The sequence below is a fragment of the Phoxinus phoxinus genome (assembly GCF_949152265.1).
Source record: "Phoxinus phoxinus genome assembly, chromosome: 1".
NCBI lineage: Eukaryota > Metazoa > Chordata > Actinopteri > Cypriniformes > Leuciscidae > Phoxinus > Phoxinus phoxinus.
In genome coordinates this window covers 20613146-20757324 of record NC_136876.1, presented here as the reverse complement: position 1 = coordinate 20757324, position 144179 = coordinate 20613146, and the positions used below count along the sequence as shown (strand labels likewise).

The 144179-nt window shown below is 38.8% G+C and overlaps 3 protein-coding genes and 1 long non-coding RNA gene across 4 annotated transcripts; 2 read left to right on the top strand and 2 right to left on the bottom strand.

The window, feature by feature from the left end:
• Window positions 1-30859: 30859 nt before the first annotated feature.
• On the bottom strand, window positions 30860-37085 carry LOC307003202. Its single transcript, XR_013798646.1, has 3 exons — window positions 36590-37085; window positions 34821-35078; window positions 30860-32207 (listed from the first exon to the last, which is right to left on the bottom strand). It is a non-coding gene; the product is annotated as an uncharacterized lncRNA (long non-coding RNA).
• col1a1a (collagen, type I, alpha 1a) lies at window positions 31734-49290 on the top strand. The gene is made up of 51 exons (XM_079621373.1): window positions 31734-31873; window positions 33303-33494; window positions 33849-33871; window positions 34090-34125; window positions 34889-34981; window positions 35381-35452; window positions 35790-35834; window positions 36208-36261; window positions 36648-36701; window positions 36984-37037; window positions 37180-37233; window positions 37332-37385; window positions 37473-37517; window positions 37645-37698; window positions 38036-38080; window positions 38189-38242; window positions 38696-38794; window positions 38922-38966; window positions 39097-39195; window positions 39289-39342; window positions 39568-39675; window positions 39774-39827; window positions 39992-40090; window positions 40196-40249; window positions 41298-41396; window positions 41603-41656; window positions 41765-41818; window positions 42077-42130; window positions 42240-42293; window positions 42520-42564; window positions 42678-42776; window positions 42947-43054; window positions 43197-43304; window positions 43414-43467; window positions 43584-43637; window positions 43753-43860; window positions 44009-44062; window positions 44224-44277; window positions 44391-44552; window positions 45045-45152; window positions 45333-45440; window positions 45546-45599; window positions 45728-45835; window positions 45952-46005; window positions 46116-46223; window positions 46329-46382; window positions 46528-46635; window positions 46729-47008; window positions 47113-47303; window positions 47405-47647; window positions 47952-49290. Exons 1-51 carry the CDS (start codon window positions 31792-31794, stop codon window positions 48096-48098), a joined length of 4347 nt encoding a protein of 1448 aa, XP_079477499.1. The 5' UTR covers window positions 31734-31791; the 3' UTR covers window positions 48099-49290.
• A 13324-nt stretch (window positions 49291-62614) lies between these two features.
• Window positions 62615-102948, top strand: ppp1r9ba (protein phosphatase 1, regulatory subunit 9Ba). The gene is made up of 11 exons (XM_079613021.1): window positions 62615-62874; window positions 64272-65675; window positions 88595-88727; window positions 89711-89831; window positions 90899-91003; window positions 91946-92081; window positions 96777-96920; window positions 97883-97936; window positions 98087-98316; window positions 98501-98597; window positions 99244-102948. Exons 2-11 carry the CDS (start codon window positions 64329-64331, stop codon window positions 99295-99297), a joined length of 2421 nt encoding a protein of 806 aa, XP_079469147.1. The 5' UTR covers window positions 62615-62874; window positions 64272-64328; the 3' UTR covers window positions 99298-102948.
• A 2379-nt stretch (window positions 102949-105327) lies between these two features.
• rapgefl1 (Rap guanine nucleotide exchange factor (GEF)-like 1) lies at window positions 105328-143176 on the bottom strand. Its single transcript, XM_079613036.1, has 15 exons — window positions 142105-143176; window positions 127599-127677; window positions 124214-124364; window positions 123872-123969; window positions 123087-123199; window positions 121915-122082; window positions 121669-121766; window positions 120434-120556; window positions 119296-119474; window positions 118446-118536; window positions 118032-118082; window positions 116219-116306; window positions 111914-111978; window positions 110474-110528; window positions 105328-105592 (listed from the first exon to the last, which is right to left on the bottom strand). Exons 1-15 carry the CDS (start codon window positions 142484-142486, stop codon window positions 105468-105470), a joined length of 1866 nt encoding a protein of 621 aa, XP_079469162.1. The 5' UTR covers window positions 142487-143176; the 3' UTR covers window positions 105328-105467.
• Between the last annotated feature and the right edge of the window lie 1003 nt (window positions 143177-144179).

Here is a 144179-nt window from a genome sequence, read left to right as displayed (position 1 = left end):
CCTGGCAAACCACACAGAAGAGATCTGGCTTTTCACTTTGCTGGATTACCAACCATTGTCATCCGAGTGGAGTGTTACTCAGGATGTTGGGAGTTTCAGCATAGTTCAGATTTAAGATATAAGGAGGCCTAACTAAAGCAGAAGGGAAGTTTAGAGAGAGAGAGTATTGGCAAACTTTCATGGATAATGGCGTCAGTTGGATATTATGCTGTGCAGAAATTCAATAAAAAATAGTCTGACATTTTTATTTAAAGCTTAAATTATAAATTGGAATTAAAATTTTGGAAATTCAATCAAATATTCAAGTGTCAACTATTATTACAATCTAAACTGTTTTCTATTTTAATATTTTTATCAAAATATTTCAATTTTGTGGAAACCGTAATAAAAAAAAAATTATACATTCTTTTAAGAACAGTATTTATTTAAATATATAAATATTCTGTAAAATTATACATTTCTTTTCTAGATCATTTTAATACATCCTTGTTAGTAAGTATTTAAAAAAAATCTTACTGACCCCAAACTTGTGTGTGTTTGTGTATTTATATATAGTGGCCTCATACTTTTGGGCTTGAAACAGGTTCTTGGGCTATCGTGTTGTCATTTTCTTTTAATTAAAAAAAAATTGTGGACTCATGAACAAATCATCGGGGGGCCTGTGCAAGCTGAGCAACCGCCATTGAGATTAATGTCAATGAGGGTATGCATTGACATCACTTTCCCTCTGGAACATGCCCCATCAGCCGGACTGAGTGGCAAAACAGCTGCTAAATGACTGAATTTAATAGGAGAAACGGCGAACATGCAAGTAAAACAAACGATATCCTTACAACTTACCAAAGATCCAGTGATCCATGGATATTGATCCTGGATTTTCCTGACATTTATATGTGCCTGATTTCGATGCTGGGGAAAATACATAAAACAAATAAATACATAAAGTCAATCTCAAAACTCTTTCCCGTTTTAGATTTTTTTTTCCGTGGCATTCACAGATTTTACACTGAAAACCAATGCTGCCACTCAGTGGGCGTAACTGCAGTCACTCATGCTGACCGTGACATCACATGCATACCCTCTATACTCTATAGTCATAGCTTTCTCCAGGTAGGCTATAATAGAGCTTCTTGAGAAAAGCAGCTAAAGTGAGGGAGAGAGCGTGAGGGAGAGAGCATTGAGGGCTCTGGTGGTCAGGATGTCTGTAGGCTCTAATCTGTTTCAGGCTATGAGGTCCAGCCACGTCTGTGAAGCCTTTCATTTACGGTTTATTTCCATCCCTTTATTGGACAGAGTTTCCCTCTGCCAAGGCAAAGACAAGCCCTCAACAATTACTATGTGCTCTTTTCTATCCCAGGACCATTGGCTACTTAAGTCGAGTTGACTTCAATGGCTACATCAGTATGATTTTAATGAGTTAAATTCTTGATTTGAAAGATAAATTGCAGCAGCATTGCAACTCAACAGCATTGTGGTGTAAAGAACTAATGTGTACGATTTGCAATCGTGTGTGTGTGTGTGTGTGTGTGTGTGTGTGTGTGTGTGTGTGTGTGTGTGTGTGTGTGTGTGTGTGTGTGTGTGTGTGTGTGTGTGTGTGTGTGTGTGTGTGTGTGTGTGTGTGTGTGTGTGTGTGTGTGTGTGTGTGTGTGTGTGTGTGTGTGTGTGTGTGTGTGTAGATAGATAGATAGATAGATAGATAGATAGATAGATAGATAGATAGAGATATATATATATATATATAGAAACTACTATACTACTATATTCCAATCAGGACAATATATATATATATATATATATATATATATATATATATATATATATATATATATATATATTTTTTTTTTTATTATTTTTTTTATTTTTTTTGTCCTGATTGGAATATAGTAGTTTCTGGCCTGACTTTAAAAGAACAGAATGACAGTAAAAGATATGGAGCCAATGAAATATGACCACTATACTGTACACCTGATACCCATGCAGGTATAAATTTGTGGAGGGCTGTAATCACCTTTTTGGTCCAGGTGTGCAGTTGTAAAGAATTGGAGGGATAGAATACATAAAATACCAGTCACTGCACATACACAAGGTGTTCAAAACCTCTCTTGTTTTGTATTGAGAGATCACATATGCAGATCGCACATGGTTTGACTGTACAGATTTAAATTAGCTCAAAAATCAAGTTCCTTTATCAGCATTGCTTTGGGCTTTAGCACAGAAATAAGCTCTCCCTAGTTCGCATTCTCACTTTTTGAGATATTTGTTATTAAAAAAGAAAGAGTCTCTGCTTTAAAGGACATATCCAGAGAGCAGTTGTGATCAGAGTTCAATCGATGAGTTTCCAAGTGCTACTGAGAAGATCTGCCAGCTTTCCACTTCTTCTTTTTGTCAGAAAGAAAGGGTACTGGAATTTCCACCGAATTCCAATCCTCCAATCTTTTGAGGTAGAGCATTTTTGGGATGGCTTTTCTTTGTAGTTTTAATCAGATCAGTCCCTTTTCTTATAGGTCCCAGTTGTTTTTTGTTGTTGTTGCTATTTCTCCCAGTTCAGTTATTATATAGTAGTCCATATTAATTTATTTTTTGGGATATTGAAATGAAAACCTTCCTATTGGATATATACGTTTGTACTGCTTTTTGTAGTTTCTCAATGCCTCTTGCAGGACAAGAATTAAACTGACATGAATAAACTCTGCCATAAATAATCCTGTAATTAAACACTAGTAGAATCAAAGCATTTGTGCGGTTCAGGAATGCATTGATAGGTTTGCATTTTTACACTATTATGTCATTCAATCTTAATTTCTTATCATTGTATCATCAGTAAAGATTTTGACCTTTGACAGTTGTTATGTCAAGCCAAGATGTGGTAATCTGGAAGTGATAAATCAGTTCATGCAGGAATGAAAAAAGTGCCATATCAGACACTTTCAGTCCATTTAGTGTTGATATATTTGGTTTTGGCGGAATAGATCTGTTACACGGCTGCTGTTGGTTATTGACTTGCTGCTGTCAATAAAAAGCATGACACACTGCTGTGAGCAAGTAAGACTCTGCTGTACAATATACCAATTGCCAGTAGCAGATACAGGTGGAGCTGGGGAAGGTGGAGGGTTTCTGAAAGTGCACTGCACTGCTAATGCAAATGCTAACCAAGTATTTAAAGGTTGAGCAGCGAGCTAATTGGCTACTGATATAGCATGAACCGATCATCTGTGCCCTATAGAGAATGATGTGATCTTTCATGACAGAATTTTGTGTATTTATAGTATGTATTACACACACACACACACACACATAAATATTACATAAATGAAATCAGATCAGTAACAAAAACAACAAAATGACAGGATTTGAAAAAGATTTATAATTAAAGACTTTGATAAATCAGAGATCAAAGGTTTTCACAGCTTTGTTTACTCAGCCAGGTGCAGCTGGTTTAATTTAGTTTACGTTTGGCAAAACTTGGCGACACCAAACTAGGAGTTTCTGATGCAGTACAAATAAAATCTTGTTAGCAAGTTGTCTGTCAGTTGAACCCAATGAAAACATTAGTTTCAAAGGGTCCTTTGATTTGCTATTATTTTATTACCATTTTGGTTTGGAGTGACCTTGACATATATGCCACCTTATAAGGTGTTATTATTTATGCTGTTTAGAAGCAATGGGTCAAGGCTGGTTCATAAAAACATCTTTCTCTGTTGGATAGCTTTCTCCAGGTATTACAGTCTTTCTTGTTTGGAATTTAGTGTTAAAGGTTGTGTAGGTAAGATTTGTCTAAAGAACTTTTTTTCAAATTGGCTTAAACTGTCTTTATATATCAATACATAATTAAAATCTAAGTACTTTGAAAAAGAGAGTATAAAAATTGAGTGACTATAGCGTATTTAATCTTCAAAAAACACAGCTCATTAATTCCTACCGAGACGAAACAAGTGATTGGCTTGCGCGACTGTCACTCTCCGTCGCCATGACTACCGCCGCTATTACTGGCTCTGCCCACGTGCACGCAGTCGCGCACCCGTTTTTAGGTGGGAGTGAATGGAATTAATGAGCTGTGTTTATTGAAGATTAAATACACTAGAGTCACTCACTTTTGTATACTCTCTATTTCAGAGTACTTGCATTTTAATTATGTATTGGTATATAAAGACAGTTTAAACAAATTTGAATAAAAGTTTTTTTAGACAATTCTGACCTACCCTACCTTTAAGTGATGCTGAACTAGTAAGTAATGTCATCTAGGAAACACTCTCTTCATTATCACTCTTTTTTTGGCCTGATTGAGTGAAACTTTTATTGCATGTAGTACAAGACACATTTCTGTGACAAGTAAGAGTGATATATAGTCACATAACATCTGAATTTGCACTGAACTGTCTGTACTAGCATCCCTTTCCTCTCTCCTAAAGCTTTAATTATCTGAGACAGTCTGCTCTTCTGCGAAATGACAGGGTTTCGCTATAGGTGCTTGCTAGTAAAAATGCACATTTTTGAACGCCCTAAATGTCACTTTTTGTCAATAAACAGAAGTCATTTTTTTACAAGTCATTTAACAAAAATGAAAAAGGCTTTACAGTTCTTGACAGATGAAAAGCTGCCTCCCAAGATGTGTACGACACTCTAAAATATCTGGAAAATAGGACTTAAGAAAGGCTTGTTCACTCCTAGATCAAAAACTATTACAATAACTATATTAGCTATATATTGGACGATAATGCCCTTTTTAAGCACATGCAGCTGTTCTGCTAACGTAAATGCAGTGAGCACTGCAGTCAGACGTTCATAAGATGGAAAAAATATTTCAATGAAATCTTTCACTTATCATTATAGTTGTGGTCATTATTATATGTATCTGTAAGGGATAATTGAGTTTGTTTATGGTTTGGGTGGGTGTGTCACGTGTTTTTTGTTCGTTCCTGCGTTGTTTTTTTCTTGTGCGGATAGTGTGAAAGAGTTTGAGTGTCTTTATGGCCAGAGACCATGTAAAGTCGTGAGACTGCTTCTTCCTGCTCTGGAAGGCCAGACGGCAGCACTCCGTCACTTCCTCATGTAAACAAAATCCACACTCAATGCACTTTTCCCTGCACGCTCTGACAAAGAAACAAAGATACGGCATGTGTATGTTGTGCGGGAGAAAGTGAAGTGCAAAAAAGTGATAGTCATTTTGGGAAATATAAATGCAAATTTAAAGGGAGATAGAATGGCTGATGAATTCGATAGCGCAGTGCAACAGGACAGACGAAAACGGAAGGAACTGTAGACAGAAAAGAGATTAAATGTCCACGCAGGCTCCCTTTTTCCCCATTCCTGGTTGGTAGTTCTCAAGTTATCGTCGCACTCAGTGAGTTAAAGTTTGGCGGATGATTCATGGAACAGAAACCCTGTACTACTATAAATCAAATACCAAAGAGCGAACTTCTTCAATATTCAAAAAAAAGAAAGAAAGAAAGAAAAAGAAGCCCACATTAACAGTCATTCAGTTTGTCTGTGGAATTTTCCAGAGTTATAATTCAGTTCAATAACCAAAACAGTGTTGAGACTGCTCCGCACACCAGTCAGACAGACACATACAGGAGACTAGCATTTTACTGAAAAATAATAGTTTTTTTAGGAGCTGCCTCTAACATTGTACTGTTTGGATTCACACAGGCCATTTGGAGCTGAAAGTATGCTACCCGTTTAGTCATGGTAAACAGTAATGCAGACTGCGTAGATCAGTGCTTCTCTACTGAGTGTGAGGCCGTACAGGGGAGAAAACTGTCCCAAAACAATGCTAACTCTTTTTGATTACTCATTTTACACTTAACGCCTCCAAAAGTGACCATTAGGATAGCTAGCAAACATTTTTGAATAGATTTGTTGTGAGTGTTTAAAGGAAAGGGAAAGAGGGGAGAGCATGTGGGTGGGACATGAGAGATGTGTGTGTGAATAGTCCCAGACGTCTGCATGTGTTTACGTAAGGATTGGGGTTCTGGCCTGAGACACAGAAGAGCAGAGTGCTGGGATTTCAGCTCGTGTTCCTGATCCCCCTAATAGCAAGTCTAAACACCTCAACCTGTCGTTTTATTATCATTGTTGTTTTTATTAATATTTTTAGTTTTTCTTTTTTTAAATGTCTTTATAGCTCAATGCACTGCCCCATTGCCTTCACATTTAGCCTGTTATTCAGAATCATAGACTCGCTCCTTGATGCACTCAGTAAATTGTAGGCATATAAAATAGATTTAAGGTTCCTCCACAATATGGTTGATTTTGGTCTTCATTAAGTAGATTCATAGGTACACAGGGGGAAGTTTTTACCACAATATTTCACTTTCTTAGCATACTATAGAATTTACACAAATTAGACAATTATAGATGTAGGCCTTTATATAGCTATAAAACTAAAGTAGATTGCACACCACAAGTAATTTAGTTTTGTTAGAATTTGTTTAAATTTATTGAAATTTCACTGCAGACTTTCTATATGCAATCTTAGCATTTTTTTTTTTTGTTCCTTCCTAAAAAAAAAACGCCACCTTGGAATTATAAGGTTCTATCTGCATTCTGACTGGTTTTGAGATATTGAGCTTTAAAGTTTTTGCATTCCATTCGACTGTGTAGAAAGAACCTTTTTATTTTCTAAATAAAAAGTTCCAAAATGTACACAACTTAAAAAACAACATCACATAATGTAAATAAATTGTCACAGAATAAGAATATGTGAATAACTCAATTTTGACAAAAATGTCAGATAGAACCTTATAATTCCAAGGGGACAAAAATGAAAATCTATAGGAAAGACATTCTCTTCCACAATGGTTGATTGAGCTGAGGGAAGAATTGCGCTGATATTGGGTGAAAAATTGTAGTTATTTATATGTTTGCTGTGTATGTAGAGTATCAGCTAGCTGCTATGCTAACATCAGAATTGTGTTTCTTGCCTCACTTGAATTGCTTCCCATAAAGTGATCTTCATGAGTCATTTATTCCATGTCGGATGGGATGCTGTCTGTGAGTAAAGTCAGTTTGCAAGGTTTTAAGTGAGCCAAATGTTTTGTGTCTTTGTTCTCATGTTTTTGTCTTCCATGTCTTCACTGGTGATGTCCACAGCATTTAAGGAGGAGTTAAAGGGGTTGGCAAGCCCACGAAATCCAAATAAACCAGTGGCCTTGGATCAACAGTACAACTAGTAAACATATACGATGAAAGACCAATTATACGTATGTCATATCACCCATTAAATGTTTTGCCCCCAGAGAACATATAAAACTGTTCAGAAATTCGGCCTAATGGACTTCAGCTGTTCAACATGGGGCATCACAATTCTGTGCTTTATACTTAGAATTCTGGCTGACGTTCTGGCAAGGTTCCCTCAACAAACAAACATTCTTCCAGTAATGTTAAGTCTGTTGTGATTGCTCTACTTACAGCGCGTGTCAGAAACGAAATGCCTATTACCATATCTGAATTTCATCTCCAGAGGCTTCCTCAGCACTTGATGCACAGTGATACGAACGATGGTGTTGATTTTTCTGTATCACTGAAAGCACTGAAACCACGTCTTCTCGACATGTCGACAGGGACGGACTGACAATCTGTGCGTTCTGGAAAAGTCCAGAACGGCTGTCCAACTGAGGGTCGTTGACACAAAAAAAAGTCTAAAGCCCGGGACACACCAAGCCGACGATCGGCCGTTGGGCAACGTCAGACCGTTTTTGAGCATCGGCCGACGTCGTTTTCCGGGTGTGTTCCACACCATTGGCTCTAATCTGATGCCGTCAGGTTTTTTTGGGAAGAGGGAAAGAGGGAACTCTGATTGGCTGTTCAGCTTAGTAAATAGTCAGTGCACGAGAATAATAGCAAAACAGCGAGCAAAGAAGTCAAAACAATAGAAGGCTGTTCTAATGTTTCGTCATCTTACCCGAGTATTCCTTAGCGAATATTTCAATATTAACATGATCAGAGTGGAATAAAGAAAGTGTTTAGCAAAATTGATATTTAAAACGGTAAGCACACACTGCTTTGTTTATGGTTTGTGTATCTGCAGCCTGCAGCGTCGGTTTCCCTATTTGAATGACGAAGATGAATATAGCCTATCTGCCGAAATAGACAGTTGTCTCATTTGCTTAGATTTTAATAGTTATAAGTTATAGTATATAGTAATATGTTTTATAATTACAAGTTTGTGTAATTTGGGGTTTCTGTAGCCAGTGACATTTCATTATTTGTATTTTATTTTCAATGCAGATGTTATGGCATTGTAGTCTACATTTTTTGTTTTTATTTGAAGGCTGAGGCTTCATTAATAAACACAACCCCCATTATCATCATTGGTTTTGAGATGTTACTTGCTTGCTGCATGTGAATACCTTGTCTGATAGGCTACAGTATTGTGGCATTATCTGACATAGTATAAGGACATCCTGGCTAGTGTCTGTCGCGCACGGCTAGGGGCGAATCATGGCCGGATGATGGGCCTATTTGGGAGAAAGTCCAGGGCTGTTTTTTTAGCCCCAGTCCGTCCCTGCATGTTGACAACACAAACCAAACTCTTCCATTGTTGCAGGGGAACAAATGAAGACCATAGGGTGGCATTATGCCAATTTGTTAAATTGGTACGTATGTAACAGGAAGTGGGACTGGAATTGCTGAGGACTCCTTTGCAGATCAGATTTGATTCCTTCTTTTAGGAGACAATAACTTTATTTGTTTTGCACTTGGATCTTTGAAACTGTGCAGACCTTTTACATTCACAAACAGTTATATTACACTGCATGAAAGGTAATGAAAAAGTATAATAGGGGCACTTTAAACCGTTAGCACAAAAAAATTGTTTATACATTGTTCACTACGTTTTTTTCTGAAACGTTTTAGTTGGATGTTCGCCTAATAAAAAATACAAAAATTGTTTCAGAATTTTTAGAGAACATTTAAAAGTAACATTCCCATAATGTTTGCAAAATATAAGATGTAAGATTCCCTGAATGTTCATATAACCAACAACGTTTTAAAATATGGACATTTTGACCATACAGAGAACATTCAGAAATGTTCAAATCATGATTAGAACATATTTTTGTCAGCTGGGATCTCTTTCCCCAAGAATTAGTCAGAGTGCAATGACTCATGATGACCACAGAAAAAGAATAAGTTATTTAAGGACAGTCTGAAATGCTGAAGAAACTATTATAACCTGTTTAGAAGCTTTAGCGAGTTACAATGCCTGAAAGGATTTTAAATTAAATCAGGTACCGGTACTCAAAAAAAGGGAGATGTGATTTTGAGCTCTGAGATTCCTTGCATCAGTGGAACAATTTCTAACAGTCTTTTTGCTCTGACTTCTTCTGCAGCACCGTTGCTGGTGGATGGGAGCTGCCTGACTGAAGAGGTTTCTGTCTCAGACTGGTCAGAGAGGCAGTAAAGAGCTGATCTCAATGGAAAAGAATTCAAAGCCTCTTCCCCCTCCCTTTCTCTGCAGTTTAATTCAAGCAATATGTGCCTAAAGTGACACTGAACTTTTCCTTCCTCTCTTGCTTTCTCTCTCCTGCTTTCTCTCTCCTTCTGGAGAATATATAGAGTTTAAGAGTAATTTCACTGTGTTTTGCATTGTATCACAGTTATGGTTTTGTCTTCCTCTCTCTCTCTCTCTCTCTCTCTCTCTCTCTCTCTCTCTCTCTCTCTCTCTCTCTCTCTCTCTCTCTCTCTCTCTCTCTCTCTCTCTCTCTCTATCTGTGTCTAGTCTATGTTAGCTTCAGCAGTGTGGATTTTCCTCAAGACTCAGTACGTGTCACTGCCACGTTATCGGAAAGCCATATTTTCTCACTTTGTCTTTTGGTTTCTGGATTGCTTCTACTGCAAAGTAGATTGGTGATTTTTAAAGTCACCTTTCACTTAAAATCCATACTTTTTATCCTTTGACCATAGATCTGACATGTACATAGCCTAAGTCCTCTCTATTCTCATTTGATTTCAATACAGGTGGCATGAGATGAATAACACAATATAATGATCTTAAATCTATGTATATTGCCCAAAAATTTGGGGTGAGTTTTTAATCATTTTAAGATTTTGATACATTTCAGTATTAATGAATTGGATGTTTTTATTCAGAATCTATCTTGTAATTCAGAAATATTTAACGAAAAATATAGAATATATGAATGTAGAATATGTGTATATATAATTTGAAATAGTTATAATACAAGTAAGTACTTTTTGAAAATCCATTTTGGATAGATTTTTTTTCACTGTGCATTCTGGGATTGCCTCTTTGAAAGGTATTTCCAGCCTTAATAAATTGAGATATCTTAGGTAACTAACTTTTGGAATAGTCTTCACTCCAGGCGTGTGTGATGCCTTAAAATGGTGCCTACTGAGGCAGTGCACTAGGATTTAGAACCAAGTGCATATATATGGTTGTGTGCTTTTTGTATACTCTGTTGCATCTTGAGAAGAGAAATGAGAGAAAAGGAGAGGAAAGTTGCAGAGAGAATGTCTATTCTAAAGGAACAAGGCGTGCCTTACATTTTTGTGGTGTGGTCAGGAGAAGGTCTCCCCATTTTAGACGTAATGTTAAAAAAGTGGAACTTTTTTTTGTTGTTGAGCAAATCCCTCTCTCTCACGGTCTCCTGCTCGCAGTCTGTAATGGCCCGAGACTGTTTATTCATGATTGCAGGTCAGGACAACAAAAAGCAGAAACTAAACTTGAACTATAGAGTCCCGTAATGCTGCTAACACGTGACACATGGCATGTAGTAATTTCTTCCTCTACCCGTGCCACTACATTTCGGCCACGCAACACTGGGCCATTGACAAAGGACCGGAATTATTTATACTTCATTAGTATAAATTCATTATTAATTAGACTCCATTAAGCTAAATAGTTCTCCATCTCATACATTTAAAAAAAAAGAGTTGTATTTGTTAACATTCGTTAGTGCACTGAAGAAACAATTAACAACTATATTATTATTAGCTAGCATTAAAACAAAAATTAATGAATGCTTTATAAATATATTGTTCGTTGTGTTACTGTAGCTAATGCATTGACTAATGTTTCCAAATGAGACCTTATTTTAAAGTTTTATATTATATTTATAAAAAATAACTACAACAATAATTATTAGTTATTAAATATTAGTGTAATATTCCACAAAGACATAGTAGCTACATGTATGTATGAATATATTTGTATGAAATATTACAGCAATTTAACAAGTGTCTTAGTTATCATCAAAGTGACAATTTGTTGGATTATTCCATTTGAGCCCGTTTTTGTTGCATCTTAATTACATATTCTTTATTGAAATGCTAGCACATTTAGCAAACATTGAATGTATTTTGCTCGACTTTCACTGTATAATTTGCATGCCGGTTTCTGCTAAAACTAATTTTAAGGGCGTAGGCCAAGAAGCCTTTAGCTGTCTTTGATCGTGGCCTATAAAGAATTAAAACAAGTGGCATGCTGTTGCAGCCAAGAGTGACCACTTTATGCCATGTTGCCAATGCTAGCACTCAACCCTTGATTGTATGTTTTCTGCCGTGTGCAGGGTCATCACCCATGGAAAGGAGGAGCTACGGTCTAATGGAGGAAACATCTGCATCTCAGTCGGAAATTTACAGCTCTCTGGGGAGATCCACAAAGACTGTGATCAGGTTTCTCGCATCTTTAACCTTCAACAAAATAGAGGAAAAACTGATCCTGGACCTGGTTTGAGAGAGGTGATTGCATTTGTTTATGAAGAAGAAGCTGAATACATTTCAAAATTGTTGTAGAACATGGGTGTCCAAACTCGGTCCTGGAGGGCCGCTGTCCTGCAGAGTTTAGCTCCAACTTGCCTCAACACATCAGTCTGGAAGTTTCTATAGATTAGCTGCATCAGGCGTGTTTAATTGGGGTTGGACAGTGGCCCTCCAGGGGCAGGATTGGACACCCCTTGTGTAGAAACATTTTTCACTTTCTTGTGAAACATCCTCTAATAATCTTTGCGCAATCATTTTTTACAGTTATGGTCAAATGAACTGGTATATTATGGGATGGTGTCACTGCACATTTTTAAGGGTATAAAGCCACCCAGGCCACTGTAGCAGCTGCCAACGTTGACCTTCAAGGGGATGAACTTTGACCCCGGCTTCTAGCAAATCCCACCCATTTCTTCCTCTTAATTCTCCCCCCTACCAGACATCTGATGGCCCTCTTCCCATCATGCCTTTTGCCTCACATGTGGCTGTAGAGAGGGATGAGATTTATTCTATTCTTTAGCACTGGATGATCACCTTGGAAACGTCGCTCTAAGCACAAACAGATGTGCGTTGAAAAATAGAGTGAAAAAACTGTATTCAGTTTGTATTCAGTTCTGAACTGTATTCAGAAAAAACTGTATTCAGTTTTTAGGCTACAGGACTCGATAGGTCCCTTTTCAAAACACATGCTGAGATTTAGACTATCTCTGAGTTCCAGATCCAGTTAGGGAGAAGGAAAAGGGACTGGAAATGGTAACTTTTTGTGGTTGAAACCTGCTATTGTCCGCCGCCTGTGAGCCTGGGCTTCAGCCAGTCGAGACGTGGCTACAGAAGGATCTTAGCCCAGAATGCTGCTTCCTGTAAGGCTTCTGCCGCAGAGGGCTGGGCGGAGCAGTGGGTGGGACCTATGGCTTTTATGGGTGGGACATATTCCTAAATGCCCTGAGAGAAGCTAAATCTTGGAGCAAGTAATGTGACACATTTAAACCAGCTTTCACTCTCTCCATTTTTCTCGTTCTTTCCCTGTTCTTTTTCCTTAATTTCTGGCAGGTGTTTTGCATAGGCCTTTTTATCAAAGTTTTTTTTATATATTTGCAGATCAAAAGGAACTGAGGTAAAGATTGAAAGATGCAAACCTTTGGGTTAAAGGGTAGTACAGTGATTAGAAACGGTCCCAGAAAGAAAATGAGTAAAAAATTTAAGGAAAAGTAAGTAAAAAAAATTTTTTATAGCACAGATAACAGCAAAGCTGACCAAAGATGCATTTTAAGTAGATATAAAAAGGGAGTGAGTATGCATGCCAGAATAGAATAGAAACTGAAGGAAACTACTGGAGCATTCAACTAATGTGAAAATAAACATTAAATAAAAAAAAAAAAACATTTAAATGCTTGATAAAAAGTTACATTTAAAAAAATTGTAAAATCATATTAATATGTGTACAAAAAAGAGATAACAGCCACAAAAGTTAAGCATAGTTTGGTAGTTATACAGATTTTATATATATATATATATATATATATATATATATATATATATATATATATATATATATATATATATATATATATATATATATATATATATATATATATATATATCCAGTCAGTACATGCATTTTAAAAGTTTTTTTTATAAACTATATAAAATAAAACAATAATTCTAATTCCATTCGACTGGAAGTAGACTGCCAAGTTGACTTCACCGGAAATTCCTTCATCTTCCTCTCTTACCATAAAAAAAAAGCTGAAAATAAACATTAATAAATACAGAAATCATCTCTAAAATTCCAAAAAAATTATTTCAGTTCCTACACTTTAAAAAAAAAATTGGGGGTTTGTTTCTCTCTATTCCTTCTTTACCCTCTCTTAATACACCTATTCACCCACTTTACCTTTTGTCCAGCTAGCACCAATGAACATTTCTCTCTGTATTGGAAACAGGGATTGAGAGGAATGAACAAACCTTCTCTCTCTCTAACACAGAGAGACTTGGGCCTGACTTAAAGCTGACTCAACAGCCTCCTGACAGCTGATGTAATGGCCACTGCAGAATGGAGAATGTTGTTTGCGCTGAAGGGGTGATGGACCGAATGAGACACAGAGGAAAGAGTGGGCTTGACAGATGAAGTAAGCCTAACTTTCTCCATACGTGATATGTTGTGGTTGCCTATTGCACTAAAGATTGCATAGGTTATACCTTTTAAAAGGAAATAATCCAGATAGTCCTGTCCTAAATTGGATGGCTTATGATGATTTCACAGTTATATAGATCGTGAGCTCCCCTCCCTCCCATTTAATCTGAGCATTCAGATTTACACATGTTGTGATCTCTCTCTCTCTCTCTCTCTCTCTCTCTCTCTCTCTCTCTCTCTCTCTCTCTCTCTCTCTCTCTCTCTCTCTCTCTCTCTCTCTCTCTCTCTCTCTCTCTCTCTCTCTCTGAATATTGTTGCCAGTGTCCCAGTTGGCCTAAGGTCAAAGGTCAACCAGGATCAAAGAGCTGTTTAGGAAACTACAGGTTTAAAAAATAGACCCTAACAATGTGCCAAACAGATCAAAACGGCAAGAGACAACAGCCACACTTATCAGTGAACCTATTAATTATTGATTTAACATTGGTTTAATAATCTGAATGCCTTTTCAACAATGTATGTGTTTTATTTCCAATATATTCCTGCAAACAGTTACTAGAGGTTATTCAGTCCTTTTTCTTTCCTGTTAACTTCACTCTCTACTTCTTAATTTTAAGATGCTTCTCAAAGTTTTGCTTTACAGAGTCTGAGGCACCACACAGATCTAAACAGATCCTCCAATGAAACTCGAAACAGTCGGACAAGCTGTTAAATACACAGGAAATAGCAGCTCTTCAGCTTTTACGTGGCATCGTTATTGAAGACCAGCCTTAGAACATTTCGCACATTGCATATACCAATTAAAACTCACAAAAATTGCTTAAAATGCTACGGATTTGTTAATTTACAATACTTTTACTTTTATTTTATTCACAATGTACACTTAATTCTAATTTAACCTTGTGTTGATGGCTTTGTTCACTGTTTTATGACGATTGGAAAATTGAAAATGTGTAAAATTGAAAAGGTCATTGTCATCCATTTAAACACCTTAATACAAATGTAGACGATTGTTACACTCTGAAGGTAACCAACACTGTTGCAGAGTCTCATAGCCGCGTTTACTAAATATCGATACAAAACTATTGCGAAATTACGGCGTTTCCATTAAATGATGTTTTATTAATAAAGTTCGGGAGGAGCACGTTCAGATAATTAACACAAGTGGAGAGCACTCAGGAATCAATGATAAGAGATGTATATATAGACTCAGCAGTCTCACCTCAATCCATTGACAGTTTAGCAGTATCTCTCCACCACCCCTTCTCCACACTTGTCCTAACCACTTACATACGGGGGGAGTACTCTGGGTTCGGGCCGAACTCCGAGCTCGGAGCCCTCCCCCCGGACAGCACGCCAAATACACATTAAACTTTACCCCCTCTATGTAAGTGTGAACCGATGTTATGCGATTAAAATGTAATTTTTTCCTCTGGCGATAATTCATTAAAAAAATCATGGCAATGGACGTTGGTAGGTTTATATATCACAGACACCGCATCATTAACAGAAGGAGACGTAGTCGTGTTGTCCAAGCATTAATAGTAAGGAAAGACCCTTATACTGTGAGCGGCACATATGAGGTGTTTCTCACTCATTTCTGCTTCATTGTGGCATTTCTTTGAGGTTTAGAATCCAGTATTCCTGTAATTCTTTTGTCTTTTATGAATTTAATAAAAAACTCTGTCTCAATTCTGTCCAAACACACAGCACCTTCTAAGTCAGGTGACTGTAAATGCGCAAAAACTGTTTCCATTGCAGTTTTGCAAAATATTTATTTTTCGAATTGCCTGAAAAACCACCTCATGCGAGCGTAAAAACTTTTTTGCGATAAATGGGAGTTTTTGCGAAATTGACGTGTTTCCATTGAGCGTATTTTCAATTCGCAATTTCAGTTTGCGCAATTTGAACGGTAATGGAAACGCGGTTAAATGTAAAACAATTTACTGTTCACTTTCACCTATAGGACCAGCTGGTAAAATCCATATTTTTAAGTACAACAAAGAAAAAGAAATAGTATAAAACCTTTAATGAGCCAGTTCTATTAACAGATTGAATTGTTCTTGGCTCCTCCTAAAGTTTGCGTTCACTTTTTTTTAACCCAGCACTTTACAATGGATCAGCAGGCGAGAGAAAATGTGTGTACATATTCTTGAAATGAATCACCCAGTCTCCCCCTCCAGGGTATGAGGAGGACTCCAGTGCCAGACAGCCTCTCAAGTCAGATAAACTAGCCTATGGGAAGGAATTCCTTTAGCTGGAGAGTGAAACACTATCTTGCAACGTTTATGCTTTTCCCTAAAGGGATAGTGACGGCCTGGTTCTTCGTGGTCTGCATTTACCCTTGAACGTTCAGCTCCGCATCACCTTTATCTTCTGGGACAGATTTGAAAAACCAGTTGCATATGGTTGTTTACCAGTAATATGTAACTAAATGCACCTGGAAGTTGTTGGAAATTTCCTATCCATGACCATTATTCTCACAACATAGTTTAGTCTTTTCTCTTCTGCGCATTTCAGAAGTCAAGAGCCTGAGAAAGAGAGAAAGAAAGGGGGAGGTAATGTTCTCTGCAGACGTAGAGTTCAGCTCACTCCCTGACAAATTTTCCCGACTGGAACACTGCAGAAAGGGGGAAGGGAGCGACTAATAGCTTTTCAGCAAGACATTTTTCCAGCAGAACGCAGGTCTGGGCAAAGTGCTCCCAGTAGAAAGAGTTCGAAAAATTGAGAGTGGTGATTCTCAGAATGACTGATAAATCGCATGTTGAAGAACAAGCCTCATTCCTTGGCCTTTTAAATCTAAATTAGAGAGGCTTCTGAGGATATGAGGTTATCATGATGCTTAAAATGAAGATTGAATAATGTATTCAATGTGTAGAGAACAAATACCATATTTTAAAGACAGTTTTGTCAGTAAACAAACCTTTGCGAGTTCTTGCGAAAAGATTTATATCAAAAAAGTTATATTGTGAATGAATTTTTTTGAATGAGACTTACCTGCTAAAAAACTCTGCCTAAATCTGTTTAAAACAATTTGCTGGTCTTGGGTCAAGCACCTGGTATAGCCTGGCCTGCAGAAAAGTTTCCAAAACCAGCCAACAGACCAGGCTGGGTAAAGTGCTCCCAGTAGAAAGAGTTTGAAGAATTGAGAGTGGTGATTTTGAATGACTGATAAATGGCATGTTGAAGAACAAGCCTCATTCCTTGGCCAACAGACCGGGCTGGGAGACCAAATGAGACCAGAAAACCATCGTATGGCATATTGTGCACAACATTTATTAAGCTTTTTTGGTGCTTTTTTTTTCAGCCTCCGACCCCATTGACTTTTAATCATTTGGAAGTGTTTGACCTGGTTATTTATCAAAACAGAAGAAAGAAAGTCAAACAGGTTTGGAACGACATAAGGGTGAGCAGATAATGACAGATTTTCATTGGTGGGCAAACGTTTGTGCGCACACTCAGGGTGTTTATTCACCATGGATTTTCTCTGCACACGTTAAATGGGCTCTTGAAGCCGACTTCCAGGTGAATGCATCCTCTGTGCATCATTAATTAACAGTTTCGCGTGTTTATAATGGAGCATCAAGTTGTGGCAGAGTGAATAAAAGTCCCAAATCCTGAGGCAACAAAGTCATGACAGTTTGATAGATTCTCTCCAAACAGACTCATTTAAACGCAACAGCTTGTGTGATCACCAAATGTTGTTAATATTTACTTCATCATTGCACAAATAATTGAATTCACATTGTTTCAATTTTCCAGATACATAGTATTCAAAGTCCTTTCTGCTGCATGCGTTATCTGGTGTTTTTTGCTCATTGAATTTTGCAGTTATGGGTTAGTTAAGCTGGAAACAGTATGAGACTACTTGACTTACTCAGTTAGAAGAAACAACTCTATGTATTCCTCCCCTTTATCTGCTCTCCATCCACTTTGCTGGAATATTCCATGACCTTCTGTCTTCCTCTGTCCTCCCCTAGAGTGGAGAGTAAATGGTTGTGTCCAGTGCCCAGTGCCCTATACAGGGTGCTCAGGTTTGCTGTATAAAAATATAAAATAAAAAATGTCCACTCAAGAGTGTTCACAGTTCTCTTAAAAATTCTAACAATTGCACTAAACTGTTCAAAGTTTAGGGTCAGTAAGATTTTTTTTCTATTCAGCAAAGGTACATTACATTAATAAAAAGTGACAATAAAGACTTTTACATTAGACCTTAAAATAAATGTTGTTCTTTTGGAACTGTTTGTCCATCAAAGACTCCAGAAGAAAAGTATCGCAGTTTCCAAAAAAAATAAATAAAGCAATACAACTGTTTTCAAAATTGATAATAAATGTTTTTTTTGAGCACCAAATCAGTATTTTCAGCTCCACTTTTAATAATTAAGTTATTTCTGGGTGATAAATATTGTAGGTCCACATAGGGGAGTTTTACCCCACATTTCTCCACTCATTGCAAGGAAAAAAAAGGGTTTAAAATGGGTTAAATTTAGCTGAGAGTTTTACACTCTTATTGGTAACTAAAAGCATTTAAAAACAATAACTAAAATATGTAGCTAATAATATGCGAGGTTCAGGGAAGTTGTTCATTGACAAATACAGTAGCAGGTTAAATGCATTCATGTGGTCGGAGGGCGAAAAGACTTTATTTTCATTCTGTTTCTCTTTAACTCACACTCTCTTCTCTCTCTCTCTCTCTCTCTCTCTCTCTCTCTCTCTCTCTCTCTCTCTCTCTCTCTCTCTCTCGCCTACATTCTTGAAATCCTCATCTCTTCTCCTCATTCCCTACTATTTACTTTCAGGTGATACTGGGTTTATTGCCTCATGTCCTCCTTCTGTGCTTTCATTTCTGGAAGCATAAATGCATAGTGCTGCCATACTTTCCATAAACTCACTCACTCTCTGTCTCTTTCCTTTTCTATCTCTTTTTCTCAGTCTTTAGCCTTGTGCTCCTTAAAAATGTAGCAAAAGTGTCATAAAATAAATGCATTGTGTCTGCAAGACAGCACTATACATTTTATACGTTCCACCTCACAATATTCTATTATTAATTCGGTTCAAACCGCTTCAGACCGCATTCAAATGTTGATTTACCTGTAAGTATAATTTATAACAAAGATTTTTTGGGCATTTTGAGTTACTAACTATTCTTGTCAGTCTCACATCTCAGTGAATTATTGGACTGCAGTTGTGGAGATCCCATATATAGTGCGCTGGAAAGCACTTATATGGTCTTTAATAGAACAGACCTTGTTGAAGCCATTGCATTAACCCCAAGTAAGATTTTGTGCAAAGAGACACACTAGCCAAATATGTGTACTGCATTGTAAGCGAATATTACGTAAAGCATATTAAAATGACAAAAAGCAAGTTAAGCTAACAGTGAGACTTGTTTCTAAAGTATACAGATGATAATTTGTTGTTCACTTGTAATAGTCTGGCCACTGAACCTAAACTAATTTATCAATCTTATAATATTTAACAGGATAGAGAGAGACAGACAGAAAGAAAGAGAGAGAGAGAAAAAAACCAAGAGCCAAAGACAAGAAGCCTCGCCTAAACCTAAAACACATAATCAGTCCAAGGCAAAGGAGATTAAATTATACCAAAGTAAAACAGAATCCTGCTTCTCTTTCAAGCTCTTTTGGTAAATTACATGTCTCTTTCTCTCATCTCTCTCTGCAGGTCGTCCCTTAACCTCGTTCGCTTCTGGTGTGAGCTGTGATCAACCATGGTTGAGCAATAATGTACGTCAATCAAAAGCTCATGCCACATTAATTTTGATATTCGGAACCTTTTTTTACAAGGACTGCACAGATTGTACTGACTAAAAGAGTTTGAATCTTTCTGGAATTGTAAAAATTGCAGCTGCCCTCCCAGTGAACGGCGAACTACACAGAAGAAGCCCCCACCTTGTGTCTTTCAGCTTTGCCGGCTTGGGCGGCTCTTACATCCACACACACACACACGGCTCCATAATGCTTTGCAGCCTCCAGCGTGCCCAATCATTAGAGCTGTCTGTGTTTGTGTTGAGAGCTGGCATAACAAGCATCCGGAGCCTTTGTCAGGGAGGGCAGGTAGGACTAAACTAAGTGATATCAGGTGGACTGCATCAAGAACGGCTGGTCTCTACTTAATGGAAACAGCAGGAATCGAACCTGGAGGCGAAGCTCACCTAAGCAACTTCATGAAACCCTCCATTCGTTCGGTTTCAATCCCTATAAGTCCTCTGTCAGCAGAGTCCCATGGAGACGTGGCTGTCCACGGCCTTGTCTCCTCCTCCAACCACAGCGCTGCTCTTTTCTAACCAACACAAATAATCACGGAGGAGAAGTCAAATTTAACCCAAACATTGGACACCTGCTGTGTTTTACTGCAAAGGGTGGACAGAGTCCCGGTTTCCTCAACTACTCTGAGTCCTTCCCTGAGCTATAAAACAGTGCAAATAACATAAAAAGGTCAATAAAAATTCAAAAGTACCTGCACTATTATTGATCTGAGTCCATGTGGAAATAAAAATGTTTGGTCCAACCAAGTATTAGTATTTGGGTCATTCCCAATATAGTATGCTTTCCTTCCCCCATCATATAGGCTATATGTCTTAATATATTGGATACAAATATTAAACTTTCCATTTCTTAAGATGGAAATCATTAGCTATATTTTTAACAATACCACAATAACGCAAATTTTCTGATCGGATGTTGCTATTTTTGCCCCCAGTTATGAAGTAAGATCTAAAATTTATTCTGCAATTTCTTTATACTATTCCAGGTATTTTTTTTTTTTTTTTTTTACTGGACATGTTCAAAACAAACATGTTTTCTTATTGATATTACAATATATAAAAAATAGTTTTTTTTAAATTGGTAATTAACTTTTTTTCCACTGTGTTTTAAATAATAGTTTCAATCACATTCAGTTGTGTTTTTGGAATGTCAAGACAGTTCCCTAATGACATCATCCACCAGGAAGTGACATCATTGTTTTGAGGGGAAAACAGCAGCACACACATGAGTGAGTATCAGCAGCTTATTTCTGAAAAATGTCTAACTTTAGCTCTTTATTTTCATCTTCTCAGGTTTCATTCTGATAATTTTCTCAAATTTGTGAAAATAATGAATTCATAATTAAGTTTAAATGCCTGGGCTCTGACAGGAATCTCTATTAAATTTACTCAGCTAAAAAAAAAAGAAACTTCCTCCCAATTTTCAATTATTTTTTTCCCTGCAAATTTCTTATTGTGTAGATTTTTTATGAACGAGAGTCAACAACTGAAACATAAACTGAAAATTTGACGAACAGAAATGGAATAATGAGTCTGTGAACAAAGGGAGGGTCAATATCTAAAGTAGCTGTCAGAATCTGGTGTCCTGAAGTGCATCTCATCTTCATGGACTTGCTGTGAGCGTAAAGTCTTGTCCCAGACTAAAATGCTTTGAGTTTATGTTTGAGCTGTTTTAACTGAAAGCAACTTGCACTGACATATCTTAAAATATATCAGTGCCATTGTTTTGTCTAAAGATTCCCCCTATGATGTTTTTTCTAAGGCACGTTTATCAAACTTAAAAGTCCTAAATGAACTAAGGCCTAATCCTGGCTTAAACTAAGCCCTGTCTGTGAAACCAGGCCTTCATATTCTAAGCACTATTCCATAGGCGCATGTGCAAAAATGGTTTATGGTTCATTAAACGGGCATGTCAAACATTGTTTAAACACTTTCCAATAAAGATCTGTAAAGCTTATTTTGGAGTTTAAAAAAATATCTTTAAAATGCAGTATCCTGAAAAAGGGACGTTTCTTTGGAGCTGAGTATACATGACCGTTGTTCAATTAAATTCAAATTCTAAAACACTAAAAAATGTGATTGTCTGAAGTTTCGCAAATGTGTTAAGCTTCATGTCAACCACCTGTTCCCCAGAGCCCAGTATTTCTCTCCAGTTTCTGTGTACAGAGGGCACCTGTAATTGTGTGGGATGATTTTTACCTCTGCTCTAATGACAGACGTTTACAGTCGTCTCTGGGGCGGCACTCAGGAGCGAGATCCCCCCTTTCACCACCACCCACCTTCACCCTGTCATTAGTCTGGAACGTCAAGAGATTATCAAAGCAGAAGTGATGCCATGGTAGTGCCTGGTGGCCAGACAGCGAGTGAAGTAAAACACGTTGTCTGTGTGGAGGAAGAGGGCTCTGAATCCCCATCATTTCCTTTCTGCAGGTGTGTATCCACATCACCCTCCTTACAAAAAAAAAAAAAGTGCTGTGGCAGTGCCATGGTAAACAGATGCCAATACTATATGGGGCTTTGATACATGCTGTGATATTTACACACACACAATATTCAAATGTGTGGTTACAGAAAGACTAGGGAGGGAGACTAAGGACTCTGGAGTATTGATGATTGTTAATAATGTTTTTTTCTTCAAGCATCTAATAAAATAAAATAAAATAAAAACCAGTGTGTGGTTGATCAATGTTTTTTCACTCTACCATTCAAATGTTTGTTGTCAGTAAGATTCTTTCATGCTTTTAAAATAAGTCTGTTATGCTCACGAAGGCTGCATTTATTCAATAAAAAATACAGAAAAAAAGTAATATTGTAAAATATTATTACAATAAAAAAAAAACTGTTTTCTATATGTGAATATTTAAATGTAATTTATTCCTGTGATGGTAAAGCTGAACTTTACTCCAGTCTTCAGTGTCACATGATCCTTCAGAAAACATTATAATATGATTATATGCTGCTCGAGAAACATTTTTTATTATTATCAATGTTTTGTGAATTTTTTTGTAACATAAATGTCTTTACTGTCAATTTTGATCTATTTAATTGCTCAATAATTGTAATTCTAAAGCTAAATAGATAAATAATAGTTTAATTGCTATTTATTTATTGCAAATTAGATGGATGGATGGATGGATGGATGGATGGATGGATGGATGGATGGATGGATGACAACAGATGGATGGATGAATGGATGGATGACAATAGATTGATAGATAGATAGATAGATAGATAGATGGATGGATGGATGGATGGATGGATGGATGGATGGATGGATGACAACAGATGGATGGATGAATGGATGGATGACAATAGATTGATAGATAGATAGATGGATGGATGGATGGAAGGATGGATGGATGGATGGATGGATGGATGACAACAGATGGATGGATGAATGGATGGATGACAAAAGATTGATAGATAGATAGATAGATGGATGGATGGATGGATGGAAGGATGGATGGATGGATGGATGGATGGATGGATGGATGGATGACAACAGATGGATGGATGACAACAGATGGATGGATGAATGGATGGATGACAATAGATTGATAGATAGATAGATAGATGGATGGATGGATGGAAGGATGGATGGATGGATGGATGGATGGATGGATGACAACAGATGGATGGATGAATGGATGGATGACAATAGATTGATAGATAGATAGATAGATAGATGGATGGATGGATGGATGGAAGGATGGATGGATGGATGGATGGATGGATGGATGGATGGATGGATGGATGGATGGATGGATGGATGACAGATGGATGGATGGATGGATGACAACAGATGGATGGATGACAACAGATGGATGGATGGATGGCGATAGATAGATAGATAGATAGATAGATAGATAGATAGATAGATAGATAGATAGATAGATAGATAGATAGATAGATAGGTAGATAGATAGATAGATAGATAGATAGCTGTTGCATACTGCAAGCTGTTTCAGAATTCAATACGTGCTTTGTGGCCTCTTTGATCAAGCGTTGTGAATTTTTTTGTTAGCTGTTAAATTGCATTGAAGTTCTGGAGTGAGACCCGGTGCTGTAAAAGCATGTGCAAGTGTGACTGCTCACCTGCTGCGCAACAGAAGTGTCTCAGTAAGCACAGGCGCCAACTAACACATTCTCGTTGCTCTTTAACTTCTAACAGGAGCTTGTGAAGTGTGCCTCACACCCAGAAGCTACTGGTTGGCACACATATGCAAAATGCACACGCAAACAAGCCGACGTGCACTTCACACGGCTAATAAACACACACTAACTGAAACACACAGCGTGAACACGGTGCATATGCAGACGTGTGCAGTTTTAATTGCCTTTTAAATTGCAGTTCAGTTCCAGAATTTTAACTGATTTTAAATGGCGGTAGCAAAATCAGTGTGTATTTGCTATTCAAATTTGAATGTACGGAAGTAGAATTAGGCAGACAGATAGACTGACAGGACAAGAATACAAGACGTCAGTTTGCATTTACTCCCTTATTATGGGGCAGAGAAATTGCAATGTATTCGGTTTAATATGGGTCCATTTTTACACACGGTTGTAGGACATAACTGTATTGAACTTTTCCTGATGCTTAAATGACCCCCTCACACTGCAAGGCCCCTGCGTAACAAGGCAGCTATACGGTATAGGCAGCTTTTTTTTCTTGTGCAGTGCCGTGGGCAAGCACAGCCAAATGAAACATCTGTCTACAAGCTGCTACAAGTAGAGAAAGAGGGATAGTAGTGCATCTAACCTCTGAAATGTGTCCATCTTTCCAATGAAGAATTACGCAGTGAACCCATCTGGGCATCTAATCATTCAGATTTACATGTCAGTGATGTCAGTTGTGTGACAGATCTTATTGTCTTACCTATTGTGTCTGCTACATCTCTGCAGTCTGCAACATCTATCTATCTATCTATCTATCTATCTATCTATCTATCTATCTATCTATCTATCTATCTATCTATCTATCTATCTATCTATCTATCTATCTATCTATCTATCTAATCTATCTATCATCTGTCTGTCCATCCATCTGATTTAGAATTATTATTACCGAGCAATTCAATTGATCAAAAGTGACAGTAAATATGTTTTTAATGCTACAAAAAAATCCACAAAACATTGAACAACATTGATAATAATAATAAATATTTATTGAGCAGCAAATCATCATATTAGAATGATTTCTGAAGGGTCATCCAAAAAAAATACTGTTTTTCTGGCTTTTTCAGCAGGGAAAGCCATTAAATATCACTTTCTCCTGCTGTACTACCACACATTTTCTAGATGATAGAACCTCAAGCTTGGTTTCAGATACAAGTGGAGAAAGGTTAAAAAAGAGCAGCTTTGCCTCTGGTGTGGAGTGTTTCATTAAAGCTGTGCTCTAATGCGCCATTACCTGGTGTGCTGGTTCCTGCCCTGCAGATGTGTGTAAACTATGTGTTGTGAATGTGTATGCATCCATGCTCCCAGCAAATGTGTCCTTTAACAGCTCTTCAAACGGGTTGCTTCCGTTCATAAAAGCGAGGCCTTCAAAGAAAGGCACCTTTTGGTTCAGGCAGTCAGCGTGGACAGCTACATTGTACTCATTAGGACCCTGTTATGAAGGGTGATGAAAAAGCAGATGTTCACAGGGGATTCATAAGCCTTCCGCAACACTCTGTAGTACTCGTAGTGTTAATACACACTTTAATAGAACGTTTAGCTAAACAGTTCTGTAATCATGTTCACTACAAACACATGAAGGTTTGACATATATGATAGGTGGCAAAAATAAGAAAGAAAGAAAGAAAGAAAGAAAGAAAGAAAGAAAGAAAGAAAGAAAGAAAGAAAGAAAGAAAGAAAGAAAGAAGTTACTCCGATCTGACCTCTTTTCTCAATCCTGTGGGACTCCACCCATAATGACTGACCTCGACGAGACTCTGACCACAGAACTATAGATTACAAAGACCAGGGTCAGACGAGGAGGTTCTGAAAATGCCAGTTTCTATTTCAATGCTATGCCTTTCTGCCACTGTAGCTCTGTAAACTCTGGGAACGCTGAAGGCATCCACCACAAACACTAAAGAAATCAGCATGAGAAGGACAAGGGAGGCGGGACACGGAAATGACATGACCGCTTCATGTCACCTTATTTCTTTGTTATTAGAGATGCTCCCTAAATCAATTTTTCAGTGTAGTATGTACTGTATATAGACAGCAGTAAAACACAGAGACCCATGAGCAAACAATCATTTCTTATGTTTAAAAATAACATCCATACAAGTATATAAAGGAATTATTAACTTTTAGCTGTACTAGATATGGAAAGGTTTTCTACAGTAATACACTACCATTCAAACATTTGGGATTGATGAGATTTTTTAAATATTTTGCCAGAAGTCTCTTCTCAAGTCCAAGGTTGCATGTATTATAGCGAAAATACAGTAGAAGTATTTCTTATTATTATCAATGTTGAAAACAGTTGTGCGGCTTAATGTTTTTGTGGACACTATGTTGCACTTTTTCAGGATTCTTTGATTAATAGAAAGTTCAGACGAAAAGCATTTATTTGAACATCTATAAATGTATTTACTGTACATTTTGATCAATTTAATGCATCTTTACTAAATAAATAAAATATCTTACTGACCCTATAAGTGTAGTGTACAATAAGTAACAAATCATTATGCAGCATTAGGTATAATTTTTAACCTATTTTAATATTTATAGTTGTATAAATACAAATTGGTTAATAATTAACAAAAGTGTATTAATAAATTACCATTAACCAAATGCTGTAAAATTGTATATTGTTATTTAATTACTCCTAATATATCAGGTAATATTAATGAATCAAACCTTATTGCAATGTGTCACCAATTTCAGAATCAAATAAAAATACTTCTCTTGTCTCATCTCCATTTCCAATTTCTTACTCCAGTCAAATGAGCCAGCGTTCCTGGGCCAGGAGTTTTCCCCCCATTGTGTCTGGATTGAGCCTACATTTCAATCAATTCCTTTCGAAAATCCAGTAAATGCAGGCCACTGTTCCTGCAAAGATACAGTTGTTAATGTGTTGAAATGTGCAAGCTCTTCGAGTATCACCAGAATTTAAGAACTTTACACATCCCCTTCATAATTACAGACTTACTTATAACCTAAAGTTATTGCATAAAGACCAGATATTTGTGTACTTTATATTTCAGTACTTGGGGGTATGTGCTATAATGGATACAATTACAGCTCTTTATTTGTTATAAAATGTAGTCAATAAAATGCAGAGATCCAAGTATGCCTGTTTGACCCTGATGGTGTGTAACATAAAAGGGAACTATATTGAGAAGGGTATCATAACATATACATCGACTTGTTGGCAAAAACATTGTGGTTAAATGTACTTTTGCCAAGACACCACTCTTAAAACGATTGCATTGTTGTCCTCATGGTAGCCAATGCACATGTTGTTTGAGAAAGCAAGCATGCATCCTTTAATTGGGCTTTTTGGAGCTACTTCCATAACATTCCGCAAAAACGGATAGATTTAGACTCAAGCGTGTCGTTTTGTTTTTTGTTTTTTTTTGCTAGAAACGGTTCAATCTATGTAGTAGTATGTGGTTTCCTCGTGGCATTAAATCAAACTTTGTTCAAACTAGACGAACTTGGAGTAACCAAACAAAATTTCCAACAAAAAAAGCAGAGCTTTGAAGAATTGGGCTGAGATGAAAATCATCCAAACTACACAGAGTAACTTTGGAGAACCTTGACTAGCTTTTAATGTTAAATAAAACAAACCCAATCTCCTGATGAGCTGGCCTGCAGTCAACGTGATTTATCAGTGTTTTACAGTCACCCTCCCATTCCTTTACCACATGCTTTCCGTATTTCCAGGTTCACAGATCCTTTATCATATTGAGTGTGTGTGTGTGTGTGCGTGTGCATGTGTGTGCAAGACTGCGAACCATAAAGAGGATAAGCACTTTCCTAAAGAGGAACAGCTGTGGAAGCAGGAGAAGAGTGAGGCTGGTATTTTTGGAGAGCAGGCCTTCTGCACCATGAAAGCGTGGGGTGGGTCATAACACCTGTTTGCTCAGGACAGACACCCGCCTATCAAAGCACAGAGTCTCCGAGCGTGCAAGACCGAGCCGGTTGCCGTGTAATGACAAGAAAGCTCCTCAATGCTGCAGCGCCAGCGTGTCCCTATTCCTCGAGTATGAATGTAGCCTATGAAATGCTAGTGTTTAGCTTGATTCTGGTTGATAATGAAAGAGTAATATGTGTTTGTTGACGTTCAAAAGGTTTAAAATAATGCCTAGATATCATGATGCAACAGATTTGGTCTTTGTTAAAGGGATAGTTCACCTAAAAATGAGCATTCTATAATTCACTCACCCATTCACTGGTTTCCAAACCTGTATGTGTAAGAGGCCATTCGCGCATAACACTTTTTTGGAGGTTAAAAACACAAGATGCAGGGCTGCTTTTTGTTGTTGTTGAATTTAATTTAACTTTAGCGCCACGTTTTTATAACACTGTTTGCACAAGACACTGCAAAAGATGTAAGACAAGAGCACAATGGTTAAAGATGTCCGTCTAGCATGTGTGTACATAAAAAAAACAATGGAGGAACGGTGTGATCCAAACAACATTGGACACCTTTAAATTTAATTGATTGAAAAAAAAAACTGTTTTTGGGTGAACTACCCATTTAAATGTCCAGACACAGAGGCCTATCCAACCAATTCGTACAATTTGTCTAAACCCACGTGATGGGTAGGTTTAGGGGCGGGGTCAGGTGTAGGTCATTCATACGAATTGGACAACTTGTAAAATATGTACGATTTAGCAAAAATCGTACGAATTCGTACAAGTGAGGTCGCATGAATTCGTACGAATTAGCCACCTCGTAAAATTCTTACAAATTGCTGTGAGATCGGGTTGGCCTATCAGCTTACATGAAGAAAAATAACTTTTTAATTGTCTTACCTCCAGTACAGACGAAGCTTAAGTCTAGTCCCATACTGAAATGCATATTTGAGCCACTTTTGACATACCTTAAAATATGTTACTGCCATTGTTTTGTCTCAAGATGCACATCAGTAATGTTTTTTTCAAAGGCACGTTTACAAAAGCTACTTTAATATCATAATTAAACTATATGGCCTAATCCTGGCTTAATCCAAGCTCTATCTGTCAAAACGGGCCTAAGTTTACGAACCACTTGCTGTGTTACAAAACCAACCAGATCAATTTTTCAGCCCAATGAAAAGTTCTTCTTCTTCTTCTTCTTCTTCCCTCTATCCTGCCGCCTTTTCCAGGTCACATCTTTAGAAGCCGTCTGTGCTGTGTTGTGCTTGGCCCTTTCTCTGTTGCAGCTCATGCTGGCTTTGGACAATGTGAGAGCTCCCAGAAGGCTTTGCTCTCCCAGGCTAAACACTAATACTTGGCTTCTTGTGGTTGCATCCATTTTCATAAATTTTCAAGTCTACTTTGGCCACTGTTGCATATTTCTTTATTTATAGTATTTAGACAAATGACAGGGCCATGCAAAGAGACTTTTCTGCACATTTCTTGACAGCAAATGGCAAAATTTGCTATATATGCTGGGAATGAAGGCATGAATATGAGCGTTTTATATCTTTAGAAAAACATTGTGTACTTTTTGTCACTCATAAGTTAGCCACTAACTGACTGTCTTTTGGCAGTGCAAAGTTCACATGCTTGACTTTGAGCATCAAAGAATGTTTAACATACATTTTCAATCTTCAGAAATCATCTATAACTTAAGATCGGCTAAATGACTACTAATTATACATCTGTTTCCGTGACTTTAGTTATTTATAGGTAGATGAATGTGTTTTTGCTGTTTTGTTCAGTATAGAAAGGGCAAGCCTTTGGCAGCATTCTTGTTTCATTTCTATGCCTTTCATTTGAAATATGTTTGGTTACTATTTTTGTGAAAATTGTTGGATGGGGGAACAAATTATAAGCAAAAACAATTCATTTTTGTGGATTTGTAGAGAGGTCACAGTGAGCGTTGCCAGTGACTTGGTGCATTTTACCAAATAAAATAAAAATAAATATCTTTCTCTTTTGTCTTTTTTTCACAGTTATAATTATTTAGCTTTTGTACTCAAATGTAGTATTGTGGAACTAAAACTAATGCTAAGAAATGTATCTTTTTGGCTTTTCATTATTTAGCTTGCTTCGGATAAAAGTCATAATGTAAATAAATAAATAAATAAATTCAGTCATTTATGCACATAAACTTTTAAACACTTAAGTATATTGGGAACACATGCATTCACACACTCAACTGCATACAAGTAAAAAAAGACCCCTTGACAAAGTCTGTATAAAAAGTAGGTTAAATAAACTATAAATTAAAGTTAAATAAACTTTTATAAACTATAAATAAAAGTAGGTTATTAGTTTAAATGTACATGCAATCCTTCCAATTCTGCCTAGGTAATTCGTATTGCTTTGACTTGCCATGTGTGTGAATGTAGCACAAGTTCCTCGGGACTGACCCTACGTGCACCTGAAAGCGGTGAGGTGGCGTTCTCTCTCTCTCTCTCTCTCTCTCTCTCTCTCTCTCTCTCTCTCTCTCTCTCTCTCTCTCTCTCTCTCTCTCTCTCTCTCTCCCTCTCTCTCTCTCTCTCCCTCCCTTTCTCTCGTGGCTCGTGACTCCTTTCATCTGCATTATTCTGAACGGAATAGGGAGGCAGACGCAACTCTTGGATGAGACACTGCTATGAAAATGAAGAGAGAGGGGCTCTCGTCAGCTCTGATTGGTCAGTTCCAGAGGTGCGACGTGTCTGCGGAAGAGAGATGCAGCCGCTCGCAAGCCAAATCAATTTTTATGGCTCGTGCGTGGCCGCGTATTAAGGATGTACACCTTTAAGAGCGCATTCGGTTATCATAGTCTGGGCCATATTTCTTTCTTTCTTATTACAAATGTGGTTTCCTTCACTGTAACAAAGATATATATAAAAAAAAAAGCCCACTAAAACAAAAACAAAAAGAAGTTCAGGATTTGCCTCAAGTTGTAAGTGAAACCAAAATGATGCAAAGTTGACAACTTTTCGACCACGTAGAATTGAATTGTCGATGACGAAAAGTGAGTTGAAACACCTGGAATTTTTCAATCATAAAATCGAGCAGGCTAAGCCTAAATGACAGATATCATGGTGACTAGTTAAAATAAAAAAAACAATATTGTTGTTGTTCTGCTTTTATTAACAAGAAAATGTGTCCATCCTGAGTCAGCATAAGAATATAATTCCTATACATTTCAAAGATGGACCAAACACAACTACTTTCATAGAACAAATAAAACGAAATACTGTATTTGGCAATAATTTCAGTGGCACATAATAATTATAAACAATATACATAACTTTTGAATCGCAATTTTAATAATAATAGGCTGAGATAGATAGATAGATAGATAGATAGATAGATAGATAGATAGATAGATAGATAGATAGATAGATAGATAGATAGATAGATAGATAGATAGATAGATAGATAGATAGATAGATAGATAGATAGATAGATAGAACAGAAATCTATTAATGGAAAAAAATTAACTGAACTAATGTCTATAAAACAGAATTGTTCCGTCGGTATACAAATGAGTAAAGAAACGATAACAAATTGAGTTAAAAAAGCATTGCGTGGTACTCGTCTCCAAGTCCTCATCTCCAAGTCCTCATCTGAAGAAAGTCTTTGCCCAATAGGTCTTTGCAAAATTAAACATTGAAACAAAAGATTTACCCACAATACAGGTGGTAACCTTGGCACACAACTTAACTTCACCAAAAAGAAGCTTTGAAAGCAAACCCTCACCTTTTTATTAAGAGATCAGGTTTCTTCAGATGTTAGTTCTGAAAACGTTGTGAAGACAGCCCCCCTGCCCGGTGAAGGAGGGACGCTATTCTATTAAACGTGAACATGCTTGAGTTATCTGCGCCCGGCACCTCCCAGAAAGTTTGGGGTATAAAAGCCAGGACCTAGAGTTGGTTTAGGCAGTAGGGAGTTTCTGCCTGGGTCTGGATTGGAGTCACATAAGACCGGACCCTACCTTGTATGATTGGAGTCTAAAGGAAAAAAAAGAACTTCCCTCGCCTCAAAGAGTCTACATGTCTAATATTTAGACATGTTCAGCTTTGTGGATATTCGGTTGGCGCTGTTGCTAAGCGCAACGGTGCTTTTGGCAAGAGGACAAGGCGAGGAAGATAGTAAGTATAACTTTTCTACAATTTTTTAAGCTTTGCTGGAGGTTAGTGGGTGCAGAAGTGAATCAGTGAGGCTATTATGTGATGCTGTAGAAGGAAACGGCAAGATAAATTAGTCTCTCAGGACAACAACAAAAAAATGCATGCAGGCGTTTTCCTATAACCTTTACCATAGATTATGTTTTCTTCTGGAATTGAAGAAGAACATTAGCTTAGTCCGGATATGCATTAGACCCACTGGGCCTTTTCACGCTCTGCTTGCGCGAGCCTTTGGAGACAAGTTGGCACAGGTTTTGGAGATTCTCCTCCACGCGCAATGTGTTGTCCTCAACAGCTGCTATATGAGAAAAGCAGACAGGGAAGAGAATATCAAATATTCCATAATGTGCTCAATACTTGAAAATTAACTGAAAAAAATGTGGAACCTAAAACTTTGTGAGAAATAAAAGTTCAGATTAAAGTCATTGCCTAGTGATAAAATCGGCCAGTTGGGGGGAAAACCAAGCAACTTGGTAACAATATAAATGTTAAATTCCAGCAAAATAATCTGGATATGGACGACATCCATTTAAAAGTTTTTCCCCCAAACAAAAAGAGATGATCTCACTCTTGGATAAGCATCTCTCCAAAATGGATAGTGAATTCTGCTACGTACAAAACGACTTGATTTTCTGTACAATAATAAAGAAAAAAAGAATAGTTTAAATGTTTTTGTTTTTTCAATTTTCATTAATATTCCAGAACCACGATTTTACATCTGAAGGGTTTACGTTTTTCAGGCAGTATCCCAGCGCCACTTGGTGGTTAAATGTGCAATGACATCATATTTTGACAATACCCCACCCCATCCCTTTCACTTTCCCCCCTCTGTTATGCTGATTGAAAACACATGCGGACCTAGCAGACTTTCCACTGAAGGAAAACGTTAGCCGTTGCCAATCCGACAGTTTTCAATTACTTCATGATGGACGGTGAGCTTCAGCAGACGTGGAAATTTTCCGTCAAGTTTTTCCCACTGAATTATGGACCCTGGGCCTAACGGCACTACGCCGCCTAGGGGTCATTTTCAAACCAAACTTTTTCGAGCAAAAGTAAAGGTGTGCGTTAACATCCGATATTCTGTTCCCATGCACGTCTACTGTAAATGTTTTAAAAAGCTAAATGTTTAAGATATTGACTAAGTTCAGTTGATATAATACAAAATCCTTAGCATTTACCCTAAGATCTAAGTTTAGAGATCTGGAGGTTATTTAGAGATGACTTAAAGTACATTATCAGCATTTCCCACCTTCCGTCACTTTAGACTCACGTGGACGACAGTAAACAAGAAACACACCGACCTGAATATTTTATATACATTCTATTACATAGTCAAATAGCAAACATTTACATTTCTACTTTTACACTCATGCAACTCTTTTATTCGTTATAGGCACAAGTGGCAGCTGCACATTGGACGGCCAGGTCTACAATGACAGGGACGTCTGGAAACCAGAGCCATGCCAAATCTGCGTGTGCGACAGCGGCACCGTTATGTGCGACGAGGTGATCTGCGAGGACACGACCGAATGCCTCAACCCAGTGATTCCCCACGACGAGTGCTGCCCCGTCTGCCCCGACGACGGTACGACGCCTTGATTCTCACGCATCGGGGGTTCTTCCCCCTTACCTTGGGCAAACAAAACAACCCCACCACATCCCCCATTAAAAATGTCTGGGGACATTCTTATGGATCCACAACATTCACTCCCTTGGATTTTTAAATATGACCTTCAAGCTTCAAGCCTTATGGTTATTCGCTGGATTAATTTGTCGCTTGGTTCTTGGTCTAGTAGGCCTAAATCAAGGCTCAAAGCCTCAGATCTAATTGGGGGAAACCAGAGACTCATTTGTTAGGCTAATTGTTGATTAGAATTGATACATTTCTGTTTTTATATGATTTTAATTTTTCTTTAATTTCCCCCCCTCAATTGTATAGATTTCCAGGAACCCAGTGTTGAGGTAAATGTTGCTTTACTTTTATCTTATATTGCCTCAAATAAGTTTTCCGTTCATTGCTTCATAGAAGAATCTTGTGAAATGTCCAGTATATTGCAATAAGTACAGCATGCTCAATGCATCTTTTGAACCCATTTGAAACGAGTTAATTAAAAGTTGATACGTTTATTTATCTGGGAAACAAATCCTTACAAACTCCTGTGTTCATCACTCTCTCTTAGGGACCTAGAGGTTCTCCCGGTGAGAAGGGTGAGAGGGTAGGTTTATATTTCTCTCTTTTTATGCATCTGTTTATTACCTTATCAAGGGTTTTGTTTCTTGATGAACATCCTTTAAGTTCTTGAAGACCAAAAAAATATGTCCTTCTAAATCAGCTGTCGTTAGCACTGCACAACAATATTTTATCCCTAACATCTATATACTGTGTGTATATGTATGTTATAAACATTTCTCATAGTTAGTTATAAATTCTATTTTATAGCTTATCTGACTGACATTGGATTTGATCTAAAACTAGTTTTAATCTGATTTATTTGAGATTTTGAGTTGTTCAAGTGTTTGTTAGCAAGGTTATGCATGGTTTATAATGCATACGCATGATATATATATATGATATGTATAACATAAGTACTCATACACATAAAGTATCAGCAGCACTAATGATATGCTTTACGTCTGACATGTCTTCATAACAACAGAATTATGCTACAAGCACATGCAGATGGTTAAGTTGTCTTATTATATAGTATTTGTGCTGTTTTAGCTACTCTTGTGATGAGGCACAGAAAGATGATTTGGTCTATATTTAATGTAAAAAGACAACCAAATTATATATCAGCCAACCACTTTACACTAATTATACCTCTACCAAGTAAAAAGGACTGATCTATAGATGTGGTGCATCATTTTGAACTGTAAGGGCTTTAATGTGAGCAGGACTCAGTGTACAAACCTTTCTGTAGTGTAGCATCTGCCTCATCCCCTTAAATCCTAATTTTCCCTTCCCTTGATCTTAAACAGGGTCCTGCCGGCCCTGCTGGCAATGATGGAATCCCTGGACAGCCTGGCCTTCCTGGGCCCCCAGGCCCCCCTGGACCTCCTGGCCTTGGTGGAGTAAGTATCTTATCCTAAAGTTTCTTCAACCGGTAAAAGGTGTAACTTAAATGTACCTTCAGGCCAGGTGCAACATTTCCAGAGTTTAGGCCAGAATCTGAAATCAGATCACATTTAAAATAGCTTTAGGTCACAGGGCTGACAAGTTTCAGCACCATTAAAGTGGACAGCACCCTCGGGCAGTAGCTACACACAGGCATGCAAAGCTTTGGATTAAGTTTAAGATAAGCCCCTGAACATGAGCTTGCTAGATACATTTAGTTACATTTCATCCTGTCCTGTGCTTAGATGAACTCAAATCCCTTTAAAGGGTCTCTAATCTCATCCTTTGTAAGAACTAAATTGACCCAGTCCAAATTACTGACGAGGTCTTTGCTTTTTCTTCTTGTCTCTCCACAGAACTTTTCTCCTCAGATGTCTGGTGGCTTTGACGAGAAATCCGGAGGAGGAATGGCCGTCCAAGGCCCCATGGTATAAATGCACACATGCTAACCGACAAATATTCCTATACAGGCATGCATCCTACAAACCCCTGAGTGATGCAAATACCACTTCAATAAATGTACAATATGCATGTCCACTCTCTATATAATCACCATTCATCTTTTTATTAACAGACAGCATCAAATCAGCCGCTGCACTACAAACACATGCTTAGTATATTCTTGATCTAAACAGAACTCAATGTAGGCCAATACAAGGCATGTGTAGCATGTAGCTTCAAACTAAATATCCCTTGAACAATATGTTCACCAATTATTACTTTGTCAGGTTAACTGACTGTATCTCCTTTTTCTCTTTTTTGCAGGGACCTATGGGCCCCCGTGGACCCCCTGGGCCTCCTGGAGCTTCTGTGAGTACAATTCTTAAAAGTATTGTCATCCTGACATATTATATGTTTTAAACAGTTCCATATTGGAAGTCATATTTAAATGAATAGATACATATAAATATGCACCATGCATTTTTTATGTTTTTCATAAAAATTCATTTTTTATTTGATCTTTTTTCATTTAATCTTTTGTGAAATTAGTTTGATTGCTGCAACTTCGTACCTGGGAAATTCAGAATATATTTAATTTTTATAAGAACCACCCAGGAAGTTTAAATGAGCTACACCCTTTTTCCTCAATGCTTATTTTAGCATGTAATCTCGCTTCTATTATGTTACAGTGTTCATGTCACTTGTGCTTTTTGTCATTTGTGGCCTTTGTCCTCCTCTACAGGGACCCCAAGGATTTACTGGTCCCCCTGGTGAGCCTGGCGAGGCTGGTTCTCCTGTGAGTATCTAAACAAACAATTTGTACATCTATCCAATCAAACACAGTAAATATCTGAGGTTAATCACTCTACCCATTTACATTCATCCACATTAATATTACTCACACCTAATTAGATATGTGACTCCAGTTGGTCAAAATGGTACAGGGTTCATGAATCTTGACCTCAGGCAACTAGATTGCTTTTCTACTGAGATGCATGACATCCATCCTTTTTTATAGTCATTTTAGTCAATATTACACTTCTTTAAGCAACATCTGGATAATTCACTCTGCCAAGTGTGATTCACTCATGCCGCCACAATGTGAAACATAAAAATACACTCACATGAACACAAATGTTTTTCCTAACTTAGATTTTTTTTCCTGCTGCTTTCCTGCTTTAGGGTTCAATGGGTCCCCGTGGTGCTGCTGGTCCCCCTGGAAAGAACGGAGAGGATGTAAGTAATCCACATCATTTTCAGATTTTGCTTTAAGATGATACGTAAGAAGAACCTTTTTTTAACTTCATTAGTTAATGCAGTGTAGTTCTGTTATAGCACAGCATAAGACTTCGGGGAGCCGAGCATTAAATGTATCAACATCATAGAGAAACGGATAAAGAAACATCAGGAAACAGTGACAGCGAAATAGCAAACATTTCTCATAATTCATTCTAGGGTTTAACCAGTATTCAGCTTCTTTCTCCTTTTCTCATCTGTTTTTCTCTTTCTGTACTGTAGGGTGAGTCTGGCAAACCCGGTCGCACTGGTGAGCGCGGACCCCCTGGCGCACAGGTGAGTGTTGCTCTTCACAGGATTTCCGAATGAAAACACTGTTGTTATAATTGCATTCTATTCGTTATTAGCATTATGGTGTTTGACCCACAAAAGGAGAAAAGGGTGTAAATTCCTTCTGCCTTTCTCTCTTTCTCCCTAGGGTGCTCGTGGATTCCCCGGAACCCCTGGACTTCCAGGCATCAAGGGACACAGAGTGAGTGCTCTAGCTCTAGAAAGTGGTTCCTCTCGTTTGATGACTATCAACCCATGTCTACATTCATTAAATATTTACGTGCATCCTCTTTACCTCAGGGATTCAGCGGTCTAGATGGAGCTAAGGGAGACTCTGGCCCTGCTGGACCTAAGGTGAAATCAGAATTTAAAATCAGTATTACACTTTAAACCTAAATTTCACAGTAATCAGACCACTTAACACCCTGCTTTGCCCATTAGGGTGAAGCTGGCTCCTCTGGTGAGAACGGAACTCCTGGTGCTATGGTAAGGGTCATCTATTCGCACTCGATTTTCATATTTAAGCATGACTTTCATGCTATTTTGCACATTTGTTTCTCTCAAATTCAAAATCCACATTTGCAGTTTTTTCTAATGTAACTCTGTTTTCCAGGGTCCTCGTGGTCTGCCTGGCGAGAGAGGCCGTGCTGGTCCTCCTGGCTCTGCTGTAAGTAACCCTTATAACCCTGAAGTGATCTGTACTTTATTATTGTCCTGATATAGGACTTATGTTGCAGTGTTATACATTATTTATAGATGTAACATGCTGTGCCTTGTTAACCAAGGACACACCTGGATATTGAGCATCTCACAGTAGCTTAACCACATTTTTCAAAGGTTTACTGCACCTTTTGGATCATTTGATATGTGTTAAGATAATCCTTCAAACATAAAACAGACAAATCCTTTATCTAAATCCTGTCCTCTCCATAGCACAGATTACACTTTCAATATATAAATAATGAATGACTTCCAAATAATCACCAATTTTCTCAAATGTTCAGGGTGCTCGTGGTAATGATGGTGCCGCTGGAGCTGCTGGTCCTCCTGTAAGTAGCAGGATATTTTTTATTTTATAAAATAGACCCGATTATTTTTGTAAAGACACCAGATCTGAAAAATTCTCAATATAATCTATTTTCTTTTTCTATTTTTAGGGCCCAACTGGCCCTGCTGGTCCCCCAGGATTCCCTGGTGGCCCTGGAGCTAAGGTAAAAAAAACCTCTCCTTTGTTCACATGATTACACAAATTCAAACTCCATATCAAACCAAACACATAGCTAGAGTGCCACAAGGTGGGCCAATAGAGCCAGATGTCGGTGTTCTCGATAACTCTGTCGATCATCTCGATTATGTAGGCCAACAATGAATGAACCGCTGATCTTTGGAAATGTGTTAGTAGATCAAAGCTTATTTATTTGAACTTATTATTTGTTTGGAGCTTGAATGATCCACAATAGATAAATGAATTGAAAGTCATCTATCTGAAACTTGAGATGTCATACAAACTTATCTTCTAGCGTCATAGAGATATTGATCATCTTAAGGTTTTTTTATGGACTATAAACACAATTCTTCAATTACACTGAGAATTGAGATGTCCCTTGTAGATCTACATCAGTGTTATGTTGACCCATCTCACTCTTGCTCTTTGCTTTCTCCAGGGAGAGGTTGGTGCTCAGGGATCTCGTGGTGCAGAGGGACCCCAGGGAGCCCGTGGTGAGGCTGGTAACCCTGGACCTGCTGGTGCTGCTGGACCCGCTGTGAGTACATCTTTTCAAACACCAAATATAAAATCTTGTTTTTTTCTTTTTTAGTTTTAAATTTAAATTATTTGTGCAGTTCAGTCCTGCTGACCACCTTCTCCATTTTGCTTTCCTTCTACTGTAGGGTAACAATGGAGCTGATGGTGCTGCTGGTCCCAAGGGTGCTACTGTAAGTATCGGTTTTATCAAATGTTGATAAAAGTTCTTCTTTAGGCCAACATATTACCTCTTCCTGGATTAGAACTTTGGTGTTAGTAATTTAACGGCATATCTTTGTTACTCTCTGCTGCCACCTGCAGGGCACTCCTGGTATTGCTGGTGCTCCTGGTTTCCCTGGACCTCGCGGTCCTCCCGGACCTGCTGGAGCTTCTGGTGCCCCTGGCCCTAAGGGTAACACCGTAAGTGTCCATTTCTTCTCAGATCATCAGCCACTTCTTTTTTTTAATAAAAAATGTGAATTATTTCACACAATTACTTTTTACATTTTACAGGGTGAGGCCGGTGCCCCTGGTTCCAAAGGAGAGGGTGGTGCTAAGGGAGAGTCTGTAAGTATAAAATTATTTGATCTAGAAAACATTGTCACACACTTCATTGTTTCTAAAACTCCATTTGATATCAATCTTATCATGCAAATTTAGTTGAAACATTCCACAGCTTTGTAAAAACAGTGCCTTGGGACTGAAAAAGCAACTATTTTCCAATAATTGATTTCTAATCTGACTGTCTGTTTCATTTCTAACCATCTTCCTTTTTCTTGTGTGCTTACCCAGGGTGCCCAAGGAGTTCAGGGTCCCCCTGGCCCACCTGGTGAGGAAGGCAAGAGAGGAGCCCGTGGTGAGCCCGGTGCTATTGGTGGCCGTGGACCCACTGGTGAACGTGTATGTACCCACACTTAAACCTCTCCAGATAATCGAAAATATCAGTAAGAACCTTAAAAGCGGCCTAGACCTTAACAATAACACACCTCTTTGTGCAGGGTGCTCCTGGTGCTCGTGGTTTCCCTGGTGCTGATGGATCTGCAGGTCCTAAGGTGGGTCTACAAAAGATACAAAATGTTTCATCCCATTTAACATCCTTTTCAGTTAGCAACTAAACAGAAAATAGACAGAAAATCGGTTTAGGATATTGTATCATATTTCTATATCAAATTTCATCAATGGTAAATGGTGCTACTCTTTCTGATCTCTGTAACAGGGTGCCACTGGTGAGCGTGGAGGCCCTGGAGTTGTTGGACCTAAGGGTGCCACTGGTGAGCCTGGCCGCAATGGTGAACCTGGTATGCCAGGATCCAAGGTGAGAAAATTGGCATCCACAGGAATGATATATATATTAGTGGTGGGATTGATTGTGTATTAGTATGTCAGTGTTTGACCCCCTCTCTCTTCGTGCCAATTACAGGGTCTGACTGGTAGCCCTGGCAGCCCTGGACCTGATGGAAAGACCGGACCATCTGTGAGTGCCCACACAATTCTCCATAATGTCACAATAAACCCTCTACACTATAACAAATATCCCAAATGCATGCTAAAGTGGTCTAGTATACTACTGGTTGGATCCGGTGTTTGAAATCCAACAATATCAAGCCTAAAACTGAAAACTTTTGACACCTTAGATTGTTTATTCCAGAACATTTCAAGAAAAATTGGTTTGAAAAAAGAGACTTAAATCAGTCAAGCCATTGGCCTGGTTTCACAGACAGGGCTTAGATTAAGCCAGGATTAGACTGTAGTTCAATTAGGATATGAAAGTAGCTTTTCAGGCACCACCAGTCCGCCCCAGCTCGAGCCAGTCCGGGCTTCTCGTCCGCGACAGGCAGGTCTTCTGCCTCGGCTGCACTCTGCAGAAGCCGCCGGCGCCTCCTGTTCCTCCATCAGCCTCAGCTGCTCTTCGCCATATTGCGGCTCGTACAGATAGCCACGAACATCTGTTTCGAGCAACAGACTTTCAAAATCCTCTTCTTCCATATCATTTGTAGTTCCTTAAACCATTCTCGTAAATAAGACTCCATAAGCGCTTGATATAGCTTCCAAACAAGATGGCGGATATTTATTTTAGTTTCTGTAAGTTTAGTCCCGCCACTGATCTGTAATAGGCCTGTAGGGTGAGTGTATTCCCACCCCTGGAATAATGAGGAGCTAGTGTTTGTAGTCTCGTACACTATTCAATGAAATGTGACTTCCTGCTTATAATGACACAAAATGACCATTTTTACGTCATTATAAGAAGAAAGTGAAACACTTAAATCCTTATTTCTCCCATCTCAGGGAAAAATAAAGGAAAAAAAACCACGACCATTATAATATATGACTGGTTTTCTAACAATACAAAGCTTAATGCAAATGGGTGAAGTGTCCCTTTAAGCTTTGTAAGTAATTAACTGATGTTAACTAATGAAACCTTATTGAAAAGTGTTAATATTCATTCATACATACCATGTCATACCCAGATATCTGTAGAAAAGGATCAATGCTCACATGTCTTTTTGTTTTATATTTAATAGGGTAATGCTGGACAAGATGGCCGCCCTGGACCACCTGGCCCCGTTGGAGCCAGAGGACAGCCTGGTGTCATGGGATTCCCTGGACCTAAGGGTGCTGCTGTGAGTGCACTAAACTCTCTTGAATCTTTCAGTTTGAAACAAACTACACTATAAAATGTGAGTATTCTCACTGCATAGCCAAAATACAAACAATCACACCGTGATAGCTTATATTTTATGTCCAAGAAACTTTTGAGTTCTGGTTCAGCGTGCGTTTTTTACAAAAAGCTTTTTTAAGAGTGATGCTTATTTTTGCCCCTGTGCAGGGTGAGGGTGGCAAACCTGGTGAGAGAGGTGTGATGGGTGCTCTCGGTGCCACTGTAAGTATATGTGCTTTTGTTTTACACACCACAGTTATCTTTTACCCTTTGTGGTTCATAGCGTCTTAGTCTGGGCCTTATTCTATTGTGTTTTATGCTGAACTATAGGGCGCTCCCGGTAAGGACGGTGATGTTGGTGCCCCTGGTGCTTCTGGAGCTTCTGTGAGTAGTACTTCAATATCCCATAATGCATCCTGTCATTTAACATTATTTTAGCCTCATTTAAAACAGTGGTACTGCTAATACATTATACAAACTGTCTCAAATATTCATATAATGGCTATAAATATAACATTAAAATATATAGCTTCAACTTATATTGTTCTCACATCTACTACTTTACAATACTACGTACAATAACAATGAGGTATAACTACTTTAATGAACCACTGTGTCTCATGATATTGTTTTCATGAATAGGGGCCTGCTGGTGAGAGAGGTGAACAGGGACCTGCTGGTCCTCCCGGATTCCAGGTGAGTGTGCCAACTCATCTTACCCATCCCATCCACTCAATACACTTAATATTTTGTTATAGACATTGGCATCAATATGCTAATCTATTTTTTTGCATCTAAATGACAGGGTCAGCCAGGACCTATGGGTGCTACTGGTGAGCCTGGCAAGTCTGGTGAGCAGGTAAGTTATGGAACTGCTGTTTATTATATACAGTAAACCAGAAGATGTGAACCAAATATCTAAAATGATTAGGGGGATTAATGAAAATCCAGAATTGCTTGCCAGGGTACTATGCATAAACATGTAGTTTCTTTGAGCAATAGCAATTATGTCTCTTGGAAACCCTCATTAGAAATGAAAGGCCAATGCGACACAATATTGATTTGCCTTCTTTGGCCTATTACAGGGTGTTCCTGGAGAGGCTGGAGCTCCTGGACCTTCTGGATCCAGAGTGAGTATCTACAGCATGATCAACAAATGGCACATAGCCCATAATTATAATTCTAGTTCTAGATTTGTGAGATGGACAAGAACTGATGGTATCTCTGTTTACTTTTTTCCCAGGGTGACAGAGGATTCCCTGGTGAGCGTGGTGCCCCTGGCCCTTCTGGTCCTGTTGGTGCTCGTGGTTCTCCTGGTTCAGCTGGTAACGATGGTGCCAAGGTTAGTCTCACCTGTCCTGACACACTTTGTTGAAGTGATACCACACATTTACTGTGAATGGCTAGGCAAATACAGAGGATGTCCCAAAATATAAATCAAAGCCCTAAAAGTATGATATCAATTTGCCATATCTATCAACATTAAGATACATTTTTTTCTTGGTTTCTTAGGGTGATGCTGGTGCCTCAGGAGCTCCTGGCGCCCAGGGTCCTCCCGGACTTCAAGGAATGCCTGGCGAGCGTGGTTCTGCTGGTCTGCCAGGTCTTAAGGGTGACAGAGTGAGTACTAATGATGCACAACTTTCAACTTCTGTCAGAGCTGTTCCTGACAAGAAACTCAATTCTAATTCACAGCAATTCAAGTGAGCAAATGAATCGAATGGCACAGATTCTCAAAACTGATAACAAACTCTTATCCCAGGGTGACCAAGGTGGCAAGGGTACTGATGGTGCCCCTGGTAAAGATGGCATTCGTGGTATGACCGGACCAATCGGACCTCCTGGACCTGCTGGAGCTCCTGGTGACAAAGTAAGTATCTTTTGTGCTAGATTCCATATATCCATAATCACTGATGATAACTCTTACAAAGTTGAAGGGCATATTCAACCATGGTTCTATCATTTGTATTTTAACATAGGGAGAGACTGGTGCAGCTGGACTTCTTGGACCCAGTGGTGCCCGTGGACCACCTGTAAGCACAATCCTTGATGCATAGATATACTACACAAAATTGATCATTTGCAGAAACATTAAAGTTCTTTTACTAAAATGATCTGATGACATCACCTGTTTAACAATTACAAATAGGGTGAGCGTGGAGAGACTGGTGCTTCAGGACCCGCTGGATTTGCTGGACCTCCTGTGAGTAACAAACTCTAGTATATATATAAACTTGTTTATACAATTACAATTATATAAAGTGTTTTAACAATTACAGGCCAGGTCTTAGTTCAAACATCTAATTTCTCTCCAACAGGGTGCCGACGGTCTGCCTGGTGCTAAGGGAGAGGCTGGAGACAATGGCGCTAAGGGTGATTCTGGTCCTCCAGGACCTGCAGGAGCAACTGGCACCCCCGGACCTCAGGTGTGACCTTCTCAGATCATCTCCTCCACCAAAACAAAAATATGGTCCTTTGGGTCTATAAAGTTTGATCCATGTAATAGTCATGGTTGTCTTTACTATTGTTGTGTCATCCAAATCAAATTTTTAATCATTGAATTTTGCCATACAGGGTCCTGTTGGTTCTACTGGACCCAAGGGTGCCCGTGGTGCTGCTGGTCCCCCTGTGAGTATGACTTCCATAATTTCATATTCCTGGGTGATGTGTACCTGGGTAATGTGTACAGTACTTGGCACATCTCAAAATTACAGTATGTTATGCTTTTAAAGACACTTGGAAATGACATATCACAATTAGACTAATTCATTTTTACTTTTTTTGTTAAGGGTGCTACTGGCTTCCCTGGTGCTGCTGGTAGAGTTGGACCACCCGGCCCTGCTGTAAGAACCTCTACGACAAGATTTTGATAGTAGTATTTTGTACATCAAAGTGGTAATTGTGATCCTCTTCCAATATTTACAACGGTTCTCTAATTGCTTCTTGTTTTTCTTAGGGAAACTCTGGACCCCCAGGAGCTCCTGGACCCGCTGGTAAGGAGGGCCAGAAAGGTAACCGTGGTGAGACTGGACCTGCTGGGCGCACTGGTGAAGTTGGTTCAGCTGGACCACCTGGTGCCCCTGGTGAGAAAGGAAATCCCGGACCTGAGGGTCCCAATGTAAGTCTTTCATGCCAATCGATATCATAATTGCCTTACTTGTTAAATACATGACTGTAAGCAAACTATGAATATAATATCAATTACAGTGCCTTGAAAATTATTCAGACGACTTAACCAGTTCTCTTCTCTCAAATCCTCACATAGTTTGGCCGTGTTGTATGTGCACAACATATATTTATTTGAGCATTTAAAATGCTATCCTGGTCTAATCTGACCACAAAATGTTTTCCCAAATAAAATATTTTTGAGTAAAGGCCTGTAAACTCTGTATCAAGGAGATTACTTATTACTGGCCTCTCCATTTCTTCTCTCACAAGTCATCCTCAGAATGAAAATCAGGATGGTTTTAATTGGTATAGTATAGGTATAGTTCAATTGTAAGACAATTATGTGCTTGTTATCACAATTGTTTGTATTTCTAGCTATAAGAACTGCCTATGATTAACTTCCTATTTTATCTCATTAATATCCCTTCTTCTTTTCTTGCAGGGCCCTTCTGGTACGCCTGGACCTGCTGGTATTGCTGGTCAGCGTGGTATTGTTGGTCTCCCTGGACAAAGAGGCGAGCGTGGTTTCCCTGGTCTCTCCGGCCCATCTGTGAGTATTCTGGTTTCCTTGTTTTACACTCTTTGATGGCTCATCTACGGCCATACAATCATTAACTTGTTTTATTCAGCCAGTATCTACTTTCAAGAGTCCGTCTGGTTGGAAAGTTGGTTTCTTAAGCATCAATCATGGTAAAGCATTCATCATACTTCTCTTCATCATTCCATCTAGGGAGAGCCTGGCAAACAGGGACCTTCTGGTCCCTCTGGTGAACGTGGACCTCCAGGACCCATGGGACCCCCTGGATTGGCTGGACCTTCTGGCGAGCCTGGTCGTGAGGTAAGGATGTACACCTATACACCAATACCTGTTGAATTTCATTGACATAACCTGAAACTATAGAGTCCTGCCTTGTTGACACCTATGTGCTTTGCTTTACATTAGGGTACTCCAGGTAATGAGGGTTCTGCTGGACGTGATGGTGCTGCTGGCCCCAAGGTGAGCTGCAGACTTAATGGTTTCCCATATTGCAACACATTCGGTAGTCAAACCTCATTACCCCACATTAGTTTGTGTGACTGTGGAGGTGTCCCTTAAAAAATTATGTTCTTCTGCTCGTGACATAGGGTGACCGTGGTGAGACTGGCCCTGCTGGCACTCCCGGTGCTCCTGGACCTCCTGGTGCTCCTGGACCCCTTGGCCCTGCTGGAAAGACTGGTGATCGTGGAGAGTCTGTAAGTGTCCCATCTCCAAATATTTATTGAACTGGTGATGGCTTAAAAAGTATGGGAGTAGATTAGTTTTATAGTTGTTAGTTGTAAATCTGACAAATTAGTTTTTTCCTTCTTAGGGCCCTGCTGGTCCTGCCGGTGCTGCTGGGCCTTCTGGTCCCCGTGGACCCTCTGTAAGTCCTGAGTCAAAGACTCAAGCCACAAAATCATTTCCAAACTCTGCGTGTAGCTCTGTCTGTGGTATACACAATACTGTTGTCTAAGGTGTAATGTCTTTATCCAGGGACCCGCTGGAGCTCGTGGAGACAAGGGTGAGGCTGGTGAGGCTGGTGAGAGAGGCATGAAGGGACACAGAGGATTTACTGGAATGCAGGGACCCCCAGGACCACCTGTAAGTGACTCTGTTTAGCTTATGGAACATACAGTTTTCATCTCAAATGTAATATCCACAGCTTGAAAACATAATAATTTTCATTTATTTTTTTCTTGTCAATAGGGACCTTCTGGAGAGCCTGGAACTGCTGGAGCTTCTGGACCCGCTGGACCTAGAGTAAGTATTATTATGAAATATATAATCTTACTGCATATTTGTATTCCATTCTTTCTCTGATTTGATCAAGTAGTTAAATTATATACACAGTGTTTTGGAGTTCATTCTGAGTGGATTTGGATGTTGGATGTTTTTGTATTAATAGGGCCCTGCTGGATCTTCTGGATCTTCTGGTAAGGATGGTATGAGCGGACTTCCTGGACCCATTGGACCTCCTGGACCCCGTGGTCGCAATGGAGAAATCGGACCATCTGTGGGTGATTCTTTCTTTTTCTTCATGACTATGCACCCAGTAAACCAAACATATACTTTAACCCCGCCATATTTGGTTTAATCTCTGATATAGGGAGCTCCTGGAAATCCCGGACCCCCTGGACCTCCTGGACCCTCTGGTGGTGGATTTGACATCGGCTTCATTGCCCAGCCACAGGAGAAGGCCCCTGATCCCTTCCGCCACTTCCGTGCCGACGATGCCAATGTGATGCGCGACCGTGACCTGGAGGTTGACACCACCCTCAAGTCCCTGAGCCAGCAAATTGAAAGCATCATGAGCCCAGATGGCACCAAGAAGAACCCTGCACGAACTTGCCGTGACCTGAAGATGTGCCACCCAGACTGGAAGAGCGGTACGTTTCTCAATTGCCCAATTCTAAATTCCTAAATTCTAAAGTCATCATACTACATTGTCATGCTTACTTTAATCCTCTCATTCCTCAAAAACAAAACACAGGTGAGTACTGGATTGACCCTGACCAGGGCTGCAACCAGGATGCCATCAAGGTTTACTGCAACATGGAAACTGGCGAGACCTGTGTCTACCCAACTGAGTCCTCCATTCCCCAGAAGAACTGGTACACAAGCAAGAACATCAAGGAGAAGAAGCACGTCTGGTTCGGAGAGGCCATGACCGATGGATTCCAGGTGAGGATGTCAACTAGGCCAAAAATTATAACAATTTTTTTTTTATGTGTCTGTTTATTATATTTGCTCATTTTCTTGTACTTTCTTGTGCAAACCTACAGTTTGAGTACGGCAGTCAGGGCTCCAAGGCTGAGGATGTCAACATTCAGCTCACCTTCCTGCGCCTCATGTCAACTGAGGCCTCCCAGAATATTACATACCACTGCAAGAACAGCATTGCATACATGGACCAGGCTTCTGGCAACCTGAAGAAGGCTCTTCTTCTGCAGGGCTCCAACGAGATTGAGATCAGAGCAGAGGGCAACAGCCGCTTCACATACAGTGTCACTGAGGATGGTTGCACGGTGAGTTCTAACTTCTAGATCCTTTCTTGATGTGACTATCGCAGTCATTCAGAATCTCAATATCACAACAGTACTGTTTACTTAAATATGAGAGCTAATACAAGATACATTATTTATATGACAATTAATATAAAAGCATTGTTTCAACGTGATTACATTAACATATATTCATTTAGCAGTAGCTTTTATCTAAATGAACTTTACATTAATTTAGCAACATAAATGTTTATTATTATAGCAACATCTAGAATGGTTTGGCAGAGGTTCTAATTCTATCCCTGTTTTGCTTTTTCCATCTCTCCAGTCGCACACCGGAGCATGGGGCAAGACAGTCATTGACTACAAAACAACGAAAACATCCCGTCTGCCTATTATTGACATCGCCCCTATGGACGTTGGTGCACCTAATCAGGAATTTGGCATTGAAGTTGGCCCAGTCTGCTTCTTGTAAAAAGAAATCTGGACTTGAGATTGTTTGAATGCGTGTGTGTGTGTTTTTTTTCTAGCAGTCATCTCTCTAAAATCTTTTCTATTCATTAAAACCAAACCCTAGAATTCAATTTGGCTGTCCAAATGGTCCACTTGCTTAGACCTGTGCTTCAGAAGACAGTGGTTGTGTGTTACCAGGCTTTTTTTGGACCACTATTTTGTCACCAGCCACACTGAGGATACTTTAGAAGACTCATTTGTTTCACTGGCAACAAGAAAATAATATATACTTATAAAGTGTAAAATCCCCCTGGAGTTTTAAAGACACATCGCAGTGACTTTTTTTCAACCACTGAGGAAGGACAATGAAAGAGCGAAACCAAATGCTTTGTACCATGTTCAGGTGTTAAATAAATCTGTAAAATGACATTTAAGTGTCTTTGTGTTGTACCCATTAGGACCACCGGGTGCCCAATGCCAACGTTCCTCTCAAGAGTCACACAAAGTACTTAGTAGAGACAGGGGTTCAACTTTGTTTTGATGTCTTATGGCTACCTCAAAAAAGAAACCTGCAATTCCCAGTGTTGACCAACACCAGGTCAGGATTTTACTTGGCAGAAGTATGGTTAAAAGATCAATTGACAGCTGTAAAGGTGCTATTTCCTCATGAGGTCCTGAAAGCTTTAGAAGTAATGTATTGTTCGTCGCTTTTGCTCACAGGGCCTTTGGTGCTAAAGAAACCCTAGTGTCTTGCTGCCCAGTTGTAACAGACGCCTCTCTTTCTTAAGTGTAAGCTAAGAGCCAGACAGCAGAGCTTTTGTTCAGAAGCAGTACTGTAGATGTGATGCACGCAGTCTTTTAAGTGCAGAATAAGCAGGTGGAGTCTGTTTTTATGTTCAAAACACCTTTTGACACTTTTTGGTTGTTGTCTTTTGGTTTCTTTACAAAATATCCCCCCAAATGTTGTCCAGTTGCTTCCAGCTACATCCCCACTTCCTTCCCACCTTTCTGTAATCAGGATTTGTTTTGTTTTCACCCAAGGTTTTTTAAAGCATAAAACAGGCAATCAAATAGAAAAGTCCTAAAATTATGAGAGAAGCACACCATAGGGGGGGGTTAAAACAAGAAGATCTGTACCTATTTTGTATATGTATAATAATTTGAGATGTTTTTAATTATTTTGAATGCTGAAATAAAGCATGTTAAGTGGTCGACCTTATGTTTGTCAGAAGTTATCTTGACTCGTCCCTGACTGCCCAATGGACTTGAATGAAGCACAGCTTGCACCTGTTGTTTTTACTAAAAGGAAAGATTAAAGAAAATATCAGAAATGTCTGCTACTTTTGGTGCTTTTTTCATATTGCTATTTTTGCTAAAGTAGTTTATTATACTACTGAGCAATCCATAACCAACAGGACCTAAACTTAAGCAAAATAACTTAAAGTCAGCATGCTAGAAAGAAATACTGCATGTTCTGATGCTTGCGTGTACTAACCTTGTGCAGCCTTGAGTCGCTTATGTTGACAAAAATGCATCTTGAAATCATTGCACTCCAAGATGATCTGGATAATATTCCACCGATAATCCAAATGATCCATTGGTGAAAATTCAGATCAAGACTGGTTGTTGGTTGATGCTCCAAACTCCACATCTGTTGAAATCATCGGTCATCCGAGCTGTTGAGGATAATATAATCGGCAAGCAGAGAATTCCTTTGACTTGAAAGCTGAGAGAGATGTTGCTCTAATTGTTTTTAAATATTTAAATACCAAGTATTTAAAAGTGGAGCTTTTTGTGGAGCTCAAACTGAGGAGAACCAGTCCTTTGCTGCAGTGTGCAGTGAAATGCTAAAGGTGGTAGGTGGTGAAGGTGGTAGCCCTGTAGGACACAACAGGGCCATTGTATCGCAAGGTATGCGGAGGCTTCCGTAGTGGGGGGCTTGAATATCTAAACTGCTAACTGGATCCATGCACTCACTTTCACATTTAAACATTCTCTGGGGAAAGGGGAAAACTTTGCAAACCTAACTAAAGTAAAATAGTGGGCTTTATTTAAAGACCATCTAGCTAAAGATTATGATACAAATGTGTTGAATTCAGTAGCATATTATTTGTACGATTGGGAGTGACTGTTGCATGGCTATCTAAATTATTAGTTCATACATCAAACAAAGTTTTAGTTATAAATTCATTTTCTTATCCCTGAATCATGTATGATAAATAATAAATTCCAAAAACATTAGCATGTGGTGCACATACATCTTAAATAATAAAACTCTTTTAAAAAAAGAGCACAGTTGAGATGAGTAAGAAATGCATTAAGTTTATTGAATTGGGAAAACTGGGCTTCATTCTTCACAAGCTATCTGTGTTCTTTGTGCTTACAGTGCAAATAGAGTATGTAAGCTAGTACTGTTACATTTTTAATATAATGAGGACTAATTCATGGCATTCGTTTATAGATCTGGGGGCCAGCTGCATAAACATAGCCAATGTTAAGAAGAGAAGACTGTGTGTTTTATGAACTAGTCTGACCAACTAGCAGTTAACCAAGGGATAATCAGTCTTCAGATCCAAATAAGACCAATCTACCTTTTTATGCAACTGACCAGTCTTGAAAAGAAAAAATTTGGATGGCTAACTTTTTATGCAACTGAACACAGGAAGACTGTTAGGCTCCTCGTAGCCTACTGGCTCCCTGCGCTCTCTACTGGATCAAGTAGGTATAGATAGGCTACAATAGTCGATAATACAACAACGTATTTTAATTACAATGAAAAGGGTATTTAAACAGAAAAAATATGTAGGCATATGTACGTTAATATGTAGTAGCCTATATGACATGTGTAAGCAGCACTCTTCCTAATTTAATCCAGCTAGAACTATTTTATAGGCCTATTAAAGAAAATTCCGTTTAAATCTATAAAAACAGATCCTCCGTAAAACTTGAGAGCTTTGGTGATAACTAAGTGTAACAGAGTTAGAAATGTATGTGATTTTCACTGTAATTAAGCAGCTGTATTGAGTTTGGTGTTTTGGAGCCCCCCTTTGGAGAAATGGTGTACTGCAGCTCTGCTGCGTTTTGTCCTTGTGTTGTTGCCGTACCTGATCAGAAGCGGTATGCTTTACATTGGGTAGGTTGACTGTATAAAACACTTCCCGCTTTGTTTTAATGTTGTAACTGTAAAATGTTGTTTAAGTTGAAAACTTCGACATATCACCTGTGTTATATTACTTTACATGTATTGTTAAGATTTGGGTGCAATTCTAGCAACTTAGAGAACGTTTATTAATGCTTTCATTATGACCACGAGTTCATATACACGGAGTCTTACGTGACTAGCTGTAAACTCCGCTAGCAACTTTCCATGTATTCAGTGTATTTCTTTTATTTTGTACGCGCAGATGCTGTTTTATGTACGCCAGTGCCTGAAGGCCTGTTTTGTGTTCTGATTTTCCAAAGGTATGTTGCTCCATATGTTAAATGTGAATTAGTTACAGAATGAGGAAATATTTTCCTGTGTATTTTTCTTAAGTTTATTTTATCCCCGTCTAGTATGCTAAAGGTGTATCCTTCTGTATTAATGTTTCTTTTTGTAATAATTTACAACAGAAGATCAGAAGCGGTATGCTTTACATTGGATGCTGTTTTATGTACGCCAGTGCCTGAAGGCCTGTTTTGTGTTCTGATTTTCCAAAGGAATAAATGTGAGGAAAGCCAGTTTTGGTCTCAGTCCCTTCACCGTCTAATCACCGTTACACTGGTGCCGTGACCTGTCGATCTCCCAGATCAGCCCAACGCCGATCGCCGTGGATGCTGCGTTGAAGTCCAACTCGAGTGTGCTAGATCAAGTGTGGTCAGAGTTGTCTTTGTATATGGTTAGGCAGTATAGGGCTGTGGTTATATTAGTCCAGTGTGGGGAATTGTTCATTATCCTTGATATACAGTAAGCTACTTTTTTTTTTTTTTTTTTTTTTTTTTTTTTTTTTTTTTTTTTGCATTTGATAATACACAACGCAGATACTTACCATTATGGCTGAGAAATATAGTTACAGTAATGTTGGAGATAATTTTGCTAGTCCAGTTCTTCCTAAAGGGAGGGGTATGTTGGGTGCATGGAGGGGTTCTGATAGTGGTGCTGTTGGACATAGGTTGGACAGTGGGGAGGTGGGTTATTCCCAGTCATTAACTGACAGCGGTAGGGGTACAGGGTTAAGTCAGAACCCAGGTTGTACGCCTGTTGGCCAGTTTTTGGGGGAGGGTCCTCGCACATCAACACCAAGCAGTATTGATTCTGCTGCTATTAACCACCTCACGAGCATGGTGGGACAGTTAGGTGCCCAGATTGGTGAGTCTATTGTAGCCAAGTTAATGTCTGCTGGCGTAGTGAATACTAGCAGTGAACAGCATGGTGGCTCATCCCCTGAACATCACATCACACACATGCAGAACACATTACCTACACATACAGGAACTGACTCTAGCACTGTCAGACAGACAGACTCACACGTTACTGTACATGTAAAATCAGACAAAGAGCCTAAGTTGTTCAGAGGTGACTGTTCTGACAAATATCCAGTCCAAGACTGGATTGACATAACTAATGCTTATCTGAGAAAGCAGCGGTGTCCTGTGGATGAGCAGGCAGAGGAGATCATGGGGAGGTTGATGGGCAAGGCGAGGGATGTTGTGAAGGTTGCCCTGCGCAGTGATCAGACTCTCGACGTGAAACAGAACCCTGGCCTCATTTATGATATTCTCCTCCAGTATTTCAGTGATGTGTCCTCATGTCTCCCACTAGCAGATTTTTACTCCACCCTGCCCAGACCTGGCGAGAGCCCAGTTGATTACTGGTTGAGAGTAAACAGAGCAGCTGATCTGGCTGATGAAGGCCTCCGCAGGCAAGGCAGGCGGATGGAGAATTCCGGTGAAGAGGTGACACGTATGTTTGTCAAGCATTGTCCTGACCCAGAACTATCCTCTATCTTTAAGTGTAAGCCCATTCATGAGTGGAGTGCACGTGACATACAGTTGAGAATTGATGACTATCAGAGAGAGCTAAGGGCCTCTGGAAGAGCCTGTGCAGATGTGCGGGTAAAGAGCCACACCACCACACTTGCCAGTATGCAGCCTAACCCAGTGGCATACAGTCAGCCTGTGCCTGAGAAGTGTCACACTAAGTGCCCTACCCTCACTACTGCTCCAATCCCTAGTTCAGTGTGTCACCAGCAGTGTCCCTCCTCTGTCACAGTTTCAAGTCAGAGCTACACCTCACATCAGACTCCATGCCCCCCCTCATGTGTCTCTACGCCAGCTGTATTACAGAATAGTCAAGACGCTGAGGATAGAATTATGTCTCGTATGATGGCCATGTTAGAGCAGATGATGGGGAAAGTGCAGCAGCGCAGCAGTGCTCGTGGCGGAAGATTCCAGGGTGGTAATCGAGAGAAAGCTTGTCGTGTCTGTGGTGACAGCAAACACACCACCATCACCCATTGTATGTCAGAGAAGCTGTGTTTCACTTGCCTTGCCCCAGGCCACACACGGGTGGGATGTCCCACCAGGTCTTCCCCGGAGCCTCAGTCTAAGGGAAACTAGTAGACTCATATTCAGAGGGAGACAGTATGGGTCATAATTTTAACTCCCAAAGTGTAGATATTTCTAATGCAGAAACCGTTTACATGATGAACAAGATGGCTTGTAATGACACTCAAACTGTTGTCTTTCAGAACATACACAAAGTTGTCGGCAGTGACAGTCTTTTCTATACTCCTGTGATAATTGACAATACAGTGACCCTGAACGCTATGCTAGACAGTGGCTCTATGGCTTGTACTATCAGTGAAACTGCTGAGATGAAGCTTAGAGAAGCTGGAGCTTTCACAGCACATGATCAGTTCAGTACAGATGTTGTCCTCATTGGCTGTGGTGGCCGTCGCGTCATGCCCAAGTCAGCTGTCTATCTGCAGATGGAGGTGTATGGCTGCAAGATCATAGTTCCTACTCTGGTTGTCCAGGGCCAGCATGATGAAATGATATTAGGTACCAATGTAATCAAGCATGTTCTTCATCAGTATAAGCAGTGTGATGCCTATTGGAAAGCTGTGTCTGCCCCTTGTCCCGCTGGCGATCCAGAATCTGAACAGTTCCTCTCCATGCTTGCTGGTGTGGACCGTTGGAGAGGTAAGGAAGTTCCCTGCAAGATAGGCACTGTGAGAAGCAACTCGGCAGTGTGCCTTGAACCTGGTCGTGAGTACTTGATGTGGGGAAAGCTACCCAAGTCTGCTGCTGTATCTCCTGGTAGCACTGTGATGGCTGAACTCACATCATGCCGCTCAGCTCCAAGGGGAATTCTGGTGGCGAGAATGGTGACGTCTTTGTGGGGAGACAGATGGTTTCCGTTAAAGCTGCTTAACACCTCTGATAAACCCGTCTTGGTGAGACGCAATGCTAAGTTAGCTGACGTTTTTCCCTGCATTGCGCTTGAAGATATGGATGACACACACACTGGGGTCTCAGTGGCCAGGTGTTCTTTAGTAGCTAGTAGATCTGAGAAGGATGCATGTTCTGTGGATGACAAACTCAAAGCAGTTGGATTGAGTGAGATTGACTTAAACTCCTGTGATGTGTCCGAGCAGTGTAAAGGCAAGCTGACTGAACTGGTTGTGCGCTACAATGATATCTTCTCACGTCATCATCTGGATTGCGGAGAGGCAAAGGATTTTGTCCATCGCATTCACCTCTCAGATCGCAGGCCATTCCGACTCCCTTTCAGGCGTGTGCCCCCAAGTCAATATCAGAAGCTGCGCCAAGTGCTGAGTGAGATGGAAGAGAGAGAAATCATCAGGAAGTCCACCAGTGAATATGCGTCTCCATTAGTTCTCGTATGGAAAAAGAATGGGGATCTTCGAATCTGTACGGATTTTCGCTGGTTGAACAAGCGAACTTTTAAGGATGCTCACCCTCTCCCTCATCAGGCCGACTGCCTAGCAGCACTTGGAGGAAATGCTCTTTTCAGTACTATGGATTTGACTTCCGGGTTCTATAACATGCCGTTACACGAAGATGACAAAAAGTATTCTGCTTTCACCACTCCAATGGGTTTATATGAGTACAATCGTTTGCCACAAGGTCTCTGCAATAGCCCTGGAAGTTTTATGCGCATGATGACTAGCATCTTTGGAGATCAGAACTATCTGAGTTTGCTTTGCTACTTGGATGATTTGCTTGTCTTTGCTCCTGATGAAGAGACTGCTCTGCAACGTTTGGAGGTGGTGTTTAGCAGATTACGTAGCCACAACCTGAAGTTAGCCCCAAAGAAGTGCTTTTTCCTTCGAAAGGCTGTGAAGTTCCTTGGGCACATAGTCGATGAAACTGGTGTGTCGACTGATCCCAGCAAGGTGGAGGGCATCATGAAAATGACAAGTGCTGACCTAATGGAATCAGATGGTGTGACTCCGTCAGCGAAACGGGTTAGGTCTTTCTTGGGAATGATCAATTACTACCAACACTTTGTATCCAATTATTCAGCCATTGCTAAGCCCCTCTTCTCTCTGTTGTCAGGCCAGAAACGAAAAAGTAAGCAGAAGCCAATGAGTAAACACAGGTCTCAGAGCAGGAAGTTGAGTGCCGCTGACTGGACCCCTGACATGGAGCAAGCTTTCCAGAAACTGAGATTGTCACTGGCCGACACAGTTGTCCTTGCTCACCCTGATTTCACCCGCCCTTTCATGCTGTCTGTAGATGCTTCCCTTGACGGTATTGGTGCCGTTTTATCGCAGATCAAAGAGGGAGAAACCAGGGCAAGGCCCATCGCATTTGCCAGCAAGTCACTTTCTCAGTCTCAGAAGAATTACCCGGCACACCGTTTAGAATTCTTGGCGTTGAAGTGGGCCATCTGCGACAAGTTCAGCCACTGGTTGAAGGGTCATGTGTTCACAGTGTGGACAGACAACAATCCGTTGACCCACATCATGACAAAGCCCAAGTTGGATTGCTGTGAGCAACGTTGGGTGGCCAAACTAGCCGGCTACAGCTTTGATATCAAATATATTCCAGGTCCACAGAATGTTGTTGCCGATGCCCTAAGCCGGGTGCCTTTTGTGAAGGAGAGAGTCGGTCTCAGATTACTTCAGGAGCCTTATACCACACTTCTTTCTGAGATCCAAGGGTTGACGAGTGACTCTGTTCAAGACACCTTTCGCTACTCCAGTGCCCATGATGGGAATCTACGGAAAGGTGATGATCGTGTTGGGAGTATGTCTGCTCTTTTGGGTGTTCACACTCAGTCCATTGGGATGGATGATATATCTGCTGTCCTGCAGTCACACAGTGAGTGGGAGACTGGAGCAAGAACCCGAGCTGTTGCTGCTCTGCACCATGTGCCACAGTTTGTCCCTGGTGGTCAGGTTTCCCTTCCTGCTTACACAGAAAAGGAACTTCGTGATGAACAGCTCGGTGACAGAGCCCTCTTTCGAGTCTTGTATTATGTGGAAAGACGTCGCAGACCCTCCAGGAGGGAGCGAGCAAAAGAATCAGTCACGGTTTTGAGATATTTAAAGCACTGGGAGAAGCTTATTGTGAGCAATGGGATACTCTACAGAGTTTCAAGAGACCAGACCACAAAGTCAAAGCGTCACCAGTATGTAGTCCCTGAGTCACTTAAAGCTGTTGTCCTGAGAGGTGTTCACGACGATGCTGGTCACCAGGGTCAGTTCAGAAGTCTTGGGCTGGCCAGGCAGAGGTTCTTTTGGCTTAGTCTTGACAGGGATGTGAGAGACTATGTCCGCAGCTGCAAGCGTTGCATCGTCAGCAAGACAGCTGAACCTGCTGGCAGGGCACCCTTGGAAAGCATCACATCCACCAGGCCACTACAGCTTGTTTGTATTGACTTTTGGTCAGCGGAGGATGCAAGGAATAATTCGGTCGACGTGCTAGTGGTGACCGATCACTTTACAAGAATGGCCCAGGCATTCCCCTGCAGGGATCAGTCAGCAAAGCAGGTGGCGAGAGTCCTCTGGGACAAGTTCTTCTGTGTATTTGGGTTTCCAGAACGTATCCACAGTGACCAAGGAGCCAGTTTCGAGAGTCAACTGATCAGCGAGCTACTTAGAGTCTCTGGTATTAGGAAATCACACACCACACCTTATCACCCTATGGGCAACGGGAGCGTGGAACGTTTTAATAGGACCCTTGGCAATATGATCCGTGCACTTGCTCCAGACACAAAAGCGAATTGGCCAAGACGTCTTCAGACTCTCACATTCATGTACAACAGCTCAGTTCATGAGACAACGGGATATGCACCTTTTTATTTGATGTTTGGACGGACTCCTCGTCTGCCAGTTGATGTCCTCTTCCGTACTGTTCTGAATGATCCAGCTGTGGTCAGCTATGACAAGTATGTGGCATCTCTGACGAAAGATCTACAAGATGCTATGTTGATAGCTCAGGAACATGTCATGAAAGAACAGCACCGTCACACTGAGATCTACAACAAGAGAGTCAAGGGCCCTACCATTGACGTTGGTGACCGTGTATTGGTGGCTAACAAAAAGGAAAGAGGAAAGAGGAAGACTGCAGATCGTTGGGAATCCACTGTGTACACTGTAGTAGACAGGAACACTGAAACACACACTTACAGGATATGTGACACAGTCTCTGGACAGGAGAAAGTCGTCCACCGTAATCTGTTGATGTTGGTGAATTTCCTGCCTGTGGAAAACACAAGTGTGATCTCCGACCCAGTCTCATCTTTTTCTTCTGTTCGGCAGTCAAACCCAGGTGACGACTCAGTGTCAATAGTGAGACAAATTACTTTGCGTGATGACATGAGTGAGGATTGTGATGATCTTATTTCTAGCCCGGGATTTCAGGGAGCACAGATGGGACGTACACAGAGAGAGAGAGTTGGATCTGATTCCATAACTGTTCCAGGGCAAGTAAATTCTGAGGGACGAACTGTAGAGTGGATTGCTCGATCACCATTCCCTGAACACTCACAAGCTGAGTCGGCTGATAATGGAGGAACAGGATCAGTTCCTCTTGACTTTCAGAGTGACCCAGAAATGTCTGAGGACCAGACAGGAGACCAGTCCATAGCCTCTGACTCTACTCCTGTGATTAGCACTGACGTTAGTACAGCTGTTGCCAGCAACATGGATAGACAGACTGTTGTGACACAGACAGACAAAGCTAATGACATGAACAATGTTGACACAGTAGCTTCTGTTTTGCAGTCTGAAAATCCTAGTACGTTCACACAGGCTAGGTCTAGATTTGGTCGCATTCTCAAGCCAGTTGACAGACTAATTCAAACTATGTCAAGGCAAGATATTGTTCACACACATCCGTCTATGCAGGCTATCTGCAGGTCAATGTTTCAGGTTTTTCATGATTTGACTTAAAGTTGGGGTCATACACAGGTTTGGTAACATTGGTTATATGGTCCAAGCTGTTCTGATGAGCTTTATGGAGAATTTTCATCTGTTTTTGTTTTTTTTCTTCTTCTTTTTTTCTAGAGGCTTTAGTACACAGTATAAATGGGTCTTGTGGGGTGTATAAGGCACCCTACTGCCAGTAGTTGGTTGGAGAGTTTGCGCACCTCTTCTTCCACTTCATCCTTATATGGATACCTTTGGGTTGGCTGTCCTGTAATTGGTGACCTTCTGTCTAGTGTTAGAAAGTAGTGTACCTTTTGCCTTTAGAAGTACTGTGTGGTTGCTGCTTAAATTTGGTGAAATTCAGGGGAGGTGGGTGTAACAGAGTTAGAAATGTATGTGATTTTCACTGTAATTAAGCAGCTGTATTGAGTTTGGTGTTTTGGAGCCCCCCTTTGGAGAAATGGTGTACTGCAGCTCTGCTGCGTTTTGTCCTTGTGTTGTTGCCGTACCTGATCAGAAGCGGTATGCTTTACATTGGGTAGGTTGACTGTATAAAACACTTCCCGCTTTGTTTTAATGTTGTAACTGTAAAATGTTGTTTAAGTTGAAAACTTCGACATATCACCTGTGTTATATTACTTTACATGTATTGTTAAGATTTGGGTGCAATTCTAGCAACTTAGAGAACGTTTATTAATGCTTTCATTATGACCACGAGTTCATATACACGGAGTCTTACGTGACTAGCTGTAAACTCCGCTAGCAACTTTCCATGTATTCAGTGTATTTCTTTTATTTTGTACGCGCAGATGCTGTTTTATGTACGCCAGTGCCTGAAGGCCTGTTTTGTGTTCTGATTTTCCAAAGGTATGTTGCTCCATATGTTAAATGTGAATTAGTTACAGAATGAGGAAATATTTTCCTGTGTATTTTTCTTAAGTTTATTTTATCCCCGTCTAGTATGCTAAAGGTGTATCCTTCTGTATTAATGTTTCTTTTTGTAATAATTTACAACAGAAGATCAGAAGCGGTATGCTTTACATTGGATGCTGTTTTATGTACGCCAGTGCCTGAAGGCCTGTTTTGTGTTCTGATTTTCCAAAGGAATAAATGTGAGGAAAGCCAGTTTTGGTCTCAGTCCCTTCACCGTCTAATCACCGTTACACAAGCATATATTTAATTACTAGAGACAGTAGTAATTTCTCGCTAGAAATGACATTAAAAGCGAAAAACGTTGGTCAAAGACGTAGCCTAGCCACAAACCGCATTTTTCAGTCAGACGCCATCCTTATTTGTTTTTTTTAGCTCAACTGTCACAGAATGGAAAGCACATGATTGTGGGATATAAAAGGCAGCGAAAGATACATCTATGCTGCCTAGAAAAATCGATCAGATGAAGGTAGCTATGCCAGGCCTATTATAATGAGACAGGAAGTGAAGCTAACATTGTATTCGGACGTGATGCCTTCCTGCCTTGGAATGCGTCCTCCGAAGCCAGCATTTTTAAGTTTTCAGACACAGCCAAGGCATGGGAATGTGATCCTCCTGAGGGGAGTTTGTTTAATTTAGTATTTTTCCATGTCATCACATTGTTTAGAGCATAACAATAACAACAGGTTAAAAAAATGTATTGGAAAATTTATATTTTAATTATAAATTACATGAAATTACATAATATATGTTGAGGCAATGGCCACGTAAACAAATCTGCATGACCATAGCAATATGGGTTCTAGATCTGCCTCAATGCAACTAGGCCTGGACTATAATCAAATACCTAGACACATTGATTCCTATATCTGGGCATGAAATGTGCAGCATATCGTTTTGGGTGTTAACTGATTATATTTTTTTCTGGTAGCCTAAATTAAACACAATCTACACAAATCATAACAATGTAGACTAACTGCAAAACTGGAAAAGGTAAAACAAATGTTTTAATGAATTTAATGGTATGAACTTATCATTCTTTTGAATATCAATAATCTGCTTTACTTACGTACATGTCTCTAGCGTGCTACCTTTTTCGTCACCAACTCCTGCTATTTACTCACCTACAGGATAATAATGAACTGTGGAGCAGTTCAGTATCCAGAGGTGGCACCCGCTGATCTGTTTGAGTCTGATCAATGTCAAACAAACAATAGCTAGTGTGATCCGATTTCAATGAACACGCTCATCCATAAAAGCCCAGTGCAGGGGGAGTCAGTGTGTGTGTTATGTGAGTAGTGAGATTAGTATCAGAGGAAATATGGGTCACCATGGCAGGCAATATGCAGTGTTGCTGGGGCAAACCACACAGATGTTAGCAAAGAGACTGGAACTGCAGCGTTCAGCTGTTCTGAGTCCCTCAGGAAGTCCCAGTCATCTGCTCCTCCTGCTGCTCTGCTGTCACCATGAACGTAATTAAAGAGTCACGTTTATTATGTTTATTATACCATGTTTCATCCATCCATAACCAAGAAAATTATTAACTAAGATTTAAGAGAGAATCTAAAATAAAATAAGATTTTACTATTCTACATATATCAATGTGATTTTTGGTCTTTTATCATAGATTTTTCAGTGTCCCATATTGGGGACACAACTGTCCCACATTAGGAAAGCTGCAGATTGTCTCAGACGACTTGCAATAAGAGCACTAATATGTCTATAATTTCTCTTATGAATGGGTTATCTGAATTTTCTCTTTTGATTTGATTAGGAAACATACTGGGGTTTTTAAAAAAGTATTGGGTGTGGATTTAATGTTTTGGTTACACATCGCAATATGTCACAGAAGTCTGAAGTGCAGAAAATGTCCCACATTAGGGCAATTCACCCTATAACTTTGAATTAACCGGTTTCATAAATAGTATATTCAGGTTTTATAATGGAAAAACTGTCAAGCATGAAAACAGCTTGTGGTATTTTTGTGCAACCATTTCAGTTACAAATCATGTTTGTTTGTTTTTAGATGAGTAGGCCTATGTTATCTACAAAAAAAACTGACAATGTGGGTCATTGTCAATCCAAAATATTAAAAAAGTAATATTGTAGTCAAATAATATGGGTGTTTTGTTGGCCAGCTCATAGCTCCCGTACACGATTCCATAGCCTACAAACAAGATTGTCACAGATGATCTGTCTATCTTTTGTGCCTGCAGTGTGCAACATCATGGGCTGAGTAAAAATCTTCTTTATCCCTTAATTCCCATTTCTTTCAGCAAACGGGGCTGAAAAGGCTGTGCCACTTCATCTTCAGTCCATATTCAGAGCCCACAGACACGGTTTCCACAATCACAGAATGAAAGTGTAACAAAGACTCCCCAGGGTGTGGGATGCCATACCGCTGCCCTGGCTACAGTCTGGGATATTCTGAACTTCTAAAATTCCCCACACGATGTCGCTCTCTACACACCAGCATTTGCCTACGATTAGAAAGAGGGCCAAATGTTGCTGAAGTGGGTCAGTGTGCCTTTCTTGTAGGCATTGCAGTGGATTGATTTAGAGATTAAAAGGATACAGTACACTATCTATCTATCTATCTATCTATCTATCTATCTATCTATCTATCTATCTATCTAGGCTATCTATCTATCTATCTATCTAGGCTATCTATCTATCTATCTATCTATCTATCTATCTATCTATCTATCTATCTATCTATCTATCTATCTATCTATCTATCTATCTTATCCATCTGTCCGTCCGTCCGTCTGTCTGTCTGTCTGTCTGTCTGTCTATCTCATCAGAATGTAGCATAGCCTATATTGGCATGATTTGTCAGCAGTTTTTATTACATTAAAAGCATTTATAAAATAGAACATAAATAGGTCGAATAAAAGAATGATAAGAAATGGAAAATAAAATAAAATAAAGGAAGGGAACAAGGAAAAAATTAAATAAAATAGTGCGAATTCACATTTAGGCCTATATGGAATAGGCCTACCACATTTAAATAAGTATGCATCTATTTAGTCAGAAAAATAAAGAATATACATAAACGAATATTTGAATAAAGAAATACAGGAAAGAGAGTTTAAAACGGGATGTAGCTAGCTAATATAGAAGACATTTTTGCCTATGCTTTATAAAATAGTTGCTTCTGTCTAGCTTACTGACTGTAGCTACTACGTTGCTGCCGCTGTGTAATATTGTTGTGCAAGTTACCGGTGTAGTATTATGCTTAAAAGGTTAAAATAACCTGCGATGCTGCTGTGTACTGTGAAGAGGAGAGAAGGGCACGCGCGGCGAGAGAGAGAGAGAGAGAGAGAGAGAGAGAGAGAGAGAGAGAGAGAGGAGGGGGCATGCGCGTCACACGCTCGTGGGGGGAAATCAAGAGGGCGAAAACGGCTCGTGGACACAATGGATTTGCGAACCAATGGACTTTGCGTTGATTAAAGGACGGAGTCTTCGATGAACACAAGAAACAAGGTACATTCAGTTTATTGAGGAGAGCGCGGAACGTTGTATGTTGCACTTTTCCTCTTTTTCTTTGATTCTAACGGTAGAACCGTTATTTGGACGGTAGAGGATGCAGGAAGTCGAGGCATCATTGCAGAGAGAGAGAGAGAGCGCGGCCCGCTCCGCAGGGTCCTAATGTGATGTTTTGACAGGCTGCAGCCTCAATCTCTTGACACTCCTTCAACACAATTAGCGGCGCAGAAAATATGTATTTGACAGTTTACCATTTTAATCAGCGATTTGGTTTGTCTTGCACACTAGGAACCTCTCGATCTAAGCGAAATTAAAACGACAGCCGATGTTTCGGCGCCTGAAGGCTGGTTGTTTCATGCTGCCAAGATAAGTAATCTACTGGCATCAGCAGCAGCATGGGATCACAACAAAGCCCGCCTGTCCATGCCAGTATGCATGGTATTTCCCAAGGATTTGTGCACCGTTAAATATATATCAAATGACTTGAAATGTTCTCATGTTCTTGTGCCTCTGTTTACGGTTTCGTTCATGATCTGACTTCCTTTATCTGACAGAAAGATCAATTTGACGTCTACAGATATCCAATCCTGTTGGAGCTGCGTTTTGTTTCTTGATAGCTGGCTTCTAGTTGATAATTTTCTTGTTCAAGCTGAAAATGTTCTCTAAAAACCAGCTTGGCCACTTTAAGATGGTTTGTTGCTGGTCTGTCACCATCTTAGGCCATTTAGAAACGAGCTACCATGTTCCAAAGCACAGCCAGTCTTATTTGTGTCTGAGAATGCGTATTTTCCGGCTTTATGACCCTGAGACATCTGTGTGGCCATGGTAGAGCTGTCAATGAATGCTCAAAAAAACACATTGTGGTACTAAACATGTAGGTGTTTGCACTGAGCAGCTACTGTTTATGGTATTGGTGGCACCTACTGAGTTGTCAAACATATGTAGGCACTTAAACTACACTTAAAATGAATGAATTCCATTGCATTAGATGCAAATTATTATCAAACCAGGTCTCTTTTAACTTTATGTGAACTTTATGTGTGAACTTGAGTTCTGAGAACAGGCCTACAGTAGCATAATTTGTCTGCAGATGCCACATTTTTTAATTTACACTTTTAATCCAAATCCACTTACAAATGAGAAAAAACGCACTCATGACTTACAAACGATTTAGCCTAATTCATTCATCCCATCATTTTTAATCTAATAATACAATGAGGTTCACACATTTATAAGTGTGGATTTAGTGTTTATAGGGCCACCCTTTATAGATATATATTTCTGATAAAATGTCATTTATTTTTTTGTCTTATTCATACTTTCTACTTTCTTCTCTTTTTTTGGCTGATGATGAACTGATCCTGATGGCTGCCTCTACTTATTCATTCAACAAGGAGGAGAAGCAGAGGGCTATGCTGTTTCTGCTTGTCTTTACTGCTGTTTGATTAACCATGATGAAGACTGAACCCCCATCTGCAGCCAGCGGCAGCACTAGCACCACCCTTGTAGCAAGAAGTGCATCGCCACACAGGAATGCCTATGAGGCTGGAATTCAATCGCTCAAGCCGGTAAAGGATACCAGTGCTGCTAATGGGGAGGATGGGAAACCTCGACCACAGGGCCGGGGCCGCAGGTACGGCTCCAATGTGCACCGCATCAAGAACATGTTCATGCAGATGAATTCTCCCGGGGATGAAGAGGATCCGTCGAAGGCCAAAGCCCCAGACCAGACGATCCGACTGTCCCTTCCCAGAGCAAGCAGTCTAAATGAGAATGTGGATCACAGTGCACTGCTCAAACTCGGCGGGACTGTGTCAGAGCGGGTTAGCCGCTTCGATGGAAAGACTGATGGTAGCGGATCCCGTGGATCAAACACAGGCATCTCCAAGCTGCAGGAGACACGAAAGATATTTGAACAACGTCACATGCAGGAGAAGCAGGCAGCGACTAATCGAATCCTGTTAAAGAAAGAGCGGGCGTCAGGGTTCCAAGACAGTCGTCTGGACGTGGTGGTTCGCTTCAATGGCAGCACTGAGTCATTGGACAGGCTGGATGCAGGCGACTGTCCTGCAGATGCAGTGTCCCCTACGGTCAGCCAGCTGAGCGCAGTATTTGAAAGAGTAGACCAGCGTAACAACCTTCACCGACCATCCTCAACCTCCCCGCTGCCTTCTACCCCGGCCAATGTGGAAGAAGTCAACTCACAAGGCACCACCAGAAAGGCACGAGCCTTCTCTCCAACAGGAGATCAAGAGGAGGGAGCTCAGCGCATAGACCAAGAAGCTGCACATGGTAGTCCGAAGAGTAGAACAAGCATCCAACCTGATGGACCCAATAGCAAACCATCCAAGGATGTGGCTTCTGACAGTGCTGGCACAGTTCTTGATACGTCCAGGTCAGAGGAGATCCAGAATGCATCAAGCAATGATTCCATACCAGGGGAGCATGCAGCACCGGATGCAGGGAGCAGACTGGTACAGGCGGATGTCCACGCCTCTCTGGAAAACGGGGAGGCCACCAGCAGCCATGAGCCCTCAGAACAAAGAGAGGAAATTGGACAGGCCTATGCTGAGGAGGAATCCCACAGAGAGGATATCTCAGAAGCAGATCTGGTGGACATCAGCGCATACAGCGGGATCGGGGAGGACTCTGGTGGAAGTCAGCTGGACGAAGATGAGGAGGCTGAGGAAGATGATGCTTATGAACCAGAATCCAGCTCTTCAGAAATTCCTGGGTTGCCTGTAGAAGATGAACCACCCCCCAGCAGGAAGATTTGTTTCAGTACAAACCCCATCAAGGTAAGTGCCTAAAATGTGTGAAAGCAAGGACGCATTGTTTAATAAATTGAATGGATTCGCGATGCAGTGTACACCACCTTAAAAGCTGTGGGCACGGTTTCAATTCTAGGCTTTCTGGAGTAAATTATGATAGCTTGTAGCCACCATTTTGAATGAATAATGTGGATTGGCAGGGTTTGGATGGCTGCAGGAGTTGGAAATTAGAAGCTAGTCTTTGAAGATTGCATTTCTTTGGGGAATTGCACCTAAAAGTGTGTTTGTTATTGGTGTGACGCACAAGTAGTAGATGCCTTTGTCTCCTTAAATGTTCAGACACAGATTCTCTATGAAGGGAGCACTGCTTCACTGCTTGCAGAGTCACCTCCGGGCACCGTCAGCACTTTGATATAGCACACGCATGCCACTAGCCCTGCTGACGGCCCACTTCTGCTGGTTTAGGAGCTCGCCCTCGCTGGCTGTTTTCAGACTGCATGGTCAGTCAGGTGCTGCACAGTGTTCTTAGCATGAGAGTCACATGGTCGTGTTCCTCTGTTTTGGCGACTTTCACATCTGAATTTGTATTCTTGAGACAATGGCACATTCACATGATGACCAACACTATCAGAGCGCCATCACTTCAAACAGTTTATGAGCCTCAACAAAGAGATAAGTAGTGTTTTGCGCTTTAAGACATGCAACCGCTACCAAAACGGTCCGGTACTTTGCTCTTCAGGTGCTAGATTCACTGCATGGGAATGGCCAGCTCCCAGTGAAGGCATACCGAAGGCATGCTGAATCTAAAGTGAATACTGTGTGTAATCTCACTGATGTCAAGGGGATTTTATACCAGGGGGTTTGCCTTGTGTTGCAAAACTGTGGCTGTCATGGTCCCTTTTTGTTCCTAGTGTAGAGATAACATACTTTAAAGCAGAACAACGATAACTACTGTAGCAAAAGAAATGCTTGAAATGTATAGCGTTTTTTAACCTCATTTGACTGCATTTTGACCTTTTCATTGCAGATATTCAATAAAAATCAGGTTGGAACACCTGTATACACCAGCTCTCCAAAGCCCGTTTGCTTGTCAAGTCTTGTTTACCCTATACAGAATTAATCCGTGTCTATCATCCATTTCATTCTTAAACATTCTCCCTTTTTTCACCATCTTCCTCTTTTCCCTCTCCCTTTTTTCTCTCAGCTAGACTAAAAGCTCTTGTATCTGTTGATCACAGCCTCATTAGTCCTTTCTGCTCTGGTATCATTGTTGATATATTAACCTAAAATCTCAGATGGTACTTTTATGTAATATTTTACTGCAAAGGGGTTTGGCTGACAAAGACATTTTGGGAATACCTGCAATAGATAATACCTATCATACCTAAATATATGGTATCAGTATTTTAATGGTTGAATGAAGTCAGTCTGACCACAGGTGTGGATGATCACATTAACTATGAACATGTTAACATTTGAAAGTTTGAACTCACCAGAAAGTGTGAGTCTTCAAAGCTTATCGGTTGTTTAATATTTTCACATTTGTTACATTTTCTGACTGAATCTTTGTGCAAGCTAATGCAGGCATTCATACATGTATAAAGTGTTTAAAGTGTCCAAATTTGGGACCACTGTATGTCTGTTTGTGAGGGAAAGGAATGAAAAAAACAGACTCAGAGTTATCTTTCTGAAACCATCTGTGTCCTATGTCTGCTGTTGCTTACAACATGTTACATGTTGGTGAATGTTTGCTTGCATGAATAGGTCTAGTCATTGTTCATTGTACCATCTGTATTCTCGTTGATGGTTAGTGTTCACATCTAGTTCATAGAGTGGCCTTATTATTAAGTGCTTTGTGAGTCCAGAGTCGTGGACAGACTCTCTTATCCTGTCAAAGACAGGAAGAGCTATTGCCATTTTTGGGCAGGGAGGTGGTTAACTCAGCTGTTGGTAGAAGTTGACTTTTGGAGGTGATCTAAGACTGGTACCACTACCAGTTCATTTCAGGAGTGAGAAGCTCTGGGTTTAGATGCGATCAGATCCTCCTGTAGAAAGTGAAAGGTTTACTTCATACATAAGTTTAAGTGGGAAGAAAATCAGTACAGAGGAAGTGATTTTCAAGTTTGCTAGTCTCTGACTAATACTAGCCTATGGTGCATAGACAAATTACATAATTCCCCTTTAAGACATGCACTATACATTCACTGTGTTACTTGGTGTTTCTTTGTAATTATTTGTGAAATGTACTAGCAATTTCTGAATGAAATTTGTTTCCTATAGCTTTTTTTTCTTCTTTCAAGTACATCCTACACGTTTCTTTGTACTACAGTTTGCAACTACCCTACATCAAATTATACTGGTCAGTTTTTCAGGAAGAAGATATGCCAGAGCAGTAGTGCACCACAGCAGAACATTGCACTTATGTGTTATTGTTTAACAGCAGGAATTATCTTGTATTTGGACTATGTCTGATTGTCTCAGCTGGCATATGTGTGCTTTAGCAGCTCACAACCTCAACACATTGTGTCCATTCCTGCTGCTAAAAATAGTTGTGTTCTCTTCACTTTCACATAATCCAGAAAGTCTTACTCCCTGGCCCTGCACTACAGGTGGTGATGGAGCTGAAGGTAGCACTGATTCCAGGCAATAACACGGGGAATAATAGAGCTGTGTGTTGTCGTTGCCTTGCTGAATGAGGCCGTTATTATCAGGCTGCAGCAGGAAACTGACAAAAAAAAGGAAATGCTGCCTTAAAGGGGCAGTGCAGGTTTTTTTTAATGAGAGACTGAAACTCATTGATGCATCCGTTCGATTGCCTCCTGCACAGAGGGATGTTGAGTTGCTTTTGTTAGAGCCAAACTATGCCTAAACGAATCTAGCATGGCATCATAGCTTAACACGCCATTTTTTTTTCTCGTGGCAGAACTGATGCATCATTCTATTCTATACTGATGCAGTGTCTAACGTGTGTTTAATAATAAAGTGTTTATAGGTTAGGGTTAGGTTTAGGGAGGGCTTTATTGTCCAAATAAGGTAGTGTAAATAGAATCTATCACTATTTTCATTGTGTAAATATCCTATTGTTGAGAAAATGCAGCTGTTTTCAGTTCACTTAGTGTAAGAATATATCGCTAAGAAAATATGCTATTTACACTTAGTGCAAATAGCCGCTGCCTTATTTATTCACAATTAGTCATTTTAGTTCTTTAATTTAAAATCAATCAACATTTGTATTTTATTTCAATTAACAAACTGCTTTTAATAGTTTTTGTTAATGATAATAACATTGTTTTCAGTACAAATACATAAACTATAATCAAAAGGCTGAAAAATATAGAATTAGTTTTTAGCTATACAGTAGGCTATATATACAGTCTATGCACATGTTACATTGGCATATTGACATCCTGCATGGTTTCTGTGTAATTGAATGTCATATACATGAGTTGTTTATATGTCATTTGTCTGTTTTAGCCTTTGAGGTTACCAAACAGGCCAGTTAGTTTGCCAGAAAAAAACCCTAACCTTCCAATTAGATCGCTGATATATTGCGATCCACTCGTGTACACTGAGAAAGACAGACAGAGACATTGTTAGGCAAGCTGAATAATATACTGAAAAACAGGGGGTGGACTGTTTAAATCCTATAGAGGGCCTTTGGCTAGCTTTTAGGTGAGGTTATTGATTGATGTATGGCCTCATTTTGTTAACCAGTTCTTGCTGCCCATCCCCTGGGTCAGTGGCTGGCTAGTACTGCACACAGTCAGACCGTGGACGTACGATCCGTGGGCAAAAGGCTGTCAAACATGTGCAGTTATAGAGTAAAGACCCTATGAAATACGTTAATTGCCTGGTGATTAAGGACCTCTTCATGTTCTGACCATTTTCTGGTTGTTTTTCTCAGTTAGGAAGCGAGAGCATTAACAAAAGCTTGTTTGTAGCTTTCGGTGACTGCACAGAACACCAAGACTTTTCGCAGTGCATGCAGGGAAGCTGTTTTCTTTAATGTTCTCTCTCTCTTTCTTTCTCTCTCTCTATTTTGAGAATGATGTGACATTTTTAGCTGAAGATGGGATCAAAAGGGAGAAGAACGTAAGAAATGTTGTGCTATGGATCACTGTTTTAAAGCATTTTTACTACAGCTCTTTGGATAATAGTATTCAAAAGGAAGCCTTTTTTGCATTTCAGGTTGTGAATGATTGTATTGATGTGTTTAACGCCTCCAGGCCAAACCAAGACACCATTACAAGCCTTCCGGTGCAAAATGAGGTTAGACTGCTGCTGCATCTTATATATGTTTAACTAACAGCAGTCAGGCAAATATGACTTGATGGCCAATACTCAAATCTGACTTGAATTAAAGAATTAAAGGTATCCGTTAGCCAATATCCAGATGTGCACTTAATTGGATGTGACAGACAACTTTGTCATTGATGTTTTATATTTTCAGCATGTTGGTAGATTCAAGCCAATTTCTAGTACTTTTGTGAAGGAGATAGGATGACATTTATCAGGGATTTATTATTGCACCGTCTTGTGCTGCAGTAGTAACTGATGGATAATGAATTAATTGTAAATAATGAAGTACTTGTAATTAGATTATACTTGTAATCAGACATTAGCCTACATATTATTCACATTATTTCACTAACCCCATTATCCTATTCAATTCAATGTGATAAACGAGTTAGGTCATCTAAAAGTTATCTAAAAGTAGTCCGATTATATCACCTGAAATGTGTAGTGTAATGGATTACATTACTTTCTAATTTTTATCAGCAACAGACTAATTTGCAAGTAATCTATCAGCACTGGCTGCTATAGCTATACGACACATTAAGAGATCAGCACTTAACTACAAAGCATTGGTAACAGATCTAAAAGCATTGGCATCAAATCAGGGAAAATCTGTCGTTTCCTCCATTGATTTTCTCTCTCCAGTCTGATTGATTCTTTCTGGTGTTTCTCAGTGGCCTGTCGTCAGTTATTTTTGCTCTTGGGGAGAGATGGACTAGCTACAAAAGGAGGTCAGAGGGGCTTCTGTCTTGTCAGGTGTCTTTTAAAATGTCCTCTTGCTCAAAGACAATGTTCAGCTGGCCTCACATGCTGGGAGCCATTAAGTGATGTTTATCTTTTTATGATAGAGCTCTGCATTCTGCATCCGCTTTGCCATCTTAAAACCCTCTTTCATTTAGGCTGGAAAAGATTGTCTTGGTTTGAGACGTACATTATATCTGGAGAAATAGTTTTATTGGATGACTAACAAAGTGGTATCATAGTTATATTAATGGACTGTGCAAAAGGTCTCTCTGTAGCTGTGTGTGCTGTGTGATATGATGACAAAATACTGTATAAGCCTTTAAACTGATTTAGTAATACAATACATTTTTGTTTTTTATAACCAATACTTTACTGATTAACATTTACCTTTATTTATTTAGATAATAAGCTTATAGCATTTATCCAAAGCAATTTACAAATGAGGTGCATCACAAGCAATTTATCTTAATAAGAGCAATATTTGCAGTACAATGCCAAGTTTATATTATAAAGATTTGCACAGAAACTAAATAAAACGTAATGCAGAAACCATTTTAAATTGTTGTTTTTTACTGCTTTAGATAAGCTGAGATAAATCAATAATTATGCTGTAAAAATTAAATGCATAATATTCAATGTAAATATTTACAATACTGGCTAATAATATGATGCCATTTATATTTTTATACAGTAATGTCACATAAAAACACAAACAATGCACAATATGAAAGCACAACAAACCTCTAACTTGTCATTAAGCAAATATTTTTATCCAAAGTAACTTGTTAAAACACTTATTATAAAGTTTTGGTAAACATCTGAAATCTTGCAGTTTTCAGCTCCGATCTTTAACCATTAGGTCAGACCTTCGCAGTCACTGTCTTTCCTAGTGTAAAAATTCTGCGCGTAAGCAAGCTTAATACAAAAATGTAGCATAATCGCTCAGTAGTGCTTACTAAAGGCATTTGTGTTTGCTCTTGATGCTTTAGTCAACCTAAGCTCTGAAACAAAACTACGTGGTTTGACACTTATTTCAGCTGTAATTTCCTCATAATTATCCCAGATGTTTTCAGTATGGAATGTGTCCCACTCTGAGCTCTCTTTGTTACGGAGCATCAAAACAAGTGGATGAACCACTGGCCATATCTTTTTTTTATTTGTTTAGGACATCAACTAGATAGAAGCAGCATTCTTTTGGTGTTGTTTTGACTGAGTTGAATGGGACGGTGTTGTTTGAGAGTCTTTGTCTTTCTTGTTCTTTAATGCACCTTTAGCCACTAGTTCCTGGGTAAGAAATGCCAGCCGAGGCAGCAAGAGGCTTTTTTCCCCTCTGTGTGGGAGAGCAGAACGTCAGCCCTTGGATAACTCACAGGGAGTGTGTTGTAGAAAGGTTGCCAGGGTCACGCTGGAATGCCCAGCGCACTCGTTTATTTCTTTCATTCTTTCTTGTTGCTGCCGTTTCTCTTTAGCAGTCGTCTTCTTCGAGCGCTCGCTGTCTGGAGAGAGAGAAACAGGGCACACTGAAGCCTCTGTTCTCCACTTCTTCATCGCCCTCACATTATATCACACAGCCCTTTTCCGTTAACATTCTCTCTATTACATATGCTCTCACACATGTACCTTGCAAAGAAGTTTGTAATATCTGAAGAAAACTGTCTGGTAGCATTCCTAGTCGTATCAATGTCAATTGTTTGGTTGACGCATTCTCAAGCATTCAATTTGAAAACTTCAGCTTTTGCTCACAGAATCTGTTGAGCTGTAAAAAGCTGCAGGGCCTAACAGGACCATGTTAACCAGCCAAACTTTACCCTCCTCCTTTTTAAAGGGGTCATAAAAGAGCTCAACGTACTAGAAAAACATACTGGAACTTTAGCAACCAGTGCAACTGTGACACTTTGGCTGATGAGAAACGCCTTAGTATGTATTTTACATAAGATCCCTGGGCATTTCAGTCCAGTGCATAAAACTGTTAAGTGCAGATTGTTTTGTGAATCAATTCATCACATTGTAATGTGGAATTGTGAAGAGGATAAAGGAGTTAAATTATATTAGACATGAAAGCACTGTAGCTGGAGCACAGACAGTGTTATTGGGCATTTTTGTATGTGATTTGGGCGCTTAAAGGTGCAGTTAGCACAAAATGTTAAACATATTTGTAGTTTTTACAGAGAAAGTATTGTAAAAATGCTGTGATACAAATCTTGGTGAACTGTAATACACCTTACCGGTGTAAATAGTTTAACATCATATTCTATGTAATTCGTCACCGTACTGTATGTAATATGTCAAAACTGAAAAGCAGTAAAAGATATTCCTAGAAGTGATTCATCATGTACCTTTGTATTGTACCACCTGTATTATTATGGTGGTTATCAGTAGATAAGGTACCAGGCAGATTTTGCTACTTCAAATAGATTGTTTATAAGTTATAAAATACACAGGCACCAATATGCCAGAAAACATTGGCACTCATTTTTTACGGCGGGTTTCTGGCTCTCACAGCCGCCGTTTTTTAATGTAATTTAGAAGGTATTTTTTTTACAGTGTATGAAGGTCAATGAAAACTACAATACACACATTTTTACTAACATTATACGTGGACCTCAGGGGAGAAAAAATTATTAAACCATTTTAAGAAACACTATATCTCACCCGTTGAATTCATAATCTAGTATACTGTTTTCTATTTTTACACTATGATTAACACTCCAATTTGGTGGTTGCAGGGCTGGGTTTGCTTTCCACATTATTCATGCATGATCTTGAATCTTCAGGTCATGTTTCTCTAAATGTTTCAGCAATACGGATCGTAACTCTGAGGTCCTCCCTTTCTGCCACTTTTTTTTTTGCTCTGATGACGGATCCGCAAATGGGTATTCCTGAACGCTGCAGCGAAGGGACCTGGAGTGGAGGCAGGCACAGAGCCAGAGTTGCTTTTTCATCTCCGTTTTCTTATTAAACCCATTTGTTGTGCACACATCTTGACAGCACCACTGCAGATTCGGTCTGCAGCTTTGCCTGCAGCTGTCAATACTTAAAGGGACAGTTCACCAAATAAACAGTCGTCATTTATTCAGTCACCCTTGTGGTGTTCAAAACCCATATGAATAATTTCTGAAGGATCATGTGACACTGAAAACTGGAGTAATGGTGCTGAAAATTCAGCTTTGCCATCAGAGGAATAAATTACATTTTAAAGGATATTCAAATAGCAAACAGTTATTTTAAATTGTAATAGTATTTCACAACATTACAGTTCTGCTGTATTTTTGATCCAGTAAATGATGAGCATTAGGGACTTCGTTCAAATACATTTAAAAATCTTACCAACCCCAAACTTTTGAATGGTATTGTAATCAGGTTCGGAACAACATTTGGGAGAGTAAATGATAGCAGAATTATAATTTTAGGATGAACTATCCCTTTAAATCTTGTCTGGATGTCCTGTAATGTTCCCGAAACAGATTGGCTAGAGTTACTGACACAAGCCAGTTAAACGTGTCGTGGAGTTAATCACAAAGGCTTTAGTCGTTCTGTCCCGAGAGACTGCATTCCAACGCTCTGAATAGCAAGTCCTGATGTCGAGAGACTGTAGTACAATTAGTTACATTTGTGTGTTTGTGCTAGAAAATAGCAGCTGGTCAGTCCCTAGATCAATATTAAGGTAGTATTAGTGGAAGCAGGACCAGCCATTGTGGCCTGGACAGGAAGCCCTGTGTGCGTGTGTGTGTGCGTGCGCGTGTGTGCTTCATCTAGTAGGCCTATTAATTTCACCCCAAAAGACACTTGAAACACCCACTGTCCCATTTTACAGGCTCATGACAAGTACAGTGCTGACTTTTAATCGAATCAAAAAACTCACATACACATATCTCAGAATGTTTGGTGTTGGGTTACTGTCCATCAAAAATCCCTTCTCTCAAAGGGATGGTTCACCTAAAAATGGAAATCTCACTGCGTCTGGAATCAAGTACTTCACTACTATATAGTATGCGGAAAAACAGCATGGCAACAGATTAGGATCTCCAAATGCATAGTATTCGAAAAACAGTAGGCGAAAAGTACCCGGATGACCTACTACTTCTGGCGAGATTCTGAAGTCCGCATTTGCTGGACAATTTACTATTCCATGAGGCGACGGGAAAGGATTTATGTATGCATTCACCTAACTATCGGGATATATCTATTGATTTTTTTTTTTTCAGAATCTATAAAAAATTCATATTAAATTGCTTCATTTTAGTCCTTGCTTACTGATAAGGTGGAGGAAAGTTTCCTTCTTTATTTAATCAGAGGAGGGCGATAAGTGGACACGAGAAATGGCAGTAGGAGAGATATCTACTGATATACGACCTGCACCATCATGTATAAGTGTATCTTGGTCTAGAGTTGAAAAAGCAATACATACTGTAGCAATATCGATTCGCAATACTTGTAGAATCACAATTCTTATATCGTATCGGCACCGAAGTATCGTGATAGTATCGAATCGGGAGATGGGTGTTTCGTCCCAGACCTTCCACCCACATTCATTCTATATAGAACATACTTTTCTAATGGTCGCCAAGTAAATACAAATTCAAATGTAGTACATACACGATTTCGGACACACCATCTGTCATGATTTACCCACTCTCGTCATGTTCTAAATCTGTGTTTTTGTCCATACAATGATAGTCAATGGGGTCCAATGCTGTTTTTTGGACTCCAGTGCTCTTCAAAATATATTTTCTGTTCCACCGAAGAAAGAATGTCATACACATTTGAAATTACATGAGGGTGTGTAAATCGTGACCGAATTTATATATATATAAAAATAAAAATAAAAACTTTTAAATCAAACTAAAGCAATAGCTTGTCTTTTTGAGATGTCATGTAAACACTTTAGTCCAAAGGACATGTTTTTAGCTCTTCATCCATGTCAAAACGCCCATAATTCCTCAGTCACAGACTGAAAGCAAACAGTAAAGAAGAGGTCAAATGTCCTCAGTACTCACAGCCTCTTGCTGGGATTAAACCAACAGGTTGATTCTTAAGGATTAGCAGTGTGTCTTGTGAGATTAGAGAAGGGCAGCATGTCCCCTACAAAAACCTTTGACTGTTTCATGTTTTCACAGATTCATATACAGCATATTTAGATACACTACTGCTCAAGTTGTTTTTATATTGATATAATAAATGTTTTTTGAGCAGCAGATCAGCGTATCAGAATGATGTCTAAAGGATCATGTGGTGGCCGGAAACGAATAGTTCAGGCATGAAACCGTTTGCGTTCAGATTGGTTGTTTCAGTGGAACTTTCACAGCAAATTGATTTGACTTATTTCATTACTACTTCCCTTTATTACCACAACACCAAATGAATACATTAACTCTGCGTGCTATGCACATTCTTATTTTTGTCCTCCACCTCCCCAGCACCACCTGTCTAGATCTGCTATGAGGGGTCTTCCTCTCTCTAGCTGCCGCAACATGTTTCCCTTACTTTTGTGTTCTGACCATTTCAAAATAAAAGGCCAATAATTAAATGAATATTCAATTATATAAATATAAAACAAACAATAATGACTTCTAAAGCCACTTTTTGTATTGTTTTTTCAATCTGTTACAAAAGTGTAAAGTCTTTGGATTATCTTTATTGCAGGGTTTTTCTTAGCATATATCGACATGCAAATAATTCAGCTAATTAATCCGCATATCACATAATTTTATTCGTCTGATTGACAACTGCGGTTACGTTTTGGAGAGATGATTAATGCCATGTTGGAGATCAGTTTTGCCAGCAGAGCTGCTTGTGTACTCAGTGTGAGTGTGAATCCTTCAAACACATCCATGAAAAAGTCTGATTTATCAGCCACTTTCACACATGGAAAACATGAAATTGCTGTATAATTGCTGGGCAAACTTTTCAGGTGAAAATATAACATCTGTTTTTACACAAGCAACAGCTTACCGGGCTTTAAACAAGACATTTGTCACCTCTCATACTATGGATTTTTTTTTTTTTTTTTTTTACACATTGCACCAATATAGAACTATTAGTCAGACATACTGATCGAGCCAAATTCATTCCAACAACAGTTGTTCACACATGACCTCTAAATGGAAAAATGTAATTAAATTTGCTGCAGAGGCGCGTACGGTCACATTTGCCCTCACATAAATGTATGTGACCTCTCAACTCTGTCATAGCCGAGGAAGGAGAGCTGTAGTCTGGCTCTGGGTCTCTATTTCTAGATGGATGAATGCATGTCCATATTTTAATGATGAATATTTTGTATTAAAAAAAACTTGGATAATTGCTTGACATTTATGCTGTATGAAAACGAGGGTACACATTGTGATTCATTATTAAATTAAATTAAATAACACGAAGAAAGAAATTCTTACCTTTTTTGTTTTTGAGCTTCCGCAATTTGTGCAAACAAAGCCAAACTAAAAATAATGACACTTGGGCTGAAATGCAGACCATTGTCTGATGATGTAAGAGACAGGTTGATGGATCAATTGATTAGTTGATTGATTGGCTTCTCTTTAATGCCACTCTGAATCAATAGCACACAAATGGGTGTTTTAGCAATGTATAGAGTTAATGCCATTGTAGGTCCTGGAGTGCTGAGTGAGTTTTTAAACTGGTTAAATTAAGGTTACTACAACCTAGGGGTTGCACACTATTCGACTAGTTGACTTTAATGCTCTGTCATGACGCTTTAAGCTTGATGTCACTGGTCATGGCCACTTTTACGCTCCTTTTCCAAACAGTTAAAATGACAAATAAATACATACTCCGAGAGCACTCCACAAGATATGTTTAATTATACCATCTGGATGCTCAAAATTGATCGGGTGGAATATGCATTTTAACACACACACACACACACACATACAGACAGTAAGCTTGCACATCACACGCAGATCGCGCACACAGAATCATTCAGTAGTGCAGAAATGTATTGTCAACACTGTTCTGTGATTTATCAATAAAATAGCTTAGAAACTGAAAAGTTCTAGCATATCTTATTAACTAAAACCCGCTTCACTAGTAGAGAGACGTTGCCAGGTAGAATTAATTCACACGCTGTCGCCCTCTCACTAATGCATTTAATGCATATAAATGTTATCTTCACTGTGCTCATTTTTATGTATCTGATTTAGAACAAGCAGAAATCTGTGAGAAATATAATGACCCAACAACTAAAGAACTGATAAAAATAAGTTGTTATGTAGGTGCAGCAATAGCCTTGTGGGCAGAGCTGTCATATGCCATTGCTGTGCACAAGGCAACCCGCGTTCAAGTCTCAGCTCAAGATTCAGGCTTATTTGTTCATTAATGACGTCATCATTAATGGTTTATCACTGAAAATTGTATCGTAGTTTGTCAACAGCATTATGGTAAAAATGTAACACAATGGCAACAACTTTCTTACCTAAATGCGGAAACTTTAGCAGTTTTTTTTTCTTTTTCCCTTCGTTTGGCCTAGAACACTGTGTTCATTATCATTCAGTTTGAAATGTTAACTACAAACACAGAGGTTTTTCAAATGTTCCATCTCTGCGTAACTCAAGTTACTTGTAATGCGCTTCCCCCAACACTGGTGGTGACTAGTGACTGTTAGAAAACATTTGTTTGTCATTGAATCATTCGTTCAAAAACGGGGAATTTTTTTTTTTTTTAATGCTGATTCAACCAGTAATGAAATAAGTGAAGCATTTATGAGTGAGTCATTGAATCATTCATTCAAAACGATTTTTTTAAAATAATTAATTCAGATTAAATAAATAGACTGCAGCAATTAAGCATTTGTTTTGAACCTCTAGCAAATTACATGTTATTTTGTTTCAATGTTTGTTCAGAATCGTGGGAGAATCGCAGATTTATCCAGAATCATGCATCTCTACTTTCAACTGTAAACAGACAAGTCTTAATGAAAGCCCATTTTGCCAGCGGTGAAGCAAAATTAAGCTTCTGTTGTAATTTCCCAACTATGATTCGAACAAGGAACAAGAGTTACACAAAGTTAAGTTACACAAAAGCTGAACTGTATAAAGGTGTTAATGCTAATAGTTGATGTGTTACTGACTGTACTTCCTTTGACAGTGTTGGCGAGCATGTGCCAGTTTCAAAGTGCTCAGCAGTGTTTTACCCTGCGTGGTAACTTTGATCTGAATCAGCAACTTCCTGTTGTCAAAGTTGGCTTCCTTTTTCTTTGCCTGTTGCATTTATTTTAAGCATAAATGAGTGAGAGTGTGCACATTGTAGGTCATTTGTATCACAGAATCAAGATCTTTATGCTGAAGATCCTGATTTACACTGTTCAGGGTGCAACTAAACTCTTAATGAACATAAAGCTTTTGGAGAAGGATTGCTGTTTGAAAGGTTTTCATTAGTTATCCTATGATGGGAGTGCATTTACATTATCTATGGCAGAATATTATCCATCTCATGCCCTCTGAGTAAGAAAAAGAACAAGGATGTGTGCCGCCTGATTGTGCATTTCTCTTGGTGACTTTTAAACTGGATTAGGATCAACTTCCTCTATTCACATCACAGCCACAGCTGTTTCAAAAGAGAAACCACCACCCAATGATACATGTTTATTAAAGGAAACACAGGAAGACAGGCATTATTATGGGTTAGTTGCTGGCACAGATTTGGGATTGGAATAACATATTACCATATTGTTTTCAATATGGGTCATTGACGAATAAGGTTTTTAAAAGTGTAAAAAAATGTAATGGAGATATAATTAGTTTTGAAACTATTTTTTAGTTTACTAAGTGTTAACAATGAGATTATGTGGTTTTTACAATCAATTAAGACTGCTTATGTCCTTTTTTTTTACAAGATGGACAACATTTGTCACCAAAAAAGTCATTCGGTTTAACCATGAATAATCTAAAATTATTAATTTGCAGATAATTATTCATTAAAAATCCTGATTTTACATTGATGTTGAGATAGCATATAGTGTGTACCACGGAAGAAATATAAAATAACATTATCACTGACTGATCTCATAAATGTAATCATTTTATTGGACTACTCTAAACTCTCCTACATATTCAAGTAAAACATTGCACAGGGAAATGTAAAAAAAAAAAAAAAAAAAAAAAACCTAATCTGCTTTATATTTGTATATTTGTATTTCCTTTAGTTATTAAAAACACTATTATTCTATTTAAATATTTACGGTTTTACCGAATGACCAAAGCTGGTTATACCGAATGACTATGTCTGATGCCCTTGACATGAAGAATATTTAAGACAATACACAGACAACAATAGTTACAAAGGCACATTTTATTTTATAACATTTTATAATATTCATGTAAAAAAGTGCATCAAACATTAAAACATTTCTGTCTGTGTATTGAAAGTCATCCAGTCTTTGGAGCATAATCTTGGACTGTGAATTTAGAGGTTCTCGCTCACTAATGGTTGTATGCATGTCTCACTGGGATGTCAGGTGTCACATTTAAAGACTCGGGGTTCAGGTTCAGTATATTGTTTATGGTCCTCAACTTCTCTCTCTGTCTCCGTTTTGCCCTCATCCATATAAGACTCATTTTTTCCTGATCCTTTTGACCAAGTTCATCAATTGGCAGGTGTTCTTTTTTGACACTGAGTTTTCTTCTTTGGTAACTAAAAACAAAAATAAAACTATACCACTACTACTACTAATAATAATAATAATTATTGGCAGGTGTTCCTGTTAATTACTGTTTTCTTTAGTTGCTGAATGCAAAATAGAGCCGATTGTATGCATTGTAACAGTGTTATAATGCAATTATTATACTGCAAGATTACAGTAGATAGAATATTATCACTACAGCTGACAAATACAGCTATGAAGCATTGTTACTTTAGTATTATTTTATAGTTTGTATTCATATTTTAAGAATTAACTTTTATTTTAAAATTTTCAGTTTCATTTTTTGCAAATTTGTTATTTTTATTCGTTTTTTTTTTTTTTTTATGATAATAATTAAGTTTAATTGACTTTTTATTTCAGGTTTAGATTTAGGTTTTATTCATTTCCAGTTAATAATTGTAGTTCTTCAACTTAATTTAATTTATTTAATATTTAAATAAATATTTAACATTTTTGTTTCAAAGTTTGTTTTCATCCAATATTTATATTTTGTTTTATTTTAGCTTAATTTTAATTAACAAGTACCTATGTTTTCAAGTCAAGTCACTTTTATTTGTATAGCACCTTATACTGTATACAATGCCGATTGTTTTAAAGCAGCTTTACATTGAGAAATAGGAAAATAATGATTCACTGAAACAGAATTGAATTCTGCTGTAAAGCAGCTCTAAAATGATAATAGTATTCAGTTGAAATCAGTTCAGTGTTGATTCAGTTTGGTTCAAGAAAATGTAATCAATTGTGGAATAAGTTCATTTCAGCTATAAAGCAGCTCTGAAGGAAATAGTAGCCACGTTTTTTGTTTCAATTGATGAATCCGAACATAATGTTTAAATGAACGCTAAATAAAGTGATTTGCGCATTGCATTCCTGAGTCTGAAGCCAGCACTGTCTTGCAGCACTTCACAGATGATGAGTGGAAAGAGCTTTTAGATTGACATGACAGTCATTTATTCTATTCAACAACAACACCAGCTCGCTCCGTGCTTCATACGCCATTTCTGTCATTGCACAGAACATTCGAGTGTCGTTTTTCAATCTGATCAAGTGTTTGCATGTCTTATCAAATGGATTAGAAAAGGTTTATTCCACCAGAACACCACCCAACTAAACAATCCTGTATCCCACAATGCTTGTGCTCATATTTCTATTTTGAATCTGGCAAATGAGGCAAAAAATTGCATCTTTTTCTTTACGCATAATATGATCCGACAGCCAAGAGTTTTTACATTCATAGTTTAAAATAATAATGGTATCATTTTAATAATAATAATTTAATGCTACATTTTATTAAAACCTGTTCAATTAAGCATGCAACATCAAGTCGTCAAAGAGTGTAACATACAACTGTTTGAAAAAATGTTTCATACTGCATGCTTTCAAAATTGTAAGCCTTTAGCATGATATATTTACATACATTAAGCTTGATGCTAGTATTCTATTCCAGTTGTTATCCATTATCATTATCCAAAAATCTAAATATTCAGTTCATGTCTGTTTCATAATTCTGCCTATTTCATAAATGTTCAGGACTCGTCTTCACAGATTAATTATAATAATTATAACAATTCGCCACATTTATATAGCGCTTTTCTTGGCACTCAAAGGACTTTAGAAGGGGGAATCTCCTCAACCACCACCAACGTGCAGCATCCACCTGGATGATGCGACGGCAGCCATATTGCGCCAGAATGCCCACCACACACCAGCTTACTGGTGGAGAGGAGACAGTGATGAAGCCAATCAGTATATGGGGATGATTAGGAGGCCACGGGGCAGTCAGGACCACAGAGAGTCAGGACCACGGTTTAACGTCTCATCCCAAGGACGGATTAGACATTCAACAAAGTTGATCTTCATTATGAATATTAAATGGGAAAGGAAATGGAGGATATGGTCAGTGCTGTGTTGACCACCCTGCAGTGTCTCCGCTGTTGTGGGTCTCTCTCTCTCTCTCTCTCTCTCTCTCTCTCTCTCTCTCTCTCTCTCTCTCTCTCTCTCTCTCTCTCTCTCTCTCTCTCTCTCTCTCTCTCTCTCTCTCTCTCTCTCTCTCTCTCTCTCTCTCTCTCTCTCTCTCTCTCTCTCTCTCTCTCTCTCTCTCTCTCTCTCTCTCTCTCTCTCTCTCTCTCTCTCTCTCTCTCTCTCTCTGTGGGGGATACTGTCGACCACCCTGCAGCTGAACCACGTGTTACTTTTCGGGGCTTAATTATTAGGCAAACGCAGGTTGCTAAGAATATTTGTCACAACCTTTCAGAACACCCTGGGTTTCTCATGTGTGTGCCGGTGTCACTTTGTATTAGTGTTTGTGAGTGTGTTTTGTGTCTGTGTGGAGTGTGTATCGGTCTGCATTTAAAGACAATCTCCATGGCAACCAGGCGAGGAGTGTCAAAACAGTGCCTAGAGAGGCTGATTTTCACCATGGCTCGGAGAGAAAGGCGTTAGTACTGTTGCTTGCTCGGATAACTGGAATACAAAAGTGCATACAAACGCATTTGTGTTTCTGTCTGCATGTGTTGCATTGGGGTTGAATTGAAGATCTGGTCTGGTAAAACACATGTTTAGGGTTCGGATGAGCGGTTATCCATTCTGCTACCATTGTCACTTTAAGCTAGATTGCTCCAAGTGTTCTGTTCCTGTATGTCCCTTTGGGTAAAACGGGTCTGATACTGAAAACATACACATAGAAAATAAATGATACTTTTTAGTAAAAAAAATATAAAGTCAGGTGACCGAGATTTTTGTAGAAATGGACAGATTAATCTTGAAATATTGATATAGGCCTACTTCCAATATTGATGTTCTATTTCGATTATTGGGTCTCGCATAATAATATTGACACTTTTATTCATTTAGGCCTAATTTATTGTGAAAATCATGAAAAATGAACTGTTAGCAAATTCTGTTGGATAGTATTTGTGGGAAATTGTCAAGTTTAAATTATAAATTGCTAAATGATTGATCATGATGATTTTGTATTATCACTATTATCATTATTAAATTTCAAATTTATTAAAATATAATAATCTAATTTTATTTAATGTTATATGATTTGTATAAATTTCAGTGAATCATAGATGATAAATATTTTTTTATTTAAATTGTGTGTGTGTGTGTGTGTGTGTGTGTGTGTGTGTGTGTGTGTGTGTGTGTGTGTGTGTGTGTGTGTGTGTGTGTGTGTGTGTGTGTATTAACAGCAAAATGTCCCGTTTGTGTATGCATCATTTGCCATCATTAAAAACATTACATTGTCATTCTATATTTCTGTATTAGCCCTTGAAAACCCTATTCTGGTCAACCATCAGTCTCTGTCTTATAATTTCCTTTTATATTCACACATGCACTTAAAATCAACACACAGCTTTTATACATGCATCGATGAAAAGACCAAATTCTTGCTCAAATGTTTAAATTCCAGGACCCTCCACATCTTCCTGTTTTTAACTTCGGTGATGTGACATGCAGAGAAATGAGGAGAAATGAGGGTTTGTTTGTTTGTGTGTGAGGGAGGGGGAGCATGCAGTAACGCTAACACACTGCACTGTCCCCCTGCATACCAACTAGTGAGAGTTTAGAGTGTCTGAGCCAAAAACACAGTCAAACCAGCTGCAATCCACATGCACACACTGCAATAGTGCTGTGTGCATGCATGTGGCGTTTCTTTCTAGCTCATGTTAGCAGTATCATCTGTCAGCTTGTGTAATCTATTGTGTTTGTGTCATATGCTTGACATTCTGTTAGTATGGCAGATCTTTGAAGTACGGTGCATCGAGCCGGCTGAATTTGTTGTCATTTCTGTCTTTGATAGTGGGAATAGTTACAGAAAGTGAGCCTCAAAACTCAGATGGAGATATAAACCTTAGTGTCTACACTATTTGGCACAAATGAAAATGAGGCTATAAAGGAGAGAATCACCATTCATTCTGTTGGTTTTAAGTGGTTTAACTAATTTTAACATTAGTTAATGCATTAACTAACATGAACTAACAATGAGTAAGATTCTTACAGCATTTAGGCTATTATTCCTTTGACAATATTAGTTAATAAAAAAAATCATATTAGTTCACAGTGCATTTACAAATGTTATCATATACAACTTTTGACCTTGTTTTAGTAAATGCTACGATTAACATAAGATTAATAAATGCTGAAGAATTACCGTTAGTTTATGTTAACTAATGTAAACACGAGGGATGCACCTAAATTTCGTCTACCGAAGATTTTCAGCTATTTACGTTTACGGGCCTAAATGGTTTTGGAGGGCCGAAATCAGGGACACAAACGGATGTTTAATCTGCCCTTCTCCGATGGCACGTTTTGAATGGCAAAATTTTCATTTCGGTGCATCCCTAAATTACACCTTATCATAAAGTGTTACAGCTTTTATATTAGTATTTATTTATTATAAACTTTATTTTTTGACTCCTTGGAGGTTCCTACTTTTAAAATCTGTGGTTTTGAAGATTTACTCTTGCAATTCATATCACTGCATCAAATTTAATGTGGCTTCTGCACTGACTGAAGTCTGTAAGTTTCTTCTGCTGCGTGGAAGGAGTTCACAGAGGATGCATGTGTTTCAGACACATCTGGCCTGTGAATTTTGTGTCGTCCCTTTCCAACATTCCTTCTCAGAGAGACTGAGAAAGAGGTTCAGAAAAGTGAGATGGAACAGACTTTTAGCCAATTTATACAAAACTCACAGATGGCACATGTCTTATAGGCCAATTCACTGTTTAAATTGGCCTATAAGACATGAGTGACACAATCTGTGTTTACTGGAATCCAGATATTCTAGAATTGAAACGTATTGAATTGTCTTATATAATGAAAATCACATATTCAGTGATGCAGGCAGTATAGACATGATTTTAGTATTATATACAGTTGCATTTGCCCCTCCTCTCTTGTACAGCCGTCAAGAGGAAGGAAGGAATAAAGAAAAGCAGGAGAGGAGAGGGAGGGAGAGAGAGAGAGAGAGAGCAAGAAGAGGGGGTGGGGGGTGGGAATGGTACAACGATGTCATAATCACAATCGCTGGGCCGTTGCCATGGAGACAGAGACATGAGAGCAGGCCGATGGCATTCACAGCGAGGGTGCTCCGACCCGATGTTCACTTCAGCACTGAAATTCAGGAAATATTTTTAGATAAGAGATGGAGCGGATCTGAGGAAGGGAGGAGTAGGAGAGAGACGGAGGTGTGAGAGAGAAATAAAATGATGATGTGGTATATTGAATCTACTGTGCTGGAAAGTTCTGACGGTAGTTGGTTTGATATGTGGCTGGTAGACCTGGTTTCTATCTGGTTAGAGCTGGTGACCTTGGACCAGCAGTAAACCAGCTACCATTTTTCAAAAAGCAATTTAAGCAGATTTGGCCCAGTTTTTCCCAGCAGGAAAGATATCAAACAAAGCCATGTTATGAAATGTCAGCGGAAACATAATTTGATTTGGTATTTTGGGAACATAAAGGGATAGTTCACCTACAATGAAACTTCATTCACCATGCACCCATTCCACTGGCGTTCTAAACCTGTAAGACTTTATTTCTTTTGTGAAAAAAGAGGATATTTTGAAGAATATTCTCTCTGGTCTTTTCCAGTAACTTTATGGTGACCATAGCTGTTGGAGGGATAGTTAACCCAAAATAGAAAATTCTGTCATAATTTACTCTCCCTCATGTCGTTCCAAACCCGTGAGACTTTCATTCAGAAAATTTGGACCACGTTTTATGATCTCTTTACGAACTTTTTGAAACGTCAAAGTGGTAGTTGCACAGACTGTCAATGGAGGGACAGAAATCTCTCCAGATTTCATTAGAATATCTTTGTTTGCGTTTCGAAGATGAACAAAAGGCTTACTGGTTTGGAACGACATGTGAGTAATTGATTTTTTTTTTTTTTTTTTTTTTTTTTGGGTGAACTAACCCTTTTAAGATCCAAATAAAGCACCATAAAAATAGTCCATATGACTTAAATGCTATTCTTCTCAAGCCATATGATAGATTTGTGTGAGAAACAGATTCATATTGAAGATATACAAGGCTAAATCTTCCCCTCCAGTGTGCAGTCAAGTCAACTTAGTAAGTCTTTTTTTTTTTTTTTTTTAGGCTGATCATTTGAGTGATGCATTCATAGTTCAACTTACTTTTTTTTGGTATGGACGTTATAGACATTATATAGAACATATTGAATTATATAGACTTTTATAGTGTGTTTTTTTTAGCTCCCTAATTTTTTTTCCCACTTAAGAAAAGAAGCATTAAATGAAAACATTTTTGTGGTAAAATATTCCTTGAAATGAAGGAAATGAAGGGATGAACGAATTAAATGTAGTGGGTGAGTAGAGTGAGATGAAATAAGAGGAAGTGAGGGATTGTGAAAGACACAAGCTCAGTGGTATGGGGTGGGCTGAGGAAGTTGAAAATGACGAAACAGAAATGAGAAGAAAAGAGAAGCTTGGGGCGAAAGTTAATGTGTGTAATTTTGCTGCATTATGTCCTTGTGTACTACTACTGATGTGCAGAATCATCTTTCGTTTTTCCCAGAAGAAGAAAAGTTGACGGCAGCACAAGCGGAGAGGCAGATGGTACTCATCACTGCGTTACTCCGCTACTGATGTAGATTTCCTCCATCGGCAGTTTTTGATATGATTATTATTTCCCACTGCAGTAGGGCATGGGAAGAGATGGAATCAAAAAAATTGTTTTAAAAAACTTTGAGATAACATTCATAATTGTGACATAAACCTTATTCAGAATGAGGTATTGACTTTGTTAGCGGTATTAAGAAACAATGGTGTAAGGAAAAATCACTCGGATTTCAACATGACTGCAAGAAAACCGTGACTGAGACTTAAATCTAATGTCATTTAAAATGTTATATGCTGATTAATTAACGAAATGCTCTCATTAAATGAAACGAATCACATTATATTGCTTTAATAATCAAGATGGCCATAAATCAGTGCAGCTGTGATTCAGCTGTAACCACTGAATGATTCAATATTTTTAAACAAATCTGTTGAATGCGTATGTCTGCCTCTAGTTTCGTTCTTGAATGATGAATCGGCATTTTTGAACGACTGGGTTGAGTGAATCAATGTTTTAATGATGCACTCTTCAAGATTCTTCTTTTGATGCGTTTTCGAACAAATATCTGTTAAATGAATGATTCAAACAGCTCACTCGTGTCAGCATTTACTTGTTAGCGCCAGCCTCTGGTTCAAATGGAAAAAGTGCCGCCTTGTTTTCTGCTCTAATCTCCATCTCATTGTTTTTAACATGGGGCTTTAGCAAGCTTAGATCAAAGACAACTGTAAACAGGAAGCTGTTACCACAAGATATTCAGCTGAGGTACATAAGTGCTGCTTAAAGACTCATGGGTAAACTATGGTGCTTTATATAGAATTGCACTCTGTTTCCGGGGCAAGGCTTACTGTTGTAGTTCCCAACTATATAAATGAACCCACAGTGATACACCCATATGCTCGTGTGCTGTCATGGCCCCAGTCTCTCTGATGGAGAACATGATGCATGACTGTAGCGGTTAAAAACTGCTGCTTTAGTGGCACCCAGGGCTACAGAAAAATGATCTTCCCTGAAGAAGATGAAGATGAATAATATCCACTAGCGGTACCAAATGAAACTGTAAAAGAATGATTGTCTTTTGTCTCCCATACAGTCCATCTGACTTTGTTTGTCAGGTTACAGTAGCACGTCTCAGTTAGCACCTGCTGGTAGATATCATAACTGCACCATCTGTACCCTGCTTCTTTTCCATTGACCGTCATTCAAAAATTAGCTGTGTATTCTGATGAGAATTGTTATAAAGAAATATATACTATAGTGTGGTTGGCCAGTGTTGTTTTTTTGTAAGGACTAAATATTCATTATTCAAATAATATCAGATAATTTGGCATTTTTATGGCATGGCAAGGTTATTGCTGGTTGTTAATTGTTACATAATGTCACATGTATTGATATGAATTAATAACTCATGATATTTGTATAATAATGATTTATACCTTAAAATGATTTTAAAACTTGTTTTCCTCATTATTAGTTGTTGCATAAATGCTTTTCAAATCTATATGAAACCAACATAAATACAAAGAGTACATTTCTAAGAACTTACACACGTGGTTGTGCTGACTGACTGACCAGTGTCTGAACCCAAGATTAAAAAAAAAAAAAATGTGTTTGCTGTTTTTGCCATAACTATATTCAACACATACTCAAGCTTTCTGACTTGTTTTCTCAGGTTTTCACCACATACTCCAATGAGGACTACGACAGACGCAATGATGATGTTGATCCCATGGCGGCTTCGGCCGAGTATGAGCTGGAGAAGAGGGTGGAGAGACTGGACCTGTTCCCCGTCGAGCTGGAGAAGGGTACGTGACCCGCCTTACTAGACCGTGTGTGTTTTTAGAGCCTGCGAGGTATGTCCTTAAGGGTCCTTAACTTCCTGTTTCTAAACAAACTGACTGAAGCAGCTTGTTTTGGTCTGTAAAGTAAGCAGCTTTTGCTGATTAGAAAGTCTGAGGGGTCGAGCCCTCTCTCCTAAAGCAGTCTGGCGGTTACCATAGCTACTGTACGTGAAACATCACAGTGCAGCTGCAGACATAGATGAGTTGTGTTCAGCTGTGTAGCTTTTATGTTGCAATGGTAAAATTAAAGTTACATTCAATCTGGGCTTAAAAAATAAGTGATTGAGAACAAGATAAATCCAAGAGGATTATTTGAAATCAAATGTGTTTATAATTGCTGAATAATTATAATCGCAAAATCTGGTCACAGGATTTACAGTCACAGGATTAGTCACATACTAATTCTAGATCATTATCCTAATGTGTAGTTATTGGCATCTAAAAGCCTTAAACCTCTCTAAAGTGCCCATTTACGAATCAAATCATTATATTATTAGTATATTGTACTATAATTTATATACTATTGTAATATGTGTTCATATTTTGAATTGACATTTACTTTTATACTTTCAATTTTAGTTTGTTTTAGTAATTTTATGTGCTTTTGTAATTTTAAAAAAAAAAATATATTTCTATATTAATTTATTTGTATGCTAGTACTTACATTTATTTCAGTTACTCGTTGAAGCAACATTTCTAATTTTCTTCAAGCATTTATTAATCATTTGTATTTTATTTCAGCTTTATTATAATTGCCACACACTTTTTAGTGTAGTCAAAATGTTTTAGTTAACAATAGCAAAACAGTTTTAAAGATTATGTTTAGTATTTTGATCATAATACTACTTGGGTAAATAACTAACTCAGTAATTTCTTCCTGCATATTAAAACTCGGTGTTGAGACATGTGAACTAGTCACGATTAACACTGTGATTCCTTCCGGTCAGATAAAGACGGATTGGGAATCAGCATCATCGGAATGGGTGCCGGTGCAGACATGGGCCTGGAAAAACTGGGAATCTTCGTCAAGACTGTGACGGAAGGAGGAGCCGCCCACCGAGACGAAAGGTCAGTTAGTTAGAGAACCACTGGACACGAGTGGGATTTACATGGATCTCAGCGAATATGAAGAGTGAAAAGAGAGTGGAATTGCTTTACCTTCTGTCCGTCTGTACTACCAGGACATCTGTTTTCATCAGTTCAGTCTGCAAAATAGATTCAACGTTTTAATATTTATTTAATATTTATGCTTTTGTCAAAATGAGTAGTGTCCATAAGTGTACATGGTTTTGTTATTTCATAAAACAGAAGTTCATCATGCCTGACTGAGAATTCAGTCAACACACATGCAGGGAAGCAAGGATGGTGTAGTTTATTGATCTATATTCAGTTGAATCTGACCTTGCAAAGACGTCTGGGGATTTTCAGACCCTGGAGTGAATCATGGAGGTCATGGAGAAGTTACTTCTACCCTTCAAGCTCAAGAGGTTTAAAAAAACAAAATAACAACAACAGTAATTCAGCCTAGAGAAGCCCCCTTTTGCTCATGACGATCCTTCAGATCGCAGGAGATTCAGCGAGTGTTATGATTCTTAATAAAAATTCATAACGTTAGTTATTTCTCTCCAGGCTTGAGTCAGTAGGTTGGTGGTGCATTGCAGTGGCTTCCTTTTCATTTTGCCATGACCGTCAGAAACCTAGAAGCCACAAGAGACGTACAAATCTAATAAACCAATGCTAAAATGTGCTGTGACCACATGTGTTTTTCCAAGCACCTCATCCTCACTTTCTGGCTCCTGATTGGCTCTTTCTGCTGTCAATCAAACATACGGCTGCCATTTTGGATGGGGTTGGATAGTTTGACATGTTTTGTGACTGAGAGGGTCGATCGATCATTTTAACGGCCTGGAATACAAGAAGTGGTTTAGTTAAGTGGGGCACTGATTCACAGCTGCCGTCGGTCAGTCTTCAGGTCTATTTCAGACCGAATAAATTATTCCTTTGGCAATGTCAATTTCTTTACACATAGAGTGATGAGATTGTTCAGTAACTTGGCCCAAGAAGAAGCAGCTATTTTACAAATGCGCTTTTTTTCCTCCCTGAGCCGTTATCCTGGTTCTTCTTCCCTTCGGTAGGATCCTGGTGAATGACTTGATTGTGGAGGTGGACGGAACCAGTCTGGTGGGCGTAACCCAGAATTTCGCTGCATCGGTCCTCAGGAACACCAGCGGCACTGTCAAGTAAGGAAGCAAAACAACATTTGCATAGCGACTTTTTGTTTTGTTTTGTTTTTTATGATTTGGAAAGAATATAAAAATAAAGTAAAATCAGTTGTATTGTGAAATATTATTACAATTTAAAATATTTGATTTTAATATATATATAAAAATATAAATGTAATTTATTTCTGTGATCAGAGCTGTATTTACAGCATCATTACTCCAGTCATCAGTGTCACCAAATATGCTAATTTGGTGCTTAAGAAACATTTATTAATATTATCAATGTTAAAAACAGTTATGCTGCAGCCTGCTTAATATTTTTGGGGAAACTGATGCACTTTTTTCTAGATTTTTTGGATGAATTCAGGTAGATCTCAGTCTTTAGTGTATTATAACTTAATTTCCCTCTATTTAATCCAGCATTATCTTCTGTTGTCTCTTTTGTCAGATACTCATTGACTCACTATCATCTCTAATATTGCTGTTATAATGCAGTGTATCAAATAGATTGCTGCTTTCTGTCACTTTGACCTGTGTGCTTGTATCTGCAATCAAGATGAGGGATTTGGTAGTGGCAATTCAAGCAAGCTCACGCATCTGCGTCCTGTTTTCTCTTAATCTGTCCTCGCTAGGCGTAGATGGTCTATGATTGTAGTAGTGCAGGAAAATGGAAAATGTGATTAATAGGCGAGGCTTAAGCACAGTGGGAGAGAACATGTTTAATAATTACTTTTATTTTTGTGGAACACCGTGACATCAGTCGCTTTTAATACAGTTGAATGCATACATCAGGATGGTGATGAAGTTTTTGATATTATTTGATTATTTTTTATAATGAAGGTCTATTCCTTCCTGTAAATCTGTATACAGTATATTTTCACTAGACATGACCCTTCCAAACAGTACAGGGATGGCAGCTAGTCCCCTAGGTCACCTGATTGGCTGGTGTTTGTGTTGCAGGTTTGTGATTGGCCGAGAGAAGCCGGGGGAACAGAGTGAGGTGGCCCAGCTGATCCAGCAGACACTGGAACAAGAGAGATGGCAGAGAGAAATGATGGAGCAACGCTACAACCCCTACATGGAAGAGGACGAAGAGGTAAAACTTCATAAGATCCACAATGGACCCTTTAACAGTGTCACATTTTGGACTTTTTATTTTATTTTATTTTTTAGCCTAGCTATTACTATTTATTTAAAAGTGATATATTTGCAATTGTAAAATATAAATTATATTAGAGCTGCATGATTATTCTAAATAAAACCGAAATCAGCTTAGTGTGATTAACAAATTGCAAATGCTACGATTGAATTAAATAAATATAAGTATGCGCTGCGTGTTTCAGAGTGAAGCGCAGCACTGTGTTCTTACACGAGAGCAGCTCAATACCTGCCGGAGTTTGAAACGACTCGGTTCACAGTAAATGCAGCGCCACACAAACTCAATCTCTGCATCTGCTCTGAGTGTGGGTGGCAACATGAGCCGACCATCTTCACATACTTCTAATGAGAAACTCTTATCAACAAAAGGGAAGCTTTAATGTTTGAAATAAAGAAATCAAGTCAGCCATAAATAGTACTAGTGTAATTTCATACTTGTAAAATAAAGTGAGATATTACAGTAATATTATATTTTTTTTTGTCATTTTTATATTTGTATTTATTAATAATAATTACCCCCCCCCCCCCAACCCCAAATAGTGCAGCCCAACTTTGCATTTTTTAAACATGTTTCCCAAACTCCCCACCATCACAAGGTTTTACATTTTTATTTTATTTTTTTTTGTTCAACAAATATTGAAAATATGAGTGAAATACTCATTTGTCAAGGATAACAATGAAGTTACAAAACTTGTTTCCATTGCCGTCTTTGATGTAAAGCACAAACTTCCCTCCTAGTGACAGGATACTTTGGCATTGCATTCTATTATAAATACAATAAGCTTCCACATTTGCCAAGTTTACAATCACAATTAAACATCCACTCAATACACTAATACAAATTCATCACTAAAACAACCTATATAATAACCAACTTTTGACTTTCAAACTAAAACCAACAATAATTGAAATACTTTTAATACTCAGAGGCAACTTATTCCACATTTGAGCCCCTGAGTATTCGAAAGACCTACAACCATACAAAGTTTTTAAAACGGTATAATGTAATATCCACGAGACGTTGCCTTGTATTATAAAAATGTCCCTCACTTACCTGAGAAATATGTGTTAAAATACATAGGAGCTTTATTATTGATTATCGTGTGTACCATTTTTTTTATTTAAAATGTGCTACTCTGCTTTCTATAGGTAACCAATCAAGTTGTCTAAAATGGGATGCATCAACATGTATTGTGTAAAACTACTAAAACCTAAAACCAACTTTATCAATTTATTTTTTGATTTCTGTAACTTATCCACGTGAATGACAATCCACGTGAATGAATGAAAGTTGTAAATTTAGCTTTGAGGCTTAGAAATGTTTTGGGGGCTTGAATATATGCACCCATTGCAAAATTATTGAAAAAACAAACATTGTTTTCTCTCAATGTTGTATAAAATTGCTTTTAGATATGTTGTGTTATAGAACATCTACTAAATGTATTATTTTGCTTCCAATTGAGTGGCACCCCATGCATTGCATATGTTATTCCTTTTTAGCGCCTCTGACCTCAGATTTCACAAGTTAGGCTGGAAATCCCAGTCAGCGTGTGTCATATTTTTACGTAACATTTGCTGATGCACTGACGGTCAGCAGCTTTCTTTAAAAATACGGACACGAGATTACTGTAGGACCGTCTTCATCCCAGCCTTGTCAGCTGCCGTCTGTTTCTCAACTTTGTTTCGGGATGAGTGGGGTTTAGGAGGCTCAATTTGTATTTGCCTTCAATTTTAAACAACCACATTTAAGTTTCTAATTCATTCATCTTCATATTCATAAGTAAATCATTGGTGGAAAGGACAGACTTTCCCTGTTAAGAAATGCTTAAAGGATAATTCCGGTATTTAACACCTTGAGTCTATATTGTAGTTTGTTTTGGATGAACAAGAGTGGTGGACAACATTTTTTTGACAATGGTTCCTCTCTCGAGTTTTTGACTATAATAGAATTGGCCATGGACCCATTTAACATTGGAGTCAATGGGCATGTCCGAAAATGTCATTAAAACAGCCAATAATGTTCGTTTACAAAACTGTTAAACTCACCGAGTGGTTAGTGGTGTTCGTTGATGATTATAAACAATATATCGTCGCAATATATGATTCCAATCCGTTTATTTTGCTATAGTGGAACTATTTTTTCAGACACTTCACAACCGTGTAACTTACAAAATGACGAATAAAACACGACAGAAACTGTATTTCGCAACACTTTTTGTTTCTGGAACATCAACTAACATCACTAATCACTCGGTGAGTTGCACAGTTTTGAAAACTAATGTTAAAGGTTGTTTTAATTACATTTTCGGACATGCCCATTGACTCCAATGTTAAATGGGTCCATGGCCAATTCTTTTATAGTCAAAAACTCGAGAGAGGAACCATTGTCAAAAAAATGTTGTCCACCACTCTTGTTCATCCAAAACAAACTACAATGTAGACTCAAGGTGTTAAATACCGGAATTATCCTTTAACACAAATACTGTAAATATTACAGACAAACAGTGAAAGCAAGTAAGAGGGGAAGAGTCAAGTGACTAATTTCAGACATTGTTTTGTTTACTTCATAGACTGTAATCATATTAATGTAGTTATCTGCAACAGCATGTTTTTCCATCTCTAACATATGATTTTCACTCGAGAATGTGACAGATTTATGGGGAATGATATTTTACCTTGTTCTTGGCAATGCATCAACACAGCTGAGGTATTTAGTTTTTTATGACATGTTCAAAATGCTACTCGTAAATCAAGTTCAACTAAAGGAAGAGGTTTTTTTTCAACAGCTAATACAATGCATTCATCTTGCTGTAATCTTTAATGACGGGTTATTAGAGTGATTTTGTGCATGCAGTGGAAGACATGAAGTCAACATTCCTTCATCGAAACACTCTTTCAGGAAACACGATATAACAATGATTAGCTCTGTTTTAAAGCATTCATTGCTTTAACACGTTCAACCTGTACCCTCCTCTACATGTCTCATGATTGTCCTCCACACCTGCCCACTTAGCTATGGCGTGAAGGGAAATGGATGAATAATTCAGATATTAAAGATTGACAAGTTCTCACATTTGATATTTTTGGAGATCTTGGGTAGGGCAGAATTCCACCACAGTGCATCTCACGGCTTAATTTGCCAACTCAGTGCCCTCTCAGCACGTTCTCCTCCGCAACACTGAGCGCACGTCAGTCTGATGTTATCGTGGCGTTTGAGAAGTGCTAAAACAGACACTTTGTCTGCTACTTCACCCACATGGCAGAGTTGGACCCAGGGAGAAAAACTGGGCTCACTGAAATAGGAAAACACATTTGTAAATACAGAATATATATATATATAATTTTATTCAGCAAGGAGACATAATTATTCAAGAATAATTAGTCCAAGAAAAGGGACTTTTACGTAACATTTGTATTTGTAATATTATTTTGTTTTATATATTGGATTAAAACAAAATACATGAATAATAGTGCATTAAAATAATTTTAAATATAGTTTTTATTATATATTTTTATGTGAAGTAAATATAAAATATAATTTGAAATTATTACATCCTAAATTTCAAGCTTCTATAACCAAAGACTATTACATGTGTAATTTGGTGAGAAACCCGATTTTTCTTCTTCTGTTAAATAAAGTTAAATATTAGAAAAATGTTAACAAATGCGTGTACGGTGTATATATACTATATATATACACATACACACACACACATAAATACATACATTTGTATTTATAGCAAGTGATGACCGAACTTCACATTCCCTTCAAGATGAGATAAGATATTGTGATACTTCGTTCTTTTCTTGTAATGCTGAACTGATAATAACCTACAAAATTGACAGATTGTAAAGGTCATTATTAACAAGATCAAAACTCTACATCAGAGGAACCCAGATTATCACCAAGCATTTCTGTCACATGTGTCATGAACTGTGACTGTTTTCCTGATAACAGTTTACACTGTTCACTCATCCAGACAGGAAGTCATTGTACGAGAGTTGATGTCCTAACTTGTAGGGGAAGTCCATTGTTAAATGTTGTTTGTAATAGTGGTGTATTTGCAGTGGCTTTTAGGGAGTGTTGGGTGTACGATGGGCTTTTGGGGGTGAGAGTAATAGCATTTTGGGGATATGGAGAACATGCTGGTTGTTTTATTTCAGATGTGTTGGGGCATGCAGTTTCGCTTTGTGTGTTTATTTAAGGTCCAAGATATTCTCCAAGGTTTTGACAGTTCTTAAATCACTTCAAATGTGGCACATCAATGTACCAAGCGGTTGCAGTTCTTTCAATTAGCTTTTATCCGGCTTTACTTCATCTTCCTGCAGCTGCACAGTCAATTCAAAATGGTGGTTGGCCAGTCACAGGTTTTTTTTATAGTGTCCTGGCATGCATTTTCCCCTTGATCCAATTGGTTTCTGCCTAGCTTAACTCTGACATCTAGTGGTTAATGTTATTAACACACTGATCAGACACCAATACATACCCAAAGTCCTATAATAAGTCCTATAAAAAAAACGTATTTTGCTTCAAAATCCATGAAAATAAGATTAAAATCAGATATACAAATCTGATTTGCACGTGTCTCAATGTTTTTCTTTCTTTGTCTCTCCATTTCTTGTCCACGTTCAGACGGGTGAATATGCCACAGATGAAGAAGAAGAGATGAGCCCCATGTTTCCTAATGCCATCGAGGTGTTTGACCTGGCGGAGAATGAAGACATGGTTTCTCCTGTAGAGATGGACCCAGAGAAACTTGCTCACAAGTTTAAGGAGGTCAGTAGAACATACAAGGAACTTCTAAACCTGGCCACTCGTAAACACATAACCTGAGAAAATATGCAAACCTGTTCAAACTGGCATGATTGACTCGCCAATATCCGATAATTATATTTATATTTTGAACTATAGGTATCATTATGAATGTAGAGTTTTTTCAACTCTTTTTTTACTCTTTTGTTTTACTTTTATCTATCTATCTATCTATCCATCTATCTATCTATCTAGTGTATCTATCTATCTGTCTATCTATCTATCCATCCATCTGTCCATCTATCTATCTATCTGTCTATCCATCCATCTGTCCATCTATCTATCTCTCTATCTGTCTATCCATCCATCTGTCCATATATCTATCTATCCATCTATCTGTCCATCTATCTATCTGCCCATCCATCTATCCATCCGTCCGTCCGTCCGTCCGTCCGTCCATCTGTCTGTCGGAATGTTGGTCTGTATCAACAATCAATATTTTGTTACAATCAATAAGCCGTAAAATGGACATTAAATATACAGATCAATTTTCTCTTTTATTTGTTAATAAAATTTTTTTTATTTTTTTCACACTTAATCTAAAATCTAGAATTATATGTTTCAGTGTAGAATTCTAAATCAAGTAAATTCAGATGGCAAAACGTTATGAACAGATGGAAAGATGGATAACTGTTTAGTACTTTTAAAACTTGATATTTAAAAATGAAAGACTATACTATAAAAGGCCTTAAATGATCTGTTTCTTCCTGGGGAAAAATATTTAAAAAATGTTTATTGATTTATAACATTATGGTCACCAATATTGTACATCCTTAAAATTAGTCTTAGTTAAAAAGTGCCTAAATATATTATTATATAGCTTAAATTGGAATAGTTTTGAAGACTGATTTTAATTCAGTAATCAAGAAAAATGTACATTGCTTCCATTGGATGCTTCAGTACCCTCTCCATCTCTGTGTCTCCAGCTCCAGATCAAACATGCTGTGACCCAGGCTGAGATCCAGCAGCTCAAGAGGAAGGTATGACTGACCGTCACAGACACCACTTGTACATGTCATTTTGTTTGCTTGCTTTAGATTTGAAAGGTTCCGAATAATAAACATTTGTGAGAGATCTATAAACAACCTTTATTTACCCTTGTGACAAGATCTCTCTCTGTGTCTCTGTAGCTGGCTCACGCTGAGCAGGATAAGCTGCGCTGGCGGATGGAAAGGGCTCAGTTGGAGCAGACGGTGAGAGAGAATAAGGAGCGGATGGAGAAGTTAGAGGGCTATTGGATGGAGGCTCAGAGCTTGTGCCAGGCGGTGGACGAGCACCTGAAAGAGACGCAGACGCAGTACCAGGCGCTGGAGCGCAAGTACAGCAAAGCCAAACGCCTCATCAAAGAGTACCAGCAGAAGTGAGTGCGGGGAAATGGTGGATAATAGCCAGTCAGACTCAATATAATGACTTTAATCAGGATTACAAAGCTAAATAAGCATGTATCATGGGGTTTGTGGTTGAAGGATTTGGACAAAACTCCTTCATGTGACCTAGCGAAAGGGTTTAGACTAAGTTGTGTTTATGTGCGTGTCCTAATGCAGAGAGATTGAGTATTTGAAGAAGGAGACTGCGCAGCGCAGAGCACAAGAGGAGTCAGAGGCCAGCCACAAGGTGGAGACAGAAAATCTCCAGGAGAAGGTGCGTTTGGAAATCTGTTTTTTCTCATTCACTCGTACATTAGCACACAAATAATCGTATTGATGGCTCAATCGGACTGAAAAGCCTTCGCGTAAACGCCTTACTCGATCTGATTGAGCTCAATCTGAATTAAATATAGATTGGATTGAAAGCGATGGACCTGAAATAATCTGATCAACAGAAAAAAAATGAAGCATGTAAACGACTACAATGCCTGTGGTCTGCATAGTTGAATGCAAATACTAGTTTTTATACTACATTATTGGTTCCTGCTAACATCAACAAACATCACTCTTATTATTTATCATACTTAGGGTTAACGTTTACACTACCATTCAAAATTTGGGGTTTGAGCAGCTTATCATCATATTAGAATGATTTCTGAATGGTCATGTGACACTGGAGACTGCAGTAATGATGCTGAAAATTCAGCTTATATTATATTTTTAAATAAATGAAAAGCGAAAACATTTATTTTAAATTGTAATGATCTTTCACAAAATTACCGTTTTACTGTGTTGTTGATCAAGTAGATGCAGCCTTTGAACGGTATTTAAATGATTTACAAATGAAAGCATCTGCCATGTGTATAACAATGGAAATATTAAACGTAACTGGCTTAAACTCCAATGTGTTTCCATCTCAGATTACTGACTTGGAGTCAAAGGTTGGCGCTCTGAAGAGCTTGGAGCCTTCGTAAGCCTTCCACTGTGGAACGGACGGAGAGAACGACAGAAACGCCTTCGACTCCGCCCACTCTATCCTCCGACCACATTTTTCCTCCATGACCTGAAGGACCTGATGAACTACAGGACACATGCTGAGGGGATGTCACCGGGGACAAAGAGGGGACAAAACAAACACTGTACCAGACGCCTGAGGGACGTCTAGCTATCAGGAGGCCCTTTTTATAGTCATTTATTCATGTTCTCCTTGTTTCTTTTTAAGCGCCCTTAAAGGTATTATGAGCCTCTCGGCAGGAATGTAGAACCTCTTCGTTAATAAATGTTCACTCACATGCTTGCAGGAGAAGAACGAAGCGGTTGCCGGACGAAGACGGCACGGATGCCCACACGCACCATTAATAAATGTAGGATCGGAGCGAGGGGCGACCTGTATCGCAGTGACTGACAAGAGGACTGTTTGTATATATTCTGGCATATATTTAAATATTAAAATCGCTTAAGCAATGTGCTGGGAGGGGGAGATGGGGTAAGGGCTTTACTTTTCACATCTAGGCAAATAATACAGTGAAAGTCCATTTTTTGCATGGCAAAAGAGATAGTCAAGTTTTTGTTTTTTAGGCCAAATTGGAAAACAGGGTGTGAAAAGTGTAATCTTGACATTTAGAGTTAGCGTTTCAGGAGCTTTTTCTGTTTTCTTTCTGTGTTAAAAAGATATGGTAATGGAGGTGTAGAATGAACAGGGGCTTATGGGTAACGGTTTCTTCACAGGAGAAACATCAACCCTGTGCTTAAACTCCAGCGCTTGCGGTTAGTTGGTGCAGTGTTCATGTGCACTGCACAGTGTGCCTCGGTCAACCCTGCAATGCCGCCTGACTCTGTAATGTGACGGTGAATTCTGAATCAATCAGAAATATGGCCTTGCTTAATTGCTACACAAAACCTTTCACCAGCCCTCTCTGTTTTAAGCACTCTTAGTGTGTTTACTACAATGTTTTGGTCTCCGGGGACCACGGTAAGTGCACTTGGATTGCACTACAGAGAGTCCTGGAGAATCCTAAAGTTTTATGCCTCTGTTGGCTTTCATTGTCCTCTGTCCTGCATGGACGTGATTTGATTCAGTATTATAATCCATATACATTGATATGGAATCTCTTTTTAGTTGTTTTGTGGTGTTATAAGCCACTTAGGTCTTTTTTTTTTTGTCTTAAATGTGTTCCTTTCAATTGTTCTCCTGGGAAAACTGGAATTTTGACAGTGACTACAATGGTCTCAATTTAGTGTGTTGACACAAGCATAATTTGTGTAAAATCTTCATAACCCATTCTTATGTAAATTCTTGGATCTAATTGAGTGCGTCAGTTAATGTAAGCGCTGGTTCACATAGAACGCATTTTGCGTTCCACAGTGCTTCTTTTCGTTATTTTTCTATTGTAAGAAAATAACGTCTTGGACTGTCTCGCTTCTCCGCTGACTCGCGTACGAGTGTCCCGTTTTTTAGAAGCTGTGAAGCGTCTCGAGACTTCTTTTCTTTCTTTATTAGGCTGCGTCCGAAAGCTTAGGCAGCTGACTTGCCTCGCTGCCCTATCAGGCAATGACTTTGCAGGCATCGTCTGCTTACGAAGGTTTCTCACGAAAGTTATATAGGACAGACTGCAACAAAATAGAGAGTGCTTTGGTGATAACTAAGCAAATATTGAATTACTATAATACAAATAGTCTTGCTAGAAATTGCATCAAAAGTGGGGGAAAGTTGGCCAGAATCTTTGTTTACACAAAATGAGCAGAAACCTTTCAGACCCCGTATTTATTTTTAGCTCAACTGTCATGAAATGGAACACAGGATTGTGGGATATCATAGGCAGTGAAGGATACATCTATGCTGCCTACAAAAATCAATCAGTTGAAGGTTTCTTAGTAGACAGGATATGTGACATACGATCATTGGATTAGGACGTGCCTTGTTGACTTCCTACCTCCGTGTATTTTTCAGCTTTCGGACGCAGCCTTGGGTACCGCCTCTCACGTTTTAAACTGAAGAACGTCTTCTGTGTGAACAGCCCTTAAAATCATTATTTCCTGAGATTATAGTTTAGTCGGAAAGCCGTGGCCTGTTCTCTTCACTGTTGGGCCTCTCACATCAACCGTATTAATGAAACAGAACCGAGTTTGTTTTTTAAATGCTGGTGTTGTGCTTTTCTAGTAGGCGCCTAGGGTCACAGAATTGGGCACTACACCTGTAAACTCAGCACAGTATTGAAAACCCTCAAGAGTATTGGAGTTCTTCCATTTCCCCCCGAAAGTATTTACATGTTCAGCTTTTTATGCGATTGTTTATTTTCATATAGTGTTTAATACTTTTTTTTTTTCAATATTCAATAAGTCATTGGTTAAAAATGTTGAGCAACAGGGTAACTGAGAATAAATAGGACAGATTTTTGTCAAACGATCCAACAAACACATAGGCCTATACTAGGAATCTTACAATCATTGATATTCCGCGGGTAAGTCTAATGTATTTTGTGCGTCAATCATCCTAAACCGCAATAAGACGTGAGTTTATGTCTGACTTTCATTGTCATAGTCACCTCAAACTATTTTTCAAGCAAGCGAGGTCAAGAACTGACAGGAAACGATATTTCTCGCTCCGTTAATTATGGGACTATTATCTCAGTTTTACAGCTTAATTCGTTGACTGTCTAACCCTGACTAGAAACCTCAGCGTTATCTAGCAACCAAGTGCAGAGCGTTATTTGAGAAATTACTATGATTGACGCCGCGGTAAATGTATATAGATCTCAAAAATAGAACAATTTTGAGGGCTTTTTTTTTCTTTTATTTGCACATTGTCAAGGAAACCATGATTTCCCATCCGCAAGGAAGAAGCCCACTGGTTTGACAAAGACCTAAAACATTCGAACAAAACATATTTGCTGTGTATAGTTCTGTTTACTGTGAGCCTCTGTTTGCTGGGATTTATTATTGTAATGGGCTGGCTAGTACACAATGACCATGTGTATGGATGTCCAGACCGTGGCACAGTTGAAACATGGAAACGTTCATTTATTTCCCCCGTGCATTACACTGTAGAAACGAGCAAACTGAGTTATGGAGGAAACGAACACTTTGAATCTTATTAACGCTTTTAAATTTCACACTTTAGCTTAGCTTAGCTTAGCTGCTGCCTTTAATGAAATGAATTTGCTTCCATGTACAGGAAAGAGCTCTGTGTTTATCTTCTCACCTGCTGGTATAAAAGTTGGTTCCTCTTTATTTTTGGTGTCCACAGTGTATTTAAATCGAAATCTAATAATAAAAATGAGTACAGAATAACATGGTTAAAGATGTAACTGTGGTGTTGTTAGACATGCATCAACTTGTTTGCAATGCTCCAACATGTAATTTGATTGTAATTTCTATAATTATGGCATTATCACATTCGTCTGACACCGAACATAAAGCTGGAACGCCTTTGATTTTTATAGTTGTTTTACGAACTTGACTCCATTTTCCTCTGTACTGTTTAAGTTCCTTTTTTACCCCTGCCATGTAAATTGCTACCACATGAACAAGAGGAAGATGTTCTTCATTTGAAATAAGCATCATCATGTTCAATAATTGCATAAGTACTGTCATAATAAATGCAGAAATGTGTGCTGAGCAACAGCAAATTTTGTCTGTTTTGAAAGTCAGTGTGCAATGGGTATATTGTTGAGCAGGTGATTTTTCTATGACGTTTTGTTGAGTTGAAATGTATTTTTTCCTTTGACATTATAGTAGCACCGTGCGATATTGCAAATATACTGACTTCATACAAATACAGAAGACGACAGGGGCGGTGCATTATTATTTTTATGTCTCATAAAAAAGGGCGGCAAATAATAATGCGTCTTTTTAACAACGAATCACAAAAATGATATTCACACATCGTTCGTGGAACATTTTTCTGCAACATTTTAGCTGGATGTTCGTCTAAACTACTTGTTCAAGATAGTTATACTAATACTAAGTACAAGCTAATATAATACTCGAAGTTGGAGAGTGCGGACTGATAATTCATAATTTAATGTCAAGCTTTGAGAATCGTCATTTTAAAATCCCTATCTGTAGGCTACTTTGTAACATTTTCTCCCCAGAAGGCTGTGTGGTTTTAAGCAATATAAAACTCAACACCAGTATTGCACCAAATAAACACTTGAGGCAGAGCGTCTCGAGTGCTCATCACAAGAGGCTTTATTTTAGATGCATCTTTGACGTATGTCAAGAAAAGGGGGCGGGGCAGTATGTCCTGCCCCGCCCTCCGTGTCTTTCATTGGACATGTCTGAGTTTCAGAGAAATCGCACTGTAAACACGGACTTCTGTACAAAACCAAAAAACAACAAGAGAATACCCGCTTTAAAAATATCAAATAAAAACAAAATGAGAAACTTTTAACAAAATTCAACTAAACCACCTACATGCTGTACAATTCATCCATTTCAGACAGACAACGGCAAAAAAAAAAAAACTATGCAACCAAAACAGAGGATATGTACAAGTCATCTGTAATGGATAAGAAATGATATCAAACCGAAACAACAAAACCAGCGAATATGCTATACAATTCTTTCATCGCAAACCACAGACTCTGTCTGGGTCGTCCCTTTTAAACTGTACACATACTTTTTTTTTCTTAATTTACAAAACAAATATTCTTCTTGAGAGTCCATCTCATAGCTCTTACATAAAATAGAATCATATTCATATTTATTTTGCTATTTACATGACATATGTACAGTGCAGCCTTACAGGCCGTCCCTTATATGACCTCAGGAGGAGATCCTGAGAGAGTCCAATCCAAGACAAGTCATCCGGTACAGAGCCCATTTTGACTGATTAGCTTGGGATCGTTCAGGAGAAAACTTGGGTGCAAATAAACACTTTCTGGTCATGAAAATTAACATTTCCATTGGCCCTTTAAACATAATGCAAAGGCATACTGAAAACAAATGCTTGACCAAGTAAAGCTCGACTTGAAACGAAGCTGGGCCATCAGGAACTACTAATATTAACGGCATATTACATTAAGCGTTATAAGTGGTTCTGTCCAAAAATAAGATAAAATACTGCATTTGGTCTATTTTCTTTTTGGTCTGTTATTAATCGTTAATAAATTAACAGTAGTGAAAGTTAAATTTGGCTTCAAGACCACAAAAAAAAAAAGATCAGTATTTTTGCTTGTTTTTCAGAACTAATATCTAAACATCCTTAAAACAATATACATTCAAATTTAATTTGAAAAGCAAAATTGCATAAGATATTCAAATTTGTATACAAACAATAGTTTTTTCTTGTTTTAAGTATAAATCTAACATAATGTAGTGTTCTTTAAATATAATATTCAAAATATATATTAAATATATTACAATTGTTTAAATATTAAATGTATTATAATTATGCAATTTTGTTTCAAAAACATGATTTTTCCCGAAAAAAAAAACAAGACAGAAATATCGATATAATAAATTTTTGCAGTAAACGAGCTCCTGTACATTCACTTTAATGTCCAGTTAAAGCCAATTTCTTCTGTAGTATGACTTCATCATTTACATTATTCAGGTTATTTATGAAAACATCCTGTACGTTGGAGCTGGTCTTGGATTCGGGACTCATTTGATGGCTGGGGATCCATATTGTTCAGAACACTAAGATCTAACGACTGCAGCCAAGTTACACAGGGTTGCAGGAAGTGCCAATGTTGGCAGGGGAAGAGGGAAGACCAGAGGTCAGAGTTCAAGAGGTCAGATTGTCTCATGTATTTTAGGGTAATGAAGAGTCAAAATGCAGTCTGTTTCTCTGAAGGCCCGGATGAAAAGCTTATTTCGGTTTGGTTCAGTTCAACTGATGGCAGTGCAATCAGGACAGGTTTCCCTTCAGTTGTGAACAGCGGAAAAAATAAAAGCAGAAATGAATCCAGGTCCCTGTGCGTGGTCGTAATGAACATTGACACAGAATCACTCAAAAGCACAATTCACACCATTTTCATGAGCAAATTTCCTCGTTCAGTGATTCGGAGGCGCAGCCTGAGATGATTGACAGACCAGCTGGGTTGATCTGTGAAAATGGAGAATGAAGGGTTGGGTGTCTGGGTTTATTGGAGGGAACAAGAGGCTTTGTAGATATGGCTTGTAGGTACGCTTGGTCCCTTCACATGTCTTTTGGCTCCAGCTTGCTGGACATCTCAAAAAGCAGGTTCTGATTGTCGATGACCTGCAGCTGCCGAACATACGCTTTCGTCTGGAGGTGAGAGGGGGACGGCTCGGCCTCCATTGCTGTGAGGAGGAAAGAAAGAAAGACAAAAAGAAATCAATTAAAGTCACTGGAAGAAAGAAATCCAAAGAAACAGACAGAAGTCGTAAAATCTAAAATGCGAATTTCTAAATCCTTATTACATACATTTATTTTGATAAATAATTATATTTATACATTGGAGGTCAAAATGTAGGAATAATTGCGATTTTTATTTTTTTATTTTTTTATGTTGTGTATAACATAACACAAACACAAATGCTTTGTGATTGTGTAACAGTCTTTTATGCTCACCATGGCTGAATTCGTTTGATCAAAAATACAGTAAAAACAGAAATATTGTGAAATATTTTTACAGTTTAAAATAACTCTTTGCTATTTGAATATATTTTAAAACGTAATTTATTTCTGTGATCAAAGCTGAATTTTCTGCATCATTGCTCTGATTCTTCAGTGTCACATGATCCTACAGAAATCATTCTAATATGCTGATTTGATGCTCTATTATTGGTCTTATTATTGTCAATGTTATGAAGAAATAATCTGTATTGAGTATGGGTGATACTGTGGCTGACCACATGGTGGCGTGGTAGAGCTGAGATCCCGGCATGCACGTGCTCAGCTCACAAACGCTCATGTCCAGCTGACCTGACTTTACTCACACAGCATTCGTTGCTAAGACACTTTTTAAAAAGAAAGTGAGCAGAAAAAAATTCCAAGAACAGAGGCCGAGAGAGAGAGAGAGAGAGAGAGAGAGAGAGAGAGAGAGAGAGAGAGAGAGAGAGAGAGAGAGAGAGAGAAAGGAAAGCAGCTCTTTCAGTAGCTATGAATAGCTGCACTTTGTCCTCTCTGATCTCAAGAAAAAAAAACGGTCACTCTGACTCTGCATCAGATTATATGGAAGGCGTTTTCTGCCTAAATGAAAAATAAAAATGGTATGCAAATGATGCGCCAAAATTGAGGCAAGACCCGCCAATATTAAAATGAACAGGCAAACGTGAAAAAGTGCAAATGATCTTTTTGTACCAAGTTTACAGTGCCCTTCTCTCATGTAAAAGTACATGACTACAGTATCTCTTTCGGAAGGTAATGCAGATAATGTGGTCTTGGACAATTTTACAGGCGATAGAATTTCGAAATTGAAACATGAGCATTTGCTTGAGCGTCTCATTTGCGCCGCATTTGAGATTCTGAAATAATTTCCTTGCTGATTTTTCTTTGCTAACAGTAAAAACAGATGCCAGAACTGATCTGGGATCATCAGCTTTGGGTTGCGGCATCCTTCCTTTGACACGTTGACAGCAGGAGAGCATTAGAGACAATTACAGAGTCATTAAGTCTCGCATCCGAGCAGCTCCCCCAAAGTTCAAACCCGCTCTAAGGGAAATGGAGTTGTGCATGATCTTACAAATGTCAATGGCTGCAATTTGTCCATAGAAATTGATGCCCTCTGGCCTCGGCACGTCACCCAATGAGCCTCAGCCACCCTATAGAAATGTCATTGCAAATGGGGTCCGGTTACGTGGGCGACAGATGGAATGTCACGTAACACCTGCATAAATTAACAGCGTCTGATGAGATATTATCTCACAATGCAGTTTTTTTTATGAATGTGCGCTGATAAAGATAACGGGGTGCTGTTTTTGGTGCTGCGCATAGAAAAAAATTTGTTTTTACAAAAAAAAAGACCAGCAGACTGAAAAAGAGGCGTGCGCTTGGCTGGGCATCAATCCCTCTAATGGGAATGGATGAGGGCAATCCACTCAGGTAGATGGAGGGAGAATGAGCCCTGGTAATTACAGAGGAAGAGGAAAATAAGTGTCCTGACGCACAGAACCTGCTGCTCGACTTCAGGCCGGCATCAGAGCCTGACAAACTACAGAACAAAGCCCTGGTAAAAGAATAATACTAAAAAATAGGGCTTATTTTTCTTAGTGATTCATTTCAAAAACCGAGCTGACTCACTTATAATGCTGCTAAACTACAGAGCACCTTAAAACCCTTTATGTGAGTCGAAGCCACTCCAGAGACATATTGGCAATAAATACACTTCCATTTAAAAGATTGGGGTTTGTAAGACTTACTCTTTAGGAGTATCTTATGCTCACCAGGACTGCATTTATTTGATAAAAAAAAATACAGTAATATTGTGAATTATTATTATTATTTAAAACAACTGTTTTCTATTTGAGTATATTTGAAATTAATGTGTTCCTGTGATGGTAAAGCTGAATGTTCAGCATCATTACTCCAGTCTTTGATTTCCAGTCAGATTTGATGGTCAAGAAACATTTCTGATTATAATCAATGTTGAAAACAGTTGTCATGCTTAATATTTTTGTGGAAACCGTCATACTTCTATTCAAGATTCTTTGATGAACCTCTAGAAAAACTATACCAAAACATATTTTTCACATTTTTTTTTGCATCCTTGCTGAATTAAACCATTAATTTATTTGTAACTGACCCCAAACTTTTGAACACTAGTGTACAAGCAGTATACAAGTAATACTTGAATGGAAACCGAAATCTAGTCAAGAAGTCTAGATTATTCTGATAACATATTTCACAACAAAGGTATCCTTGTTTCAGCTCAAATCTATATTTTTAGGCTGGTAAGGCTAATGTGTATTCTAGAGAGAAATATAATATTATATAAAATATCAGATTTTTCAAATAGAATTTTTCGCTTTCTCCTCATAATATCTCTGACATTTACAAGAACTGCAGATAAGTTTTGATATATTACAAGCTAGTATGCGATTGACAGAAAAATAAAGTTATATCAGATGAAAGTCAGACAAGTAGTGTCTTGCACATCTGGCCCGTTCTTGCCATGATTTCCTGTCATATCTCCAGTTAGTCTATTGAGTTAAAAAATGAATGGACGATTATGGGTGGATGATTGTCATGATTATTTTGAGAACTATTCACTACTATTATAAAAATTCAATCACTATTATTTTTATGAAAATAAAAAAAAATTATGGAGAAGTCTCAATACAAAAAATCCCATCCAAATCTCTTTTTAAATAATAAATCGTCTTTGGAGCCATTACCAACCACATCTGTTTGTTTGTGTGTTTACCACTTGACGATCATAGAAATGGTGGTTTGAAATGATCGTGATGATGACAGAATTGTGCATGACAACCTCAAAACAAACAGTCGCATAGAGAGGAAGGGGAAGAGCAATCTTTTGCAGAGCGTGATGGTGCAGACGCCAGATGATGCGGCATGACACCAATCAAAAACTGTGTGGGTGCGTATACGGATTCACGACCTCAACCTTTAACGTCATGCTTACATGCTTACTACTGAGCTTCAAGAAAACCCCAAGAGTAAAAGAGCTCAAAAAACAGACTTAAGGTCAGCACAAAAGACCCAAAGACAGTATCAACACAAATAAAGCAGGGTTATTAAAGTTCATTAAAACTACGGTTACGTTTGCATGACAACGATGTACTAAAAACAGTTTTTCCTGTACTTTAAATGTACTTTAAAAGTTTTTCCTTTGCGTTTTTTCATGTACGGAACGTTTTTAAAATGATCCCCGTTCTCGTGGATACGCAAAAACGACTAAAAACAATGTCATTGGCAATTATTCATGCCAGGCCAGTATTTGTCATTGTTCTTGTAAAGAAACACTACACACCTATAGACTGAACACGTAATACGCAAGTGCATGACGTCACTGTTTTCACAAATTCACGTTTTTGTAGTTTACACAGAGACGATAACGGTAAAATTAGCGCTTTCAGCATTGTCATGATGAACGGCCGTAATGCATACAATTTTAAACGGGCCCTAAAATAGAAAAAATAATAATAAAAAAACATAAACACAAATGAAAAAACTAGTCAAAATTACAAAAAGCACACAACAAAATGTATAAAACTTTAACAAAACTTTTAAAACACTAAATATTAAATGAAAACAATAATAATAATTCAAACCATTAAAAAAACAATAATAGTATCTCAATGATTATAAATAACATTGTATTAATGAATGTTATTACTCATAATGCACATGCAAACAAATGTACAACAGCAAATCATACTGTCTGTGAGCATAAATAGTTTGAAGTGCTGTCCAGCTGTTGCATGCGTTTGTGTATACACACGCTGTGTGTGTGTGTGTGTGTGTGTGTGTGTGTGTGTGTGTGTGTGTGTGTGTGTGTGTGTGTTTGAAGTGGTGCCCTGTGGCTCGTGGCCCCGAGGGTTGTGCTGTCCTAGACAGATGGGCTGTGGCAGGGTGGAGCAGCAATCTCCTAGAACTAATCCACTCAGACAGGTGTGTGTGTGTGTATGTGTGTGCGTGCGTGCATGCGTGCGTGTGTGCGTGCGTGCTTGCGTGCGTGTGTGTGTGTGTGTGTGTGTGTGTGTGTGTGTGTGTGTGTGTGTGTGTGTGTGTGTGTGTGTGTGTGTGTGTGTGTGTGTGTGTGTGTGTGTGTGATTTATGAGGACACAAATTTGTATAATGACATGTGTATTACACTGGTATTACAGCTTAAACGTGGTTTATGAGGACATTTCATGAGTCCTCATAATTAAATTAGCTTAAAAAACATTGAAAAAAAACAATGTTTTATTAAAAATGTAAGAATGTTTTCCTGTGATGGGTAGGTTTAGGGATATGGGCAGTGTAAGGGGATAGAATATACAGTTTGTACAGTATAAAAACCATTACACTATGGAATGTCCTCACAAGTATAGCAAAACAAACTTGTTTTGTGTGTGTGTGTGTGTGTGTGTGTGTGTGTGTGTGTGTGTGTGCGTGCGTGCGTGCGTTGCGTTGCGTTGCGTGCGTGCGTGCGTGCGTGCGTGCGTGCGTGCGTGCGTGCGTGCGTGCGTGCGTGTGTGTGTGTGTGTGTGTGTGTGTGTGTGCAGAAATACACATACCTAGCTGAGTGCTCCTGTACCGCCTGATGCTTCGTACCATCTCTGCCACTTTGTGCTTGGTAGAGAAAACGAGACAGAGATTTGATTGACACTCATTCATTAATGATATACAATGACAAAATAATGTACTTGTGGCTACTAATTAGCTGCACAGGTCAGGATATCTTGATCAGGGCTTCATATAGTTCATTAGTGCCCACATCACCGCAATCAAAGCGTTTAATAGAGATAAAATACTGTGAACTGCCATTGTGTCTTCCATGTATTTAACTTCACGTATTCTCTATTTGTTTTTATGTATGTTGTATTGTATGTATCGACTGCCATTGTGTTTTTTATGTATTTAATTTCACTTATTTCTATTCGCTTTTAATGTATGTTGTTTTGTATGTACGGACTTTGCACGTTGTCCAAGACAAATTTCCCAGCGATGGGACTAATAAAGTAAAGTAAAGTAAAGTAGATTCTTTCTTATTGCACTCACTGGCCACGTCCAAGTTTAAAGCTTATGTCAACCCAACATAATAGATTTGGTTAAGTGATGTTAACTCCAAAAAAGTATATTTGTTTACAAATCATGCACTATGGTAAAAAGTGTTTTGAGGTCATAACATAATATTGTGCTATAGGAGTCGCGTGAAAACAAGTCATTAATCCATAATCTGCCCCTGTAATCATAATTGTGTGTGAAAACGATTAAAAGTGCTTGCTGTTTTACTGGCTTTACGTTTCTGTTGGAAACGGCAGTGATATGTACATATTGGAACGTATTTTTGCATTTTGCAAGAATGTTGCCATAGGTATGCCTAAGTTTTTCCAATGAGCCTGTGTTGGTTTACAAAGGCGTCATGTTTTGTTTCTGTTTGTTAGGGTGCTTCAGAGCGCGCTCTCAAAGTGTTGCCATGACCACTTATTCTAAGCGTGTTTGGGTTCGATTCATAAAGCAATCAAGTTTACGAGGATATTAAAGTGGGACACGATATTTTGGTCTTCTTTTCAATATATTGAGACTTATCTTGGTTTATTACAGGGTTGTTCGCTCTTTTTATCTAGCAAGATCTGGCAACACGAATTAATCAAAGCTCATAGCTCTTCCCCATGTGATTTTCTTGCACCGCACACATACAGAAGAGAGAAATCTCTCTGACAGACATAAAATCATGGATATCAGTTGCTTACATTTTTATTATTTTTAAATGGAACCAGTTTAGTTCTCAATTCATAACCCTACTCTTAAATAATGTAAATGTCTCTTGTTTTATTGTAAAAAAAAGAAGGATTTTAAAAAGTTAGCTAGCCTGTAGAAAATATAATTAAATAATTACAGCTTTTTAAAATCAGATCAGAATTCTGTGGTATGCCCTCGTTTAGGTAGCTAGGCAAATATGTGCGTGCATTAATGTAAGCACATCATTACTTCCATTATGTGTGCCAACTCACCATCTTTTCGAAATTAACCAGCTCCCCATGGAAAGACTTACAGCTCTCATGAAGGAAGGTCAGATCTGCAGAGAGAGAGAGAGAAAGAGAGAGAGTGAATGCATAATAAAGGGAACTGTTATGTAATGACATGCCATCATGCCATCACTCGTTCAGCCAGGCGTCTTCTTTCTGGCTGAGCTGAACTGAAGCTTGACGCTCACACGCAAGAAAAGAGAAAGAGAAAGCGAGCGAGAAGGACAAGGAGAAGTGAACAGTCATGATGGGTGATCTGTCAGTGCCCGGGCCAGGTCTGGTGGAAAAAGGAGAGAGGGACAGCGAACATGAGAGAAAAGGAGAATGTTAGAGACACTACATGCTGTCAGGATGAGTGTATTGAATACAGATGATTGAGTAAAGAGAGAGAGAGGCCGTGCGCCAACGTATCGGCCAATAAAAGTTGTTATCTGCATATTTGTTATACTATTTCAAAATAGTACTGTGTTTACGATATGTCGAATAAATGCAGATTTGGCAAGCATAAGAGACTTCTGTCAAAAAAAAATAAAAAATTGTACCAAACGGTACATTATATGTATACTCCCAAACTGAGTGATTTTCGAATCGATTCAAATCAATCCTTGAAACGAATCAGTTCAAAAGAGTTATTTGAATGAGACATCACTAATGTAAAGCAGGACGGTGATTGGTGTTTTCCTTTCGATTATCCATTAGCATACTTTCTGACTGCAATCCTTTCTGAAATGAATTAAGTATGTAGAATATTAAATAGTAACTCAGAAAGTTTTTTTTTCTTAATGCATTTGTAATACAAGGATTACTGACAATATTTACAGTATACAACCAGTTTATTGCTCATGGACAATGTGTCTGAGTCCAAACATTTAGAAATGTCTTGTAAATTCTTTTTTTAAAGGTCCCATATTGTCAAAACTGAAATTTCCTGGCTTTTTTCATGATAACAGAGGTCTAGGGGTTATGAAACTACGATATAAGTTTCAAAACAGTCGATCCACAGACAAATGCACACAGCCTGCATAAAGTAGCTGTGCCTTTTCACGAGCCGTTATGATTACCGTTATAAATGTGATGTCAGAACTACTCAGTCACAGCCTTCAGTCACCACCCCCACCAATGGTGGGTCACTCAGAAAACAACAAGCCAATCAGAAGAGAGGCTCATGAATATTAAGTAGACAGGCCAAAATCGACCTGTTCTTGCCAGAGCTCCTGAGAAAGGAGCTGTAAAAATATTTTGAGATGGTTGTTGGTACTTATACCGTAAATATATATTCTTAAGGACATCAAAACCTAAAATAAAACTTCAGAAAGTTGTACAATATGGGACCTTTAAGGTTTGTGATGCTCATAGCGTTGCTTCATCTGTAGTCTGATGGTGTTTAACAGATTTGAACACTGTGTTTCCTCGATGGTCTGCAAGGAGCTGTGAAAGGGTAAATTGTCATGTGTCTGCTTGGGATAAAGATGTTAGAATGATGTTAGTAGTTGACAGACAGTGTTATTTGTGTTCAGAAATGTCTGATCCGAAATCCTTTCAATGTGAATACAGCAGGAGTCGTATATGTATATGTTCATGTGTAATATCAATGCATTTGGAATGTCCACCAGTGAATTAGGTTTTGGTCATTATGCTGTATGCCTGAGGACAGTAGCCACGTTTGATCTTCATCATAAATTTAGATGGATAATATGTTTAAAAAATCTTCTCAAATGATTTGGGTGATATTTCAGACTACACAGGCGATACAATTGTGACCTTGGAAAGAAAGCTGAAGAAGTGGGATGGGATGTTTGTTTGTGATGGCAGGGCGAAATGTGACACGTGTTGCATTTTTAATGTTTGGCTTTTTGTTAAAACCGCCTCAGAGAAGCAGGTCAGGAGGTGAAGCGTGATGATTGTACTCCTTCTCCTCTTTCGCTCCTTCGCTCTTTCGTAAGATTTAAGAAGCTATATTGGCATTGTTAAAATACTTTTTCCAAACAGAAAAATTATCATAATAATTAATGTTGTGTACAATTTTTGGAATAATAATAATAATAAAATGAGCCGTTTTAATAGGGTCCTCGTGCAATAATAATACAAATATTGGTTTATTTCCCCAGTTGAGATATAAAAAATGATGTGCTAATTCATTTGTATTTGACAGACAAAAATAAGTCAATGAATTGTAATGTTTCATTTTATCTATATACTATTTATTCATATTTTGAATTAGCTTTTTTTCAGTTTTCATTTTAATTTGTTCTAGTAATTTCATTTTGTTTGTTTTTCTGATTATTTTTAAAATAATTTTTAGCTTTAGTTCATTTAAATTTTTTACTTTTTAGTAATTTTAGTACTTTTCATTTGGTTGCAACATTTTAATTTTCACTGAGATTCTTAATACTTAATTCATAGAGATCTAATACTTTTATTTTATTTTATTTTATTTTATTTCAGGTTTACCGAAAACATTTGTAATAGTTTTAGTTTTGGATAACAAAAATAATATTTTCTACATTCATATATTTTAATATGTAATTTATTCCTGTGATGTCAAAGATGAAATTCCAGCATCATTACTCCAGTTTTCAGCGTCACATGTTATCAATGTAAAAAAAAAAAATACAACTTTTTTTCAGAATTATTTGATAAATAATTATGAATAAAAACAGCTTTTCTTTGAAATAGAATCTTTTGTAATATTATAAATGCCTTTACTGTCACTTTTGATCAATTTGACAAATACATATTGAATATTAAAATGCTGCGAGGGAACTTATGAGAACACTTCAGTATTTTATTACGTAAACATATCAGTGTTTTGATCCAAATTAATCAGTCTGCTAAAAATGAATCAGAGTTTTCAAATTACTGATCCTGTGTTCATTGTTCTTGAGCCTGTTTTTCCTAACTGTAAAGCCAATGTTTTGTATTCTGAAGCCTGTGTGTCTCGTGATAGAGATGTGTGTGTCAGACTGAAACGCAGAGCAACGCTCAGCAAAGACTTTGATGCTCAACTGATCCTGACAGGCTTGAGTCATGAGCACCTACAGGGAAGGAGAGCGAGAGTGAAAAGACACGGAGAGAGAGACTACAGACATGAGAGAGGACAGATGGGAGTGAGTGTGTGTGTGTGTGTGTGTGTGTGTGTGTGTGTGTGTGTGTGTGTGTGTGTGTGTGTGTGTGTGTGTGTGTGTGTGTGTGTGTGTGTGTGTGTGTGTGTGTGTGTGTGTGTGTGTGTGTGTGTGTGTGTGTGTGTGTGTGTGTGTGTGTGTGTGTGTGTGTGTGTGTGTGTGTGTGCGTGTGTGTGTGTGTGTGCGCACGCTTTACTGTGCGTTTACTGTCACCTATATATATATATATATATATGGTTTCCACAAAAAACTGAGAAAAAAATTAATGTTTCTTGATCATCAAATCGTCATATTATAATGATTTCTGAAGGATCATGAGACACTGAAAACTGGAGTAATGATGCTGAAAATTCAAAATGCTTTTGTCAGCACTGGAATAAATTACATTGTAAAATATATTACATAGAAAAGGAAAAAAAAATTCACCATATTTCTATTTTTACTGTATTTTTGATCAAATGAATGCAGCCTGGGTGAGGACTTCTTCAAAAACATTTTTTTTAAAGAATGTAAGAGAGAAACCTTGTACCGGTAGTAGAAAAAGAAGCAAAAACTTGTCGAATGGTTTCCTGTTTTAGCCGTTACTGTTTGAGAAAATGTGCCTTGAGCCTCCATCACAAGACCTTTGTGTAATTATATGTGTGCTTTTCAGGCAACAATTTGTGCATATAATGAAACGGTTTAATGAATCGCAGCAACAAAGTGTGGGTCAGGTTTTGCTTTTAGTGTGGAGACCAAATATCCCCTTAAGCATGGTAAAATTACACAAATCCTATATTGTGAGTCCACAAGGAAACCCATAAAGGAGATCAAATGCAACAATATTTCTGTAAGGTTTAGGGTTAGAGAAGAGAAGAGAAATAACTAACCCTAAGCTCACTAAAATAACAACAGCAGAATTCCCGTCATAAATACACATGTTTGTGTGTAGGCGTATCACTAATGTGTTTGCATGCATGTTGATCCCTGCTGTATGTTTGGCTGCAGGGGGTCTGCAATCCTGCATGTAAAGATCTGCACAACAGAGGGGCGTTAATGAACGAGGCGGGGCCTTTCAGACCCACTTCAAATCACAGAGGCAGCCGCGGCAGGAGGCCACTTTATAGGAACACATATGGACAACAGCTGAAGGAAGAGACTGGCGCTACTGTACATGTGGGGGACTCACCCTTTAGCAGCAGTGGAGTGAAGGGTATGAGTGGGGCTCTCAGGCTTGCTAGAAGGTCTCGGTAGGACTTGTGGTTCCTCGAAGGGTCCTGTGGCAAACATAAACAACACCATCGTTACAAACGCTGTCAAAAAATGTCCCACCAGCATTCAGAGTTACGAAATAATGTAATAAGAGACTTCATGGAGTTAACTTAGTGCTAACTTAGAAATAAAGTATTTATTTAAAGTCATAGAAGTATTTATTTAATTATAAGTACTGAGTAGAAAACAAGGATGTAATTAGATCAAAAGTGACAGTAAAGTCTTGTACATTCCAACACATATTTTGGTAACACTAGCCTTTATGTATAATGCATTATAAAAGTATTCATAATGTATGTTTTGATGCATTATATCTTTTCATAACTAATTGTAACCAAAGTTTAAATGCATTATACAATTTGCAGATTCACTGTTACAGCTGAAATTGGTTGTTTGTCATGTGTTTTAATTTACTTTCTAAAGGTGTGTTCAATGAATAGACAAGTATTATAATGGCATACTAACAAGGCATAACAAGGCATAATTCATGCTTTAAAAATACTTGTATAATGCATTACATATATGGACTTGTAGTAAAGTGTTACCAAAATGTCTATTTCAAATACATGCTGTTCTTTTGAATTTTCTATTCATCAAAGAGTCCTGACAAAATGTATCACAGTTTCCACACAAACACTAAGCAGCAAGCACAAGTGGTTTCAATTTGATAATAATAAGAAATGTTTCTTGATCATCATATTAGAATGATTTCTGAAGGGTCATGTGACACTTAAGACCGGAGTAATGACGCTGAAAATCCAGCTTTGATCACAGGAATAAATTACATTTAAAATAGATTAAAAGAGAAAATAGCTATTTTAAATTGTAATAATATTTTAGAATATTACTGAGAAATCAATGAGAAACATTTGAGCTCATTCTGAGATCTCAAACTTTTGATCTTTGCAAATCTGAGCACAGGTCAAGACATTATTAAAGGAGAACTCCGGTCAATTTTAACATTGAGCTCAATTTTTAGTAAATTTGGAGTGCTGTCAATACAGAGAACAACGACTAAAATCGGTGTTGCCTACACCATGTTATCCTCTTTTAAAAATGTGCACCCTATTGACTTGAATGGGGTCTAATTTTAAACCTGCTTTTATTTCTCTTATCATCCTTGATGTGTCATTACAAGTGCCCAGACCTGTATTTAGTTCCAAAGTAGTCGATTGTCGAGTTCACGCGCATAGGTTTAGTTACCTGTGATCACGCGCATGAACTCAACAATCGACTACTTTGGACTTCGACCGAAAACAGGAACTAAATACAGGTATGTGCGCTTGTTGAATTAACATAATTTTTATGAATATCTTTCACATCTACTGCAGTCAGATTCACTCGTGTTCACTCTGAAGGAATCACTCAACATGGCTGGGCACTTGTATGACACATCAAGGATGATAAGAGAAATAAAAGCAGGTTTAAAATTAGACCCCATTCAAGTCAATAGGGTGCAAATTTTTAAAAGAGGATAACACGGTGTAGGCAACACCGATTTTTGTCGTTGTTCTCTGTATTGACAGCACTCCAAATTTACTAAAAATTTTGCTCAATGTTAAAATGTTAGAGTTCTCCTTTAAGATCTGTTCAGAAACTCTAGAGGAGTCTTTTTTCCCCAAGAGAAAGTAGGAGACCAAAGCAAAAGTCAATGTTTGCTCTCCATTTAATCTCATTGCTGTCTAGGAGAAACAATTGAGATATTGCATTTGTGATGTTTCTTCGCTTACCGCAAGGCTCTCAAACTGCTGAAACTGCTTCCGGAACTTTCCTGGCAAACCCTGCCAAAACACACATACAAATGCAATTAGTAACCAACACATTTCAATTGGCAATTGAATCTCTATTAGGAATCGGATGGATGAAAACCAACACATATGCAACACATATGAGGTACACACAAAAAAAAAAAAAAACGTTTTATTTAAAAAGGCATGATTGAGGACAGGTGGACATGGAAATATTTCCTTCGGAACGGCACAAGCTAATTCAGTTCCATTGCCATGGCAACTGCTAATAGCCTCCTGCCAAGAATAACACTCGGCGGGAACGAGAGTAGGCAGAGGTGCTAAGAGTGTGTGTGAGTGTGAGAGAGAAAGAGAAGTGAAAAAGAAAGCGGGAGATTAACAAACAAATGCACTCACTTCCCAGGTCAGACGTAGGCGGCTGACTGCAGGATTGTCCAGTCCCAGAACCAGCGCCAGGAACGACAGCAGATCCTGCTGCTGTTTACATCTAAAATACACACACACACACACACACACACACAGTAGCACTGATTACATACACACACACCTGAGAAAGAATGTGGCAGTGTTGTTATTGTTATCTAAATCTAAAGCTATTCAAAATCACATTTGGTACTTGAATAAAACATAATAAATGTTAGATGAAAAACTAAGAAGTCAGTAGTATTAAAATCAGCATTAAAAATGATTAAACTGACTGAAACTGACATAAAAAGCAATGTACAAGTGGTAAACCGTAAAAAAAGGGTATTAAAAATGACAAAGCACATAAAAAATTACTAAAACTTTTTAAATTTGAGTCAAAATATGAATAAGGACTTACTATAATAGTAAATAAAAATCCTTAAATAACACTAGAATGTGAATAAGAGGTGAATAAACTTGAATGAAAAGCAAGTCCACTTCAGGGAACTTTAGTCAAGTTTTCTTTCACCAAAAACATATAAATTTAATTTTACATTACTCTTTTTCAGCATCTTTCTGACCCTTAGAATTAAGCAGATGTTTATTTGCTGCTACAGCACCTTTAAGACTATATGCAAATAAACTCTGCTACGATTGGCTAACCTCTTTGTATGTGAAATCACTGCTTGCACCCCCTTCAAGTTGCTGAATACTGAACAGGTGCTGATATACGTGGGTGGTGGTCACATGTTCACGGTTCTGTCGATTTCTGAATAATTCATTTTTGTCACCTTCATACGCGGATTTAGCTTGTACTCTGCACAAACACATATACACTCACAAGGCTGCAATCTTTATGAACTTTCGCAGTAGCTGTATCCTCTTTGGAAGCGACTGGCACTGCAGGATCTCTGTGGCGACCCAGTGCTGCACTTCACTGCATCGCTGCAGGATCAGCTCCAGGTTAAGGGGGCGCCAGCGAGCCTGTTCCCCGTGGAACACGTAACACACAAACTCCACCTGTTCAAACAACAACAACAAAAATCAAACCAGAACAGGAACTAAGACACTGGGAAACAGAGAAAACATTGCATAACGTGCCATAAAGTTTTGTTGTCTTTACATGAACTTTGCTATGCGACTAGCCTTGAACTTAAAGCCAGTTTCCTAAGGCACACATTTGATTGCAATGGAAAACTACAGAGTGTGTATTGTAGCTCTCTAGACAAGTCTTGATCAGACTTTGTAGTGACCCAGCCTGTAGGGATATAAGGATATACCAATTTAAAAAATGCATACTGACAAATAACAATATATTGTTGACCATTTTAGGAGAGTGTTATTTCACAATTATTTATTTATTATTATAGCATGTATTCATATTTGTAATTTCTTTTCTATTCTTTTATTTATATATTTTCAGTATTTTTAAGTTTTCGTCATTTTTGAATGTGCTTTTGTCATTTTTATTAGTTTTTGTTTTATATATTTCTATATAACTTTAAATAATTTATTTCTGTTTTAGTTATTTTAGTACTTCAACTTCAGTTCAGTTAGTTGTCAAGGCAGCATTTCTAATTGTAGAGTTTTTGTTTAAAGTTTAACTTTTGTTCAAGTTTACGTTTATCTAATATTTATATTTAATTTAATTTCAGCTTTATTTCAAGTTGTATTTTTAGAGTATTTTTTAAAAGTTATGAGTCTGATTCCCACATCTAAATAAAATGTACCTTGAATGCACTGTAAGTTGCTTTAGATAAAAGCCGCTGCCATGCACACAAAAAACAACAACGAATAACCAGTTTAATGCACAGGACGCAAGGAATTTGTCCTTTGAGAATGAATCTCCTGATATCTGCCAATTAAAATAGCTGGAAGCATGAAATATTTTGACATTATTATGTGCACAATGCAATACAGTAGCTGCCTGCTGGACTGTCCGTGTGTGGTGAAGCAGTGCTGAATGCTAGTGTCCTGACCTCGTGCACACAGCTGAAGAGTTCCCAGTCGAACACCACCAGCTGATTGGCCACCTCCTCTGCGCTCATGTCATGGAGTTTGCTGTCGCCTGGTGACCAGTGGATCTCCTCAGGGAGAGGTATCTGACCAACAAAAAAATGTGGATGAGGACCAGACTCACCAAAAGACACTGAGGGGGACAAGTCAATATGGGTTTTAATAACTTCTACATTTACTGCCCCCAAGCCTTGAATATTTGCTTACATCCTTGGGTTTCTAACTGCATTTTCTCTCGCACAGTGAAGTTCTGTCATGAAACTTCAATCTCCAATGCAATCACATTATTCTCTATTAGGTGCAGCTGATTGGTTCCTGCTCTATCAGTAGCCAATCAGCTCACTGCTCAACCCTTAAATATTTGGTTAGCATTTGCCGTAGCAGTGCAGTGCGTTTTCAGAAACCCTCCACCTTCCCCAGCTCCACCTGTATAGATCTGCAACGGGCAATTCATGCACGCTATATTGTATAGCAGCAGCATCGCGTTGTGTATAGGCCATTGCACACTGAGTCCGAAATTTTCGCATGCGTTTTTCGTATTCGTGATTCGGTGGCTCTGAATTGTCAAAGCACCATTCAAAGACCATTCACACTTCTTGTTACGGATGCGAAAAACGCAGAAAATCGAACACGTTTCGATTTTTTTTTTATGACGGACGAAAGTTTCGGAGGCAGTGTGCAAGCGTGATTGACATAACATGAGGTCATATTTATTTTTTAACGTGCGAAAATTTCGGATGCGAATTTCGGACTCAGTGTGCAATGGCCTTAAGTGTTGGCAGTAGCAAAATCCTGTACCGGTACTTGCTCTGCAGCAGCATCTATTTTGCCAAGACCAAACATATCAACACTGTCATCTCCATTACCATACCAAACACTCAAAAGAGTTTTCATGACAGAACTACAATTTCAGATTTTAAATAACTGTGACACTGTTATACTACTTTCAGTTTGTGTTTGAATAAATGAGATTTGATTGTGATGGCAATCACTGAATAAGAGTCCTCACTGAATAAAGTCCTCAACACTTGTGGATAACACCTTCACTGAACATTGTAATTCATGGTGTTTGACACATGATAATCATAAGTAAGCATTCCAGTGTGGGCATTAATGGTTGCTATTTATGAAGGCCTCCATGGCAACACCACTCCCCCCTCCCACCCGCCAACATGAATGTCTCGCCCACGGTTCTCACCAAGCTCTCGAGCTCTGAGGCCTCGCAGGCGAATAGGTGTGTGTTGACGCCCAGGGTGGTGAAAACGGCCTCGTCGCTGGGACGGAACACAGCCTTCTCTGAACAAACACAGATTAGATTGTGATGTTAAAGCAGATGATCAAAGACATTCTGAAAAATGTTGTGTCCCAAAGCAGTGTTTGAGGTTTTAGTGAAGTCTTGGTAAGTTTGCATGGTGTTTATCGGTAAAAACTTGAATGCTCTTACCTCCAGCTGAGGTGACAGCCACCAGTATAAGGTTGGCAGGTTGGGTGGGCTGGTCTTCGCTATACTGGAGCTTCTCTTTCACCAGAGCCAAGATCTCCCCGACCCGGCATGAAAGACGGCTCCGAATGGTCACGTACGAGTGATCTGGTGTGTAAACCCTGCAGAAGACTAAACAAGGACCAAACAGTCAATCCTGCGATCCAACACTAAGTCAACAGAGATTTCAGGCAACAGTATCACACGCTTTTATAATAATAATAGGCAAGGCAAGGCAAGTTTATTTGTTAACCAACAGGTTGTTATTTGGCAAAAATAGATTTAGGTAGCTCAATACATTTTAGTTTGTGTACAACTCATTTGCTCATTACATATAGATAAGATCATATATAAATACTATATATTATAATATCCATTTTCAGCATCATTACTCCAGTCTTCAGTGTCACATGATCCTTCAGAAAGTATTCTAATATGCTGATCTGATGCTCAAGAAACATGTCTTATTATTATCAATGTTGAAAACAGTTGTGCTGCTTAATATTTTTGTGGAAACCATGGGTCTTTCTTTAGGTAAGTTCAAAAGAACAGCATTTATTTGAAATAGAAATCTTTTGTAATGTCTTTACCGTCTTGTGTGTGTATATATATATATATATATATATATATATACATTTATATTTCAGACATTCCAGATATCAGTATCAACCATTTATGAATTATTTTATCACGAGTTAAATGAAAGATCCAAAAGTTTGAATAGTATTAAGTATGTACAGTATTGACTTCCTCTCCATTCGCCAGTCACAACTCTGACAAAAGCAGAAACTGGGTCACTGGAGGCTTCAGGGTAGCAGTGTTTTGTACTGTCAGATTGTCTATTGATTAAGGTCTGGGAAATCACTTAGCTTGGCTTTAGCCACTGCCCCGACAAAGAGTCCCATTCCATCAGATGAGCTCATTGCATCTATAAAACTTGGCAGACGCTACCCCGTGACCCGATTTGTCATCCTGGTTTGAATGAAGTGGAAGCAGACTGGCACTTTTACAAAAAAGGATGAATAAAATGATTCACTAACAGTATTCTCATGGGCGTTATTGCACAGCTAAGCAAACGCAAAGTTAATAAACTGTGGTCAGTCTGTGCAATATTTATGCATTCTATTAAAACGTACTCTCGTCTGAGCCACGGAAAGCCTCTCGGGGCTGCAGGCAGGCGTCGATACGTCTGAAGTGTCGGAAGAGCGGGCGGACTTGCTTCTTGCGACTTTCCTTGTCTTCCTCGGCTCTGTCGGATAGGAGGGAAAAACAAGTCAGGTAGCTATTCAAGTCTAAACAACTAAATAAGTTATTTGTCTCCAAAAGACAAATATCAACCTAAAATTAGTTTGGTAATGGCATCAGGGATGGAAAATGCTCTATGCATGGGCAAGATATTTGAGGACCAGTCATGGCAGGCTCTTAAACTATTTGTTATGACTGGACTGCAAGACATTTTATACTCCAATATGCCAAAACAGTGGAAATTACGTTATGTTCACAAGGCATCTTTAAGACCAAACATACCATTGCCAATTTAATGTCAACCAGATAATATATAATAGGCATATTTTTGTAAACTGGGATACAGAAATAAACTGTTTAAGGATTTATGAAAAGACTGCTGCCCCGTTGAGAGGCTTTTAATGACACAATCGAAATTGAACACAACACATTAAAGTATTAATCTCTGCACATTAATTCTTCATCTGCTTCTAAAGCTCTTAATGGGCAACTACATACGCCTCATTTAATACTTTACAACTCATGATATACGTAAACTAAGAGGCTCTGTTTCTTCATCTATTAAATTATTTCATGTTCCTCTAAGATTTCTGCAGCCATTATAGCTCATAAAAAAACATTTATAGCTTAAATGAAGCTTCATCCACTGTGAGGATGAAGAGGATTTGATGCTTACGGGGTGTGTAATATCTCAGTCCAGCGCTGAAGTTTCAGGACGTCTTCCACCAGTTCAGGAAAGCGACTGAGCTCCTGAACGGCGCGCAAATACAGCTCCTGAAACCATAGGTTGCATTATTATTATTAAAACCAGAAGTGAATAAAGAAGAAGCAACTGATGATTGTGAAAAGTGAACCTCTTTATATATCAAAAATGTATAAATTGTTTTCATATTTTAATAATAATGAAATGGCACTGTCAAAAAAAAAGTTGTGGTTTATGGTCTGACACTGATTTGTGTGCGTTAGGAAAAACACTTGTGAGCATTCCTTTGAGGTTTTTTACACACGTGTGCAGTACCTTTGGGAAGGTGTTGGAGCGATCTCCCTCCTCCTGCAGTAAGTCTCTGTATGTGTCCAGATAGCGGAAGGCCACAGACAGAACTGCAAGTTTCCGCTCAGCGCCCTCCCAGCCGGGCCAGCCCTCACCCTGCTTACCCTCTGAGCTGAATCTGAGCCAGGAGTTAAGAAACAACACACTCACGAGCCAACACATACACACCTGCGCTCACTAAATACAGCGAATACAAATGTACACACATCTGAACCTGTACAGACAGACAGACAGACAGACAGACAGACAGACAGACAGACAGACAGACAGACAGACAGACAGACAGACAGACAGACAGTAGATAGATAGATAGATAGATAGATAGATAGATAGATAGATAGATAGATAGATAGATAGATAGATAGATAGATAGACAGACAGACAGACAGACAGACAGACAGACAGACAGACAGTAGATAGATAGATAGATAGATAGATAGATAGATAGATAGATAGATAGATAGATAGATAGATAGATAGATAGATAGATAGATAGATAGATAGATAGATAGATAGATAGATAGATAGATAGATAGATAGATAGATAGATAGATAGATAGATAGATAGATAGATAGATAGATAGATAGATAGATAGACAGACCTAGTGTAGTGTAGCCTATAACACAATATAAAGCTGGTGATTTTCAGCACAGATATTGTGTTGAGTGGGTTTGCGGAGTGCATGCGGATAAACACATACTCAGACAGCCGCTGTCCGATCACCTGACACAGATGCCGCACTGGAAAAACAAAATCTATGCCTCTGTGGCCAGACAGCCAGAATAATTACAACCTTAGAAAAGTATTGAGGGCGATGGAACACACCCATCACACCCACACACACTCACTCACACACACACACACACGCTACAACATAAGCACAAACGGAATGGATTTTTTCGTTACTCACACACTTACATAAGTCAAGTTGGTGAAGTAACACATAAGTATTTAAGCAAAGACATAATTTTTCGGCAGGTAAAAATGACCTAAAAATCTGCAAAGACTCCCTGTCCCCAATCCTACTCATATCCGCAGGAAACCTGAAAGGTGGACTAAATTTAAACTGGAGTATCCTTGAGCCTCTCTGCCTATAATTAAAGAGTCCCCGACACCCCGTCTAAAATTGACACAACTATTCCCGTACATAAAAAGGCCCAAGAGGAGCTTCTCCAAATGGCATCCCAGATCTAGTAAATCTATATCCAGAGCGGCCACCTCTGTTTGGGTGCCCAAAAACCAGCAGCAGTCTGAGCCGCTGGGCAGCTGCAAAAGATGAACTCCGTTCCCTTGCACGAGTCCTGGATCGCGGTTTGGAGCTCAGCCAGGCCGAGTCCGCCGGGAGTGTGTGTCAACGTGTGAAGGGCTGAAAGCACTATCAGTCCTGAATGAAAAGGAATCATCCCGCTTTGAAATCTTTTTATTAAACCCCTTAAATGAGCCCTGACTAGTGGGAAGTGTAGGAGACGGGTCTTTTCTAAGCAGGAAGCAGACATGTTGCCACAACAAAAAGATCTGATTAGGCCTGGATTAGGTCAAGTCAAAGACCAGGAAAAAAAAAAGGTGTGGAAAGTAGAAAGATAAATGGCTCAGGAGGAGGGAGAGGAAAGAGAAAGAGAGGAGTGGAGTGGATCGTAAGGCGAGGTGGTGACGGAAGATTAGCGAGGGTCACTGATTCCCGCAGAAGATCCGCAGCAGACACGCTGCATTAGGAGCGCTGAGGCATGCAGACGGGCCTCCCCAGGAATACCTTTGTGCTCAAAGTCTGCAGACAAGCCCCTCAGACGCCATTATGGTCTGGATAGGGGGGGCTATGGCACTCACAGAAGGAATGTAGGTCACCAAAAAAGAGGGGACTTATGGAGAGAGAAAGAGAGAGAGGGGTGTCCTCTGCACACACACACACACACACACACACACACACACACACACACACACACACGCACACACACACACACACACACACACACACACACACACACACACACACACACACACACACATACACTTACACTTATACACACTCTGCCTAAAGCTAACTAAACAAACACATTCCCCACATTGCACTCTTCTTATCTGAATTTCTGCAACCTCGATGGATGGACGGGGGGTGGGGGGGGGGGTGCTGCAGAGACTGATAGAGGTAGGTTAGCATTGCGGCTAATTGGTAAACCATTTTGACCCAAATCTTAAGCAGCATGTGTGACTCCTCTTAGCCCCCCGCGGTAGGCAGACGCTGGGGTTCTCTGCTATGTTTGTTGGCTGTTTTTAGCAGATAATTCGGTTCGTTTTGGAAGTGTTTTTAAGACTGACAAGTGTTCAGTTTTTTCTGGAGTGTTACAAAGTAAACAAACTGATTGGAGAACATGTTGAGCACTAGCATAGCTGTCACTGCAATACTTCAATTTCAAACACAGTAACATAAACAAACATAACGCAATAATAATAAAGTTAACGTTTATTGTTGCACCACGAAATTTCACCAGAAATACAATTAGTAACTTAGACGTGATTTAACTAGTTCTGGGTCGAGATGGTAACCTTTGGACTGGAAAACCATAAAGCATGGTCATGCTAGACTTTGAGTATGTGAAATTTTGAACGGGATATGAGATCACACTATAGTACAGAGCCACTAAGGGGACATAATGATGAAAAAAAAAATGAGATGGGAGAAGAAATTATAATTCAATACTTAATCACAAAAACTTGCGTCCTCTTGCAAAAGTATTGCATTCCCGAAGAAACTTTGCATTCGCTCACAAAAGCACTGAAATATAGGTTTTCCTCCCATATTAAAAGTTGTTCGAGTGAATGCAAAGTTTCTCAGGGGAACGCAAAACTTTTTGCGAACAAATGCAAAAGGATTGAAAAATTATTTTGACTCCTATCTTACTTTTTTCCCATCACCATGTCTCTCTCATATTTTATTAATTTTAATAATTAATCAAATACAAATAATAAATTATGTAATAAAAATGAATTAAATTCAAGTTAAACATTAAATTATTCAATACAATTTCTATATAATAACTTATATTAATATAATAAATTATTTTAAATAATATACAGCAACATTGCGTTGATCCTGAAGCAAGATTCCCAACATAAATGGTAGGCTAACCCTTATTCCTAATGCTAATGCTAACCAAACTGATTGATGAGACCATTATCCTAGTCCGCCCCCCATAAACCTAACTGGCTAATAGAAGCATTGATCCAAAGATGAGGATCCAGGTCCATGTTCTAGTTGTATAAATCACCTTATGATAGGGTTACGGTCGCCCGTTAAAGTTAAAGTTCAGCATTGAAGAGGTTGACACTTATGGTTCTGGCGAGAAGAAAGGATACTGGTGAAGCAAGACCTGCTGGAACTTGTCTGAGGCCAGGAAGATTGGGTGTGTCAGCATGAAGTCATCCAGGAGTATTTCTGCAAAGAAACCGAGAGAAGAACACAACCTCATTAGTGACGTCACAACTGAACAAAATGTTCATGTTTGTCTGGAGCAAACGGTTGCAGAGATTGACACGAGGAGGATGGAATAATGAAAGAGAAGGAAGTCGAGAAAATGATATCTTTAGCGCAGACTTCGTCATAGCTGTTCGGCAGGTTGTGAACACTCGTTCAGTGGGTATGAAGTTGAACCTGACGGCACAAGCCTTCACCTCTGCTAGCTCATCTCAAGGACATGCGGTGGGTTTGTGGGTAGAATAAATCACGGTGCTTTCTGGCCCACTTTGGATCACAGACACTCCCAAAGGCTGCAGTGATGTACTGTACTAGCATGACTGCTTCTACAAATATGAGCCTGAACAGTAGCAGATGAAAGTAAAGAGCTTTAAAAAAAAGTCAACAGTGAAAAGGGAATCGTAAGCAGCATAAGGAATGAACAAGACTTGTGATATTCTCAAAAAAAAAAAAGAAAGAAATATGTATAATATCTGGGGCACATCTTGACAGTGAGGTTTTCGGGGACTGAATTTTGGCTGATTTGAGGACATGATGCTGATTATGTATCTGGGTTATATCAATGTGGAGCACATAAATCATTGATACCTCACTATTTAAAACGTGATCGCCTAGAGGAACGAGAAAAGAGTCAGTAGCACAAAATGAACATGTCAGTTCAGTTCAAAATGCTAAAGCGTTCGCGTGCCATGTAAAGCAACTAACGCATTCCCTTTTCAGAGCACTAGCTTGGACACAGAATCAACTTGTATCACTGGTTCAGTGAGACGATGAGTTTAATTAAGATGAACTGTCAGTTGAATTTCCTTAGTTGAATGAATCATCTGAAGAGAAATGATTCCCACAATCATCCTCTGCTTTACCTACTGATTTGCAGGCAACAACTGATCACTGATTGGTGCAGACGTGCTTGTTTCAGTTCCTGACTGTGATTATCGAAAAATGACGCACATGTCCTCCTGCCATTACGGTGCACTCAAGGCGTTCTAATGTGCATATTAGAAACATGCTCAGACCTGCATACTTCACGCCTCTATGCATGTTTTTGTGAAGTCGCACCTCTTTTGAGAGTCACAGGTGAGGCGTAATGGGAGCTTGGGGAAGATAAGGTCACATGCACACCTCTCTCTATATATACAGCATGCAAGTTAGAGGTGGCCATGCGAGTTAGTTTCCTTCCACATCTTTGGAGCTGCAGATCTCTTGCGGTTGCCACGGCAACGCTGACTTTAGAGGCTGCATAGTGAGTAAGGAGAAATAAAATAGATGAGAGACAGAGAGCGAGACACAGAGACAAAATACAGACCGATGTACGAATTCACTTCAGACAGATGCAAAAAGAATCAAGGTAAAACCCACAAAAAAAGCAAATGGGATGCAAAGCCAGAAACGACGGCAAGGCAGGCGGAGTTAGTGAGAAAAACAGGAACGGAATGACTGGAGGAGGAGTCAACTGGGTTAATTACCACCTCTGATAGCTGCAAGTCCCTCTCAGGCACGTGTTAGCAGCCGAACAGAAGAAACACGACGGACAACCTCTACTGAGATCGATGAGGAATTTATGAGGTGTTGTGTCAGAGCTGAGGGTGTTGAAGATATTAAATCAACTTGACTTTTAGTCACCGTATGAGCGTGTGCGATTGTGAACACTTTCTGAACCCCCTCCGGTCAGATGTATGTAAGCATTACTTTCTAGGGCAATGACAATCTCTCTTCATTAGCATTTGTCATGGCTGTTGAGATTAAATTAGGGTGGGAGTTTATAATTCTCCATAACTTGTACTGCAGCCGTAATTGAGCCATGTGTTATGTCGGTGTGTGGGTCTGTTGGCCTCCCTCAGGCATATAATGCTTAGCAGAGAGCATCAAAACTGCTCTGAGGAGCCAAGTCAATTCCTGAATCACGTGAACAATCATCACGTACATCACGTACATTTAATGCACCCAGCTGTCCTTACTCAACACTTTTGGATTCGACTTAACAGCTTTGAGCCAAATTGAAGAGTTTTATGCTAATAAAATTTTACCACATCAAGGTAAATCAAAGGAATAAAACAGGAAACTGCATATTATGCTTTTGCACCTTGCAATTTATTTCCAGTAATTACGACTTTACAACTTTCTTTCTCATAACTGCGAATTTATATCTTACAACTTCAACTGATAATTGCAACTTTATATCTCTCAGTTGTGACTATCTTTGAAGTTTGACTTTATATCTCACATCTGCAACTTTATTTCTTGTTATTGCGAATTTGCGACTTTATGGGCCCTATCTTGCACCCAGCGCAATTGACTTTGAACACCGACGCATGTATCATTACTATTTTGCACCCGCGCACAGCGGACTTTTCCCTCCACAGACGCACGTCGGTAAATTAGGAAATGAACTTGCGCTCGCGGGGGCGGTTCAGCGCAAAGAGAAGGCGTGTTCCGGCGCAAAACTTCCATGGTGCTATTTTCCAGTTTTAGAAAGCAATTGCGCCATTGACCAGGAAAAAAACAGTCTAAAGACAGTGGCGCGTTGCGCGTTAGTGATATGGTATTTTAAGGGCGCGTGCTTGGCCATAATGTTAACGCGCATCCACTTTGATTCTCTAATATAAAAAGATGCAGCAGTTTTCATTTTTGCAAATCATACATTATTACAAGGAAAAATATTAACACACGAGGGAAATCATTGTTGTGTCCGTGAAGATGTGAAAAAGATCTATCTAGAAAAAAAATCTAGATTAGGCTACACATTTACTACCCAAATTATACGCCTGTTTAACCGAAGCTAATTTGGGTGGGTTTCTCCCATCATCCCCAATGTCACTTCTCTGTGTTTTACGGCCCTGACGAGAATGTCGGTTTCCTCGGCTGTGAACCGCTCCTGGCGTGCGCCGGCAAATCCGCCGTTATAATAGCGATCCGCCATGGAACAAGCGCGCCTGCTCTTAAAGGGAATGTGAGAGGACGCTCTGATTGGTTTATTTCACGTTACGCCCAAACCACACCTATGAATAATGAAGGTACTTCAGACCAACCCCTTTTAGATTTGCGTCGGGCGCAAGAGTCATTTATCGCGCTGGGAAAATAGCAACAGCGCCGGGATCCGCCCACAGAGTTACTTGCGCTTTGCACTTTGACACTTGCGTTTCAGATCGTCAAAATAGGGCACTATATCTTACATCTCTCAATTGCGACTTTATATCTAACAAATCCAACTTTCTTTCATATAATTGTGACGTTATATCTTTAAATTGTGACTTTACGTCTTACAACTGCAACTTTATATCTTCCGAGGTGACTTTATTTCTTATATTAAACTTGATGTCCTGTCTCCATTACCTGTTTTAGGTGGTCAGGCTTCCAAAAGAAACTGTCAAATAAGCTTAACCGTGTAAATGTTTGATATCCACATTTAGTGGTAAATTAGTCAGTGCTGATGTTTAGCTTGGAAACATAAATCAGCATGAAGATGAGGCACAGAAGACGCAAATATGACACCTTTCCGCCTCGCATGCTTTTTCTCTATTTAATCCGTTCTTTCACTGACGGTCCCACATTCTCCAGTGTTCTTTCATCCATTTTCCTCTTTCGATTCACTAGTTTACGTTATGATAGAGCTAAAAGTGTAGCAAATCTCCTGCCCAGATTGGCACAAAATGCATCTCTTTAAATGACAAGAGTGGGAATAGAGTAAAATCCAACACCCACCCTGATACCCACACAAGCACATGCACAGACACACATCACACACACACATTGTCAAATATAGAAACTGCACATGTATTCTCCACAGCAGCACATGATCTCGCACTGTGAGAACCAAACTGAGCAGATGCAGCAGGGAGTTCAGACGGACACCCATCACACGTACAGAACACCCATCGTTCAGACAAGTGAAAATCACTCCCTTTCTTTTCATCTTAAGGTCAAGAGAAGCTCCTGCCAAAAGAAAACACCATAATCCTGCTGTCTTTAGACGAAGGGAGGTAACGGGGTGTGTGCAACTGAAGGCCGTCTCAAAGAATTTCAGTTTCAGCAAAAGCAACCTTGATGAGACTATACTGGGAACATTTCATATCTCATGTCATATATGTCTCTCTAGAATTTCAGAAGAGTTCTCATTTTCAACCATATCTTAAACTGTGCTCAGAATTTCCAAGATACCAAGTTTGCAATTAAAAGTCAGTGAAAAGTCACTTCCACCTTTTTAGGGCCAATTTCAATCAATCAATCAATCAATCAATCAATCAATCAATCAATCAATCAATCAATCAATCAATCAATCAATCAATCAAAACTTGTATTACAGACTCAGGGTGCAATTTTTAAAACACACCCAACATATAACACAACAACAATAACAAAACAAAACAAAACATCAATGCTTAATGTTTCTAATGCTTTTGTGTCTAAGAATAAATAAATATAAATTAAATGCATATAAATAACATTTCAATGCTATTTTCTGTGAATGTGCGAGACTTTCGGTTCATTAGCCACTATATAGGTTAATAACTTGAAAAATAACAAAGTGAAGCAAACGATAAAACTATGTGCACTAAAAATCAGTGTGTTTTTGATTACAATAATAAATACTAGTTTGCGACATCAAGCAGCATAACAGACTGTTTTTTGTACAGCTAAAATAACTGGACACCTGAAGCCTCGCACATTCAAGTTACAACCCGCTCTTACTTTAACAATACAGAAGATAGTATCATATTAATGCATTTACACTCATAAAAAGGATTCAAATAATTGGTCGACCCCTTGGAAGGCTGACCCCTCTGTATTTTAACAATTGACATATTCATACTTAAATGAAGCATAACTAAAAATTCCTCTATGGTGAAAGAGCAACATTTGAGCAATTTCATTTTCCTCTGTGTCTATATATGTTTTTAGGCATGGGGACACCTCAAGGTTAGGGGTCACGGAGGTTCATGCTCAATAAACCGCTGTCAGTAAAAAAGGGCTAAGAATCTGCATGGATGTGGTCAATGCATAGACTGTAATCAGCTGTAGATCGGAGATTGGGATTTCAGGAGAGCGTACTGGAGAGGACCAGGGTGGCGTTACATAAACCATGATAGACATTCCGTTACCATGGAGGCCTTATCACATCTAAAACCCCCACTACCCACGCATGCTCTCCTTTCTCTTCCTCGCGCCGTCTTTTCTTCATCTCTCCCTCGCTCACGTTGGTGCCTTTTGGCATGACGCACCGTGTGTGTGCATTGGTGTGTGTTTTGAAGGTCTCTGTTCATTCTCTGAGGCTGTATGCGCTTGTTCTTCGTATCTGCTCTATCTCGACCCCCCCTGCACAAAATTCTTCCATTCTGGGAGGCATTTCACCCTTCAACTCCCATCTTTTCTTTGGATCGCAACACAAAACACCATCATTCACATGCAAATCTGCTTTGGCGGGCCGCCAACTATAAGTAAATACGCGGACGCCACTGGAGGACCGCCGCTATTCTCAAAACAATCCTTTGAAATGAATGCTCGTGGTGAAAACTTCCCATACAGTTTGGAAGGAAGAAAGCAGGTGCAAATGAAAATACATACGCCATGAGCTTTCAAAAGCTGACAAAAGCAAGAAAGAGTCTATGTCAAGCCACCAGTCTAGAGAAACACAGCATGTGACTCGAAAAAGAGAGAGAAAAAACACCTTACGGCCTTTAAACTAAAACAGAGCTTGCTGAATTTAGAAGCATGCCACTTTTTTTTAGGTCTAACCCAGTTCAAACTGGCACCAGGAGAGATTGTTACTAGAGCAGGACTCACAAAAAGCATTTTTAAAGCCTGCTCTCTGGTCAACCGGGAGAAATGATTTGAAACCTCTGCGACTGGTATTACATAACATGAAATTGAGAGATTTCATGTTTTAATAGCCGAACAACATCAGTCCAAGATGTGCCCACATGAAAGTACGACACAACTGAACTCCACAATTCCAGAGAACAGAACACCCGTGCAAACAAATCCAAACCCACAGCAGAGTTAATGGATTCATTTCGCACCCTTTTGTTTGCCAACCGTGTGCACGAACTTTGAACCTGGTCCTGAATTTATGCATTCCCGCTGCAGGCAGTGTTGATGCTGCTGTTACTCGGGGCATTTTGCACATTTCCTTGCAACATCGAACTCAAATATGTGCAGTTTTATCACATAATCTCTTTAAAGACGGTATGCACTAGGGGTTTAATGGTTCTCGGCATTGCCGCAGGAACTAGGGGTGATGAAATGAGTTTAAGATGACGAAATAAAGTTTCGTAGCCTACTTCAACATGCATTCAATTTTCCACCTTTATGCATAAAATGACTCCAAAGATTCATTTGTTTTTATATGTTGTCGAATGTAGTTCGTGACTTTGAGAACTTATTTCAACAGCCGATCTCGCACGGCGTGAGTGACGTGACTACGCTGGTTGAGGAGCAGGAGAACTCATCTGATACTTATGCATGTTCACACAGACATCAACGAAAAGCTAGAGGTCTTGATTCAAGCATTCGTCAGCTTTACTCCTGAGCGCTAAACTACATTTGAGGATAATAACAGCTCCTGTGTTGTGAAATATACAGTGTTTTTAACATTTATTCAATCATGAGGTCTGAGTTCTTATATAACTCTGTCCTCATATATTTGTATGTTCATCTGTGTTGTTTGGACTGTTTAATTTTAGTATTTTTGCTGTACGTATATCACTCATGAATCACTCTTGCTGTACTTTGATGTCATACACCGATCGGTCTGGACAGCGCCGCTTTAAGTCAAACACACCTTAAATCTGCAGTGGTCAGGTGGTACAGTGGCCAAGTGCCCACTTTGAGTACTGCTCTTGACTGAATAACTTTTGTAACTTTAATAAGGATTAATCGTTATTTAATTTATACAGTGAAGATTATATGCAGTGTTATTTTACATTTGATTAATTTATTCAATTTCTGTACCTGAAAAATACTGTTAGATTAACCTGAAAAACCTTTTGTATTGAAAAAATGTGTATCTTGTATTTTCTTTATTTTTATTTGACAGTAGTCCTTTTTTTCCTGAACATAGCACATACAAACTGAACCTAGAGTAATTTGAACCGTTACACCCCTATTGTGCACATGTATTCCGACTATAATGTATATACTTATTTTGTGTATTTTGTGTCTGTATGTATGTATGGTTGTACTGCTGCCTGTCTTGGTTAGGACACTCTGAGAAATACATTTTTAATCTCAGTGAGTCTCTTCCTGGTTAAATAAAGGTAAAAAAATAATAAAAATAAAATTATAATATTATTATTAATAAAATTAACTATTCTTGTCACCCTAGTTACTGATTTCATTCATCATCACTGTCAACAGTGTATCGTTAATCACCTCGTTTGTCTGTGTATTTAAGCAATGTGTTTTCAGTTCACTCTTGTCTGGTCTTGTTCATGTATGGTTGTGATTTGCTTGCTCTTCTTTGTTTGGCTTTACATTGTGGATACTATTAAATACAGTATGAACCTTTCCTCTTCGTGCCTTCATATGCAGCATAATGTGACAATAGTATATACAATACCATTCCAAAGTTTGGGGTCTGTAAGATTTTTTTCAGTAAGACGGAGTTACATTTATACTTTTATGCAGCAAGGATGCATTAAATGTACAAAAAGTGAATCTATAATACAAAAGTAAAAATGCTGTTCTTTCTATAGGCCTACATAAAACATTCCTAAAGAAATGCATCACGGTTTCCAAAAAAAAACATTAAGCAGCACAAATATATATTAAGCTCCGACTAAGCATATTAGAATGATTTCTGAAGGATCATGTGACACTGATGATGTCGAGAATTCAGTTTAAACAAAAAACAAAATATTTTTTATAAAACCACTTACTAAGAAGGTAAATGTGGTGAAATTTCACTACCTGTTGCTTTTAAAAGGTTTTCGCACATATATACATAATAGATATAGCCAGCTTGTGTTTGTAGTACTGCATACGCATAAACTTTCTTATGAAAAATATGTCACAGTTTCCCACAGGCAAAGAGAGATGAACAGACCCAGCCCATCGTCACAGCGAGAATGGCCCCAATACTTCAAAATAACATCTAACACATGTTTGATTACGATGATAAGAAGATCATCAAAGCTAAAAGCTCCTTTATGGCTCTTTTTCTAAACAGTTCTGTATATAATCATCACCCTCCTCCACAAAAGTGAAAGAACTTCATCGCCATTATAGTACGCAGTGATTAATATAACTCATTGCTACGTTTAGGCTATCATTCTCTGCGTTATTGTTTATGCCAGTGGTCTTAAAGCATGAATAGCTGTTCGGAGGTTCTGTATCTTCTTTGGAAAGCTGTTTCGGAAGGAGGCTTTCCATGTGCGACTGCTTCTTGGTGGGAGTGATCACTGTGTGCTAATCACATCCTTCTCTCTCGCAAGCAGGAGACTGTTTTCAGGCTGTTATTAGGGCTGTCGGTCAAGCCACTGATCCGGGAGCTCCAGGCCATCTGTGTGTGTGTGTGTGCACGCGTGTGTTTGAGTGTGCAAACTGCGTGGTGAAAAAGAGCAACCTCTGCTGTCACTTCAAAGGGGCGTCACGTGGCGCATTTGCTATGGTTTGATTCAGGCACTGACTCGCAGTGACTGCAATGCTGTTTTTGTGATGCAGAATGAAAAGAGCGGAGAGAGAGAGAGAGAGAGAGAGCGAGAGAGAGAGAGAGAGAGAGAGAGAGAGAGAGAGAGAGAGAGAGAGAGAGAGAGAGAGAGAGAGAGAGAGAGAGATCGCTTCAGAAGTGCCGCCTTGTAATCGCTTTCAAAAATTGTGTCTACATAGTCTGAGTGAGATTTTCTCCAATAACATCAGGGCATGAATTAATTATGGGGGGTTTTCAAAAGGGAATATGATGCCCAAAATAAGGCATGGGCATTTAATAAAATAAATATATGCAGCCTTGGTGAGCATAAGCCTTTTTTTTCTTTTATATATGCAACTTTTAAATGGTAAGCTAGTGTATATATAGACTATACAAAATTATAACTAAAACTTTTTCAAACATTTAAAAAGTATTTAAGAGTCGGTTAACATTTGTCTTATTCTACTAGTAGTGCCGAAAGACTTGTGCTCATCTGATTTCCGATATAAATACCAAAACCAGAAACATGCACTGAAAGTTATTGTATTCTAACACTTGCTTTCCACTTATCCCTCAGTTCTCCAGCCGCCTTCCATTTACCTCATCCTCTTCACCTCCACCTGATCCGAAAGCGGCAGTTGCCATATTAACAGGTGCTGAGTCTGAGAGCGGCTCCTTCTTCACACTGGAGCACTTGTGTTAAGAGGAGCCAACATGCTCACACAAATATCCATATCAGAACATGGAGAGAATAGCATCCAAAAACATCTATTTACAATATATCCCAGAATCCACAGAGGAAAAAAATAATCCAAGATGGCGGATTCCAAATATATGTAGTCCAACACTGCAAAGCATTGATGAAAAAGTTTAGTGTAATTCAAATAAACTATTTTTCCTGTAGCTCAGAGTATGAGCACTATAGCAACAACAAAGTCATGGGTTTAATCCACTTTTGCATCTGCCAAATGCATAAATACAACAATTTTGTTATGCTTATTAGAGAATAGCATTATTAGATAAAACCAAACTCTACTGGAATCAGCTGTAAGCGCTATTTGCATAGTGAGTGTCAAGTTGTTGCAATAGTTTTCTAAGTTGTCTATATGCAGGAACGGTGCAAATGAGTCACATATATCACACAATAACACAGACACTTGAAAATACCCTGCTGTATATTAGCGCCCACTCCACACATTAATATTGCAGCACTAACATACATCAAAATGCATATTCAAAACGCACAGTCGAGGTGGACACCGTAGCTGCTTTCAGCAGAGCTGCCCAGGTGTGTGGATAAGCAGAAAATGAGTGGGCATAACCATTAAGGATCAAGGAGAAGGGGGGCGAGAGGGTGACAACCACACAGAACGAGAGAGATATCTCGCTTTTCCTCACGATGTTATGTAAAGCCCTGCAATGGGAGGCCAGTGAGTGGGCAGTCATTCCACTCTAATCCCTCACTCTTTTCAAAAGAAAAAAAAAATGCTAGCATTCCTCCTACACAAACACACTCTCTCCGATTGCACTTCTTTCTCTCCCTCCTTGTATTTACTTCTTTCTCCACACTTGCTCACTTGCCGAAGATTCTTTAAAACACCCTGAGGGCAGTTTCGGCCCACAGGAAAGCAGCACATGGAGAGTGGTGTGGTCCTTATACAACCAGGCCTCAGCCTATAGAGACTATCTACACCTCGAGTTACCTTCATTAACTTCTGATGATACAGTACCTGCAGAAATCTTTGAGCATATGACTATAGAAGTTTATCTGAGCTGTAAATGCAAATGTCTTGACGTGATATAAGGCAGCAGACAGGGGGAAATAAGTGCATTTCACTCCTTTAAGAGTATGGCTGGGAACCAAGAACGAGTTTTCATTCATTATTTTTAAAAAATAACAGAAACTAATGACACTCGGTTTTGTTTACATACCGGTTGACCACCAATTAACTGTGAAACTTAAATCAGTGACTGGTTGATTTGACAACGTGTAGTTAAAGATTCACTTTATCAGTATTTTATAAAAAATAAAAAAATGATGGCCCTTTTTAATAATATACGTTAAGGGCAATTATTATCTTGCATTTGTCACTTCTAAAAAGCCTATGAAAAGACATTAAAAAAAATGTTTTTATGTATTTATTTATTCTTTTATATTATTCCCATTCATATTGAAAAGCCATATATATATATATATATATATATATATATATATATATATATATATATATATATATATATATACAGTATAAATGGGGAGAAAGAAATGAACTCAAAGATCAACAAAACAGTATTGCTGACTCATACAAAATGATTTTCGAAATAATATAGATTGAACTAGCCTATGTATTAGAACTGCAAAAACGTTTTATTTTATTAAGCATGAAGTCCCAAGCATTTCAGCAAAAACAATTAAGCGTGAAGTCCCAAGCCACTCCCCTCCCTCGGCATGTAAGACTGGAGGACATTTTCACAAAATTGGCAACTAACGAATCATATGGCCATTGCACTGCTCTTGCTCTGCCCTCTGGGACTTTGTTCTGACACGCCAACCAACAGAACTACTTTTGCCTAGGGCTCACAACTGGAAGGGTGACAGGTAAACAAATTTATGCAATGATCAACTTGCTAATCTTGGTTCGATGAGCCCTACCAAATCACTCCATTACACACTACCAGTTATTGCACACACTCATGAGGTGTCCACACACATTCCAGAGATAAAGCGGTTTAATGGGTGTGTTGTGTTGTCTTGGAACAGAGCTCATTATGGTTCCTGGATATTCTGGTTTCCACATAGAAAACTCAAGAGATGAAGGTATGAAAAGTAAACAGAAGTAGATATACCAGATTTCAAAGTCATTTAATACATAGTGTACCAGAAACGTAGAAACATCTACAAAGTGCATCTGCCTAGTTACTCATTCGGCCGGGCTGTGTGTCTTCTTAACGCTGATGACTTGACTGCATGCGCATCATGACTGATATGTAAGCAGTGTCTTATTTCAGTTTGTTACCTCTTGACCCTGGATCAGTGGACTTCCCTCAGTCCATAATCCACAGTCACTCTACGGACAACAACACTAGATGAGACAAATTGCAAGCCCATTGTTGGCTAATCCAGGATTAGTGGCACATTTTCAAAAATTTCCCGGGCCTCGATAATGACAAATTGTAGAGAAAATGTCAGTCTTATCTAGAGGCAAGGCATCCCCCTTTACATAAAAAAGAAGTTAAACAGGTTGAGAATAAGGCCAACTGTCTCAGTATGTGACACACAACTGAAATCTCTCTGATATCTGTTCTGGATATAGAGCAGAGGTTCAAGAGAAATTGCTTAAAATCACCTCCAAAGGAGAAAAAGAAACCCCAGCTGTCAAGCACACTACACGAATGAAAGTTTAGGTCATGGCATCATTTTAGAGGTTAGCAAGAGCTAGAATGTGTTTTGAAAAATAATTATTAAATTGAATGAACTTTGGTTTTGAATGATTAATGTAATGTTTCAAGTCACAATTTCCAGTCGATTTAAGCAAGTTTAAAGACTTCAAAAGAAACACAAATGAAGATATTTTAAATAAAATCTAAAAGAGAAATTTATTTGAATTAATTAAGCCTAAATTCATTTATTTATAATATAAAGCGTTCGTGTCTCTTCAGAAAATTGATTAGTTTGACGATCTCTTTATGAACTTTTTGACGCATCAAAGTGGTAGTTGCGCAGACTGTCAATGGAGGGACAGAAATCTCTCAGATTTCATAAAAAAATATCTTTATTTGTGTTTCGAAGATGACCGAAAGTCTTACAGGTTTGAAACGACAACATGATGAGTAATTAATGACAGAATTTACATTTTTCGGTGAACTGTCGCTATCCCACAAGCACATAAACCTTTCTTCGCCTTTCTACACTGTTCAAAACAGTCCAATGAAAAATAACAAAACTAGCCTCTCCGTCATCATAATTTACCTAGTCTACAAAAAGGACATTTTATTAGTTACCATACATCCTATCAACGCATTGAACCACGGCAAACGGCCCATCTGCCCATTGATTTCACATCAAGCATAATTCTCTCTTTTTGCACCGGCATACTGTAGAAATCCCTGCAGTTTCCATGGTTACTTCACAAAAACACTCTAATGCACATGTGCAGAGCAAACTGCTGCACCATGGCTGCAAAGCATCAATGCTGATAAATGTGTGGGAGAGCCATTCTTCATAAAAGTCCTGGAACTTACAGGAACAGGCGACATGTATGCACTTGTTACAGACAACCCATTCCCATCACAACACAACACAACACAATTCGTCATTTCCCTGTAAAAAGTCCTTTGTCTACGACCAAAATAGAAATCCCCTCACTTCACACATGCATGAATTGATTGGTTGGTGGTGTTTTCTACATACAGGTGCTCAGTGCTGTATGTGTGTGTGTGTCAGGTGTGGGTGTGGGTGTGGGTGTGGGTGGTAGCTGCTTGTGCGATCATGAAACATCCATAAAACCAATTTGAGGAAAAACACGGGAAAGCACCATGGAAACATTTAATAAATTGATTCGATTGTGATAAGCTACTTTTATCACATAGCCGAGGAAATACCCTAGCACCACCCTATTTGAAGATATTTCCCAGCCAGTTCCTCGTTTAGTGATAGGATCTCTTATTGACAAATGTGAAAGCACTTTGTTTTATGACATCACTCTCTGTGACCTTTTGATGTGACCTTTTAAATGTCGCCAGTGCTCAATATAATCTCAAGGTTTATGACTAGCCTTGACTGCCTTCCTAAAATACGGTGGTCCACTGTCATGCCACATCTCTGTGAAATAAAGATGTGACTTCCTCAGACTAAAAGAAATTTCCTTGTTTACCCAAATGAATATGGCACTACATAAAATGACTCGTACAACAGCTTACAGAAGCGGCACAAATACTGTCTTTATGACCAAATTATTCTCACAATAGCAGTGAATAACATCTGTAACCATAGAGAGATAGCGAATAAAGTAAATAAAAGAATGGCTACTGCACTATATGACTATATGTAACTGACAATAGTTGTCGAGTGTAATTCGGTTTACAAAGCACAGGTTTTCACGAAAATGCAGTCATGAGGCAAGAAAATTTAAGGGAGCCAATTTGGTTATATTAATTTAAACTTTACGGTCTGGTTCCATTCTGGTGGCTACAACACACCCACTTTTCATGATTTAATCAATTCCTGATCAAATTAAGTCCTGCCCTACCAATTTACTCAGAAATATATAATATTACCAAAGTAAAATTTTTTGCAAATGCTTCATGTTGATTTTTTCATGTTTAAGTTATAATATGTTGTCTTAAAAACAAAATTTTTGCAATGACAATTTATTTGACAATTCAATTTCATAAATAAATTATAATAATTGTGATTTACAATGTTATTGTTTATTCTCCTTATTGTGCCTGCACTAAATTAATATCGTGCAATCCGCAAACCAAAACGGATAAAAATAGTTGCCATTACGCGAAAATTAACATAAAGTGAAAGTATAGGCTAGGCTACATTTAAAGCGCACGATAATCACGGTTAGGCTATTGTAACAAAAACTGCGATAAGTTGATCATCGCGAGCCTTGTGGAAACGATTATTTATTGTAACCCACTATAGGCTACTACAACACAGACCGGTCAGCATAGTTGTAAACGATCTGCTATTCAAAGATCCACCAAGAATATCTGTCAATGGAGCATGAACAGTGGGAAACGGGGCCTCATCTCACCTGTGCAGTTGCCGTACCGCTTTCCCGCCACACTATCCAGCAGCGCCAGCGCTAGATTGTCCGGAGTGTCCGCGGGCAGCGGGGTCCAGTTCGTGTCCAGGCTCGCCTCTGAGCTCTGCTCATCACTGGACAGCGACGGGCTCCTGATGTCCGCAGTGGCGGATGGCCAGCACGGCGCTTCTTCGGTCTCCGGGCTGAACACCTCTCTCGCCGGGCCGCTTTCGGGAGATGTCTCCCTGAAGAACGGCACCACACGGGACAGGCTGGCCCGCCGCCTGGATGCCCCTGTGCCAGTGGCCTTCTCCCCAAAACCACCCGCCCGAGTGAGTGCATTGGTCTGTTTCTTCAAGAATTTTTCAAGAGGCTTCATTCCAGCCGGCATTTTGATGACAGAAATCACAAGAAGGCCCTGGGTTGATTCTAATTAATACTCAATAATGAACACTGATGATAAACGTAGCCTATAGACGTGCGCGTGTAGGCTACATCATAGCTGGATAATGCTGGAACCCAACTCTGGTTGGAAAATGCCTGAAGAATATCTTCCTCGCTGCGTTAAGGTGTCAAGAATTAAATACGGCCATTTTCAATGTTCCTTTTACACAAGTGATGCTGATGATCGAGTCCTTACCCTCAGAATGATAATAATTTTAAAAAAACGTATCCCAGGGAACCCCGTCCTGCACTGCAGTCCTTCAGCTCGAGAAGAAGGCTACTGTCATTGCCACTGTCAACGAATTCTTGATCGACGAGTCAATTAGACGAATACTCAGACACAAAAAAAATGAAAATAGCAGCAGGTAGCACTTAATAATGCATATACATAGCCTATATAAATCAGTCTCTGCCAAGATGCTGGACCATAAATGAATCGTTTACCGCAGCAGGTCTGAGGGAAACGGGCTTTCGTCGCAGGCGAGACAGGCGACTCGATACTGAAGATTATTCCGTGTCTGTAGATCCCTGACTGGTTCGGTGGTATATCCGTTTTTATTTTTCTCTCACGGTACCGAATGTCTCTGCGTCTCTGAGTCCGCACAAATACTGCGCTCCGTCGCTCTCACGTACAGTATACAGACTACACACGCACACACACACACTCCCTCTCTCTCTCTCGCTCTCTCTCTCTCTCTCTCGCTCTCTCTCTCCACCCGCCTTCTCTGCAGCTGAGTGTGTGTTATTGGTGGTGTGAAGAGATATTGCTCAATTGCTTTGAATCGCAGCAATTGCAGTCACAAGCTCATATATTAACGCCGAAGAACCCACGTGTGCGCCAAAGGCTGAACCTAGGCTTTTACATTTTTTTTTCTAATCATGCACGCCAAAATGTAACATTTAGGCCTACGGTATAGAAATATTGAATAACTGTTCATTCAGTGTGCATGTGGCAATTGGTACAATACCACTATGTTTGTGCTATGTTTTTTAACGTTGGATATAATATTCGGATATAGGCTATGAATGCTTCAGTATTTAAATTTATTTATCCTACTTCTAAAGTAATGTAAAGTACAAAGAATTTGAATTCCAGCACTTGTTACATTTTAACATTTTTAATAAATTATTACAAAGGAAATGAATATATGAATACATAAAACTAATACTACCATTATGGCATTTAAAAACGTCTAAAGTCTTCTCTTAAAAATAAAGTTATTTTATTAGCACTCATGGTTCCATGAAGAACCTTTAACATCCATGGAATACCTTTCCATTGCAAAAGGTTACTTATAGTGGAGAAACGATCCTTCAGATTATCAATATTATTCACAATAAGCAAAAAAGAAGAAGTTCTTTTGAGAACCCGCTATGGAAACCCACTTCTGTGGCACTGCAGAAACCTTTATTTTTAAGTGACATTTTTTGTAAGGAATGACAAAGATGATTACATTTATTTGTGTGTGTTTCCATTAGCTCTATTATAGCAGAAATAGTAGAAATAAAGTGAACACATAATAAGAACAGGGCAAGGAATCAAGAAAATAAAAAAAGACCATCTATTTTACATGGACTTTTGTCTATCTTTTAAAGCATAAAGAGAACAGCAGCGACATTCATTAATGAAGAACCTGACT

Coding starts and splice junctions, on each gene's coding strand:
- col1a1a (XM_079621373.1), top strand. CDS start 31,792: ATGTTCAGCTTTGTGGATATTCGGTTGGCGCTGTTGCTAAGCGCAACG. Junction 45,441..45,545: donor CTGGCGAGCCTGGTCGTGAG/GTAAGGATGTAC, acceptor GCTTTACATTAG/GGTACTCCAGGTAATGAGGG. Junction 46,006..46,115: donor CTGGTCCCCGTGGACCCTCT/GTAAGTCCTGAG, acceptor GTCTTTATCCAG/GGACCCGCTGGAGCTCGTGG.
- ppp1r9ba (XM_079613021.1), top strand. CDS start 64,329: ATGATGAAGACTGAACCCCCATCTGCAGCCAGCGGCAGCACTAGCACC. Junction 88,728..89,710: donor CCCCGTCGAGCTGGAGAAGG/GTACGTGACCCG, acceptor CCTTCCGGTCAG/ATAAAGACGGATTGGGAATC. Junction 96,921..97,882: donor TTGCTCACAAGTTTAAGGAG/GTCAGTAGAACA, acceptor CTGTGTCTCCAG/CTCCAGATCAAACATGCTGT.
- rapgefl1 (XM_079613036.1), bottom strand. CDS start 142,486: ATGCCGGCTGGAATGAAGCCTCTTGAAAAATTCTTGAAGAAACAGACC. Junction 111,979..116,218: donor CACTCCACTGCTGCTAAAGG/GTGAGTCCCCCA, acceptor CTCTCTCTGCAG/ATCTGACCTTCCTTCATGAG. Junction 105,593..110,473: donor GTACAGGAGCACTCAGCTAG/GTATGTGTATTT, acceptor TCCTCCTCACAG/CAATGGAGGCCGAGCCGTCC.